The sequence below is a fragment of the Cupressus sempervirens genome, chromosome 6, assembly GCF_028749045.1.
Source record: "Cupressus sempervirens isolate cs-2001-9-10 chromosome 6, ASM2874904v1, whole genome shotgun sequence".
Taxonomy (NCBI): domain Eukaryota; kingdom Viridiplantae; phylum Streptophyta; class Pinopsida; order Cupressales; family Cupressaceae; genus Cupressus; species Cupressus sempervirens.
The window spans coordinates 391,398,105-391,542,283 of record NC_143123.1 but is presented as its reverse complement, the minus strand read 5'-3'; the positions used below and the strand labels follow the sequence as shown (position 1 = coordinate 391,542,283).

The 144,179-nt window shown below is 35.1% G+C and overlaps 1 protein-coding gene across 1 annotated transcript; it reads right to left on the bottom strand.

The window, feature by feature from the left end:
* Positions 1 to 40,291: 40,291 nt before the first annotated feature.
* LOC149552699 (phosphatidylglycerol/phosphatidylinositol transfer protein-like) lies at positions 40,292 to 139,577 on the bottom strand. The gene is made up of 4 exons (XM_089788260.1): positions 139,474 to 139,577; positions 139,273 to 139,374; positions 79,937 to 80,097; positions 40,292 to 40,644 (listed from the first exon to the last, which is right to left on the bottom strand). The coding sequence occupies exons 1-4, from the start codon at positions 139,559 to 139,561 to the stop codon at positions 40,531 to 40,533; spliced, it is 465 nt and encodes a 154-aa protein (XP_089644386.1). The 5' UTR covers positions 139,562 to 139,577; the 3' UTR covers positions 40,292 to 40,530.
* Positions 139,578 to 144,179: the final 4,602 nt, after the last annotated feature.

Here is a 144,179-nt window from a genome sequence, read left to right as displayed (position 1 = left end):
AGTACCCTTCTAGGTGATGATTGAAGATCCTTAGATTTCACGCCAACCTTTATTGGGGAATATAGAGTTAAGGACCTTCCATTTATAAGAAATCATCCATCTCTTCTCTTCATCAACTTTGTTTCTACTTCTACTCGTGATGAATCTATTAAATACAGTGATAAAAAACATATGGCCTTACACAATGGGGGCATGAATACTCTTTTCATACCATTTCTTAATTTAGGATGTGCACAACAAGGTGTTGAGTTTCATTATTTGTCCACGTCCTCTTATATGACTTCTCCTATTAATCAAGGAATTATTTTACCTAAAATTATTTGTCCTAAGCTGATTACTAGGCTTAAATGTAGAAAGAAACATAGTGCAAAATGTCAAAAATAGATTGATACAAGTATGAACAAGAAAATTGCTTATATGATTTAAGTACTATCATTTTTTTGATTAATGAAGAAGATTTGGTCAAATTAGGTAACAATAGCACCTAGAGGAAAGGTTGAGTTATGATATGAAAAAGAGTACAAGGATCAGCTAAAATAGTGTTATTATAGTGCATTGATAATCTACTTAAGGTTGCAAAGGTTGGTTACGCTAAGTAAGTTTAGAAGAACAAGTTAAACAACATTTTTTTGTCAAGCTTGACCGAGTGGATGGTAGGTGCCAAGAAAGGTTAGTGAAAGTCAAGCAAAAAATCAGTTGGAGCCAAGAAAAGTCAATTTTAGTGTAAGCCAAACAAAACAATGTTGAGCAATGCAGTATGTGCCAAGCATCAAAAGCCAATTAATGTCAATTGTTAGCATTATGAGAAAGATTGAGAATTCGATGAGTCTCAACCGATAAGTTTGATTTCTTGGATTGTGTGAACCATGTGGAAGACAAGATTGATGAGGTGGTGGCACAGAATTAAAGATGAACCATTTTGAGGTGAATTCAATGAAGATTGAAGGAGAAGTTTCTAGAAGGGAATGAAATGAAATGAGGGGTAGATTCATTGAATCCTACCGAATCCAACCTAACCCTAAAATGGATGATGAAGGTTGAAACAGAAAAATATCTTAATTATTTATTCATAGAGATGGATGGTCAAAAGCAAGAGTTGATGAGTGAGAACCTAGGAAGACAAGGAGTCTAGGGTATTTTCTTCATTCCTTAACCTAAGAGAAGAGATTGCATTGGAAAAGAAGAAAGAAGGATTAAGGGTATGGATGCTTGAAGGGTGAACAAGCTATCAAAGATGAAGAGTGTGAAAGCCAAGTAGAATGGATGATTGAAATAGAGATCTATAATATGAAAATGAAGTTGTATGTTGTTATCAGATCAAGCCTTATTATTACTCTCTAATAATTGTATCAGTCTAGGGTAAATCCTTTGAATTAAGGTTGACCTAACATTCATTTGTAAATCTTTTAAGTAGGTGACATTCTAAGTGAATAATCTAAAGTCCTCTAACAAGGCTCACTCTTAATAGGGTGATTGAAATCCTTTAACTGGGTCACATTTAACAGTGTGTATTGTATCCTTTAACAGGGTTGGCCTTTCATAGGGCATCACTTCTAAAGAGTGAGAATGAGTAGCATGTTACTGGTGGTTTTTTCCAAATTGATTTCTACATTAAATAATTGTGTCAAATGTTATTGAATATGTTACGTTTCATGTTTACATTTCTACAAATTGTTTTGACAATAACCTACAAGTTTAAGTGATTGCATAATCTAATGGATGAATGCATAACAAATTTTTTTTATTGATATGGGTTCACTAAGTTGTGAAAAGTTTTAATTGTACATTTGGACCTTGGATAACTGATTCACCCTCCCTCTTAGTTATTCTAAAGGGTTCCACCAATTGATATCAGAGCCATCTACTTAAGAGGACTAGTTTGAATGTATTAGAAACACAAAGATCAAGATGTCAAAAAGAGAAGTACCCAAGATGAATAGAGATAACTTTCCTGCCTGGAAAAGTCTAATAAAGCTACACCTAGGAGCTCTTGGAGATCATGCACAACCTACCATTGTTTTTGAGCATATTGATCTTGTTGGAGCCCTAACTACTGAAGATCTAAAAAAGAAGAAAGAAGACAACCACACAATGTTGGAGATTACCTCTACCCTAAGCTATGCTAAGTTTGATGATATCAAGGGTTGTGACAGTGCAAGGAAAATCTAGGATGCTCTAAACACTATCTATGGAGGTGAAAAAAATGTTCTAAGAGCCAAAGCTAAAATTCTTAGAGGCAAGTTCGATGATATGATAATTCATGAAAGTGAGAATGCTTCTCAATATTGGTCTAGGATAAAAGATGTTGTTAATGCAATAAGAGGAGCTACTAGTAAAATAGATGATGATACTATACTAAGAAAAGTTTTGAGAAAACTATTGCCTACCTATGCTATTAGAGTTTCTGTAATACACGAATCAAGATGTGTACCAGGGAATGATTTGACTTTTGAAGGTCTGGTAGGTAGGCTCACTACTTTTGAGCTATCTAATTTTGACAATTATAAACCTAAAAATATTGATTTTTCTTACAAAGCTAAGTTATTATTGAAGGAACCTAATGAGAAGAAGAAGAAAAAGTAAAAACATGTGTCCAGTGATAGTGATACAGATGAGGAAGATGTAGATCAACTTGAAGCACTATTGGCAAGGAGATTTCACAAAGGTAAAGACAAGTTTAAATGTAAGCCACCTATCATGTGTTTCAATTGCAATGAGGTTGATCATATTTTTGCTAGATGTCTAGAGAAGAAGAATAACAAAGGTGGTGACAAGTGCAAAAGTAGAAGAGATGAAGACAACAAAGAATACAAAGACAAAAGCAAGAAGTCTTGCTACTTTGTTGAAAAGGAAACAAAAGGTGGATTTAAAGATCATGATGATGAAGTGGTGTATGTTGCAATGAAGGATGAATCTAATGAAGATGAGGTAAATGTACTAGTGCCTTGTGTGAAGAAGAATGATAGATGGATCATTGATAGTGGGTGTTCACTTCACATGACTGGAGAAAAAAGTAAGTTCATTACCTTGAATTATTATGATGGAAATAGTCTAAGTTTTGGTAATGATGCACCATGTTTGATAAAAGGAAAAGGTTCTATCAAGCTCATAGAAAAGATTTTATGTGACAATGCTTACTATGTTGAAGGACTTAACCATAACTTGTTAAGTGTGTCATAACTAAATAATTTGAGTTGTAAGGTTGAGTTTGAGAACAAAATTGCTAAGATATATGATACTAATGGAAAATTGATTAGAAAAGGTGATCAAACTAGAGGTAATCTATTCTACCTTGATATAGAGGATTCTACTTGTTTAGTTATAGAATTTGATGATGTGTGGCTATGGCACAAGAGGTTATGTCATGTTAAATTTGATAATTATGTTAGCATCAGTAACATGAAAAGATTAAGAGATTTTCCTAAATTGAAAAAGCCTGACAATATAATTTGCAAATAATGTTAGTTAGGCAAAATAACAAAGTCAAATTTTAAGAGTGAGACTTATATCTCTAAAGAAATATTAGAGATTTTTCATACTAACTTGTGTGGACCAATTGAAGTGCAAAGCTACAAAGGAAATAGGTACATTATGTTGCTTGTTGATGATTAAGGTATAGACAACTATACTTATAGCTTCTCTCTAGTATTTCAAAGCAACATTTTTCTCCATCATGAGTGTCCTAGCATAGTCCATTATAGGTCTATTCCTCCTTTCAACAATTCCATTCTGTAGAGGGGTTCTAGGAGAAGATGTTTGTCTTTTGATTCCTCTATCATTACAAAACATCTCAAACTCATTTTATGTAAATTATCCTCCTCTTTTAGATCTCAAACATTTTAGACTTTTACCTATTTCCTTCTCAACTCTTGCTAAGTGCCACTTAAACATTTGGTTATGTTTCTGAAATAAAAATCTAATGGTTTCCAAATGGTTAAGTGGTACTTAACAAGAGTTGAGAAGGAAATAGGTAAAAGTCTGAAATTTTTGAGATCTAAAAGAGGAGGATAATTTACATCAAATGAGTTTAAGATGTTTTGTAATGACAGAGGAATCAAAAGAAAAACATCTTCTCCTAGAACCCCTTTACAAAATGGAATTGTTAAAAGGAGGAACAGACTAGTAATGGACTATGCTAGGACACTCATGATGGAGAAAAATGTTGCTTTGAAATACTAGAGAGAAGCTATAAGTACAGTTCTCTATACCTTAAACCTTGTACAAGTCAAGAAAGGTAATCATTCTACACCTTTTGAACTATGGTATGGATAGTCACCCAACGTAAAATATTTTAAGACATTTGGAAGAAAGTGTTATATTCTCAAAGATTTTAGGAATGGTAAAATAGATGCAAAAAGCGATGAAGGTATATTTCTTGGTTATTCCACAAGAAATAAATCTTATAAGTGTTTAAATACTAACACTAACAAAGTTGTGGAAAGTGAAAATGTGAAATTTGATGAATATACAGAAGTATATGAGGCTGAACCTATGAAGGAACTAGAAGAATAAAAATCATTTGTATACTTTTATGAAGGTATGCTTGCTAAAGAAGATGCAAATCAAATTGCAAACCAAGAACAAGTTTCAGTGGTTGTCAAGTCACATACCATTAATGTTTAGTTGCATTTAGGAACTGGACTACATTCAAGTGTTGAGTTATAGAATAAAGTTGAGGTACATTCTAATTTTGAGATTAGTGTACATGAAAGAGATGTTGAACTACTTGACAGAGATGCACATAGTGATTCAAAAGTTGAGAGACCAAATGAAGAAAATAGAATAGAACCAAAATTTTCTAAGTATGTCAAGAGACATCACCTTGCTACACAAATCATTGGTGATAAAGATGTTATACCAATGACAAGAAACAAGTTGAGAAATGATACATGTTTGCTAAGCATGCAAGAACCCAATTCAGTGAAAGATGCCTTAGAAGATGTGGACTGGAGTAAAGCCATGGAAGAAGAGATTGAACAAATTGAGAAAAATAAGACATAGACTCTAGTTCCTAGACTAAAAGAAAAAAATGCAGTTGGTACCAAGTGGGTATACAGAAAAAAGTTACATGAAAATGGTGAAGTCACAAGGAACAAGGCAAGATTAGTCTGTAAAAGATATGCACAAGAAGAAGGGATAGACTATGGAGAAATATTCACTCCTATTGCAAGACTAGAAGGAGTAAGAGCTTTACTTGCTTACTCTGCATACAAAGGTTCTAAATTTTATCAAATGGATGTTAATTCTACATTTTTGAATGGTATATTGGAGGAAGAGGTTTACGTAGAATAGCCAGAAGAATTTTTTGATGCTAACAACAAAAACATGGTATGTAGACTACACAAAGCTCTTTATAGTTTAAAGCAAGCAACAAGAGCATGGTATGACAGACTTCATAATTATCTTGTAAACATTGGATTTGAGAGGACTAATGATAACAAAAATCTATACTTGAAGATAGAGAAAGGAAAAGGTATTTTGTTATCTAAATTTTTTGTTGATGATATCATATTTGGAGGTCAGGATACTTTATGTAAGACTTTTGCAAGTGAAATGAAGCAAGAATTTCAGATGTCTATGTTTGGAGAGATCAAGTTGTTTGTGGGTTTGCAAGTACATCAGCTGATATATGATATATACATCACTCAGTCAAATTATGTTAAGGAGATATTGAAAAAATTTCAATTGGAAGATTCCAAGCAAGCACACCTATGGTGATAGGACATAAATTGTCAAAGAATTATGATTTAGCTGAAGTGAATCAAACATTATACAGGTCTATGATTGGTAAATTACGATATGTAGTACATAGTAGACTTGATATTGCATTATCTTTAAGGATAGTTGCAAGATTCTCTGCTAATCCCAGGGAGAATCACTTGATGGTAGTTAAGAGAATAATGAGATATCTAAAAGGAACATAAGAGTATGGTCTAGAAAAATGAGAAATTTAAATTGAAAGCCTATACTGATGTTGATTGGGTTGGAAATATTTATGACAGAAAGAGCACTAGTGGGGGAGTATTTTTCTTAGGCAAAAGTTTGGTTACTTGGAGTAGAAAGAAAGAAAAATGCATATCTCAATCTACTATTGAAGTTGAATATGTTGCTACTGTAATAAATTGTACAAACGTTGTATGGATCAAACAGCTACTCAAAGGTATGAAGAAAGAAATAGCTGAACCTATGATACTTTATTGTGATAATACAAGTGTTATAAATATATCAAACAATCCTATGATGCATACAAAGACTAAGCACATTGCAATCAGGTACCATTACTTAAGAGAATTAGTTCAAGATAAAGAGGTGAAGATGGAATATGTCAACACCAAAGAAAAAATTGTTGATATCTTCACAAAAGCGTTACCTAAGGATTCTCATGAGTATCTAAGAGGTAAACTAGGGGTGGTACCCCTATCAAAGGCTATCTAAGAAGCATGAGGAGTGCCCTACATCAAACAGCCTAATTAGCATATGTTACACATTGATGCAGTGGATCTTACTTTAGGAGCTTCCTAAAGTAATCAAAGTGTTGGAACTACAAATCAATCACAAGCAAGGTGACAGAGAGAGAAACTAAAAATGTTCATATATGCATATGGAGATGAAAAGTATTTGGCATTGTTTTCAAAGAGGGAGATAAATTTGAGGGAGATGAAGGAGAAATCCTTATTTTCCTACCTACTAAAAAAGAAATCCTAACTTCTAAGGGAGAAAGTGTACCTACTAATTATATCTACCTAGTAAGAGGAAGATAATGTTGAGGGAGATATAAGAAGGGATCTTGAGGGAGTCATAAGTATGATTTGATTATTTTTTGATCAGAATAAAATTTTGTAACCGATTCAGAAGATGAAAGTTGCTAATAGAGGGAGAGATTGTGATACAAGGAATTATTTTCTTTTTGGTATTCTGATTAGTCATACTGATTAAGTTTGGTTAGTTTGGTTTGCCATCAATTCTAAAGATGAAGATTGTTGAAAATGGATTGATACAAGTATGATAAATGTGTTTCAATCCTTGTCTTGACACTAATGTCAAACCTGCCACTTGTTGGTAAGATAATTGCTTATATGATTTAAGTACTATCATTTGTTTGATTGATGAAGAGGATTTCATCAAATGACATAACAATAGCACCTAGAGGAAAGGTTGAGTTATGATATGAAAAAGAGTACAAAAATCAATTAAGATAGTGATATTATAGTGCATTGATAATCTACTTAAGGTTGCAAAGGTTAGTTACACTAAGTTCAGAAGAAAAAGTTAAACAAAGTTTTTCTACAAGCTTGACCAAGTGGATAGTAGGTGCCAAGAAAATTTAGTGCAAGTCGAGCAAAAAATTAGTTGGAGCCAAGCAAAGTCAATTTTAGTGTAAGCCAAGTGAAACAATGTAAGCTGAGTAAATTTTAGTTGATGTAGAGCACCGGTAAACTTTCTTTCATGCTGAGTGTTTTGATAGTGGATTTCAAGAAATGCAGTATGTGTCGAGCATTAGAAGTTAGTTAATTTTGAGTGTCAGCATTATGAGAAAGATCAAGAATTCAATGAATCTAAGCCAACAAGTTTGATTTCTTGGATTGTGTGAACCATGTGGAAGACAAGATTGATGAGTTGGTGGCACAAAATTCAAGATGAGCCATTTTGAGGTGAATTCAAATAGGATTGAAGGATAAGTTTTTAGAAGGGAATGAAATGAAATGAGGGGTAGATTCATTGAATCCTACCTAATCCAACCTAAGCCTAAAATAGACAATGGAGGTTAAACAAAAAAATATCTTAATTCTCTATTTATAGAGATGGTTGGTCAGAAGCAAGAGTTGATGAGCGAGAACCTAATGAAGAAAAGGATTCTATAGTATTTGCTTCATTCAATAACCTAAGAGAAGAGGCTGCATTGGCAAACAAAGCAAGAAGGCTTAAGGGTATGGATGCTTGAAGGGTGAACAAGCTATTAGAGTTGAAGAGTGTGAAAACCAAGAAAAATGGAGGACTAAAATAGAGATCCATAATCTACAAATGAAGTTGTAAGTTGTTATTAGATCAAGCCTTGTTGTTACTCTCTAATCATTATATCTGTCTAGGGTAAATCCTTCAGATTAAGGTTGACCTAACAGTCATTTATAAATCCTTTAACTAGGTGACATTCCAATGAATGATCTAAAAACCTCTAACAAGGCTCACTCATAATAGGGTGATTGAAATCCTTTAATTGGGTCACATTTAACAATGTGTATTGTAACCTTTGACAAGGTTGGCTTTTCATAGGGCATCACTTCATAAGAGTGAAAATGAGTAGCATGTTACTGGTGGTTTTTCCCAAATTGGGTTTCCACATTAAATCCTTTAACTGGGTCACATTTAATAGTGTGTATAGTAACCCTTAACAAGGTTGGCCTTTCACAGGGCATCACTTTAGAAGAGTGAGAATGAGTGGCATGTTACTGGTGGTTTTTCCCAAATTGAGTTTCCATGTTAAATCATTGTGTTAGATGTGTTATTGAATATGTTATGTTTCATGTTTACATTTATGCAAATTGTTTTGACAATAACCTACAAGTTTAAGTGATTGCATAATCTAATGGATGCGTGCATTATGAACATTTTTTATGGATATGGGTTCACTAAGTTGTGAAAAGTTTTAATTGTACATCTGGACCTTGGATAACTAATTCAACCCCCCCCCTCCACCCACCTCAATTATTCTAAAAAATTCCAACAAAAACCTTATGAATCTTCCATTTTGAATGTATTACTGTTATCATATCACTTAACTAATAATTGTCAAGCTTTACATTACAAGAACCAACAACTCATTTATAATGAGGTTATTTACATAGCTCCTTATAATGAGCTCTCTTTTAAATCTATTTTTTTAAAATAACATTTAACTCCCTATTATGTTTCTCTTAGCCATGTAATGTTTTTGGCCTTCTTTCTAGGGGCTCATTGTCTACATGGTTCACTTTGTGAGGATCATAATAGGTTTTACATTTTTTTCTCTTCTCTTTTTCTTATACTTGGGGGGTGAGAGATTCATGTCCTTTTTCACTTCCGCACATATCCACTATTTTCTTTGGTTGAGTTTTATTTGTTTATCATGTCACATCCAATCTTCTATTGGATTTTCATGATGGATAGTTCACTTAAATTTTTGCATGGTATCTCTGTATTCTACTATTCCATAACCTCATAGGAAATGTGACCTCTTTGGTTTGGACTGGGTGTTGCTTGTGGATACTATCTTGATGTTGACATTTCTTTATGCTTCTTCATCACTTCCTTTAGATGCCAAAATAAGAAATTATTTTTCCATCTTAAGGGGGGGGGGGGAAGGGGGCATACATGGTCCCCTTATCTTTTTCATATATATTTTATTTTTCAAACCCATCATATTAAGTACACTATTATGACACAAATTTCTAGGGCTAGTTACTCTCTCTTTTTACACGATTGACTAGCATGCCACACACACTTGCTAGAGCATTTGACCTATCATGGCGCATACACAAACTATTCTCAACATTAGAGTACTATATCATGAGAGTGAAGAAAAAAATTGTGGGATTGACTATCAGCAACAAAAAACCCGCTAGACCATTCAATTCTCCCCCTTTATATTTTTTATGGGATTGACTATTAGGAGCACAAACCTATTATACCATTTGATCCTACCTCCTTCTATTTCATTTCATGGGATTGACTACAAAGAACACAAACTTGTTAGACCATTCAATCCTAGCCCCTTGTGTGTGATTTGTAGCAAGGAACACAAACCTTATTGGGCAAGTTGATCACACCTCCTTCTTTCTCTTTCTTTATTTTCAATGGCATCTCTCTTATTGTGATTTTGGGATATGATGAAGACTCAAGTTCCTTAGAAAAAAAATGGATTCTAAGTATGGCATAGAGCACTTTAGCCTTTATGGCTTGGTATGATTTCTAGGTTATCTTCAAATCTATGCATTGTTCCTAGCTTGATAATTTCTTTATCTCCTAAGCCATGAAAATATCATATTTTTATTTTCATCTACTTTATCGTAAGTTTGAGGAAACTCATACTCCCACTAAGTGGGGACTAAATGTATCATCTTAAAATGGACACACTTTACTTTTAAGACTTTTTAGTACCCTTTCCATAATACCTTTCTCAGAGCATGGATGGACTTGTGCTTGATGTGCTCTTTTCCCTATCTTCTACCACTTTCTCCTCTATTTCTTCTAGTGGCTTCCTGAGCTTCCTAGGACTCCCCTAACCTAATCTCTGGGACAAGGTTTACCTAGACTAGACTAAGTCAACCTAGACTAGACCAAGTCAACCCCAAATTGACCTATACTAGACCAGGTTGACCCCAGGTTGACCATAGGTTGACCTAGTCCTCCCTAATCTAGGACTAGCTAGTCGACCAAGTCAACCTAGTTCCTAATCATTTTGGGGCTTAGGGACACAAAGGCCTCAGGGGTTTAATTATTTTTACTCTGCTCTCTAATCTTCTTGTATTGTTTTCTTTCTCAAAAACTCATATATAAGGTGGCTTCATTTTCATATCTCATTCTTGAGACATCTCATCTCATCGAGCACTCAAGACAAGGAGTTCAAGAATTCAAGCAAGAAAGAAATTTTTTTTCAAACATTCAAGGATTCTTTCTAGGGATTTCCCCTTGAAGATATAACATTTTTTTGGTCATCAAGGGAGGATATCTACATTAAAGCATTCATTATCTTCTTCATTGATGCACATTTACTGTTGGAAACTTACAATTGGAACAATTATTATTTTGTCATTGATGTCAAATCTACTGATGAGACATGTTGCTATTTGATCTAAATGTTATATTTATTTGATTGATGAAGAGGATTTGAGAGATGTATCAAAACAAAAGTACTTAAAAGGAAAAATTAATTTATGAAAAGGAACCTATATTGGACTTTTGATTAGTTAGACTTTGATAAGACAAAGTGATTGTTTATATCTTGGATGTAAAGCTTAACCGAGCAATAGAGTAAAAGATTAAGGAATGTCGAGTGATGTTAGTGTTAACCAAGTTCTAGTGCAAGTTGAAAAAATTTAGTCCTAACCAAGCATCAGTATTGACCGAGAAAGTCAGTTGATGTTGAGCCAAGAATTTCTATAGCAATCGAGGGTCAAAACTTAGTGATTACCAAGTAAAAATATTTTGAATGTATTTTGAGTAATCATGATTTCTAACTAACTCAATTGATTTCTTGGGATATGTAAACTGTGTTGAAGATAAGATTGATGAGTTGGATTATTTAATTCAAGGAGAGGATTAGGTAAAGACCTAAATGATGGATTCCAAAGAAGTGTATAAATGATGATCAAGAAGGTGGATAGATTAATTAAACATGTTTAACCATATTGTAAACCCTAAGATCAAAGGTGATTATTGAAAATGGAAAATCCATAATTACTTATATAAGGAGGTGAACATGCAAACTCTCAGTGTGTGTGAGTGAGTGTTTGGATAGATAAACTATTCACATAAGGAGATTAGGAGTGATCCAGTGCAACCATTGTATGTGCATGTGAAAATGTTTCCAGTATGAGGGAACAAGGTTGTTGATGTTGATAAGTTGATCAGAGCAGTAGACTTGAGTTTGATGAGAAGGATGATGTTTTCTTGAAGAGTTTCCAAGTGAATCATAGATAGAGTTGATGAAGGGACTTATTGGAGATCAACACAAGGACAGAACAATGATCTAAAACTACAAAAGTGAGTTGTAATCATACAGATCAAAACCCTACTATTTTCTTTCTAATCATTGTAAATAGTTTGTATTGAAATCCTTTTAACAAAGGTTGACCTAATAGTCATTTGAAGGACTTAATAGTCTATGTAAATCCTTTAGCAAGGTGACATTCTAAAAGGAATGATCAAAGTCCTCTAACAAGCTCACTCCTAATAGGTTGATTAAATCCTCTAACTAGGTCACATTTAACAATGTGTGTTGTAAACTTTAATAGGGTTGGCTCCTAACAGAGCTCACTTTGAAAGAGTGAAAAAGTGTTGACATGTTATTGGTGGTTTTTTCCAAATTGGATTACCACGTTAAATCCTAGTGTCAAACTTGTGTTGAATGATTTATGGTATTTTACATTCAGCAAGTATGTTATGTTTAGGACAATAATTTGTATATTAGCATAGTAGAGACTGAGCAATAGTAGGATAAGCAAAATAGTGAATGTTTAATGTTTAATTATTCAAATGGTACTTATGGACCTTGAATAACTTATTCACCCCCCTCCCCTTCTCATTTATTCTAAACAATTCTAACAATTGGTATCAGAGCTCAATGCTTATAGAGAGAAGTTTGAAGGTACTTAAAGCTAAAGATCATGAATCACAAAAGGGAGGTAACAAAGTTGAACAAGGAGAACTTTCCTACATGGAAAACATTGATGAGGCTACATATATCTAGTATCAGTGATGTTACTATAAACTTTGTGGACAATGAGTATGTGAAGATAACAATTGTTCCTTTGACTACTCAACAACTAAAAGTAAAATAAGAACATAATTAGGAAATGTTGTAAATTGCCTCAGCACTAAGCTATGTCAAGTTTGATGACATAAAGGACTATGATAGTGCAAAATAGATGTGGGACAAATTGAAGGCCATATATGGAGGAGATGACAATGTCTTGAGAGCCAAATTAGAAAGCCTGAGAGGTAAATTTGATGACAAGAGAATGCTAGAAGGTGAGAACATATTACAATATTGCAAAAGAATTAAGGAAGTTGTCAGTATTATTCAAGTTGCAAATGGAATTGAGGATGAAACAATGATAAGAAAGGTATTGAGGACTCTACTTCTCATATATGTCATTAGAGTTTCTACAATTCAAAAATTGAGATGTAGTCCAAGTAACACTTTGACTTTAGAAGGCGTAATTGGTAGACTTACTACTTTTGAGATGTCTAACTTTGATAGCTACACACCTGCTACTTTTGAATATGCTTTCAAGTCAAAACTAGTTCTTACCAAAAATAAAGGCAAACATGTGAAGAGTGATAGTGATAGTTTTGATGATGAACTTGATGAACTTGAAGTCCTTATTGCAAAAAATATTTGGAAAAAGAAAAGGTAAGTACAAAAGTAAATTACCTAGTATTTTTTTTTCATGCAACAAGGTTGGTCATATTGCTTCTAGGTATCCTAACAGAGAAGACAAGGACGAAAGAAAGGAAAGAAAGTACAAAGGAAAAAAGAGATGACCAAGATTACAAGAAGAACAAGGATGACAAAGGTAAGAAGTCTTATTATATTGTTGAAGAAGAAACTAAAGCTGAATCTGAAAGTAATGATGATGAAGTGGTCTATGTTTCTATGAAAGAAGATTCTAATGAAGATGAGAAAACTACATTAATATCTTATGTGAAAAAGAGTGATAGATGGATAATTGATAGTGGTTGTTATAATCATATGACTGGTGATAAAAATAAATTTGAGAATTTTGGACCATACAAAGGTGGTTGTGTTAAATTTGGTAATGATATTCCATGTTTTGTGAAGGGTAAAGGTACAATTCAATTGACTGACAAGATCAAGTGTGACAATATTAGTTGGGATGAAAGACTTAACTATAATCTATTGAGTGTTTCACAATTGAACAAATCGGGATATAGAGTTGAATTCCATTACAGAAAGTCCAATATATATGATGTTGATTGTAAGCTAATTGGAAGTGGTGATTAGACAATAGGTAACTTGTTCTATCTATATTTATCTAATGAGACATGTTTGTTTGCACAACAAGAAGATGTTTGGTTACGGCACAAGGGGTTATGTCATGTGAATTTTGACAATTTGGTAAATATTAGTAAAATGAAGAAAGTAAAAGGTTTCCAAAACTAATGAAGCCTACTATGTGTAAACAATTTCAATCGGGAAAAATGACCAAGTCTAGTTTCAAGAGAAAAACATATACATCTAGTGAAATTTTGGAATTGGTTCATACTGACCTATGTGGACCTATTGATGTTCAAACCTATTGTGGAGATAATTATTTCATTGTGTTTGTGGATGATTATTCTAGGATGATGATTGTGATGTTTTTTAAAGCTAAATCTAATGTTTTTTAGTTATTTAAGTGGTATTTAGCCAGAGTTAAAAAAGAAATAGGGAAAAGTTTGAAGTGTTTCAGATCTGACAAAGGTGGTGAATTCATTTCCAATGAGTTCAATACATTCTACAATGATAGAGGGATTAAAAGACATATGTTAGCACCAAGGACCCCTCCTCAGAATGGGATAGCTAAAAGGAGAAATAAATCAATAATGGATTGTGCAAGAACCTTGATGATGGAGAAGAATGTATCACAGAAATATTGGAGAGAAGCTATCAGTACTGTTATCTATACCCTGAGCATAATACAAGTCAAGAAAAGTACAAATACTACACCTTTTGAACTATGGCATGGATATGTTCCTAATTTAAAATATTTCAAGATCTTTGGAAGTAAATGCTATATATTCAAAGACAATAGGAATGGAAAACTTGATGCAAAAAGTGATGCAAAAATCATATAGATCAAAACTCTAATATTTTCATTCTAATCATTGTAAACAGCTTGTATTGAATCCTTTTAACACAGGTTGACCTAACAGTCATTTGAAGGACTTAACAATCTATGTAAATCCTTTAGGAAGGTGACATTCTAAATGGAATGATCAAATTCCTATGACAAGGCCACTCCTAACAGGGTGATTAAATCCTCTAACCAGGTCACATTTAATAGTGTGTATTGTAACCTCTAACAAGGTTGGCTCCTAATACAGTTCACTTCAAAAGAGTGAAAAAGTAGTGACATGTTTCTAGTGGTTTTTCTCAAATTGGGTTTCCACATTAAATCCTAGTGTCAAACTTGTGTTGAATGTTTTATGATTTTTTACATTCAACAAGTATGTTATGTTTAGGAGAATAATTTCTATTAGCACAGTAGAGACCGAGCAATAGTAGGATAAGTAGAATGGAGAAAGTTTAATGTTTAATTGTTCAAATGGTACTTATGGACCTTGAATAACCAATTCACCCCCCACCCCATTTATTCTAAACAATTATAACAATTTACATCAATTTCTCCATGATGTGGTTATGATAGATCCATTGCAATTGTGGAGATAACCTACATCCTTCATATTAGATTCAACATCTACAACATTTGGGGTCAAATTGTGACGATAATTTGTGAGTACAGTGTCATGTCTATGAGAATTTGGCTTCTTCTTTTTTGTTAGCCCCCCCCCCACATCATCCAAATATTGACAATGTCATCAGTATTTGGACAGAAATGAGAATATAACAAAAAAGGGGGAAATTGATCTCATTTCAACATTGTTGAATTGAGAGTTCGAGGCTTCAAGCTTACGTTCTTCCTTCACAGCTCCTTTAAGATTTTTTATTGAGGGTAAAAGTTTCATTTTTATCAAATTAAGAATGTGCATTGTGGCTAACAGTTTCATTTATATTAAAATTTTATTTTCATTGGAAGCAAATAGATTGTACAGTAGAAGTGATCGTTTATTGTTTATACAAGGTGAAACAACATTAGTGGCTCTTATTTATATATGGTGAAACAACATTCACATAATCCTTTGTAGATAGGGAGAAACTACTTTACATATAAAAAAAGATAGGGCTTAGGGGAGAAATCTTGGATCAGGGTGCTAGGGTGTTGTATTTGGTGATTATCAACATTTACACGCCCATGATTTTCATGGTTCGTCTACTCTATCAAACAACTCTTATGATAGTGAAACCCTATGGATTGGGAGCACAATAACATGACCCATTTGGAGAATCCCATTACTTGTCAATAAAATGTGTATTCACCCTAGAAATTGGTACACAGATTGAGTTAGCATTTGGTATTGTTTCAACATGTAGAATATCAAGCATCATCTGTCATGGCTAGATGGTTGTATCGTGTGAATTGCATGATCCTTTTTTTTTAACAAGGTTAATTTGAATGTTGTATTATCAATCTTTACCTAAATACCTTCTACCATTCTACCTGCAACCTCTTCAAGAGAAGTCTAGATTTGGTGCAGTGCAAATAGGTAAGGAATTTCTCATTTTGTTTCTATAATTTTTATTTATTTATTATGATTATTTTGTGTAGTCAGTGACATTTGATTTATATTATGATTATTCTTTAAAAAATGAGTTTTTTTCTAGTAAGATTTAATTTCTATCCATTTTTGTTCTTAAACAAAATGAGTATTTTTTGTGTAAGATTTTATCTGTAATTATTATTCTTAAATAGAATTACTATTTTCTATGGGTAAGATTTGATTTCTGTAATGATATTCTCTTTTCTAGTTATGACATTATGATTGTGGGCTAACCAGGGAAACATTAGCACATGCAACACCTCACTCCCATTATTTTGATATCCCCCTTTCTCCATCTTGCAAAGGGAGAATTGAATTTAAAATATAATATTGAGATTGAATAGGTTTGAAGGGTGTATATACACAAATAAAGTGGAGAGAGTTTTAAAAACTAAAATGGACCTCAAAAAACAAAAAACACAAAATAGATACATGCCTATCTCTTTCTCTAATTATAAACAAAAGAAGAAAGAAAAAGAATGGCTCATTTGTCATTTTCCTTAAATGTGATTGTGCGTGCAAAGAGGAGCTAGGGAAAACTCGATCCAAGTAACGAATTATGACCATGATAATCTTTTTCTTTCACGTGGCTACGTGAATCCATTTCATATTGTTTTACAATAATAATCTTTTTGAAACCTCATTGAAACCCAATGAAAGTAAAAGTAATCACAATTGTAATACCATCAACAACAACACAACTTTGAACTCTCCTTCTTGCCCTTCCTCCAAAAGGTTGTTGAATGGATCTCATTTGAATTTTTTGACACAACAACTTGTCAGCATGTGCGATGAGGGGATAGAGCTATGTGCTAAGCATTAAATGTTAGAGGTAATTAAATACAAGTAGAATACATGTAAATCTAGTCACTAGAAATTGTGGGTATAGGGATGTCACTACAGATCATGCTCCTATAATGGAGTTTCCTAGTAACTATTCTTTGCATCCACCAATAATGTTGTTTCTTCATTTAAACCCTGAAATTCTAACCTTATGAAGAAAATACTAATGTTCTTTGTAATGAAATCAATATCCATGGCACCACTATTACCAAGTCATATCTCCTAGTTGCACATGCTATTGTTCTTCCTCCAATTGAATTATTAGGTAGCTTTTGGGGAATCTCTTGCAATAGTGGTTGATGTAGTAGAAAATATTCACGCTTTGGCCTGCCTTTATCATATAAGATTTTTTTCCAAAAGCATTCGACATTTGAAAATGAAGATTGACTAGTTTAGATTTTTGAAAGTATTCATAATCTTTTCTTGGAAAAATTTCTTATGGTTAGTGTAGAATCTATGGAGTCTATTATAAAAAGATTATCTACTTTCATAGAACCTATAAAACTAAGAGCTTCATTTTCAAAAAGTTTGGCATAGATTTTTTGATTTTATGCTAACCTTCTTGGGTTTAATGACAAATATGTCACTAATAGTAGACACCTCTTGTAGCTTCTATTGGGTCTATAGATTATTATATTACTTTTGGCTTTTATTCCTTGGGACCACTTTGTAGCAAAAGGATATTAGTTAAACCCTATCATATAATATCCTTTTCTTTTATAGAAATCCTAAGCTTTACTTCCAAAATGAATGTCACTATCATTTAACATCATTTTATTTTATTGAAATCCTAATCTTTTTCTTACAATAAGAATGCTTTACATAGAAAAATTAGGGAAAACAAGTTGCAATCTATAACTAGGTTTTTTAGCAGCGGTCTTCCGAAATGTAGATTAAATTCAATATGTCAATCATTTTTAGTATGGTACTTGTGCACCTATAATAAACCTAGTTTAGTGAGGACTTGAGCTTAGACAACATTCCATATATCTTTTTAGTGGGCTCGGCCTAGATTATGCATATGATGATATATTATGTCTTATACCAAAAGTTGGTAGTTAGGAGGACTTTCTTGCTCTCTAATTAAGATTTGACCAAAGTACACAACAAGAACTCCAAAAAAAACTAGTGACCAATAAGTCTTGGAGAGTTGATTATAAGTTGAACCAAACTAACTCATGCTAATAATGACATTTTATGGTAATTTTGACATTAGATAGAGATTCCTTGCTTTGTAAAGAGCCAATTCAAACTCAAGAATGTAGGATTAGTCAAGTTTAAACTTGGCTATCTCACTTAATAAAATATCTTTCTAACAAGGGTAGTATATTAGATTCCTTCCAAATGTTAATTTCAAGGAAAATTAGGAATTGACATGCATTGACCCTTCTCTTCTACTTGACAATTTGATATCTATTTTAATATTGTTTTGATACTTTCATCTTTTTTTTTTGTTTGAAAATTCAAATTGGCTTTGAATCTCTAGGATTCATTTTTCTATAGCTGTGCTAGAAGCAATGCAATATCATCTTAAAGTTTTTGTGCCAATTGAGAATTATCACAGCTATAATTTTTTAGCTCGTTGTTTATCGCTTTTGGAGTGAATGAGATTTTTCTATCTAGGATTCTAATTTGGTTGCTTACATTTTGTGTTTGGTTCCAATAGTACGTTATAGAATTTCTATCATTTATCTTAATCCTTAATTCTTTTTTCAGAGAGGATCCTCTTGTAACTTGTTGACATATCTATTCATATTTCTCACTTTGTTCTCATATAGTGGTCCATATAAAGAGATTGACTTTTTAGATTCATTTTTGTCTTCCTTAAGCTCTCATACTCCACTGTTTTCCTAATTGGAGGCATGTTGAGAAAAAAATTCCCTAAAGCACTTCCTTCTAGATTTGCTATTTTTTTTCCTATTACTAAAGCACTCTTGTAAATTGTTTTCTTTTGTAATCCATATTGTGGTTCTATGTAAGCATGAATTGAAAATTATTACACACTTCTCAATTTGATGATTATGCTTCTCTGTCAGATCTAGTGAATTAATCTCTGTGTTAGATCTTGGTGGATTACCATTTGATGATTTTTCTTCTCTATCAGATCCAATGAACTGATTTGTGTTATTTCTTGGCAGATTACTTTTTTATGGCATGGCTTATGAATCTTTGATCTTTGTGCATATTGTTGCTCGTTTTGTATGAAGTCCACTTCTCTCATTCATGATTTTTTTGTCTAGGAATGTTCTAGAAACTAGAAATTAAAGAGTTGTGAATATTTGTATTGAGGAAACAAAACACATACATGAATAATAGATGAAAATTGCCCACAACACATGTAGGCAGGTTCAAATCCAACAATTGATGTCATTATTATATTTCCCATGACAATTGTTCTAGATTGAAGGTTGTCAATCATATTTTTTGTTGCAAAGAGGTTAGCAAAACCCTGACTGCTCTGCATATAAATTTGAAGTGTGAAGTGACTGGTTTGATTATTTTATTTTCAAGATTTTCTATTAATATATTGTGTTGTTGTGGGTAATTTATATTCCATATCTACTTAAATACACAATTATTATTATCTATGCCTATATTAGTTTGACAAAATGTTTTAGCTAAACACAACTTCATGGACTTCAATGATATCAAGGAGGTTGTAGCTAAGAGATCAGTGCGAAAAAGATCGGTGCCACAAACTATGCTACTCAAACCTACAAGTTTTGTGGTTTCAAATGGTACACATACTATTCTTGCACCAAGTTTTTGTGGTTTCAAACAACTTCCTTCTACTTTTATCTATGTTTTCAAATGACTTCCTTCTACTATTATCTGCGGGTGTACATGTGATTTCTAGGAGTGTTTTTTCCTCCATTTATGCCTTTCATTTTGGTCTTTACATTTCACACATCTCCTACATGCACCTTGTCTTTCATTCTGGTCTTTACATTTCACAAACATTTCCTCTTTCTACACTTGTCCTCCATACTTTGAGTCATGTAGGTTTAGTAGAATATGGGCTAGGGGGTTGTGTTTGTGATGCAAGTTAGAGTTCTCAAGAAGTTATCCTGAAAATATTGGTGCCACAAATTATGATGCTCAAAATCAACAATAGTTACACTATTTGGTGTAATTGATGATATTTTTGCACATGTTTTTGGTGTTTACAAGAGTATGCATATTATTTACGTATAATTTTTCTACTAGAGATAGATCAAATACTAACTTTGTCATTATGTTTCACAACATTCACTATCCATCTGTTATGTATTGACACTTGCACACCTTCACACTTGCTTCATAGATCATACATACATCCTACAAAATAATTTGGATGTATAGATATCCTCCACAACTTACAACTATATCAGTTACGTCTACCTAATTAGATGAACTCTGAAGTATGAAAATTATCTACCAAGAACTCTATCTCCAATTCCTTGGAGAAGGAAATCAAAATTCGTTAAGTATGAGACCAACACAAAATTCAAGTATTTCCAAAACTTTGCATTAATCATTGTGCACTACCACATGGCCTAAAATACTCAAGTTGACTTTAGAAAATTTAAACAAGGTGAAGCAAGACAATTTACCAAAAACACTTGCAATGCACAAGATAGTGTCACATGACATTAACAAAACATATCTAAAAGATAATAGTTTAAAACCACCATTGGTGAAGGAATTTGAATCATTCTATCAGATGTAATTTGTTTCGATCTAATAATTTTAATCTTTTAGCTTGTTGTTTATGCTGATTTTGGTCACATTTCTTACATTTAATCTAAGTTCTTTTTATTTTCATATCTATATTGATTGTTAACCAATGAATGTTATAGATGGTGAATGATAAATCTCTATTTTTCATTCTAAACTTCAATCCCATTTTCTTACATTATAATAAAATTAAATCATTAGTTCATCTTAGATTATTTTTTGCATTTTCCTATCTATTCTAATCAAAATTTCTTACACATTCTTACCATTTACTACTACTTTTTGTCCATCAATTAATATCATGAATATAAAGATAAGAGATCTCCTACATAATCTTAATATACAACCTACCTATATAAATAAAGACTAATATTTTTAACTCTTAAAGAAAACAATTCTCAATCCTACATTTACAATCAATCAGCACATTGCAAACCAAGGCAACAAAGAGGAACATATATGTACAATTAAACAACACCTAGGAAATCATGGCAGCAAAGAGGAAATAGGGCTATCCTATGACTTGAGAGTTTTGATTTTTCAAAAGATATTTCCTGATTGTTGGATCAGATATTTACAGAGGCTTTGAACATTTTTTATGTGGCCAACTAACCAAGGGTTAAATTATTATTTTCCTTAAAAAACCATAGCACATATAGGAAGGTGACAACCATTCAAGTACCTTGTATATACTTATATTTTGCACACATGTCAACCAAAACAATTGGTAGACTACAACATTTCATGATATGAATCCTTCCACCAGATGGATTATCATCATCTATGTTAATTTTTCTTCTCATACTTTGCATTCTTTTAAGGACATAAATTTTTTTGCATATCTAATCAAACACTAAAATATCTTTTTCTTTTTCTGACAAAGCTATATCCTTTGTAATTCATAAAGTTTATATTTTCTTTTTGGAATGGAAAAGATGAAGCATAGAGTCAAATGGTCTAAGGGATCATTTCATAATTTGATAATCCTATCACAAATGTATAATATTAATAAAGGAATAAAATGTTCCTCACCATTTCAGGATGACAAAAAAATCATATATGATCATCCAATAACTTAAAGTTCAAACAAATAATTCTCTTCTACATTTTTGGTATATGTTATTAGATTCCATAGGCTTGCCTAAATTTTATTTTCTATAGATCCAAATAAAAAAACATATGTGGGGCCACAAATAGATTTTATTAGTGTTCACAACATCACCAATTATCTAAAAAGAATTCACAAATGGACATCTTTCTGGAGCCAAGGATGGAAGGGAAAAAGAATTTTGGATCGCTTCAAGATCAAAGTCAATTAATGATTGAAAAAAAAGGTATATAATTGTTGTTAACATTGATGTGTGTTGAAGATCATGATGGTTTAAATGGTAAGCTTCCTTATTTTTCTTGAAGAATAGAGTTGATGTGTTGAAGATCATGATGGTCCCCTTCACTTGACCTATGAAGATGAATAGTGCCTATGGAGTCTCTTGAAAGTTAGAGGAGGCTACAAGGATGCTAAATTGATCATGTACTAGCTTAAAGGATGTAAAATATTAGATTGTAAGATCTAAATGACAAACACACAATGGTTGATATAAAGTCTATGATGGATGTAAATTTGACATGTTGATTTATTTTGGTTGAATATTTTGATTGGCAAAATGTACTTTTTAGGCTTTCTATTTTTTTTTTCCATGGACATTAATATTGTACATGTATAGCTAAAAAGTAAATAGTGGGAACATATCATGATGTTCTAACTAAATAGTGGGAACATCTTTGGTTATTTCTCATTGTATAAATCATGCATTAAATGTATAGTATAAATGATTAATTATTTTGAAATTTTTTTTCTTTCTCTATATTATATTTGTTTGTTTTTCTTTTTTCCTGTACTAGATCTACCCTGCGCTATGTAGCTTCAGTTGCAAATTTTACAGCTCATACTTATAAAGTTGTGGATATGTGGTATACTTGGAATTATGTACCCAAAAATAAGCCACATGCCTTTGACATAAAAAGAAGTTATAAATCTAAAGTACCTATTGCTTGAATAAGATTGAAGTTTTCTCCTCTTTGTAGATTTTCCTTGTTTTCTTGGGCTACATCATTGGAGCCATTTAAGTACATCTCTACATCTTGGATTTGTTTTATTTCCAAATATGTGAGACTTCTTGATGGAAATTTACTTTTCTTTCTTTGCGAGTCTACCTCAGCCATATCAGAATCAAAACCAACTACAATTTCTGGAGGTCTTTGCATAGCAGCACTTAGTTGCTATTCTGATTTAGGGCACCAAATATTAATTTGTTTCAATACTTTACTCTTACCGACTGTCATTAACATTAGTTTTATTGATAAAAATTACAAGTTATCTCTAATGGTGACATTAATGGCATCTTGTAGTCGGGTTGGCTCACTTTCATTAGGTATGTAGATTGCAAGTCATTATATTTCTAATACTTTGGCCTATCAAAAAATAGACATTAAATAAACTTGGTCAATTCGTTGACATTGTATGTGGTGATCCAGTTCATGGCATAAGTTATGTAATAGGAATGTTAATTCTATATAGGTCTTTGAATATCATGTTGATTGTCTACAATCCTACTATGTTGTACAAGCCTAATTAAGGTGGGCTACAAAAATAAAATACACAGACTAATTTCTATATGAGACTTTCTAAATCATGGCTAGTGCTTATAAGGCCACTATCTTATACAAATGCAATTGGAAAGGAAAAATGTACAATAAGAATACTAATTTTTATACATGAAGTAGAAAGCCCAATTCGAATTGGCATGTGTGTTACATCAGTTAATTGCAAGAATGTCTTTTTGATTTAGCCTTCGGCTGAACCTAGTTTACAAGCATGGAAATTGAAACTAATATAAGAAAACATTCAAATTTTTTCTTACTAACTTTTAAAAAGGTCACCAAATATAATGCACCATGCTAGTAATAATCACATGAAAAAGAATAGTGAATGTTCATTATCAAATAGAAAAGAGGACCAACTAAAATTAATGGATGGAGGTGCCCATCTAGGCAGTGGAAGAGTCTGGACAATGAGAGAAAGCTCCATTGTAAAAGGGGCATACTTGTAATTCACTTTGTACAGACCCCATGCCTTGGCCCATTCTAAACCATCCCAACTTGTGGTATACACATACATGGGTTTCAATGGATATTGCCCCCAATCACCTCTAATTGCTCTACCTTCCTTATTGGTATCTCGTCTATGAAGAATCTACACACAAATACACAAGCCAATTGTTAAATGAAAATTCCTGAAAACAAGGAATCTAAGGGAGGGCCTAATTAGGGATAAATGTATCTATACAACATAATATGTGTGTCTCTCTAGAGGATGGTGTATTGGTGAAAGCCTTCTATCAGGTCAAACCAAAGCTCATATCTCTCCTTCTCAAAGTTCATGCTTTTTGTTTCTATACACATTTTTTTAACATGCCACTTTTTTCCCCTGCTATTCCCAAGGAATTCAAAGTCCATCTCATCATGATTCTACTAATAGATGTCTAAATTATGTAAATAGAGTGCATCCTTTTGTTTTACTTATGCAATTCAAGTTTAGTCATACAATTCTCCTCAGAAGTTCATAAAGGTTTTTGATGAAAATTTCCTTAACTGTGGGGCATATCAATACTTGAGGAATTTGTGAACATTTTACGATCCATTGCACAATGAAGAAATGAGCCAACAATATGAAATGGCAACCACCTAATGTTGCAGTCTTAGATTGAAAACTCCTCTCCTCTTTGCCTAATGCAAACTAGCCTCAAAAAAGGTTTTGACCTCCATTAAAATCCACATGGTTCACAAGTGGAAATAACAATCTCCACTTTTAATCGATTGCATTTCTATTGTGTGTAGATGAAGAACATAATGTTTTCTGAATCCTCACATTCTGCAATTTATTATACCAGGCATCCTTTTTCTTATCAAAGGCAAGTTGAAATAGATTTTGTTGTAGCGTTGTTGTACATTAGTTTTTCTTTGTATTTATCAGCTCATAAGGCTACAATAATGTGTAATTTATTTGAAATTGCGATTTTAAAAACTATTAAACATCATACTCTACTGAAGATTTTGCATTTTTTTAGCAAGTAATCTATTTTGTGTAACTTTGTCTTCTATGATAGATATCATTCTCTCTTCTAAAAGCTCAAACAACACCTTTTACAATGATTTGATGCTTCTTGTGATATACAAGTTCATGGACCTGGTGCAAACATTGACACACTTTGTGTTGGGCCTTATCATACACCCCTAGAGGTGAGCCACAAAGTTAATTGTTTAGAGTTAATTTGTTTGGATGCATTACTCTATCATTTACAAGTTAAAATCTTACTACTCTAGAATGGGATTGCAGGAGGATTTCTTTCTTCATCTCATTGCAATGTTAGCAAAGATGTCGAAAGTGACAGAGTTGCACCCTGTGCTAGATGCACACGTATCGATCATAAAATTTAAGTTTAGTCAAATTTTAATTGATTTGATTTATGTAATCTTTCTTAATAAGTGGATGCCTATTTACTATCTATAATTAAATTGGAGTAACATGTATTTATAAAAATCCATGAGAGGTTTTGTTACAAATCATTTTGGATACAAATTTCAAAGATTTACTAGCTTTGATTCTTATGCTATCATGGACAGAGAAGAACATCAATATATGGATAACAAAAGTATCAACTGTTCAGCAGGGAATCCTATTTGCCAAAAATAGTAAATACATAAATTCTAGAGGTTATAGAAATTTTGGAGGTTATGACTTAAACTATAAGCAATTTGGCAGACAAATTCTACTAATGCTTCTATCTTTTTAGGGGATTCAACAATTTGGCATTTATTAGATATCCACATTTACAAGATGTAAGATAATGAAGTAAAGCACCATCCTCATAAGATGCAAATAACATAAGTGGCATTGCTAATGCAGTTTACTGACCTCGTTTGCTTGTACATTGATTTCTCATCTTCTTGTACATCGATTTAATTTTAAACTCAATGTCAATATCAGTAAGCCAACTAATCTATATTTGTATGTGCATTGTTAGAAATTCACAATATCAATAAGTATATTAGTAGATATTCATATAGTTTCTTATCTTTTTGAATTTTTATACGAAACTTCATTCTCACAATGAATCTATATTTGTACGTGCATTATTAGAAATTCACAATATCTTATTTCGCGAGAACCTCTAAAATCCCAGCCAACAATCAAATTTTCACCCAAAAAAATTACAAATGGCTTCCATTTTTACTTTGTAAAACATCGATGCACTTCAGCATACCCATTGCACCTTTTTGGTGCGATCACTAGTCTTAGAATGCCCATAAGCATGCCAAAGGTTACTCTCTTTCATCTACTAGGCAACATGAATATGAGGAGCACCTTTCACATGGAACCATACAACTTCATTAGCAATATGAGGAGCGCCTTCTAGGCTAAGATATAAAAAAATTAATAATTCAACTTACTGTCACAATTTCAACGATAGTCCAGTGTAAGCGACGTCTATTTCTGACGACTACCAACGGATTACTGTCAGAACATTCTGACATATATCTGTTGGTTGTACAACATTGTTGTCACAGAAGCATCATTATTGCGATGGACAACCAACAACACTTTAGATGGTTAACATTCACAATTATGATGGGTGTTTGTCAGAACAATCCATAGATATATATGGTTGTTCAGCACTACCCTCACAATTGCAATGTCCACAACATCAACTCTTACCCCTCCTTCCCTCCAAGTTACTACTATGTCTCCTGTCACAATTACAATAGATGTCTTTATCACCACAATTTGTGACAGAAAAAGTTCGACATGAGCCAACTCTTGGTTCTTTTGCTAGGGCAATGGGTGGACGTGGCAATTGCAATGGTCTACCATTGAAAAATGGGTCCAAATGTTGTATTGAAAAGGGTATTTTACAAACAAGGTAAATGCTTACATTTATCTTGTTTCCTTTACATACATTTATATTTACATTTCAAGGTTGATTCCTCAATCTAGGGCTTGACCAAAGAAAGCCCTCCCCCAACAAAACCCCAAAACCAAGTTTTTATGTTGTAGGAGCAAGATATTAGGATTTCGCATGCAGATATGGAAATAACTCAGTGGGAGCTTTTTGGGGAAGTTTGTCACAGTTTCATCAAACTGTATAATCATTTATGGGTTTTGTTCTTTTCATCATTGCATTCCAAGCTCTGCAATCGGATATTCAGAAAAAGGTTTAGATTTGTGAAGTTTGGAACTAAAATACATCTTTCTCTATATATTTCAATGTGATTCTTTAATATTTTATTTCCTTTCATATCTTTAATCTGGATCTATATCTTTATTGGGCTGATTGTATACACATAGCATCTAGATTTACATCATTTAATCAATTGGTTCAATCTTGCATACACATTATGCTATAAGGGCCAAAGAGTGTATTTCCTTATATTGCATTCCCCTTTATAATTCAAATTTTGTAGTGGCACTCTTCTTCTTTTGGGATCTAGATAATCTTATTTGGATTATAAGTGGAATCAATATTTGGAAATTCCCCTCTTTCCCTCACACACATATTTGAATGGCTTATTGGCCCAAATAAGAGGAAAACTACAAACCCGATTAAAGTGTTCCAATTTTCCTCCTAAACACTAACATCCCAAAGGAATGAGACAAAAAAAACATAATGAAGGAGGCCCATTAAGAATGACAACCTTGCCACTCAAACCAATTACACAGGTTCATAATTAAGCATTCTTGTCAATTGCACTTGGGATCCATGGGGGACTAATATTGATGCTAAGGGAGTGGATCTGTATGTAGAGTAGGGTGGGAAAAAGCATGAGAAATAGAAATTAGGAAATGTGGTGCTTGAAATGAGTTATATATTTAAAAAAATACATGGCACAAATTTTTTAAGGCTTCAATAAGAAAAAATTTAGAGTTTGTAATCCCTTAATTCTATGTCCAAGTTCTTGAGGTTTTGTGGTCTTGATGGTTCTACCCTAATGTAGATTCAAGACATCAACTAGTCTATTATCCTTGAAATTCACATTTGTAAGCCATGCTTATTTGCAGCCTCATAACTATAATCATCCCTATTATTGCACTTTGTTATATTACCTATCTTAAGCATAGATAAGTACTATGAATGGTTAGTGTTGTCAATAGTATTTCAAGTAAAAACTATTGGATTTTAGAAAAGCTAATTAAGACAAATGGTCATGATGCATTATGGTATATATAGAGTCATGACTATGTATTGTGGCATACATACCTAACCATCTTTAGTAAACAAATCCAAATTTCACAATGTATCTCATTATGTAAAGTTAGTAATATCCAACAAGCATATATAATTGCACAAGCATGGATACAAAGTAGTGCTTTTCCAAACAAGGCCAACAAAATTTCTAGAACCAAACTATTTTGAATTGTAGGCGTGTCATTTCATGGATGGATAATGTATTTGGGAAATTTAATATTAGGGATGTATATAGAATACTTGTAGCATGAGAAACATCATGTGATTTGGCTTTCAAATTCATGTAGAGAACATATTCATCTAACTCAAGTTTAGGTTTCTTACATTACTATAGAATTTGTGATTCTATGAATAATGTAAAGCGATTGTATTTTATTGAACCCCTTTGAGCCATAATATAACCTAGATATCATAGATCTATTATGTAAATAGTGAATATTCTTATTAAAAAATTTAATCTATGAATATTGTAAAGAAATTATATTTTATTCTCTTGGAGTTGTAAATATAAACCTAACTACCATAGAAAATATGCAAATAGAGAATATTACAATAGGGGCATTGGAATGAATTTTTTTAATGATAAAATAAAATTGATTCATTTCTATATTGTTATATTCTATGATTCAAAAAATCCTTTAGAGGTATGTAACATTATATGTAGTGCCCCTCCCATTTGATTTATGTAAGTCACCTCGATGGATGCAACCTTGATGCTCTTACTCAGTGAGTGATCATGTTAGGACCCATGAGTGGTCTACACCCTTGGGGTGATTTTTTATATGCTACTTTGTCAACAAGATTGGTTATGTCTTATGTTTGATTTATGTTATTATGATTTATTTGATGGTCTCATTGAGGTTGTGCCAATGGTTACCTGAATTGTTATGGTATCACGATGTTGTTTCATGAGTACCCTTGAGATATGAAAAGTGGTTGCACTATGTATTATTTGGCGTATTTTATGTTGGAGGATTATGATGTTACTGTAGGATGATTATTAGAGATCATGTGTTATATCGTGCCTTGTATGATGTTGGGTATTCAATTATTATTTCCATTATGAAATACTTAGAATAATTGGAAATGAGTTATCCATATTGAATTCATGGATTATTGTGCTATGGATATTTATCTCATTCTTATAGTAGAATTATGTAATTCTGCAAATTGATTATTTAAATGGAATTAATTAGATGCTTAATTATGCGAATATGTGTACTTGTTGCTTTGACTATTATATATTGTACATCTACACTTGATGTTGTTTGTTTATAGTACATGACTTATATCTTTGGCAGTGGCACATGGAGTTAGTGATCTTGCCTTTCATGTTCATCTAGTGTTGTCCATGTATGGGCGATGTATCTTTATATTGTTGTTATTAACCCTTTGATAATTGGTAAATCCAAATTCATAATGCATTATTTGATTAGACCAGTGCTTGTGTCTGAGCATTTAGGGTTCCAAAGTCATGGCACAAAATATTAAATTTAATATCAATTTAATTGTTTAGAGTGATTATTATTAATCAATTTCATTTATTTTATTTGTCAACTAATTTGTTGTAGTTGAAGTCCAAGCAATTGGAATTGCCTTATTTGATTTGGGAAAAGGGGCCAATTAGTTATTAAGTCATCTTAATAACCTAATTTTTATAAGGCACTTTGAAAAATATTTATATTGGCAAATGAGAACTTTAATTCACACTTTTAACTTTGTCATTCTATTATGTATTCGCTTCTGGGTGTGATTGTGTATGTTTTTTTTAACATCAACGTTTCGGATCATACTCTATGATCCATCATCAGGATGATAAAGAGAGCTAAGAAACAGAATGATATGTTGCAGACCAAGCAAAGCAATAAGAGGAGAGGGAGAGGTAGGGGGGAGTGACACGCAAATCAAGAAAAACTACCCACTAAAGAGAGAGATAAAACCAGAATAATAAGTTGAAAACTAAAACTAAAGAATTAAAATAACACTAATTAAAAATCTAATAAGAGAAGAAAGTGAAAACTAGCAATAAGACACTTAAGGCAAATAAAAGAAACCAAATAAAACGATAAGAAAAATACAAATTTGTATATATATATATATATATATATATATAAACAAAAAGGAAAGACAAAATAAAGAGGCAAAGGAAAAGATAGAGAGAAGGAAAGACAAAAAGGACAAAGAAAATAACAAAAAGAGAGGGACAAAAATGAATAAATAAAAATTAAAAAATAAAAATAAAAATTATTTTAATTAATTAAAAGGGATGGAAAGACAAAAAGAGTAGGAAAATGACCATAAAAGAGAAGCCATATATATATATATATATATATATATATATATATATATATATATATATATATATATATATATATATATATATATATATATATATATATATATATATATATATATACCATAAAAGATAAAAGCCAATGCCTACAAAGGAAGCGATTGGGAAAAAAGGAATAAAGAAGAAAAATTATAAAAATTATAAAAAATTAAAATTAAGAATTAAAGAAAAGTTGAAATAGAGGAAGAATAATAAAAATGGATAAATAAATAAATAAAAATAAAAAGAGAGAAATGGAAAAAAAACTGAAAAATAAAAATAAAGGAGGAACAAAAGGAGAAAGAAAGACAAGAAAAACCAACAAAGCAAGAAAGAGAAAAATGAGAATTGACAAAAATAAAAAAACGAGAACTGACAAAAGTTTCTTGTTCTTGTGGGACTCCGTACATTGGAGAAACGGGCAGATCATTCTCCACAAGAATTAGGGAGCATAGTGCTGACATCAAGCATGATAGAGTGTACAAATCGGCCCTAGCCGAGCATTCTTCCTCTACCAAACATCACATTTGTTTGGAGAACACTCAGATCCTCGCTAAAGAGGATAGCTATTTTAAGAGGAAGATGAAGGAAGTGACTAAAATTTTCAACCACCCTTCCAACCTCAATCGAGATGATGGTTGGGCCCTTAGCCTAGCGTGGCACCCAATGTTATCTTCCATCAATAGACCCCATCGATCCCCCCGTTGACTCCCCCTTCTTTCTCCGTTCTCTTCCTTCTCTCGTCTCTGTAGCGCTTGCGTCTTTCTTGCCCCCCCTGCCCCCTCGTCCTCCCTTTCCCTCCGGCCTCCAATCTTCTTCTCTCTCTACCCCCCCCCCCCCCCCCCCCCCCCTTTCCTTCCTTGGCCTCGTTCTTCCCCACCCCCTCCTTTCCCTCAGGCAGTTTTGTTGATTTATAGGCTAGGTTTTATTTTTATTAGTTTTTAGTCGTCTTGTTCGTTGTGTTCTTTTATTTTATATTTTGAAATTTTATTTTTGTCAGTTCTCGTTTTTCTCTTTCTTGCTTTGTTGGTTTTTCTTGTCTTTCTTTCTCCTTTTGTTCCTCCTTTATTTTTATTTTTCAATTTTTTTTCCATTTCTCTCTTTTTATTTTTATTTATTTATTTATCCATTTTTATTATTCTTCCTCTATTTCAACTTTTCTTTAATTCTTAATTTTAATTTTTTATAATTTTTATAATTTTTCTTCTTTATTCCTTTTTTCCCAATCGCTTCCTTTGTAGGCATTGGCTTTTATCTTTTATGGTACATATATATATATATATATATATATATATATATATATATATATATATATATATATATATATATATATATATATATATATATATATATATATATATGGCTTCTCTTTTATGGTCATTTTCCTACTCTTTTTGTCTTTCCATCCCTTTTAATTAATTAAAATAATTTTATTTTTTATTTTTTATTTTTATTTTTTAATTTTTATTTATTCATTTTTTGTCCCTCTCTTTTTGTTATTTTCTTTCTCCTTTTTGTCTTGCCTTCTCTCTATCTTTTCCTTTGCCTCTTTATTTTGTCTTTCCTTTTTGTTTATATATATATATATATATATATATATATAGACAAATTTGTATTTTTCTTATCGTTTTATTTGGTTTCTTTTATTTGCCTTAAGTGTCTTATTGCTAGTTTTCACTTTCTTCTCTTATTAGATTTTTAATTAGTGTTATTTTAATTCTTTAGTTTTAGTTTTCAACTTATTATTCTGGTTTTATCTCTCTTTAGTGGGTAGTTTTTCTTGATTTGCGTGTCACTCCCCTCTACCTCTCCCTCTCCTCTTATTACTTTGCTTGGTCTGCAACATATCATTCTGTTTCTTAGCTCTCTTTATCATCCCGATGATGGATCATAGAGTATGATCCGAAACGTTGATGTTAAAAAAAACATACACAATCACACCCAGAAGCGAATACAGAATTTTATGGATTGTGGAAATCTGTTACAATTAATTTGTCATTCTATGTTTTTGGAGCAAAACTCCTCAAACCCTCTTGCTTGCAAAACATTGTTTTGTTTGTTGGGTGAGATTGGCTCACTGAATCGTCGCAAAGTCAGTCTCGTTGGATTCATAGCAAAAAAACTTTGCATTGCCAAATGTTTCATTGCATTTAGCAAACCTATTTTTTTGTGGTTGTTTTTCTTGTTTTTGCCATTTGGGCTACAAGATAAGACCACCTCATTTTTAATGTTTTACTTCATTTTAGCTTATGTTTCTTGTTGTTAAATGTTATAGAGTGTAGAATAGTGGTTCTCTCTATTTTTATGCAATTCCATCACCTGGTTGGACTAGGGTGAGCATTGAACTTATTTGCAAGAATTAAGAAATGTAAGTTTTGACATTGTTATGATGTCAGATTTTGCATCTGTGCCTAAAATTTTATTTTTATTTAATTTTCCTTAGTTTGGGCATGTTTGTGAAATGGGTTTTTTATTTCATTGAATTCCAAGATGTTTTAATTTTGGGTGTTTTGGGCACCACCTCATTTTGTGTGCCATCCACATTTTGCATTTTGCCTTGTTTTGTTTGGTTAGAGTTTTTATTTTGTAGCCCTTGCTACAATGAGTAAGATCATGGAATTAGAATGATTATAGGAATTTCCACGGTATTTTATGTACTGATCCGAACTCATGTTTTCATATTGGTTTTGGTGGATTTGTAACCCTTACCAAATTTGTTAGATTTTGATTCTGACCTTAGTTTATGGATTTTATTGGACCCCTTGGTCATGTGACTATATTCTTGTGTGGATTTCCAGTTTTCTTGATTTCTGAGAAGTTTAAATTTTGGGCATTTAACGCTTGCCTTATTTTGTGTGCCACCCATATTTTGTTGGAATTTTTGTGGCATTTATTTAGATTGTGGAAATGGATTGTATTCCACATTTCCTCTCATGTCATGTTTTTTCTTTATGGACATTGAGATACATGTAAAATCCACACTCCCAAATTTAGGATTATACCTTATAGACATTAGGATTCATGTAGAAACCATACTCCTAGATATAAAATGGTTGAGAGTGTTATCTTGTTCTTGTTTCATTTGTTGCATTTCTCATATCCAACCACTGCATTGGTATTACTTGATTATATTTGTGAAGTTGGTTATGCCCACACACAAGCACATGTGTGTGTATGATGGGATCTTGCGAGACCTGAATTCCCAGATAGAGGTCTAGATGATGTTCATTTGGGGGTTGGGTTGGGAACTTGCATTGCCTTCAAGCACTCATCATGTGATGGGAATGGATATGTACGGTAGAAGTGTGGAATGGCTTCTCTCATGTACCCCAACTCGGAAGTAGGCGGCAAGGTAACATGAAGATGTTTAATTAAGTGATAATTAAATTAATAAATGGCATAATAAAAATTAATAAGATATGTGATCTACCCATATGGATAGTAGTCAAGCATCCTAAGGGAGTTGGTATGAGTGTGGTGTGTCCAGATAGTGGCCAATCTTCTACAAAAGCTGGTGCGAGGACACTCTATGATAGCCTCTCGAGGGAGTTGAGTACTACACCAAGTGTGATGGCCTCCTGGAGGGAGTTAAGTTCCACGCCATATATAGCTTGGTCTTTCTGATGCCAGGTGATTTACACTCTACTAGAGTCCCTACATAGTTATATTATAGTGGGTCTGACTAGTGACCTAATGTACTACATTGTCTTCATGAGCATATAGATTGTTTGTATCATGCTTTGATTGGCATGTATATTAGCTATGGGTGATTGTCTTATGTGATAGTGGTTGGGTCACTATCTCCATCAACACAATGGGTGTGGGCCTAAGAGTACCACATGGTTGGGAGGCATAGCTACCTTTACCACTATTGAGGACCAGTGTACATAGATGATCTGCTTCCAGTCTTGAGGCCAAAGCTTGAGGTTCACTTGGATTCTTCAAGTTTTTGGGGTATGTCTCCTTTTGGTTTATGATTTTCCTTTGTTGCATGTGATATCATGTTATGTGATGTTGTATCATATTGCTTACTTGGTGCTTTATTACCACTTCTATGTATTAGAGATGTTGGCAGAATAGCATGTTGGATGCTCTTGATGTATAGACTCCTTTGGACTTAATGTTTTTCTTGATGCACATGTTGTACTTGGTGCTCATTGCTTTATCACATGGTTGTATATTATGACATAGAATAGGAATGTGCTTATGATTTAGTATATTATGCTATTAGATTTCTTTATATGTTCTCAAGTGTTCACTCCTCACTTTACATGGATCTGGTACTCCCCAATGTGGAGGATTTACTTTACTTTTATGCTATTTTGTTATGTTGTCCTCCTAATGTCGCATGGAGATGCATTCTCTCATACAACGAAGCATCTTATCCTATAAAACATGCATTTCATCGTATAGCATAGCTATGATTAGTACGACGATACACAAGTCTTGTACAAGCATGGAACTGTATTGTCCCATTCATGGGGATTACTTGTACATCAGTCAATCCTGGCTTGTACTAGACTCTAGGTTGTTTTGTCGTATGGCAAACAATGGATGTTTCGACGCACTTTGAGAATGTGCAATTTGTACTATTGGATACCCTTTGGGTTTCACACATTCCTAGACCTTGACAGATCGAATATTGATTGTATCCAAGAACCTTGTCTTTGGGTCTCCCCTTGAGTTAATCAGAATTAACTGATATGTTTTAAGCATCTAGGAATTTGTGTTTTGGGCTTAAAATGAATATTGTAATGAATGATACTTGCATCTGGGAATGAATCTTGTATGCTTAATGCATGTAGTTGGAATTTCATGCGTCGTAAGTGATGAACGCTTGTGGATCTTTGGGTGGTTGGTTAGTTATATCTTTCGTTGCGATCCTTTGATTATTTTATGCTTGTATTTATACTTTTATTTAACAAAAAATTTATGTTAGTTTATGTTTATCCCTTTTTCCAAGTATCTCTAGGCAAGGCATTACATTATAGTTTTCTTATTTTTCAATTGACCAAATGCTTTTGTTCAACTACTAGTTCAAAATTATATCATATATATAATATCTTAGACTAAAACATTACCTAAAGACCACCCATTAAAATTTTATTAACATTTCCAAACCTATTCTAATATCTCGTTAGTAAATAAGATCTTAGATTGCTTATCATTACAAATAAGTATAAAACAAAATGATAAGCATGTGTAGATTAAACACTAAAAACAATTGTAAAAATTCTTACTAGGGTACCTAATAGACATGCACCCTAACTTCATGTCCCTCAAGCTCCTCAACAGTAGGTTGGAATTTTTAGAACTCTATTAAAGCAAAGCTTAAATCCACTATTCATGACTAGCAACAAAGGTGTAGCCAAATCAATTAGGTTGTAGTTGTGTTGTCTTAAACCACCCAAAAAAAAAATGTTGTACCAAAAAAGCCCATCACGAAGTATCTAGCAATATTAACACATGATTGTTTCTTTTATGCAACTTGCAAAAACAAATACCTTTTTATTTGTCTTTTAAATAAAAATATTATTGCATTGAATGCCCAAATTTAAAAGTTAAAAGGGAGGGAAGTGGTATGACCTTTTCACACCATCGCCCCATTGTAAACAGGGACCCCCTTTTGTTGCTTGTAGTTGTAGGGTTTTGATAGTACACACATTGTTTTGAAGCTTAAAAGGTTGAAAAATGTTTAAGTGGTTGATTTTTTTGTGGTGTATGCGCAAATAGGAGCATCACGGTCAAGGTTTCATCAAGTCAAGTTGCAATGGTTTAAGAAAAAAAATTCTAAGTGCATGAATATTTTGGCTAGTCAAATAGTCAAATTGTAATGACATCATTTATGCATAAAGGATTAAAATCCCTATAAAATTGGTTTTTCATGCTTAAAATATACAAAATTCTTACAAAATTTTAAAAATTTATTTATAAAATTGCACTTTGTCCATGGAAATAGAGTTTCCACTCTAAAATTGCACTTTGACCTTATAGAAATAGAATTTCCATTCAAAAAGAGCACCAAGTCCTAATTAATATAGAATTTCCACTCCAAAAATAAAAATACACTTAGATGCTTTGGAAATAAAATTTCCACAACAACAATGCACTAAGTCCCTATGGAAATAGAATTTCAGCTGCAAAAATGACCAAAGTCTTTATTATGTGTGGGTTTCCACTCCAAAAGTGATCAAAATCCTTGTGATAGATGAATTTTCACTTAACAAATTATGGACACTCCCGAGGATGTCATTGTTTAATAGAGGATAAACAAGTGAAAAAAAGTTACGGAAGTCCCTAGGGAGGTCAGTTTTTTATTCTTTTTTCATTCTTAGAGAGCGTGAAGAAGTGGAAAAACTAAGGGTCGGGACTATTAGTCCTTAAAAGGGCCATTTTTTTACCTCTTGAGCATAAGGAACAAGGACAAATAGTGAAAAGTCCCTACGCATCTAGATTTTCCACAAGTCGGAAATTTTTTGGGTTTGAGGAAAGTCCTTGTGATGAATGAATCTTTATTTTGTCCCTGTGCATATAGGAATTCCCTCAATTCCTAAGAGAGTTGTTTTTCCTCTTGACGACCATTTTGAATAATTGAAGGCATGAAGTAGTGGGATTGAATTTGTACCTATAGGGAACAATTCTCCCCTTTATGAACAAGAAAACAAGTGAAATAGGAGCACTTGAGGCATTCAAATCTCTCCTTTGATAGACACTTAAGGAACCAAAGGAAATTAAGAGGGATTTTAAGTATCCATGTGTTAATCAAATTTCCCCTTTGAGGAAATAATATGAATTAATGAAAAGGTGACGGGGAAGTAGGTGAATTGTGCAAAAATCTGAGACACCAATCGCAGTACTTAAAAGAGCTGTAAATGATTATTTTCAGATTTAAGTCTAAGAACTCCAAAGAAAGTTTGATTTTTATATGAGAATTCAGAAGAATAAAAAATGAGTGGCTAATCCCTAGTGTGATACATTGCAGGGTCCCTGAGGGTCATTTTGACAAGAGAATTACCTCATTTTGAGAGAAGAGACACAAGAGCAAGGTGTATTTTAGAATCATCCTTAGAAACCACATTTGTATCTTACCATAGAGGGTTTGGTTTTTTCAGTCCTAATCCTTAAATAACTCCATTGAAATATGATTTTGTCAATTAATAATCTGATTCGGTGAAGTTCAAGCCTCTGGTTTTGAGAATCGGGGACATCTTCAAGACTTTTTATCAGATTTTTTCTCAAGAATCAGCCTGATTCTAAGACATATTCTCCATTATCAGAGACCTATCAATGCATGTTTGGGGTGGTATTTAGCAAGGTGTTACATTAAGTTCTATGTTTTTTGGATATGTTGCAGGTCTGTCCTCAAAAAAATCAGAGTATGTGCATTGGTGGACAGGTTTGATCTGTGCATTTGGAAGTACAAATTAATCAATTTGATCAGGATTTTGATGTCCTAACAGTCTGATTGTACCTATTGGCAGACCGTGTCTTCAAACATGGGTCCTTGAAAAAGTTCTCAAACTTCATGACTTCAAGATTCCAATATTTTCAAGTTCGTGGCAGCAAAGGGGACTATTTTGTGCTCTTGAATTGCCTTGTCTACAGACAAGTCCTCAGACTTAACTTTCTAAACTTGTCCTCAAACTTAAATCTCTCAAATCTGGTTCTAAGTTTCATTTGCAACCTTCAAATGCTATGTTTTTCTAAGCCATGGAGTCCAAATTGGTGGTAAAATCAAGAGATGAAGTGTATGAAGTTGATTTCCTAATCAGATTTCTTTACAAGATCATTAACTTCATGCCTTCTCTTTTGCACGAATGATTGTGTGAGACACTAACAAGCAAAGAGGACAAGGATGGAACAATTAAAAGAATATTGAGTAAATTACAAAGTCCCTTTACGAGTTGGCCTTCCACTTAGAGAATATGGTGCACAAATCAGGGACTAGGTTACCAGGACAATCATGAGCCCCTATGCAAGGCAACTTTCCGCTTGATTGATTACTTTAAGAATAAGGACTATCCTATAGGAAGATTAAGTTGTCCCTATTCACACCAATTTTCCATAAGGATAATTATTCGATTTAAGGACAAGTTTTTAATGGCTCCAATTTGTCCCTACGAGGGATCAAGGTTAAAGGATTCTAGGACAAAGAGTTAACAGATAAAGGTATCAAGGATGTCCCAAACAATGGGAGGAAAACCTCACCGCATGAGGATGATCAAATTATGCAAGGAGGAAAGGATTACAAATGAGAAAGATTTCCATCATCAAACATCTAAGAACATAAATATTTACAAGTCTATGATCATCATGGAGAAACTAATTGCTCTACGGGATGGGTTCAATCAAGAGTATCCCCATGAGGATGAAGATATCAAAGCAATTAGGTTTGAAGGAGGTTTAACATACTCCACGAGGATCAAGAACAAGATTCACAAGCAAGAAGAATGCATAAGTTCCACAAATCAAGAGAATCGAATCCGAAGATGGAGATAAAGATAAGGAATCTCAATCAATTATGGTCAAACTGTGAAGAATTCAGCTACCACAAGGTCTACACATCTAGGAGAAAGAATTCCAAGAACAATGACGAATTCCGACAGATAAGGAAGTGGAATTGAAATAAGATTGCAAGAGAAAGAGGCATAGATATTTTTGAGGATGTGTTGTTGGATGACTAATCGTCTTCCTATTGGTTCTACTTTCGAATTTTCCCAATGGCCCACATGTTGATGCCTTATTCTTACTGGTTATCTGCCGCTGCCCTAATTAGGGTTTTCTTTAAGTTAATTTAGGCCATTGAGTTTAAATCAATCATGTTCATTCATTGTATTTGGGGCTCCTCTATAAACACCCAATCCTCACTTGTAATGGAGAGACTTGTTGAAATTGTTTATATTATACTACCATAATTATTCCTTCTTCATTGCTGGTTCTCATTGTGAATGTTGTGAAGTTTGGAGTATTGCATGGTTTCTACATTTCCTCAATATACATTTTATTTCATTTTGAATATAGAAGAAGTTGAATGGATGATATTATTGAATGATGAGTAGTGGCGGAGCTAGTGTCCATGCTTTTTGGTATTTGATGATTGTAAATAACAGTGCAAGGCTAGTCTGGCCTAAATCAGAAGTGTTCAACTTCTATTGAAAAAATGTTCATTTAGAGTGCACCTTCATAAGGTATTTGAATGAGTATTGAAAATGTGAAAACCATTCTTGCATCCTTAGAAGATAGCACCCTCCTATGCCTAGTTGACACAACAAAGCAAGGACTGATTAGAAGCTCAACGCATCATCAACATTGTCTGACATTCTACGAGTAGAATAGCTTTCTCAACCCTCATACTTTGCAGTTTGTTTGGTTAAAAGAAGTTGAACTAGTTGATACCCATTGAATAAACAGTGTAAGTCCCTTTGTGATACCTAGCATATCACATCATTAAAATCGTGTGGAAGTCCACAATAAAGAAGCGAACTTGAGGTTATCTCATTTGATCACACAGTTTGTATACATTATTAAGCATATGAGCATCCTTACTCAAGAGAGGATCTGATGTTTTTTGTTTCATCCTAGAATGTATGTTGTAGTGGCATGAGACTCACATCGACAGGGAGGTGTGGCACAACTGCACACCATCCCTGCATAAGCTATTGGAGGATGATGATCTACTGAATTCTCTTCCCTATAGAACATACACATAATATTTTGATAAGGATTCAGGAACATTGGTGAAATATATTTATTCCCTTTGAATGAAAGTCTCATATTTTCTGACAGGTTTGAGCTTCAAAGAAGAGTTAAACAGAAAAAAAGGAATAATGTTATAAGTATTTTGTGGTATTTTAAACATCAACCTCCATTCTCAAACAAAATCCTTGATATTCTGTAAAATTCACCACGATCACATGCTCTGCAGTTATACAAGCAATACCATACAAGAAAAAAATATCAACAAATATAACTTGCACAATTGATAACACTTCAATATTCTCCATGCATGTGTACCAGAAAGAAAAGTATGTAGGTAATGGAATAGAGTTGGAATCATATGCATACATCTTTACTAAAGGCCAGACATAAAAGCCAATCGCACAACTTATAGATATTCAAAATAAGCTCAAGTTTCTAGCAAGGAATTGGTAATCAGAACAAAGTTCTCCTGAGCACTGGAGAATTTTCTGAAACTCAGATCTCAGAAATCGCGCTGCCAGTAACAAGCACAATGCTGAAGTCAATGTAAATGCACGTCAGAACCTTTTTGTTGGCATCCATCATCTTCATCCTGAGTTTATAGTTACCCTGTAATGATGCCAACCACCCACCAAAGAATACCAGATACCAAGTCGAATGAATATGTTAAAATTTTCATAATAAAGTGTTAACAATCATAAAACCTTGAAGTCCAAATTATTTTATCTGAATAGATAATTTCTATCAAAATGTCAAAATCTCACCAAAATAGATATACAATGAAAGGATGCCCAACTGAACATTAAACAAATGCTAACTGTGCATTATCCACACCCATGCAAATTAGGATTAAGGACTGCTAAGTTTAAATCTACAATTATATATTCATAATCTATTAATAAAAAACTTAAAATAGTCTAAATTTAAGTGCTAAAAAATCACTCTGCTGTTACTTTGCTCAGTAAAAAGTAAATACATTAAAATGTGGATACAACTGATATTTCCCATCATTACACATGAAAGAGAAGTAACAACCCAATCAACACTAAAGAAGAAAGGAAAGACAACCAAACTACAGAATAAAACCAATTAAAATGCATCCTAATAATAGATCATGAATTAGAATTTGGACTGTCACTAGGATATTATCAGTAAACTCTAATGCCATTTTTTAGGATATTAAATGAAAAATAGGTCATATTATAGCATGCCCGTACCACAAAGAAGTCTTCTTTCTTTTTGTCATTCATCATGTTTTTCTGCTTGTAATTCTATTTTGCTCCAAAAGGGGGATTTAGTGATCACTCAAAGTGTCATGTAAGCCACCAATAATGACTACTAAACAGCTACTTCAATCCAAGCCGTTTTAAAAATATTAGGCATTAATTCCCAGCCAATTAATTTCACATATATGACAAATGTGAAGAAGCAAGAGTGTTGCACTTGCTGTCAAGCAATTTTTTATTTTATACCACCTAGAATTTATAATTTCTTAGAGTTGATACATATAACTGAACATATCTTCTCCTAACACTCCACTTAAAGATAGACAGGGTAATGATAAATACCATTTTCAACTGATTAGTTGTAGGAAGTGGATAAAGTGAGCTTTCTCCAGTTACCTTAAATATCACAGCTCGCTATAATGATTTTAAAAAGAAACATGTCACGATACACATCATAATCCACATACTCGTGTAAGTCTGTAACACGTCACTTGGAATATGAAAATCAGCTGACTCTCCAAGTGATGTGTTCTCAATTAAATAAAGGTAACTTACAAAGTTTTGTTAAAATTAGAACCCTCTTGTTTGCCAATTGCTAGATCTTACTTGTATGGATGTTTTGCTTATTGATTAAAAGTTTAAGACTGAAAAGTTATTCTTAAACTGATTCATCACCCTTTGCAGTATAAGTGTGTGTATTCTTCAGACTTAATGGTAGAAATGGACCTTCACTGCATTCAAAAGGCCTTCTAACATATCAATTGCTTGCATTGCCAAAATCTGAATAATGTTAACTAGACCTGTATTTTTTTTTACTATAGAGAAAGTTGTGCAAACATAATCTGCATGATGTAAGGTTTGAGAAAACTTTATGTACATTAGCCATTAGAGGTTACAGGGAATACTTTCTTGAATATTCAGTAGTTTCTTGCTGTCTTTTGGTTCATCGAATAGAAACGTCAACAAAATTCACCTACTAGAATAATTTCTTGATTTGTTGCCACTCGAACCAAGCGTGGCTCTTTGTTTATTTGATTTATCTGCTTTTTGTGTTGAATTTTGTAAATTATTTTAGCTTTTCCTTTTAATTAATTTTAATATATAATTCTGTGGTTCTCTTTCATTAATTTTGGAGTCTTCTGTTTTCTTAAGTTGTTATTTTTATTTTATTATCATTCCTTTTTGTTTTTTAATTAATTGAGCTAAACATGATGCACACAGGTTAATCCCAAAAGACTTGCATTCTAAATTATCTCTGATAGTTCCAGATGACTATAAGATTAGTTTATTTTATTTCTTAATTCTCTCTAGATACATTTTCAGATAACCTTGCTATTTCCAAAGGTTAAATTGTCAGTCTCACCTTCCATTTTATACTCTATAATATGTAACTTCATTGTGTTAATGGATGCACATAACACTCATTTCCATAAATAATGTTGTGTTTTGTTCATTTATCCTTTCATGTGACTATTAAATTTCTTGCAATACGTAGTTATTTTACTTGAGTTTGAATCATTCTTTGGCTAGATTTATTTCAACTCATGTCACAAATTTTTCAAGGTATCACAGAAAATCTGAGTCAAGTCTTACAAATTCATACAATGATAATAACAATATATAAAGTGAGGCCAAGGGCACACAAATATACTGGAGAGAGGGGGAGAGGAGGGTGATGGATTAGTATATTGCAACAAATTATCAATTTAGAACTTTATCAATCACAATAACATCATTTACTCAAGTTAAATAACCATGCAGATGAGACAAACAAAATATTTATGTGGAAATCCTTATGGGAAAAACCATGGCACAATATTGCTCATTTATAAAATCTTCTTACAACTTTGTACACACCAACTCATAGGAGACGCCAATCCCCTTAGTTCACAAACGCCATCCAACTAGAAGCATTAAATGCCGCAGCTAAGCACCAAGCAAGACACACCAATCTCTCCTTTGAGAAGCACCAAATTTCAATTCAGAACTAGGTACCATCTTGAAAGTTTCTTCTTCAATGCATGATGGACAATTAAAAACTCGTTCACATAATACACCCTTTTCAATGGATGACAAACTCCTCCTATGGGTTCATAAAATCTTCTTCTTATTCACTCTCTAATTACCTTCTTCAATAATCTTAATATATGTTTTCCAGACCACACTCGGCAAAACTCAATAACTAAATTTTTCAGAACATACTCAGCACTTAGAAAACAAATAACAGAAGCTCTAAAGCATATGAATTCTTATCAAACTTCCAAGATCTTCCCATGACCATCTATAGATACAATATACATCACTCACTCAAGCATCCTTCAAAGACCACATATGCAAATTGAACATCATCCTCAACTCAAGACTTCTAAACTTCAAATAGCATAGCCATCTTCACCCAAAAACACTTCTTAAACAAATCACCACACCCATCTTTCCTTCATATGTCCAGCTCCATCAATCTCTTCCAACTCCAAAAATCACACATAAGGCATGCATTTAGTGCACCCTGTTGCTTGGTCGCTTATTATACTCCATACTACATCGGCTTAGTCACACGCTTAATCTATTACATGAATAAGTTCCTTAACCTCATAAATTTATAAGAACACTTCATTCCAAAAATCATCGCTATAAAACGAATTCCTTCACACAACTAGATCCAAAAACCACAACACCTTAAGAAAAACAATGCACACCTTATATGAAAGCTCAACTATACACTGCACAAACAATGCATGGTTTTTTATAGCACAATTGTTTCCTGCTATCGACTTCAACTATTCAACTCGATTACAAGATAACTCCAACATTTCTTTGACTTGGTGACTGTAATGTAGTGAATTTGCACCCCCACGTAATTTTCAAATATGCCATGTGCCTACCTTAGCTCAAAAAATTAAATTCCATGTCACCCTTCACACCCCTTCATTTTGCATTGTCAACCACCTGCTATAAATCTCGGCCACATGATCTAGATGACCTCAAATGTGCACACCGCAGAAACATCCATGCAGCACACACTCATCCTACAAATCTGGAAACATACAGCATCGTTGAAGTGTTACCAATTGCCATCCTTGCAATCTAAAACTTGATTCCACCACCCACTAATGCCTAAATTCGACCCAACAATTTTAAAACTCCATCCTTGAGCCTCATTTTTGTCTTCTTTGCTCACTTTTACTCTCTAGCTACAGGTTTTGGTCTTCTACATGGCTTCTTCACCATTTTCCTGTTAGGACAGCTTGCATACAATTTCCCCATCTTCACAATGTCGTGTCCCCATTGTCTAGCATGTTTATCTTCATTGAGCTTCCATTTTTTTTGGTTCTTGGAGGGGAGTCTCGCACCCTCATACCTTGTATTTTTGTTAAACATATCATAACATTCTCATCACAATCTTGTTATTATTTATCTTCAATTGCTGTCTATTATTGTTTTCACTTATCTATCACTAATTATCTATCTAATTGAATGTGGAGGTGGAAACACTAAAATGAGGGTTTGATTGCGGCAAGCTCCTACACAACCCACAACCATTTTCCTTATTCCAACGTGTGCAGGTTTGTTGGAGCAAGGAGCGGAGCTGCTAGTGGGATTCATCAACAACGTTTTGGTCTTCTTTGCATTGTAAGTCTTTTCCATCATGTTGATGTATGTTTTATCATCCACTGAACACAAAACAAAATATCTAAGTACACTCTACTCACTTAAGAAAAATCACTGTGTGCTAAGTGTTACATCCCCTATTTTGCCCAATTGTAATAATCTATATAGCCATTGAGACTTCATGCGAACTTGAGTTGATTGGTGAAAATAGGTCATTCATTATGATTTCATGTGAAATTAAAGTATTGGTTATTCGTTAAAATTTCATGGGAATACAAAATATTGGTTAATCATTATATTGTCATATGATTGGAAAAGGTTAGTTGACATGGGTATTTGATTTCATTAAAATGATTTGGGAAATATGTTATTATCATGATAAACTTCTTTTGTAGGAACACGACAAACGGGGGGAACACACTGCCTAAAAAGGAAAGGGCATGAGGGCACCACCTACCCTTGAGCTAACAAGTATGGGTCCTAAATCACCTTGGTCAAAGGAAAACAATAGGCAAGCAAGGGTTTACCAAGTGATCACCATGAGCTAACAGGTCAATGCACCTAATAAAATAATAAAATAACCAAGCTAAGAACAAATTGTTACCTTTATAATTTGGGATGATCTCAGAGCTTCTGATTATGACTGGCATGTCTTAATATAATGATACCATGGTACCTACATGTACTTGTACATATACATACATACATACATATATACGTATATATGCATAAATTCAAATATAATGTACATGAACGTATACGCTTACTTAAAATATGACGTATACACGACTACATATATTTAGAATATTATGTACATATATGTATATGTGTATAGGCATATACAAGTAAAGGTGGATACAAGATGGTATATTTATATTACCATGTTGAGAGCGAATTTACAATTCCACCTTTAGCCAATGTTATCATTTTATTATTTTTGTGCCACTAGTCCTTTATATTTTTTTTTGGTGGCCTATTTATTATGGTTGAATCAGTCATATGTCTTGGTTCTCATGGGATGACTCATGACGTTGCCACCTTTCTTTATCTTGCTCGTAACCGAGCATGTTCACGAGAACAAGAAGACAATCTCTTTTATGTGATTCATTATATATCAGTGGGGGCATTCGCATATGCTAGCTTTTCGGCGATTTCTTTTACCATCTACAGACTTCATTCATAGTCCCGTGCTCCATATTTGCAATAGCATTTTCATATTACTCTGTTGCGATTTGCACATGCAGTGTTGTGCACCCTATTTACAATAGTATTTTTCATATTACATAAGCTCTCTACTACAAACTGCACATTCAGTGTCATGTTCCACATTGGTCTTAACATTTCATATCTGATTAGCTCTCTTCTGAGATTGCATCTACAATGTTGTGGGTTTATTATACCTGTGATTTCTTACATAATCAGCTTGCTCCTCAACCACAATTCATTTGTACTAGTGTTTGCTAGAATCTATAGGAAAGGAGCCATACCAGGCATTCCAATTTTCATTAGCACTTAATGGTAATAATACCTCTATCAGGTCATGCTTTCTTTCTACATTTTTCTTTTCCATTTTTGGTTATATTAAAAGGCTTTGAAAATTCTAGATTGGAATTCTAAAAGAAACTTTGATCTTATAGATAGAACTAGACAGACTAGCTCTGAATTGAATGCCTTCTTTACATAAGTTTATTTGCATAAAACACGCATAAGGATCGAGTTATCTATTGCATACTGTTATGATTGTTCTTCCAGAACTTAAATTAAAATTGTAAGGATCTCCAACCCAATGCAATACTTATACAAGGGCATCTTGAATATGCTTTTGAGATAAGAGAAGGCACTCTCAATGAGTTAAGGAAACTGAGAAGAAATAACATGAAATCATTATGTAAATATCTGCTATAAGCCTAGGTTGTTGGACATATTCAAGATATGATAGGTTATTGAGAGGGGAGGGGTGAATCAGTAACCTTAAAACTTTTTATTAATTTACCACACATCCATCTATGCTACTGCATGCATTAATTCTGAAACATAAAACATTCATTACACAAAAGAACACAATATTTTGGTAACCCAGAAACCTTCCAAATAGAAAGTAAAACTGGAGTGGGGATGATACCCACAAAACTTCAATACTACGGTATAAAGTTGGCTTGTAAAGGCTTACATTGACCACTTCTGGTGATCTGCCCTATTAGGAGCACAAAGGACTGCTAGGTCCACCTTGTTAGAGGATTTGCAAACATACAATAAAGTATGCACTTTGTTAAGAGATTTGTACAAAGACTGTTAAGTCTACCTTGTTAGAGGATTTAGAAAAACTGATTCACCTGTTAAGATGAAGCAGTGGATCTGCTTACAACTGATTGCTAATAAGATCCTTTATGCATTGATCACCTCATGTGATGGATATAACTTTTCACCCTCTGAATTGACCTTGTTGTGTTCCTTGAATTGCTGTTGATAATCTTTCGCATATACTTTTCATTCCTTCGCTATTCCTTTCTCATTGTTTGATATCTTACAATACATCTTACATATATACCTTTCAAACTTACAAAATTACAAGGTCGGCCAAAACACAAGTAAACAAATACATTACAGAGTCGGCCCAACAATAAATAACTCGGGTTCACTGAACTGACTCGGTGACCTTCTAATACACGGCGTCCACTGCATTACTTGACATCGTCATGCACTTGGTAGAAGTGAAGGCTCGATCCATACTAATCACTTGATACCATTCTGAACTCGATAACCACTAGTGACTCGGTAGATGTAGTGTCACTCGGTAGATATTGCACACTGAGTTTACCTTGCTTCACTCGGTAAACACTGAATCTTTCAACACTCGGTTTACACTGAATCTTCATGGCACAAACTATTTTCTTGGTAGACACTGTGAAGCATGATAGATACTGAGAAAGTCGGTAGACACTGCTAGACTTCACATTGCCTATATTTACCTGGTAGCTTCAAGAATGCTCGGTGTAAACTGCATAACTGCTAAGTTTACAAGGTAACCACTGGATGCTCGGTAAGCATTCAGAATTAAGTGTTGTCACTAATGACAAAAATAATCATAATGCCAACAATCTCCCCCTTTGGCATTAGTGACAAAAACAGTTATGAACCAAAACTTATGTTGACTGACATTCTGATTTACCAAAATTGATCTTTGTAAATCTGCTATATACATATCTTACATATCTCCCCCATACATATGGCACGCATAGCTTTTATCTGTACAATGTCTCTCTTACTCCTTTTGCTCTCTCTTCTTGTACAACTCATACTCCCCCTTTTTGACAATAATGTCAAAGAATATATACAATAAATTTAAATAGAGACACCAAAATGTGAGAGAAATTCGGAGTGTACCTTGAGAATAAGAGACAATGTCTTATCCCAATTATCTTGCAAAATTTTGCTGGTGGAGAGAGCCACTTGAACTTCTGCAGAAAGTTCAATCATGTGATCTGCTATAGAAAAATTGCTGTTTGAATCAATGTTTTTGAATAGGCAATATGTTTCTACATTTGGTCCATGACTGGAAGAATCATATTCTAAATGGCAATTAGTGTAGACCTGATTCTGGTTTCTTCTCTAAGTAATTCTACCTGCATTTCTGACAAAAATTTCACCTTCATGTGATGAGATGAGCTTGAACTATGGTCAAGCTGCAACTTTTGAGCACTAGTCTTCATTTCCACATCTATCTTATTTAATTTTTCTTTGACCTCTTTGGTGTACTCGGTAACATCACAGAGCTTGCCAAAAAGTGATGTTACATTTGTAAAAGCGTGCTCAAGGTTGCTCAAAATTAAGGATAATTCTACCTGCTTTATTGCAATGTGCTGAGCAATGTGCTCAAGCACCTTATTGTCAAATTTCTTCTCTACCTTTTCAATGAGCTTCTCTTTCCCAGAGGTGTCCTCATTGAACTTATTTACAGCCTCTTCTAATTGTAACAAAATGTGTTGAGATGGATCAACATCAACACCAATAGCTTCAGTGATTATGTTTTTAGCATTCTCGATTATAGTGTATTCTTTGTCCCTTTCTTCTCTTAGTTGCTTTTGCCTTGCCTTTTGCTCTAAAAGCTGACTAACCATTCTCATTTCGTTGGCTGAGGCAGTGTCCAAATCTATCTTTGGGAATAATAATTTCTTTATCCAAGTCTATATCTTCATCAATTTGCTTCCCAGCAAGCAGGAGTTTTAGAGGAGTCTTAGGTTTTACTTCAGTGCTTACTTCCTTGGATTTGGAAACAGAAACAATAGTTGATATAGATGGACTAGCAAAAAAAACTTGAATTGGTCCAACTAGAGGAAGACTGAGAGAAGTACCGATTGCATCCAAAATTGGTGTGCTTCCCAAAAATGATGTACAAATAGGTAATGTATAGGCTGGAATATTTACAATTGAAGTTCTAACAATGGTAGACAAAATTGTAGAATGAGTTGTTGAACTTACTGTACATGGAGCAGAGGAGGTTGACATAGTTGATGATGTTGTGACTGATTGCTCGGGTGCTGATGAAGAGAGCTGCAGCTCGGTAGATGAAGTAATTGATACTTCCATAGAAGATGCTTGGAGCTGTGGGGTAGCAGGAGTAGATGATATTTCTGATGTAGATGCAATCAATCCTTTTGAAGTTGTCTCCAACCCTGATGATGTTGCCGTCTTAGGTGGAGAGTTAGGAAGGGAAGCAATGACTTGTGCCACAATCTTCATTGGATCATCTTCTTCATCCTTTTCCTTCTTGTCTTCCTCTTCAGCTTCTTCCCCTTTCTCTTCATCATCAAACCTTGGTGCATGATAATCTCCAATATCAACAGTAGCACTTGGAGCGCTGTCATCTTCTTCATCATCACTGTCACCATCATCATCCTTGATCACAACTGGATCATCACTGGGCTTATGTAGATGATAGATATTCTTCCACATGTTTGTTGCATCTTTTACAACATGCTCAATGTCCTTAATTAGAATCAAACATATGTGAAATCTAATCATCATTTTACCTTCACTGTTCTTCATGGCTGCCTTTATTTCTGCCTCAGTGAGATTTGGTAAAAGATTCTTCAAGGACTATTCATAGATGTCCTTTGCTGTTTGTGTGGTTGACTCCCACCTCGGTTGCAGTCTTACCAATAATTCTTTTGAAATCTGAGGAGCAATCTGGTTTGGGGAATACTTCCATTTTCCCATTTTGGTAAGTACTAGCTCCTCAATCTGCATCAGTTCTAGTTTCAAATTTTAAAGCTTTGAAGTTAGTGATGCCAGCTCCCTCTTCCATCTGTTTCAACCTTTCTTGGAAGGTAAGTTGGGGCTTGTTAAATACTACTTCATCTTTATTTTTACCTTTGCCTCTCCTGGTGAAAACAGCTGTGGAGGCCTTTGGGGGTTTAGTAATAATGAACCTTCCTTTCTTCTTTGCCGGCTCTGCCTCTTTTTTTGATTCTTGCTCTTTATTGCCTGGATCTTGATCCTCTTCTTCGTCCTCTCCTTTTCCCTCGGTAATCGTTAAAGGTTCAGTAACAGTTTTCATCTTAGCAACCTTTCTTTTACCTTTGCTGATTGCTTGGGGAAGTTTAATCTCTAATTCAATTCTGGCTTTTGCCTCATCATAAGTACCAAAAATTGGTTGCTTGGGATCTACAGGCTCATTTACCAGTGCTTCAATGATATCCTTGGTTTCATCAATATTCACCTCATAAGGTAGGGGTTTTACCCATGCAACTCGGGGCCTGACTGCCTGAATGTATACTCTGTCTCAGTCTACCATGAAACATACATCATCTTTGTAATCCTCAACAAGTTTAGGAGGAATCCTGAAACTGTTGCTCATCCTTTCCTTGAAGTCTTCAAAATAGTTATCCATTATACTGTCAAAGTTTACACCCATTTCTGCTATAAACTCATTTATTTGATATAAAATGGGAACATCCTTTCTCCATACGACAAAACCTTTGGATGGAAAGAATTTTTGCACATAAAAGAAGAGACATGTTAACAAAGAACCAAATTTACAAGGATTATTCTTTGATGACCTGATGCTATCCATGTTTTTGTTTAGTTGCCTTAGCAACAGCTCAGACAAGTCATATTACAAATTCTTCTTCACAACTTTAAATGCTGGGTCTACGGCCTCACATGGCATACTGTTCAAATGACTGGAACTGTAAATCTTCTGAGCAATTACAAGAATTCCAAATCTCAGCTCTACGTCAGTAACAATGCTAATCTTTAAGCCTCTACCGTCCCACTCAGCTAGGGTTTTCTTCTAGAGTTCATCCCGACCTAGGGTTTTGGTGGATTTAGCTTTGCTGAGTATGGGAAGGCCAGTAATCTTGTGAATCATCTTCTTGGTAATCAATATGGGCTGCTCCAACCATAACTGACCATTGTGAACATGGCTAAGAATATACCTAATCCATTTTATCTGAAAGCTTCTTGGCAAATGAGATATGTGAGTCAACCCTTTTGTTTCCAAATGCTTATGCTCGGGTTTCAGTGAGCCATCAACACGCATTTCTTCTAAAGCACTATCCATTTCTAGGGTTCCTATCTCTTGAATTGAACATTTAAAATGAGTTCAGATATTGTTGATCAGAAGTACCTTTGGTGGAATTTGTGACTGTGCGCCATTAGGGTCGAGTGCCTCTGCCACTATAGGAACTAACTTGAAATTTGGAGCTTTCCATTCTACACCCTTGACTAACATTTCTGATCCCCTTTTCGCCTTGCTGGTGCTTGTGCTTCCGGATGCCATTGCTGCTCGATAAGTGATGGAAATCTTCGAACAAATTCCCTAACTGCAAATTCGCTCAAAATTGCTTGAAGTTGCTTGAATGCACTTGGAAATCTCTTTGCTTTGAGGATACGATGAAAAATGAAGTTGAATTTTGCCCATTTTGATGAAAATTTCGCCATTAATGCTAGGTACCATATTGTTGTAGTGTGTGACAGACTGTCATCTACTGACCTAACTCGGCAAGAGTATCAACTCGGTAGATGAACCAAATTTTCTTTATTCCCGACCTCACTCGATAAGGTCTTTAACCACTTTCCTCAGTAGAGTCTGATGCAATCGGTGAAAGATAACCTTTCTGTGATCCTGGTGTATCTGCAATACTAATTGGATCATTTTCATTCCTCATATTTCTTGGAACTACTTATGATTTTCTTGTTGAGTATAGGTCCAACTCTTTCTTTAGGAATTTAGTTTGAGAGGATGGAGTCACCCACTTCTTGAGTGACTTCACTTCCATGATTTAAGCTTGTATCTTCTGTGGCTTTAGGAATCCATTGCTGCTTCATTTGTTTCCTTATGTTGTTAGCCCTTGCTTTCTTTTCATCTTCGATCTTACCTATATTCATGTCGTTTTTAGCTATATGACCGAGTTCAGTGCATGTGTAACATCTTATAGTAGGGTCCTGCTTCCTTAGGTGATGCCTTGCACAATTTATACCAATGTGTCCATATTCTCCACAATAATGACATCTGCACCAGATATTGTAGTCCCATCCAAATATTGCCTTTATAAGTTGTTTAGCTGGATTGAATGATTTGGATTTGCATTGAGATGCCTTGTGACCATGCTTCTTGCATTTGTGACAATTTCCTTCAAATTTTGGTTTTTCCTTGCATTCATTGGCTTTGTGACCATGCTGATTACAGTTATAGCACTTTCCATTGAATTTTCCTTTTCCATTGCTCCAGCATTTGTTTGATGTATGACCAATTTTCCCACAATGATTGCATGAGGGTTTTAGATTCCTTTTTGCACCTTGCTTGGAAGATTCACCTTGTTCTTCATTGTATCCAAGTCCTGCTTTATCTTTTTGCTTATGAAGATTCTGCTCATTTTGCTGAATCAGTTGATTCATGTCTTCTTGTGACTTCATCATTCTTTCATTGATTTGTTTTTCAGTAGTTAGGTCACTCTTTAATTTTTCAACAATTTGCTTTTCACATCTCAGTTCTCTCAATATTCTTTCATTAATTTCCCTTTCACAATTTAGATCACTTCTTATTCTTTCCTTCTGTGCTTTGAGAATCCTAATTTCTTCATTTGCTCTAGAGATTTGATCAATGAGGTCTTCATGCTGATTGGTTTGATTACTTCTTGCCTCCAAGTCTTCATTTGCCTTATTTCTTTGTTCGAAAATTTCACATAGCCTGATTGATTGGATTTCTTGTTCTCTTTTAAGTTTTCTTACTTCTTCCTACAAAGAGCCATTCTTTGCTAAGAGTTCCTTGATTGCCTCATTAGCTTCATTTGAGCTACTTGATGGTAAAAGGTCTTCAATCTTTTCTTCAACATACTGATGGTCATTCATATGTCTTGCAAGTCAATTCATTCTTTTCAGGGATTGGGAAAGATGCTCCTTTGCTACTTTGAGTTGAGCCATGGCCATTTCTAGATCTAGCTTTTCATTTTCAATTGCCTTGTCGAGTTTGAATATCTCCATTTGTCTTTTAGATCTTTGCTCAAGCTGCCAAACTTTTATCCTAAGAACCACAAAGCTCTAATACCAATTGTTGGAAATATTCAAGATATGACAGGTTACTGAGAGGGGAGGGGTGAATCAGTAACCTTAAAACTTTTTATTAATTTACCACACATCCATCTATGCTACTGCATGCATTAATTTTGAAACATAAAACATTCATTGCACAAAAGAACACAATATTTTGGTGACCCAGAAACCTTCCAAATAGAAAGTAAAACTGGGGTGGGGATAATACCCACAAAACTTCAATACTGCAGTATAAAGTTGGCCTATTAAGGCTTACATTGACCACTTCTGGTGATCTGCCTTGTTAGGAGCACAAAGGACTGCTAGGTCCACCTTGTTAGAGGATTTGCAAACATACAATAAAGTATGCACTTTGTTAGGAGATTTGTACAAAGACTGTTAAGTCTACCTTGTTAGAGGATTTAGAAAAACTAATTCACCTGTTAAGATGAAGCAATGGATCTGCTTACAACTGATTGCTGATAAGATCCTTTATGCACTCATCACCTCATGTGATGGATATAACTTTTCACCCTCTGAATTGACCTTGCTGTGTTCCTTGAACTACTGTTGATAATCTTTCGCATATACTTTTCATTCCTTCGCTATTCCTTTCTCATTGTTTGATATCTTACAATACATCTTACATATATACCTTTCAAACTTACAAAATTACAAGGTCGGCCAAAACACAAGTTAACAAATACATTATAGAGTCGACCAAATAGTAAATAACTCGGGTTCACTGAACTGACTCGGTGACCTTCTGATACACGGCATTCACTGCATTACTCGGCATCATCATGCACTCGGTAGAAGTGTAGGCTCGGTCCATACTAATCACTCGATACCATTCTAAACTCGGTAACCACTGGTGACTCGGTAGATGTAGTGTCACCCGGTAGATACTACACATTGAGTTTACCTTGCTTCACTCGGTAAACACTGAATCTTTCAACACTCGGTTTACACTAAATCTTCATGGCACAAACTATCTGCTTGGTAGACACTGTGAAGCACGGTAGATATTGAGAAACTCGATAGACACTGCTAGACTTCACATTGCCTGTATTTACTCGGTAGCTTTAGGAATGCTCGGTGTAAACTGCATAATTGCTAAGTTTACAAGGTAACCACTAGATGCTCGGTAAGCATTCAGAATTGAGTAAGTGTTGTCACTAATGACAAAAATAATCATAATGCCAACATAGGTTGGGCAGAAGTAATTGACTGTAATAAAGATAATAGAGATTGTTCAAGGATATAGACAACCATACTGAGATTCATCAAAGATGACCAACAAAGTCAACATGAAGAGTGTAGGCTGATAGTAAATGAACAATGAGTTATACGTGCAAGATATGAGGATGTAATCAGAAATATAATAAATAGTTAATGAACTTAAGCAAATATTATAGACTAAATCAGCTCATGGTGATCAAGTGGTACAAATCTTGTTGTTAAGTTGAGTGGTGGGTAATTGGGCACATAGTGTCCATTTAAATCCCTAGCCAGGGTAGGTTTAGTGGCATGCTTGCTACTATGATCACTAGAGGTCGAGGATGCTAGCAGTTGGATAGATGAGTTGATAGGAAGGACTCTATAGCCTAGCTAGCTTCCTAGCCGACACTCTAACACTAGGACGCTCAATGGAAAGACAAGGATGTCCCATGCCTAATCCCAGGTAGGGAGGTCCTTTCTGTAATATCCCCAATGGATATTTGCCCAATTTTATCTCAAAATAATTTTCAAAACATAAACAGATGAATGATGCAATATAAACTAGTATATTCTCATAAAATGCCTCAGAATACATTATTGTATCATACATCATCAATACAATAACCAAATATCAAGTCCAATCATAAATACAAAAATACAGTCAGATTGGAAATATAGGAAAGAACTTGTAAGCACACGTGAGACACCCGGTGTGACGTCTCCATGGAAAATGGGGTTGCATTCATTGTCTACCGGAATGGAGGTTTTCGTCCTCAGGCTGGATGAAAGTTGAAGCTTTCCAAATAACTCTCTAAGAGAGAAACTGAACTCTAAAACATAAACCAAGCATGCCCGAAATGAATGAGACCTTCTTTTAACACTCAATGGTGACTCTTCAAATTCCCATGTCTTTCGTCTTATATTCTCTTTGTCACCTTTTCCCCTTTTTAATTAAAAGAGACTTTTTAAATAGTTTTAATTTAACTCCAAAGTCACTTTTAATGCTTTTATAAGTTTGGCTAGTAATTTTCTAATGTCCCCAAAAAGGGATATTACACTCTCGATTGAGATTGTGTGGGGATACTTAAAGGTTTGCGGTTGGGAGGTTAAGCTCCTGAAAATGCTTCTCCTTTCCACCAAATGCCAGGACTTGCACAAGACAGAGATATGATCTGCATTCAAGTTATCTTCTTTTTAATGGGTACATTACATTTATGTATTTATTCTTTCAGCTGAATAAATGTTAGTTGGTTACTATTGTTAAATCGGTTACTCTCTTTCAACGGACTGGGATTCAATTAATTTCATAGTTACACCACCATGAGGGACGGGGGAACGGGGGGACAAGTTTCCAGAACAGGGGGGCAAAGGGGCCTCAATTTGGGGACAGTAGGGGGACGGTGTGGGGACCGAGGGGGTTGTATATATTATACATATGGTACTTAAAATGCTAGTTATGAAAAAACTTATTCCAATATAAGATATAAAGATGTAAAAGAGTAAATACTTGAACATTGCATTGAATTGGAACATCAAACGTTCAACATAAATAGTCAAGTCAGCAAATAGTTAACATCGGGACATCCCCCCATCCTCGACAGAGGTGGTGGAGTCGGGTGGTACTGCTAGGGATGAAAGAATGGAGTCCCGAACTCCCCAATGTGTCCAAGTCCCTGATGCATGAGGCAAAAACAGAGGGGACGTGTCCCCATGTTACTATGGTTAATTTATTATAACTGTTGATCCCTTTCATTTGAATACGTAGAGTAGTTGTTATATCTAAGTTCATGTGAATATGAATAATATTGTTTATCTTGTTTATAATTAATTGTTTATTTAGAAATGGGAAAAAATAATATGTTACACTAAGATTGCATGAAGATCATACAGTGAATCCCAGGTTTATATGTCTGAACAAGTGACTTTGTGTTGGATAGCTTCCTTGCTGATGTTTACTGAAATATGTAAGGGGACTTACCCTCAACTGATATGATTCACAAGCTAGAATTTAGACGGATTTGACAATAAGTTTCATTCTTTTGGGGCATTTTTAAAATTTTGACCCTCAAAAAGGATAAAGAGGGGAGAAGGGGTTTAGAAGTTCTAAGTTATTCCTAAGAAACCAAGAGACAATAAAGACCTAGCAAAACCAACAACAACACTTAGCTTCACCACACGAAGGACAACTACGTAAAGTAAGTGGAATCTTCTAGGTTTGTGCTCAGGATATTCATATTGAATAATACCATCAAACAAGAAAAATATCCAAAGGAGAAGTTAAAGTATCCACAATATAAGCTCAAGTTAACTTTACACAATGAAAAAAAATCAATTGTTCAAATGAAAAATAGACAAGTTTCCGGGACAGGGGAACAGAGGGGCCTTAATTTGGGGATGATAGGGGGATGGTGGGGAGACCAAGGGGGTTGTATATATTATACATATAGTACTTAAAATGCTAATTATGGAAAAATGTATTGCAATATAAGATATAAAGATGTAAAAGAGCAAATACTTGAACATTGCATTGAATTGGAACATCAAACATTGAACATAAATAGTCAAATCAGCAAATAGTTGACACCGGGACGTCCCCCCATCCTCAACAGAGGTGGTGGAATCTCGTGGCACTACAAGGGATGGAAGAACAAAGTCCCCAAGTCCCCAGTGCATCCAAGTCCCCAATGCGTGGGGCAAAAACGAGGGGGACGCGTCCCCATGTTACTATGGTTAATTTGTTATAACCGTTGATCCCTTTCATTTGAAAATGTAGAGTAGTTGTTGTATCTAAGTTCATGTGAATATGAACGATATTGTTTATCTTGTTTATAATTTATTGTTTATTTAGAAATGGGAAAAAATAGTATGTTACACTAAGATTGCATGAAGATCACACAGTGAGTCTCAAGTTTATATGTCTGAACAAGTGACTTTGTTGGATAACTTCCTTGGTGATGTTTACTGAAATATGTAAGGGGACTTACCCTCAACTGATATGATTCACAAGCTAGAATTTAGACGGATTTGACAATAAGTTTCATTCTTTTGGGGCATTTTTAAAATTTTGAACCTCAAAAAAGATAAAGAGGGGAGAGGGGTTTTAGAAGTTATAAGTTATTCCTAAGAAACCGAGAGACAGTAAAGACCTGGCAAAAACCAACAACAACACTTAGCTTCACCACAAGAAGGACAACTACATAAAGTAAGTGGAATCTTCTAGGTTTGTGCTCAGGATATTCATACTGAATAATACCATCAAACCAAAAAAATCCAAAGGGGAAGTTAAAGTATCCACAATATAAGCTCAGGCTAACTTTACACAATGAAAAAAAATCAATTGCTCAAATGAAAAATATGCGCAATAGTTTCACCAATCTATACTATCAAAAATTTCATTCATCTAACAACTTCGTAAAGCAGATCTATTCTATGTTGAAGAAAGCATAAAACAATGCAACCAAACGATAACATTCAAAGAAAAATGTGAATGAGCTTTTATTCTCACAGAGTTCTTAGCAACAATCTTATAAATCTCTTCACACAAGAAAATGAGAGAAAAGGAGATAGAGTTTCCGAAATAAATGAAAGGTTGAGATCAATCCGAGATCAACAGTCGAGATTTAAAACATAACAACATTAATTAGAGTTTCCAAAAATAACAATGGGAGAAAATACATGGAAGACAAGTGGTGTGAGGAGCTATCTTTTACAACAGTGCATCCTCATTCTTTTGCACTGCATCATGTTCAATGAATCTAGACAAGAGGGGGACGAACTCTTCCACTGCGGCATGTGGTAACATATTCACCTTGCATTCCATTTCATCCAAGTCATCTGCATACAGGGAAAAAGCATTTTTCCACTCCAACATCTGTTTTAGAAATGCATCCCTGATGGACAAGAAATTCAACGCCTTAGTCAAATTCTGTCTTAGGACTGATCTGGTGATGGCCAAGAAATTCTCTCAATTTCTGAGCATTGAGTTTTCCACATGCAAATCATTTTCTCAAATAGACTCTTTTGCAAGTATGTCAATGGCTATAAGGAAAATCTTGATCTAAATCTCTCCAATCTGCTCCTCAACTTTGATACTATTAACCTTCACTTTTTCCAAGACCTCACTTCATGTAACTAATGCCCAGTACCATGTGTTGAAATCACATGCAACCCTTGCTGCTATCACTTGCCCAACAATCAATTCTTGTGTAAGAACTCCTTTCCACACCCTTAGGCACAGGATTACTGTATCTTTAAATATCATGGAGATCTTCCCATGTTTATAATTTTGAAGAGCAAAGCAAAAGTCTGCCCATATGTCAACATCAACTTTTCCTCAAATGTGGCAATTTCTTTATTGTTGTCTACCATCCATTTCTTAGCTTCTCTTAGTCGTTACCTTTCCATCCTCAAAATCTCTAATTGCCTCTTATAAGATATTAAGAAGTGGAGCTACTGCCTCATCTGATCAAGAGGTCAGTGCTGAACATACTTCTCCAGGCACTCAATTTCTTTCTTGTATTCTCTTTTCTTCCCTATCTTCTTTACCAGTCACATCTTGATGAAAGTGGCTGAATTGTTCAAGTCTGCAACCTCTTGACTCTTTGTGGTCAGACCAATGCTGATAGTCATAATTTCATACTCCTGACTACCATCCTCTTTTGCCTTACCAACTTTCAACATAGCAGTCTGAACCAACCGGCAGCTCGTTTTATCCCTCTGAACTGTGGAAAACCTCTTGGTTGTCTTCCTTAATGCCACCTTCTCTAATCTAGCCAAAGAATCGGTTGTGTCATCTTCTTCCTGAACTTTCATAGGTGCTTTCATCTTCATTCTTTCTTTTAACCAATCATGAACTGGGGATTGCTCAATACCCTCTTCTTCCTAATTACTTTCTTCATATGGAAATTCTTTCTCTAAGAGCGGAAATCATTCCCTCTTGAAATTCCTCATCCAAGATATCCATCTCACTCTCCAACTCAATGATCTCCGTGTTTGAAAGAGATGGAGGGCTCTTGATCCTCCTACTAAATTGATTCAATATTCTCCCCATGGATTGGAGAGGGAATCCTTACCTTGGCTAGTGATCCTTCTGCAAGAATCAATATAATCCAAATTCATAGATGTAGCGGAATGGGAGGGGCCTGATTTCTGCCTCTTTTAGTAGGTTCTTCATTCACAATTTTCTTCCCTTTTGACCTTGTAGAGTCATTAACTGCTCCCTTCCTTTTCCTCAGATTAATAATTTCAATTAGCCCATTTTTTTTGAATGCTCCCTCATTGGAAGAATATGATTCTATTACACCCATCAAGTTACAAGTGAAAGTCATATTCTTTTGCTTCAGCTCATGGACATGCTACTCAACCCACCATTGTGAGTACTTGATAACTAGCCGCATCAAAGTGGTTAAATCAGCAAGCTAGTTCTGACCACTTCGCAAGCGGAAGTGGCCTATTCTTGTTGAAGCATGACTGAGAGTGCTCTCTGTCATCTTTTAGCTGGTCAGGTACATGGAAAAGCTCGGTTTTTCGGATCAAACTTGTCATGCCCCTTTTTCTTGATCTTTTATATTTCTTTCTGCATATTATTGATGCCCTAAGTGGTTTTGCATTTGCTTAAACAATGGTCTTGATGCCCTAAGTAGTACTGTAAATGCAAACTAATGGTTTTGTTTGTATTATGCCCTAGATGGTTTTTAAGTACAAGAATAGTTTTATTATGTGCCCAAATGGTTTCAGATAGAAACAGAGAATTTTCAATGTTTCATTAAATGATATTCTAGAAGGTAAAATTGATTATTTCTTATTATCTATGAAATTGAATGACCTAATGATGTAATAAATGTTGAAATCAATCTTATTCAGTAGAAGTAAATTTTGAGATATGCCGAAGTTATTAATGTTTTGTTTAATTTTGATTGGTCTAACTACTTGTTCTGGAATTGGACGCAATAGTATCATGGCCAATTATGAAGTGGAAATGGTATGACCAAGAAAGGGGGATGCTGAACAGTTGTGTCTGAAGACAAATTCAAGGGTTGGTAAGATTTGACATCATAAAGTTAGTGCACCTAGGTGGCCAAGGTCATTAGGTCCTAGGAGCGACGAATTATGGCTTCCTCTTCCTAGGTGAACTTGAAACTCTTTTATCAGAGCCTTTCTTCCTTTACCACCCTTCATATTGCACCTTTCTTAAGTCACACTATATTTTATTGTTAAAACAAAATTATAATTTAAAAACAAAAATGAATTAATTAAATTCTTAATATTGATTTCTTATCGATGCTTATGGTATGATCCTTTAATAAATATTAAATATATTCTCTTTTATCGAATTTGTATTGAACTTAGGCTTCCTCCCAATTCTCAAACGTGTCATTCAAATCCTTCTCTTCAGCAAGGAGTCCAGTAATATACAAGGTTGCCATTTGAATTTAATTATTTTTGAGATTAATTTGTTTTTCCGATGTCGGGGAAGATATGCGTAGTAGTTTCTGTAGCACAGTGGGTTAATGGCAGAACTCCAGGGCCACCTCACACCATCCAACAACGTAGAGTTTTGCATGGCCAACATTGGAGCAATGGGGAGGAATATCAAGGGGTTCGAGAATGTTGAAGTTCACCTTTTCTTTGTCCTCTGGCTGGTTTGAAGGAAATAGGCAGCGAATTGCAGTACTGAAGCTATTGTCAGGATAAGCATATTTAATTTCAATACCCAATCCATCTTACATGACAGTGAAGGAATTTGCTCGAGTCAGCATACAGAGCCTCTACACTGTCGGCACACTCTTTCTAGTAAACATTCAAAAGTTTTATTGTTAATAGTTGTAGAGTAGGAAGGAAACTTCAAGACGCTGCTTGTACTGTTTGCGTGGATAATCTTTTTTTCTTCCAGGGGTGGAATATTTGTTACTCAGGCAAGTACCATTATATGCCATTCTTTCCAAGTAGCGAAGATGCACTATTAAATGTGCACTTGCTAGAAAGGAAAAAAAAGAAGAGAGAAAACCTAAATTAGTATAAAGATGACATGTTTTGTTAGTTGGAGGTCTTGATAAGAGATCAGACTCGTTTTCTGCTGCAGAGTAACAGTAATGAAAATTAATGTTTTTTTACCTTGCCTTGAACCAGAAGTAGGTGTAAGAAAGGTAGATTTATTGTGTGCGTCAATTAAGAATTAAGCTTATAGATATCAGTGTATCTTGCACACAAACAAAATGTGTTTGAGCATTCAGTGCATAATGGGCATAATTATCTAGGTGCGACACTTAATAATGTTTAGGTCTGTTCTTTCTAAAAGTAATATTATTAACGCATGATACTGTCAAGAGCAGTTGATGAATCTAGAAAGGAAGTGGTGAACAGAAGAAAGATGCCTAGAGCAAGACTTTGTTAAAAAAAATTAACTGTTTTGTCAGAGAAGTATGTTTGAAAACAGAAAAATAAAAATGTAAAATAGGGTAAGCAATAAAGGAAAAAGAATTAATTTCTGTCATAGGAAACATGGTAAGTTAGTCCAAATGAGAAGCCAGGATGGCTCAGTGCTAGGAAATTGAACTGCTCAGCCTCAGCCAACCGTTTTCAGAAACATGACTTTAAGATAGAACTGAAAAGCGTGACCATTTTTCTGACTGTTCTAACTCTGAATTTAAACCACGAGTACAAACTTGCTGAATCCATCCCTGGCTTATATTGCTGAAGGTTCTTGCAAGATGAGTAGAAATGCAGGGGATTATATAATAAGGTCTAGTATTCTATTCTATATAATATGTTATGATAGAAATTGGATATGATGGTGTTGTAAACAGCACAAGGTATAATGATGGAATAAAAGTGGATACTCCAAATGTGTTAAAAACTATGTTCCCCCGAGTTTCCGGGACGGGGACGGCAGGGGATGGCAGGATGGGTTTTTGGGACGACAAACTTTTTGGCCAATTTTGGGGACGGGGGGAGCAAACGGGGACAGCTATATAAATATAGGGAAAATATTAAATATATAGGGGATTTATCAAATTTGCATATATACATTACATTCATACGAAGACATGGATAAAGTTATAAACCATGCCATTTAAACATCATAGAACTTTAACATACAACATTTAAAAAATCTAACTCAATGCTCAAAACACAAAAATTTGAAATATACCCAAGAACATAATTTAGAATTGATTTTCAACAGCAACAAGAACAATAACCCAGCACTTCGCAAACAGTCTGCTATATAATTCTGAGTGTGTAGCGTGACTGTAACAGCAATATTAATTCCATGATTCTTAACATAATGTTGTCAAATACTAATCAAAAGGTCCAAAATAGCAGGAACCAAATACTAATCAAAGGGTCCAAAATAGCAGGAATTAACTACCAAATAGTAATAAGCATGTTAGGGTGAACTTGGAAGGAGCCTACTTTAAAATTAAAAAGAAAATATTTTATAAAAGAACAAATATTTTATGAGTGCTAATATTGTCTATGAATTCGGGGACGTCGATCTGTCCCTAGGACTTCCAAGGCGTCCCCAAAGAGCCCCAAACCGTCCTTGGGACGTACGGACATCCCCAAAAAAAATTCCCAAAGTCCCCAAGTTTTTGAAACGTTCCTTGGGCATTTTCAGAAAAGTGGGACCGGGTGGGGATGTCCCCTGGCCATCCCCAAAACGTTTCTAGTACGGGGACAAGGATTTTTAGGCCGGGGATGCGTCCCAGGTAACTTGGGTTAAAAATTGTATAAATGTAAGGTCTTTCTATAATAAACAACATACGCATGAGATTGAAACAGTCATAAAGGAGATAATTTGTAGCAGACTGCAACCTCAGCCAACCAACTAAGCTATTAGTCCAAACCAAGGTTGCACGGGTACGTGGGTACGGGAACGGGGACGGGTACGAGTACGGGTACGGGTACGCATATTTTTCAAAATAGGGGACGAGGGTACGTGTGTATGCCTATTTTTTCTATATTAGTAATATTTTATAGAAAATATAAAAATCAAAATATATGTCATGAGTCATGACATTGAGCATTCAAAACAAGAAATTTGAAATATATATATATATATGCTATTGCTGAATGTTTAATGCTTAAAGTATTTTTCATAATAGGGGGCGGAGATACTTGGGTATGTCAAACTTATTTAAAAATTATACCTTTATATTTATAAAAAATCTGAAATTATGAGTCATGACAATGGTTTTTCAAAACAAGAACAGTGATAAAGTTTGCAAATGTAATGTATTGTTTTCAGTTTCAGATTTGCTATATGTTTGAAATAATAATACATGATAAATGCTTAGATGCATAACAAAGAAGGCAGACTTTAAACATGAACAAGAGGATCCTAAATCATATAACAATGACATATTGCAAATGATAAACTTATGACTTGAACAGTGATAAAGTTTATTGTTAATGAGTATCAAAGTTTCAAACTGATTTGGTATTGAATTAAGTTTGATAAACAACAAGCAAATACAAAAAAAAAAAACCAAAAAAAAAAAATCAGAATCTTAATCAAGGTCCTTAGCTATGATGCTCTCCACCGAGTACCCGGTACGTGGGATACGTGTACCCGGTACTTGGGTACGTGGGTACTCGGTGGGTACGAGTACCCATGCAACCTTGGTCCAAACCCATAAATTCCAAATCTAGTTAGAGATATGTTTGACACAAGTCCAAGCTAATCTATCTTTGAACAACAAACTGCATAAGAAATCGTGTCAAGGTTAGAAGATCTAGCGTGAAGTTTCTTAAAATATTTTAACTTTAGGAAGGAAACTTGAGTAATGTGCAAGTGGGAAGGGTGAGAAGCTGGCTCTAATTGAATTAAAACCTTGGCCAAGGTGTACAAATTAGGTGATAATCAGATTAAGAACACCGGATACAATTGAAGTAAGGTATCGTACTAAGTTAGCCGTTAGCTATAGGGTACGACCAACTAAACTATAGGTATTCATACCCCAGATCTTAGATATTTGACATAACTGGACCTAGATGAATCTCTCCTAATCCCCTTCCTCCAAGAAGCTCACCAATCAATTTAATTACTACTCCTTTTAATCCCAAAACCCTAAATATGCATCTTTTGGCTCAATAGGCCAAAACTCCACCAAATGCCATCAAAGGATCAAAATCAAGTTTACACCTTCCTTCTAAGGTTTCTACCACATCTCATGCCATTTTGCATCAACTTGATAGGTCAAACTCACCCACAACTCCAAATTGCCCTATTTGTCCTTGTAGCCCTAAGAGCCCCTATTAGCCCTCCTAGAAACAAGCAACCTATAATAACTTGAAAAACTCCTTAATAAGGCCTATAGATGTCTAATAGACATTGTTCCACATTGATTAGGGCTTGAAGATTTTCTTGGTTTCAATCCTCCATGGTGTCCATAGAGTACAATTCCAGAAAACCCCTATTTTGAGGGTTTCAAGGGCAATGATGACAAAACACTCACCAAAATGCTCTAGACTCTACATCAAACCTCCTCCTCTTGTTTGTGTACACCTAATACCTTATTCCACCATTTCCCATTCAATATTGGCACGTGCCAATCCTCTATTCATCTTAAACCTCCATCACAAGATTCACTACGCCTTGCCAAGCCTTCATTTTCTTGCCTAGGGCTTGCTTGTAAAATGGCCATCTGACTTCCACAAACTCCAAAATTTATATGTACATTATTTGTAGAGGCTCTCACTTGATTCCCAAATTCCTTAGTGTTTTGACCACAGAAACTCATGCTATAGCCATTTGATTGCTGATTGCTCAAAATTGGACAAGAAATAAGCAAAATTAAGTAATTTTGAAAACCTAACGAATTGACCACTTATCATAAAAAAAACCTAGCATGGATTCAAGAAACTATTCCATCAAAAATAGAAAGCTCACCAATCCAACTATTCAAGAAATCCTCCAAAAAGTCTATTTTCCATCAACAATCCTTATTTCAATAATTTTATGTACAAGTGATTCAACCAACCCTTAGAAATGAGTTGGAAGGTGTTTATCTAGGTTCTCCTAACCACCTTGGCCTTTGGTTTGAGCCATACCTACCTATTGTTCCCTTTCCTCAAAATGTGCAAAAATTGCAAAGTTGTCAATGAGCAATTTTGACAAATTTTGCAATTTTGCAATCTAGGCCTCCAAACTTATCCAATTTGGTTTTAACTCTCATAAAATGAACCTAAAACACCTAAGGACCTTCATTAAGCACTTTTTTTTCCTTTTTTTCCTCTCTTTCCCTTGTCTATATTCTTTGACTTCTGTAAAAACACCTACCCTAGATACTTTTCTCAGTGTCGATAACCGGTTTCCCCAAGCTCTGACAAGACTCTATGAACCCAATATAGTTTGGTCAAAGTTGCAATTGTGACATTGGTGGAGAGATTGAGAAACACCAAGCTTCCCAAATTAACAAGAGAGAAGGTGTGAGATTCGGGCATAATAACTATATCTTCAACCTTGAATCGAAGGTAGCACAGTTGAAAGGGAAACAACAATGATGAGTTCTCTGAAGATAATTGAATCCTGATTATGCGAAAGCCCGCAAGATTTATCCATTTTGTATGTTGACTGAGCCACCTGTCGAAGTTGGTGCTACATGAATCAATCCCAAGTAAGACCCAACATCCCCTTGAGATGATACATGTGATGTTGAAGCATCCAAGCTTTCATGACATTCGAATCTATCAAGATGTTGGAGACAAATGGTAAACCTTTGAAAAATAAACAACTCCGGTTTAAATTCAAAGACGAAAGCTAAAATGCAATGGCATCGATTCTCTTTAAATCTCCGACAGTCTCTCACTATCGTTTTCTTATGCATGAACTTACAAAATCCACCTTTGTTGCAATTGATTTCTTCGGACTTCCTTGAAGGGCTTGCGATGAAGCAACAACCTGGACTTCCTCCTTGACAAGAATCTAACGCCTCAAGCCAAAAAGTCTTGCTCGGAGCATATCACGAATGCTCGATGGAAGGTGATAGACTTTGCATACGACAAGTTCAAACCCATCCCCATACAGAAAGGCATTGACTAATACACTCCAGGCCTTGCTCGGGGCTAGCTTTCAATGACCATAATCTGAATTTTCTTCAGAAACTTTCACACACTTGTGCTAGTCATCTGAGATCATTGGATTTGCACTTCTTCGCAAATTTAAACGTTCTAACTATCAGGTCTTATACAGGCACTTCTAAAATAAATTTTGTTTCCACAATCGACAAAGAGATGATCAAATCAACCATGAGAGAACTGAAAATGATAAGAATAACCATCGACAAAATTATATGGCATGCAAAACAACAATCCTCAATGAAAATTGTTGGCACAAAGATGATTCAAACATGGTGCCAGATGGTGCCAAGACATAAACAAATCACACAATGCAAAAAAGAACATCGCAAAAATATGTAGACAAAGATTATTGCATCTCGGGTGAGTCAACGATGGTTAAAATATAATTACAGAACACGGAGAACTACCAATCCAAAAATATTCTTGCAATGCTACATCCCAAATTTTGCCCTAATTTTTAATTTGATCATAACTATTAGTCTAACGAATTATTTCTTTTCATGATCATGTGAAATGGGTTAGTTATTTATATACGTTGTACCAACAGTTAACGAATTATTTCTTTTCATGATCATGTGAAATGAGTTAGTTATTTATATATGTTGTACCAACTGTTAACGAATTATTTATTTTCATGATCATGTGAAATGAGTTAGTTATTTATATACGTTGATGAAATTACTGGTAACCTATAACTGTTATTAGATGGTTAGCAGTTAATTGATTTGACTTTCAATTAATGATCAATATATTTTGTTTTGAATTACCATGGGATTAATGTTTTTGGCAAGAATGTTTTACATGGGTGATTGCAAGAGAAGATTGAAGTGAGGGGAAGCATTGCTAAACGGGATCATCGGAATGGGATGTTTGTTGGTTCAGTCATCAGGATCGACAGGTATGACCTAAGACTCCCTTGGAAAGGATACGAAGACTTGTCCACAAGTTACATTATGGGACCGCATGAGCTATTAGGGAAACAATATAATAAAAACATAAAATAATCTAAATTAAAATATAATTCATATCTTTAGAAATTTATTATTAAATTTTCTTATTTTATCATTATAATAAACACTTAAATACAAACATATAAATATAAAAATGAAATGGCACCAATAAATTATAATAATATAATCTAATGATATCACCTCATCAATATACTTATGTGAACGTATATAAGAGCATATTATAATAATAAAATAAGTTTAATATTTTTCAACTCCTTATTTCTTTTCCCTCTTTATTTCTGTCCTTTTCAAATTCGAATTTATGATGTATTCGAATGGTCATCTTGATAACTAATGGTAGCTGAGGAGTCTCAGCCAACCATTAAAGAATGCCATGAATCGATTTAGCGAATCATCCCTCTTTCCATCCGGCTATCCTCTCCTTTTCTCTATCTGCTGTGAATCAATTCTAGGTCAGGTTTGGATGATCACAGCTGGATACCTTAGTATTTCTTTTATCCCCAACTTCCCAACTTTTCTTAGTTCTACTGACAACTGTATTATCAATTAGCGAGTGAACAGGAGTTCCGGCTGCAGCAGGAAGAGCCATATTTAATCGCAGGTCATGTGTCTTGTTTCTATTTTATTTTCTCTGCCAAGTCTAAGCCCGACTGTAGTCGGCTACCCCTTTTTTTATGCTGAATGAAATACCAAAGAAGCAATGCTATTCATAGTTCGATTTCCACTGATTATAATGTCTATTGCCAGACAATATAACAAACAGGCTGAGATTAAATGTGTATTCAAAAGCATAACTCCCTTCTAATCCATATCCACCCATAGTTAATTTTACATGCAGTCTAAGATAATTTTTGGTACCTTGCTGTTGGATTCCTATATTACGTTGAGACTCTTTCAGATCCTCATTTAGTATCCTTGAGATTACAACATTTTATGAATTCAAATGGTAGCTGTAGAAAGCTTGATTGAATTGTATGAATCAACATAATGCACATGCTATCACAATTTTCCAAACAAATTCAGAATTCCTAAAACACCGAGGAATTCAAACGGCATGATGCCATAGAATTGGGGTGTAGATAATATCAGTATGCTCATAATCTTACGAACACCGAGGAATTCACTGGCAAAGAAGCCATGGAATGGTGAAGAGGTGTATATAATAACAAGGTGATCATAATCTTCCAGACACCTATGATTCACCTGGGCATAAAAGCCACAGAAGGGTGAAGAGGTGGAATTAACCTACAAGAATCAACAATGAAATCAGATATGAATAATGAATAATTAATAGCTCATGCATGTCCCAGTAATGGAATATGTTGTCAAGTTGAGTGATGGAGATTGAATTCATGAACCCAACTAAAATTCTTGGCCAAGGTAGTTTTAGGCATATGTGCCAATCTTAAGATCTTTTGTTTGTCCGCAGACATCAGTTATATAGGTATAACTAATTGGGCACTCAACCACCTCGTAGCTCAAATGGTTGGACTGAAGAACATCCCAAGCCCGATCTCGAGGTAGGGAGGGCCATTCTAATAAGTTAGGATGTGTTGGGATAAGTATGCTCCGAGGTTGGGAGGTTAAGCTTGCCTATGTCAATGCTTCTCCTCTCACCAATGTCGAGGCTTGAACAACAAGATAAAGGGATTCTTCTATTATTACTATATGTTTCTTTTACACTTTTACTTTTAACCCTTAGAAAAATAATTAGACAGTTTAGTTTTCTAGATAGAGTAAATATTGAAATTTACATTGAATAAATATTTCAGTTGATAGAATTCAGTTAAGAAAGTTAGTCGTTACTTTATTTTCAACTGAATATGTAATCAGTTAGAAATAGTTAAATTGTTAGCAATGTATATAAATTTATTTATTCCTTTTGTTCTCATTATATCAGCTGAACATGAAATATAGTTAGATTAGAAACAGTTACTTTTGACATAGTTATATGTGGTTAGTAGAAGTCATTGTCTTGTGAAATGGAATCGGTTACTTATTAAAACAAATTATTAGGAGTTTTAAATTGGTTATGAAAATTCGTTTGTTACATATGGTATCAGAGCACTGGGTTCAACACTGAACCTAGGGCACCCTACCTTCTATGAAAACTTGAAAGTTCTGCACTGATTACACAAGATGCAAGTATGTAAAACACCCCACAAGAAGATTTGAAACCCCATCTTTCCTTATTTAATTAAAAACATGCCAAAATATGACTACACCTGCTATTCCATGCCCCGAGACAACGAAACTCTGAACCAGGCAATACAACGGATGAAGAAAGAAAGAGACAAGTGGACTCCTGATAGCAAAGCAGCATACAGAAACAAGTTGATCCAAAACTGTTACGCTCGGTAGAGCAATTCTCTTTTATAGTTCCACATATGCTAGATGGTGCGAGATATGTACAAATCTGAGCCAAAATTAAGTACTGCAAAGCAAGACTAATTAATTTTCATGTAACCATCCTCAATAGAGGAAATTTTGTAAATAAGGTTGCTCTAAGTGAAGCAACAAAGTATTTAAGTTAATTAAGTTATCAATTCTTGCGATTCATGAACTTCCAAGACTCTTTCTTTTTTGTGAAAATATCTTCTTCTTCCCACTTAATTGACACAAATTTGTAAATTAACACATGAAAACAATAAACATAAAATGAACAGGAACGAAAAAGTTGCACGTAAAGGCATAATCCGTGAGAACACTCAATCTTCTAATGACTTGTTATTTCAGATCTTGCAAGAAACGCAACTGAAGTTGGAAACATGGAGAGAAGAATGAATGAAATGGCAGCCCAAATGGGGCAGAGCTACGAGGAAACTCAATCCTCACCTGCTCCTAGAGCAAAGACAGAAGTCTCTGAGCATAACAAGAAAACCTCCTCACCCAAACAATCAGAAAAACGAAAAAAACAAGAAATAGTGGTTGATCTGTCAACAAATATTAAGAAAATCAAACCACCCAAGTTTTCCAATTTTGAGTCCGAGGAGGAAGCAGAAGCTTGGTTAACTGAGATGGAACAATATTTTGAAATTAGGAATTTCTCTAAAACGTCAAAAGTAGTTTGGGGAATATATCATTTTACCGAAGAAGCTGCAACCTGGTGGGGAAACACCAAAGTTGAGCAAAACATAAAAACCACTAAGATCACTTGGAAAAAATTTGTAACCATTTTCAAAAATCACTAGCTGCTTCAAACTTTTTATGATCAGAAACTTTTAGATTTCCAAAACTTAAAGCAAGGAGACATGTCTGTACATAAGTACTGGGAGAAGTTCACCCGACTATTAAAATATGTACCACCGTATCAGCAAGATACCAATCTAACAATAAGAAAATTCATTATGGTTTTGAACAATAGGATAGGAGAAGTTGTTGATGTTCTTAACCCCTGAACCATGGAGGAAACTCTACAAAAGGCTACTCGGCAAGAACAAAAAATCAGAAAGGATGACTCCATCCGAGACAATAAAAGAAAAACAGCCTGGAATTCAAAAGGCACTAACTTTGGACCTCAGAAAAGACAATTTAAGGACTTCAAGTACAGCAAACCAGAGTCAAAGGGAAATGGGGTTAAGGATGTTAAAGGAAATTTCATTACAAATAAGAATAACAAGAATAATGAAAAGAAGGGACCATTTGGAGGATGTTTTACCTGTGGAGGAGATCATTATGCTAGTAAGTGCCCTAGTAAACTCAACGCCAACCAGCCACAACAACCACCTCTACTGCAACGATAGCAAGTCTTTCAGCAGAGGAATCATGAAGCCCTAGATAATTGGTAGGCAGAACAGCAGACAGGCCCCATTGAAACTCCAGGTAAGATCTACAGAAACCCTGTGTCCATTTTAATTGATAATGGAGCTTTGGAATGTTTTATATCACCTAGACTGTTAAGTAGGTTTCTAAAAAGATCTAGCTTTATGGCAAAACCATGGACAGTCGAATTTGCAAACCAATCAAGGGCTAAGGTAGAGCAGTGCCTATTTGAAGCTCAGGTTAACTTTCCAAATTTTCAACAGAATTGAATTTGTATGTAGCACCTCATGGGTCTTACGACATTATCATAGGAATCAATTGGCTCAGTGAGCATAAGGCCAAGGTAGACTGTATTACCAAATATGTAAACTGTGTGGATGATCGAGGAAGACCAACAAGCATTGCAAGGATTAAACATGAAATTAAATCAAAACAGATTTTTGCAATGCAACTTAAAAGATATGGAAGAAAGGGCTATGAGATCTTTGCAGTCAAAATTGAGGACACAAGAGAACCTAAAATCACCACTTATGGAGACGACTATATTTATGAGGATGGGGAAATCAAAGAAAAGTTAAAAGAATCTTTCGAGGAAAATCCCTATTTAAAGAATTATCAAGATGTGTTTCTTGAAGAACACCTTGGACTGCCCCCTTCCCGAGCATTTGATTTCACCATAGATTTGATACTAGGAGCAGAACCCATATCTCGCGCACCATACAAGATGACAACTACAGAATTAATGGAATTACAGATCCAACTTCAGGATATGTTAGATAAGAAATTGATCCAGTCCAATGTCTCACCATGGGGAGCCCCAGTATTGTTTGTGAGGAAGAAGGATGGAACTATGAGATTATGCATAGATTACAGAATGCTCAATAAAGTCACCATCAAAAACTGGTACCCATTACCTAGGATAGATGATCTCTTTGATCAAATGAAGGGCATGATAGTGTTTTCAAAAATTGATTTGAGGTCAAGTTACCACTAGCTTCGTATAAAGGATGAAGATATACATAAAACCGCATTCAAAACTAGGTATGGACATTATGAGTTTACAGTATTGCCATTCAGGTTAACCAATGCCCCAACAGCTTTTATTAACTTAATGAACAACATATTTCAAGACTACCTGAATAAGTTTGTATTGGCCTTTATAGATGATATTTTAATCTATTCTAAGAACGAGAAAGAACATCAAAGGCATTTAGAAATCATTTTGCAAAGATTAAGAGAACATAAACTATATGGAAAATTATCAAAGTGCGCTTTTTATCAAAAGGAAATTTAGTATTTAGGGCACGTCATATCAGCTCAAGGCATGGTTGTAGATCCATAAAAAATAAAAGCAATTAAAGAATGGCCTATACCTAGGAATGTATCAGAGATTAGAAGCTTTATGGGATTAGCAAGATTCTATAGAAAGTTTGTCAGAAATTTTTCAAGGATAGCCTATCCAATCACCTTACTTCAAAGGAACGGAAAGAAATTTATCTAGACAGAAAAATGTCAATCAACCTTTGAGTTTTTGAAAGAAAAACTAACTACAACACCTATATTAAAGGTACTTGATCCAAAAAAGCAGTTCGTAGTTATCATAGATGCATCCAGAGAAGGATTAGGAGGTGTGTTAATGCAAGATGAACAGGTTATTGCTTATGAATCTAGGAAACTGAAAAACTATGAATAGAATTATGCACCCCATGATCTTGAATTAGCAGCTATTGTGCATGCCTTGCAAATGTGGAGACATCACTTAATCGGAAAACCTTTTGAAATTAGATCCGATCATCATGGTTTGAAGTATATCTTCACCCAACCAAATCTAAATGCTAGACAAAGGAGGTGGCTAGAATTTTTAGTAGAGTACGACTTCGACATAAGCTATATTAAAGGCAAGGAAAATAAAGTGGCAGATGCCCTAAGCCGGAGAACACACCTCTTTGCAATAACTACTATAAACTTCAGGTTAAGGGATCAAATTTTACAACACTTAGAATGTGATGAGTTTTATGTAGAAGTCAGCCTAGCTCTTATCAGGGACCAACAAGATCCCAAGTATTCAGAGTTTAGCTTAGAAGGGGATGGATTACTAAGGTATCAAAATAGGATCTATGTACCCAGCGACCCTAAACTCTAAAGACTGATTTTAGGAGAATTCCATTCAAGCCCATATTCAGGACACTCGAGAGTAACAAAAATGCTATCTGATATAAAACCCCTATATTTATGGAAAGAGACGAAAAGGGAGATAATAGACTTTGTCGCAAGTTGTTTGGAATGCCAAAGAGTAAAAGCAGAACATTGATACCTAGCAGGTCTGTTACACCCTAATGAGTTACCCGAGTGGAAATGGCAGGTAATATCCATGGATTTCATACAAGGATTACCTATGACACGAAATCGACACAATACCATTTTGGTTGTGGTTGATAGATTGACAAAGGTTGCTCATTTTATACCAGGGAATTTAATTGAAGCACTAGAGATTGCCCATAAATTCATGAAAGAAAATTTCAGATTACATGGAATTCTAGAGAAAATTATTTCAGATAGGGATACTAGGATAACTTTCAAATTCTAGCAAACATTATCTTCAGCTTTGGGGTACTAAATTAAACATTAGCTCAGCTTATCATCTTGAGACAGATGGTCAAACAGAAAGGGTGAATCAGGTATTAGAAGATCTTCTGAGAATATACTTTATGGACCGACAGTACCAATGGGAAACATACTTACCCTTGGTAGAATTTGAATATAACAATTCCTATCAGTCCACCATAAAAATGGCTCCCTTTAAGGCATTGTATGGTCGTAAATGTAGAACTCCAGTGAGTTGGAATCGGTTGGAAGATAGAATCATTTTTGGACCTGAAATGCTTCAAGAAATGGAAGAGCAGGTAATCCAGATTTGTCAAAGATTAAAGCTAACGAAAGACAATAAAGTTATGTTGATGCCAGAAGAACACCTAGAGAATTTTCAATAGGGGAGAAAGTATTATTAAGAGATAAACCTCAGAAGAGTTCCATCAAGTTTGGTAAGAATGCTAAATTAGCCTCGAGATATGTGGGACCCTTTGAAATACTAGAAGTTGTAAACCCAATAGCTTATAGAATTGCTTTACCACCAGCCCTTGCCAAGATGCATGACGTCTTCCATGTGTCATATCTTAAAAAGTACATTAACCACCATGATCATATGATCAATTGGAAATAATTGCAGATGCGAGAACCAAGGGCGGTAGAGGTAAGACCACTCAGAATACTCGAGGTGCGTAAGCTATGCTCACAAAATCAGGGGGTGACTCAGCGCAAGGTCCAGTGGGACCAATATGTTGAGGATAATGCCACTTGGGAGGATTATCATGAAATTTTTCAAAAATATCCCCATCGTTTCTCCGAAACTGGAAATTGAGCATTTCTTTTCTTCCTATATAAACTGATTAAGTATTGTTTATGTTTTGTTGTTATGTTCATCAAGGATGATGAAAAATCTAAGGGGGAGAGTATGTTACATCCCAAATTTTGCCCTAACTTTTAATTTGATCATAACTATTAATTTAACAAATTATTTCTTTTCATGATCGTGTGAAATGAGTTAGTTATTTATATATTGTACCAACAGTTAACGAATTATTTCTTTTCATGATCATGTGAAATGAGTTATCTATTTACATTGTACCAACTGTTAACGAATTATTTCTTTTCATGATTATGTGAAATGAGTTATTTATATACGTTGGTGAAATGACCGGTAACCTATAACTATTATTAGATGGTTAGCAGTTAATTGATTTGAATTAACGATCAATATATTTTGTTTTGAATTACCATGGGATTAATGTTTTTGGCTAGAATGTTTTACATGGGTGATTGCATGAGAAGACTGAAGGGAGGGGAAGCATTGCTAGACAGGATCATCGGAATGGGATGTTCGTTGGTTCAGTCATCAAGATTGACAGGTATGACCTAAGACTCCCTTGGAAAGGATACAAAGACTTGTCCACAGGTTACATTATGGGACTGTATGAGCTATTAGGGAAACAATATAATAAAAACATAAAATAATCTAAATTAAAATATAATTCATACCTTTAGAAATTTATTATTAAATTTTTTTATTTTATCATTATAATAAACACTTAAATACAAACATATAAATATAAAAATGAAATGGCACCAATAAATTATAATAATATAATCTAATGATGTCACCTCATCAATATACTTATGTGAACATATATAAGAGCATATTATAATAATAAAATAAGTTTAAAACTTTTCAACTCCTTATTTATTTTCCCTCTTTATTTCTCTCCTTTTCAAATTTGAATTTATGATGTATTCGAATGGTCATTTTGATAACTGATGGTAGCCAAGGAGTCTCAGCCAACCATTAAAGCATGCCATGAATTGATTAAGTGGATCATCCCTCTTTCCATTCAGCTATCCTCTCCTTTTCTCTGTCTGCTGCGAATCAATTCTAGGTCGGGTTTGCACAATCACAGCCAGATACCTCAGTATTTCTTTCATCCCCGACTTCCCAACTTTTCTTAGTTCTACCAGTGACTATATTATCAATTAGCGAGTGAACAAGAGTTTCGGCCATGGGAGGAAGAGCCATATTTAATCGCAAGTCATTTGTCTTGTTTCTATTTTATTTTCTCTGCCAAGTCTAAGCCCGACTATAGTCGGCTACCCCTTTTTTATTGATGCTGAATGAAATTCCAAAGAAGCAATGCTATTCATAGTTCGATTTCCACTAGTTATAATGTCTGTCGCCAAACAGTATAGCAAATAGGCTGAGATTAAATGTGTATTCAAAAGCATAACTCCCTTCTTATCCATATCCACCCATAGTCAGTTTTACATGCAATCAGATAATTTTTGGTACCTTGTTGGATTCCTGTATTACGTTGAGACTCTTTCAGATCCTCATCGAGTATCCTTGAGATTACAACATTTTATGAATTCAGTTGGTAGCCGTAAAAAGCTTGATTGAATTGTATGAATCAACACCAATGCACATGTTATCACAACTTTCCAAACAAATTCAGAATTCCTGAAACACCAAAGAATTCACCGGCAAGATGCCATAGAATTGGTGAAGAGGTGTAGATAATATTAGTATGCTCATAATCTTACGAACACAGAGGAATTCACCAGCAAAGAAGCCATGGAATGGTGAAGAGGTGTATATAATAACAAGGTGATCATAATCTTTCAGACACCTAGGATTCACTTGGGCATAGAAGCCACAGAAGGGTGAAGAGGTGGAATTAACCTGCAAGAATCAACAATGAAATCAGATATGAATAATGAATAATTAATAGCTCATGCATGTTCCGGTAATGGAATCTGTTGTCAAGTCGAGTGGCGGAGATTGGGTTCACGAACCCAACTGAAATCCTTGGCCAAGGTAGTTTTACGCATATGTGCCAATCTTAAAATCTTTTGTTTGTTTGCTGATGTCAATTATATAGGTATAACTAATTGGGCACTCAACCACCTAGTAGCTTGGATGGCTGGATTGACGAACATCCCAAGCCTGATCTCGAGGTAGGGAGGGCCATTCTAATAAGTTAGGATGTGTGGGGATAAGTATGGTCCGAGGTTGGGAGGTTAAGCCTATGTCAATGCTTCTCCTCTCACCAATGTTGAGGCTTGAACAACAAGATAGAGGGATTCTTTCATTATTTCTGTATGTTTCTTTTACACTTTTACTTTTAACACTTAGAAGAATAATTAGACAGTTTAGTTTTCTAGATAGAGTAAATATTGACATTTACATTGAATAAATATTTTAGTTGATATGATTCAATTAAGAAAGTTAGTCGTTACTTTATTTTCAGCTGAATATGTAATCAGTTAGAAATAGTTAAATTGTTAGCAATGTATATAAATTTATTTATTCTTTTTGTGCTCGTTATATCAGCTGAACATGAAATACAGTTAGATTAGAAATAGTTACTTTTAACATAGTTATATCTGGTTAGTAGAAGTCATTGTCTTGTGAAATAGAATCAGTTACTTATTAAAATAGATTATTGGGAGTTTTAAATTGGTTATGAAAATTCATTCGTTACATGCAACCCTTATCTGCAACACTCACAAATTGCCTACGATATTTGATGAATCTTCCATCCTATATATGTGAAAGAAAATGATATCACAGCTCGAATAGAAGATTATCCGGCCACTGGAGCAGATGTCTCCTTGTAGTTTATTGCCTCCTTCTAATAGAACCCCTTTTCCACAAACCTTTCTTTGTATTTCTCAATACTACTATTTGCACTTTGCTTGATTCTGTTGCAATTACTGATTATTAATCTCCCATCTCATATAGATTATTTGACAATTGAAAATTAATTCACAACAAATATTGAATAATAACACAACTGCAACTTCACAAATAAAAAACACAGAAAGAAATATGCAACACAATGAACACAATATTTTTGGACAAATTGTCCCTGGGAAAACCCCTAAGGGAAAACCAGTACTCTAGATGAGAAATTATATTAAGCTTCAGCAAATCAAGAGATACATAAAATTGCTTTCCTCTTACTGGCAAAGCTCCGGAAATTCTTCACCCAATTTCTCTTGCCAAAATTCCACCATGCAACTATCTCCAATGCAATGTTGTGCCATTACTATTATTGCAAACCTATTCACTAACACTGCAAATGCTTTTTAATTGTGTCTTCTCCAAATACCCAATGACCCCCTTTTATACTACTCTCATTGCAAAACAACAACCCAGATTTAATTTCAATGAACAATTGAGGTAAATAACACATTAACAACCCCTAACCAAATTGGTTACTAGGTGTCCCAAAGGAAATCGATAAATTAAATAAATAAGTGTATCATTCCCAACAACAAAACAGTTATTTCTAATTCTTGGGTATGGATGAACAATTGTCCAAGATACCCAACCCAACACTAACACAAATTGACATGAGCAAAGCCCAAAGAGACCACCAAATATCCAAAGCAAAATCAAACTAGAAGAAAAGAAAAATGCCAAGAAAACTAGAAGATAGAAATAACTAGAACAAAAGAGAACAAGGAGAAAAGTCACACAGATCCGATGCAAGGGCTAGAGAGAACAAAACCAAGCCCGAGCATAAAAAACGAAAAGTCAAGATCTCCTAAGCCCTAAAACAACCCCAAAACTTGAAAACGAAAAATACAAGAAAAAGAAATGAAAGAAAACAAAAGATAAATGAGTCATTATTGAGAAGAGAACAAAAATGAAACCATAAAATAAAAGAGTACAGGAAGGAAATTTTCAAAAGAACTACAAACATGCAACAAGAATAGGAACATATGAACTAGCACAAAAGACCTATTGAAGTTGAAACTGAGAGGAAAGAAAAACACAAACTACCATGTAAACAATAAGAATGAATAAATAAAATGAAAGAAGAAAATCAAAATTCAAGGAATCAAAATGAAAACCAGCAAGCTCAGAGCTAGCCCAGAGAACAAAATGGGAGGAAGAAGGATGGAACTTCTAAAGGTGCGGAGGAGAGAGGAGGACAAGATTTAGACACGAAAAAAAGGAGTGGGAAAGGGTGATGAGGAGGAAAGGAAACAAAAAAGAGGGAGCAAGATAGAGTCACGGATGATGGTCATTTTTGTCTTGATGTGCTATGTCTTTATGAGCTTTTTGTTTGTAGATGCTGCATAGAAAAAAAATTTGTTTGCTACCTTATAATCTTTAAGATTTACCCTTTTATACTAATTGATGACATGTAGCCTTTGCTACTAATTGTTAATTATATCAATTACTGCGATACTTAATCTGCCCATAATAATAGTTCATGTTTTATCCTCTGTTTGATCTTTTACCACTTTAGACTTTGATAATTTCTATTTAAATCACTGTCTTCTTTACATTTAGATTTAATTTATATCACTGCCTTCTTTAATAATTTTATTTACCTTTAATGCTACATATTATACTCCCTGTTTTCTTACTCGCTGTTAATTGTTGCTGCTTCATACATTTCTGCTCTTCATAAGATATTTCATATTCTTCATTGATAATATCATTGTGACATCATTTATTTCCTTCTTGATATCAATGAATTATGTTTTGACATCAATAACAGTATGTTCAATGATCTCATCCACTCTTTTAACCTCAATGACAATATCTTTGGCAGCAATCTCCACTGAGTTCCATTTACATCAATGACAATATTTGCAACAATATCTTAGTTATAATAACTCTATCTCAAGAAACCTAAGGCGATTAGAAGAATGTTACCACCACCTTTAAATCCTACACTAAAGCCAAGACTTGTCGAAAGAGCAAACAAAAAAACAGTTAATAAAAATGTCTTTTGAAATATTCTAACACAAACAGTTCTCTTTACTGATCCTGTCACAAAGCCCTTTTAATTAGAAGTCTTACTGATTTGGGATATTAAAATTTTCACTTGGAGAACATCACTATAAAATGGGGCTACAACTAATCAAACTTACAGGTGGGGTGAACCACGGCAAACTTTGGGAGTTTGTAAGAATGAAATCTCCTTTATTTATAGGGCATGTTGTCTTGGAACAAAGATCATGAGTTTCAGTATGAACGCATATTCCAAATAAAAAAACCTCAATGGTCACCTTTCCAGCAGGAATTGCATCCTCTACAAAGCCAAAATTAACTATTAGCTATCTCAAATTGAAATGTTGGTCTAGAAATCTGATAATATAAAATGACATATGCAAAGAGCATAGGATAATTTCCTTAATTACCAACAAAAGGGTGTTCAATAGAAAATTATCAAGAAATTCCACACATAACTAAATCAACTAAAGTAACAAAAGAAAAAGACCTAATCTATAGAAAATGAAAATGCTAACATAAAAAGTATCATATAAATAGCTTACAGGGCATTGAAGCACTGGTAATGCTTAGCAAGACTACTTATATTTTGAAGAATAATGTTTATTAGGTCACACTTACAAGTGGTCCTACTCAGATTAAATATAGGACTACTTTAATATAATGTTTAGTCTTTTATAGAATACAGCATGTAAGGACGTGTATTGAGTTGAATTTGACAATTAATTAGTAGATTAATTTATTAAATTAATATTATTTACTTCAATGAAAATGTACAACCACCCAATTGTAATGAATGGTTGCATGTAGGCTTATATTTAACGGACTCCTGTGTGTGAAGGAATATTTTTTTGTGGTACATGTATATGAGAATTTGGCCAAGAGTGCAAGAGGTATTCAGGAGTTGGAAGAAGGGGAGGTGAGATTGTAGTAAACCAAGTTCTTATCTCTAGTTGAAAAATGTTTTCTAAAATACGGAATATTGGTTTTGTAGGAGCTTTTATCATAAAGTTTTCCCAATGTAGATGTAAATTTTAAAGCGACTTTGTGTTGATTTGTTTATATATTTCTCTGTATATTTATTTGCTTACATATTGTTTGATTCAACATGATTAAATGATTACCATGACTTCTTAAGACATCCAAAAGTGGATACATCAATAACATGTTTTTAGTACATTTTCCTATTCCTCCCATTTCACTCCCCAAATATCCAATTTTACTCCATAATAAGTATGCTAAGATAGTGAACAAGATAGTTCCTTAGTGACTTTTGGGAGAAATTAATAATAAACTAAAATTGCTTGTTCACTATTGCAAGAGGTATTCAGGCATTGGAAGAAGGGGGAGTGAGATTGTAGTCAGCCAAGTTCTTACATCTAGTTGAAATACGTTTTCTAAAACACAGAAACTTGTTTTTGTAGGAGCTTTAATCATAATGTTTGCCCAATGTAGATGTAAATTTTAGAGTGACTTTCTGTTGATTTGTTTCTATATTTCTTTGCATATTTATTTGCTTACATATTGTTTGATTCAACATGAATAAATGATTAACATGAATTCTTAAGATGTCCAAAAGTGGATACATCTATAACATGTTTTTAGTATATTTTCCTATTCTTCTGATTTCGCTCCCCAAAAATCCATTTTTACTCCATAATAAGTATGCTAAGATAGTTCCTTGGTGACTTTTGATAGAAATTAATAATAAAATAAAATTGCTTGTTAATCATTTCCATAAGCAACTGTGCATTAGAACTGTTGCTCTGGCAAGTTATCTTTAGCAAAAATCTATCTTCAATAGCAGTCTAAATATGACATCATATGTTAATGATAGTTGAAGCATAGCATTAAGGGCCACAAAGGTGTGGCATGTCTTTCAGATTCAAGTCTATCAAACTCTTCTCCAAGATATGACACATCTTACAAATACCAACATGCATCCCCACACACTTCATCCACATTTCTGCTTGATTGTTACAAAAATATATTTTATTTGTATCAAAAGTTCAAAACAACTTTATTATAGAAATATTTTGCGATGATTAAAGAATTCACATACACATTGGAGGAATAAAATATAATATGAGAAAAATAATATTTAAATATCTCATGAATGTTTGATGAGATACCATATATGATCATATCTAAACTAATTGGGTTCTTTAACCCAACTAATGTTATGAGATTATTATGATTTAGTTGATTCATTCCCAACTAATGTAGTTATCTTATTGTATTGCAAGTTGTAATGAATTTTTATTGTTGAGGAGATTCTCATTGAAAACGAAGCAATTAGTACATCTGATTAAGATAGCGATGATGACAACAGGCAGCGAGAACAAAGGTGGCGAGTTCAAGAATGATTAGAAATTATGGCATCGAGTTTATGAAAAAATCAATGCACATGGTCTAGCAACTTCCTCAACGTGGAACAGTGACTCATATATTTAAAGACGAAAAACTATATTAAATAGTTTGTTAGAATTGGAAAATAGCGATTCATAAAACCAAGATAGAGGATTAGTAAATAAAGCTCATCAATTCTTTAACAAATGATTTAATCAAAATCAGCATGTGAAAGGGTGTGGCCAAAAATTAAGGGAGTGACTTTACAAATAGCAATTAAAAGTTGTTACCAAAAGGCAGTGCTTAAAGATAAGGATAAAATATAAAACATTTGTTAGTAAGAGTAAAATGAAGATGGTCTAATTGGGATGCCTCCTTTTGAGTAAGGATGACTCTTTGGGAAGAGCTCACACCTCTTACGAAGGGGTGCGTGAAAGAGATAAAATCATAAGGCTAAAGTGTGTGGTGTAAGTGTGTACATAAGATAGAGATACACATTGAGTTAGAGAAAACAATGAATAAGATATATTTCTGATGCAGAGCTCATATAGAGCAGACAATTATGAAGAATGCTTAAGACTTGTATTGAAGACTATATGCAGTCCATGTATGAGAAATAAATGCAGAATATCTGTACAGATATATACAGATTTGACAAGGAATACATCCAGATCTACAAGGACAAGAATGAGTGTTATTGATAGAGAAAAGCCATATATATACAAGTGCACGTGTGTATAAAGTATATAAATATTATTTAAAAACAGATAAATAAGGAAAGAACAAGGAAATTTGTGAGATCATAATCCATTGGAGGAGCAAAATTCAAGAAGAAAGGTGGAAGAGTTAAAGAGATTGAATTGTTCATCATTCGCTGTAGAAGCAATGTTCAAATGTGGAACCTTAATTTGGAAGGAGAGATTGGTATCTCTCGCTAAGTTTGTGCTTAGCAGTGGGGATTGGTGCCTACAAATTCAAGATTGCAAGTTAGTGCTTCCAACGGGTTGGTGTTCACAAACTAAGTTAAGGGTTGGTGCCTACAAACTTTGTTAAAGAACTACATCGAAACATTAAATTTTCATGGGTTTCTCCTGTTAGGGTTTCCATGTATATCATGTGTTCTATTTGTGATACCTAGTAGTTAAATCTCATGTGAATATTAATGTGCAAAGGGAAAAACTTTGAGATTAATTTACATGCTTATGATATTAAGTTGGAAAAGTAAAAGTTCACTGTTATATTAATTCACTCCCCCCCCTCTCGCTTCTCAATATAACCATATGCTTTTCAATTGGTATCAAAGTGAGTTTTATCTATAAAGCCTAATGGCTTGAAGGTAGATTGCGAGCACATATGCGAAAAAGAAAAGGAAATAAGGGAAAAATAAATACCAAGAAGGGTATTGATGACAAAGCACCAAATACTAGTGTTGAAATAACAGAAGAGATACTTTTAGAAATAGATGATGAATTCTTTGAAAAAGAAACCTATTCTATATGGAGTGATGATTGTATTGATATCATGAACAAAATACAACTGATGAATGACAAATGGACATGACCAAGTGAGTGAAGAAAGGAAAGGATAAAAGGGGAAGAGAATCTTGACATGGAGTTAGAATAAGAAAATTGATCTGAAAACCGAACAACGTTCAAATCATCAAATGGTATGGATAATTCAAAACATGAATAAACCAATAGCTCAATCAATGAATCGAATGCAATGGAAGCCCGGCTTTATGGAAAGCTCAAAGAAGGGTTCAACTAATAAAGTACATAATATTAATGGTCATTTAAATATTTAGTCTTTTAGGCAAGTTTTAGTTTTTTAGTTAGTTTCTAAATAATATGGAAACTATCTTGTTGCCAGCTTTTTAGAAAGTTTCCAATTCATGTTCAATTATTCTCTTTATAAGGAGACTTCGTCTCCGTATTGTAATTAATCTTTTTATGAATATACATTTTCATAACATGGTATCAAAGCGGGTCGATGGGATTTCATAAAATTTGGTGAGTTTTTTTATGAAAAAATTTGAACATCTTCTAATCTGGAAATTTTTTCTAAAAATTTTCTTTTTTTATTTTTTTTATAAAAATCGTCAAAGGAATTTTATGAAAATTTTGCAATTTTTCCTTGAAGATTTTTTCTCAAAATCGCAAGCTTGGTAGAGGGTTTTGATAGTGCAATTTCCTAGCTTAAGCAAAAGTCCCCAATTTTCAAAGGTTGCATGTTTGTTGCATGTTCAAGAGCATGTGCATTTTACGAGTTGCATGCACTTGCATGTTCTTGCATGGGCTGTTTTACCACACAAAATCTCACGTTTTCTCACATGAAGGTTTCTCTGATGATTTTTACTCATTTTTCCCTCTAAAATTTTTTTTGGGTTTTAATATTTTTTTTTCAAAAATTATTTGTTAGGTTTTAACAGCTTTTTTCCTCAAAAGTTATCTGTCGAGTTTTAATATAAAAAAAATCCTAAAATACTATCTGTTGAATTGTACCATTTTTTTCTCAATAAGGAGGTTTTGTAATTTGTATTCTCTGATCCATATCTTGGATTTTTTCTCTAGTTTTTGTTGGGTGAATATTTTGTGACGAACAATTTTGTTAAAATCCAATCACAAAATAGGATGACCAGCCACAGCATATGAGACAGAGTCTCTCCTACCTTAAAGGGAAGGCTCCCCCTTCTCACTGTTCCTTGGATCAACTCAAAGTAAGCAAGAAGTTGAGAGATTTTGAAAGGGTGTTACCAATATTCTTTTTCTCTTAACTTTCAGAAAAGAATCCACTTACCTGCATAATGAGTAATGGGCAAGATAAAATCTCTAACTACACTTCTATCTAATAGTTGGAAACGATGATACCGATAAACCAACTCTAATTCAAAGGCTAGTTGAAAGTGTACCATTTTGGCTCTAAGCCTTGATTAATCTATTCTATAAGAATAACCTCTACCATTGGGCCACAAAGACTTCAAGAAGTAGGGAATTATAACTATTTTTGTGAATTGAGAAGGTAATATAAGCTATAGTCAAAGCTTCTAGTCTATATATTACCAAATTCGCTCCTAGTCTAAGCTTCAACTCCGATTGTTTCTTAACTCACTATGATCTATGATTAAACACAATAATAAGATGAATCAAAGACAATAGGCACAAAATACAGTCAAAGCTTCTAATTTGAGCTATCACAATTGCTTCCAGTCAAAGCTTCGAATCCAATCGCTTCCTTTATTCACTTTTCTCCCAAATTTGTACTACACAATGAAAGTTATGCTTGCACAAGTTTGGCAGAGCTTTCTTGCATACAAATAAAGATGATTTTTACAATGAGGGGGGCACTCCTTTTATAGGAAAATAAGTGAGAAAAAAGAGGAGGAAAAAGTGGGAGCACCTCAACTACTTTGACCCGGTCAAACTAGGTGAGAAGAATTATTGGATTACATGTCATGAGGACATGCAATTGCATCACATGTAATTCATCTACTGCAACTACAAAGCTAGAAAACACTTGAAAAAATTATTGAAACTATTGATTCTTAATGAATCAATCTTGTCAACTATCAAAAAAACCTTGTACTTTGTGATGATCGCGAGATAGGGGCTTCCTGTATTTTGCACCACTATATTATCTTTGATGAATTTCTAGTTGTCATCAAGCTTTTTCTCATTCAAGTTGTCATGAATTCTCCTTTGTAGATGGCACGTTCTGGAGTCTAACACTTTGAAAACCTTCTCTATGGTGTCTGGATGTAAACTCGAAACAACTTTCTATTAGCACCTTTAACTCTCTATTTTTTTTTTTTTGAAGCAAAGTGCTTGGCGCATTCCCACATGAACTCAGGTTCTAGGCCAATCACTGGAAAAGTGGAGACCAAATGAATCATTGCTTCCTTGGATTTGAAGGACCTCTTCTCAACGAGATGTCACTGTTCTTGGAAGAAGTTTTGACACATCTTGAAGAGTGCGCCACAACATGAAGATGAAAACATCTTCCAATGAGATTGGATCAATGAAAACTTTGGGATTTGAGTTACAATGACGAATCCATGAGGGATGAGTGTTCGAAGCATGGATTAGATACTTATGAAACACATATGATGGCTGGAAGTGAACCGAAAAGCATATGTATTTGGGCAAAAAGGGCCAAAACCGGTCTCTCAAGAGTGGATTACATGTAGGCAAATATGGCCTTTTGTGGGTATGGCCAAGAATGCAAGTTGGGATGCATATGGATGTGTGCAAATGGCGACTTCAATGTTTAAAAGTGTGACCTTTTACCAAATTTGGGTTCTCTAGAGGTAATTACATGTAATTGGGTTTGGAGGACGTAATTACATGTAAATGGGTTCGGAGGATGTAAATACATGTATAGGAAAATGGATGTAATATGCGTTGACATGAAAAGGTAAAAAGTGAAAGGATGTGGATGCATTTCCATTCTTGGGTAGGATTTTTCAACTTTCTTCCAAAAGGGAAGCCAAAACAAGCAAGCAAGCAAACAAACAAACAAGAAAAACAAAAACATACCTCTTGCTTTGACTCAAACTTTGACAAATACCAAGTTGTTGTTCTATATGCCATTTTGAAATTGGAATTTGGGGAAATTCCAAGCACTTTAAAATGAAAGTTTTCATCTTATTTAAAGAAAATTTGCAAAATACATGGCATATCTTTGGACAAATATACAAGGATGAACCAGAATATGCAATGAAATAGCAAAGGCTTGAAAACCTCAACATATTTGGTGATTGTTCATGTAGGATAGTTTTATGTATTAGGATATATATAATTCTGTAAATATGATCATCTGATCATCTTCAAACTGTAGGAAAGTATAGAACATTTATCAATTACAATACCTATACTCCTTTGTTAGACGGCATATATATATATATATATATATATATATATATATATATATATATATATATCATATCAAGATCCAATTCCAATCGATCATGACCATTCATTACAAAGAGTTGGGATTACTTAGGGTTGGTTAGTATTTACTAACTAATCAAGGTATTATTAGCAAAACTTGCAACTCAACCATAGATTGATTTATATCTAAATCATTTGTAATTCATAGAATGCTCGATATTAATATGCATCATGTTCATCTCAGTTGAATATGATAATGCTAGTTAATTATCTCATATATTATAGACTATTCAAAGATGTGTATATATATTCACATACTTGTAAAGCATATTTTCACATCTATATATATACAAATAGGGTCCAATAATCTGACCATAGCTACCATATCTTCAACACTCCCTCTTAGCTAGGGAAGATTAACTAAGTATGAACAAATTCAGGTACCACATTACTCGTGATATCAAGGAGTATATTAAATATCAAATCAGCATGATATTCAATTATCCTTGTTATGGTAAGTTGAATGATATTACGTTGCAATGTTTACCATATCTTATAAAGAACATAATGGTCTGCAATAGGTATCACATCTCATGATATCCATCAAAATGCTCAACAGATATTAAGTATGACATATTTAGGTATCACCTCACTCATGATAAAGGAGTATATTGAACATCAAGTCAGCATGATATTCATATATCCTAGTTATGTTTTAGATATCACCTCACTCGTGATATCAAGGAGTATATTGAACGTCAAGTCAGCATGATATTCGTATACCCTGGTTATGTTATGTGCACCGACATCACGCCGCATGATGTCTACCATAACACATCATAGCATATCCATAGATATTATGTCGCATAATATCTACCATGATTATCTCATAAAGAACATATCGATACACAACCGATATCAAGTCAGCATGATATCTAGCAATAAGTCCATGAGATATTTAACTATCAAAACATTTCCATGAATATAAAGTCAACATGATATTCGTCATGATAGTAGACATTGTAAAGTCATCAACTTACAATGTTGAATATAAGTGTACATTATCAGAAAGATCGTCACCTTTCAGTAATGTACATAGGGGGGCCATAAATCATAGAATCACACATGTGACAAAGGAGTTTACACAGAGTCACCATGGATTCTCCCACGTGGTGTTGTCAGAGTGTCCAACATATCAGATGGTGGATCTACCTTATCTACTCCCAAAGAATGGAGCAAAAGTTTCACTTTAAGCTTCTCTCATCCAGAGAAGAATCCAATAAAGTATATTTCAAGAAATCACTGATGCTAAGACTCCCTAGAAAGGGCTTCATTCTTCATAACTCCAAGATAGTCTCCAAATGCACAAACTTCACTTGGTATGAGACTCAGTGAGAATATCAGCAATTCATACTCTTGTGATAATACACTTTGTCTAGAAGTTCTACTTCCATGATCTAATTCCTTAGCAACTCTCTTTGTTCTGATCATGACATTATTCATAGTATTAGTTTCTTGTACACAAATATACTTGTCTAATTTCATAGTAACATGAGTAAATGCAATAAACTTTGGATTTATCCCTAGGCATGGTGGTACCCAACATTCATAATAATGTGGCTTCTATTTGAAGTTCCAAGTACATGCATCAACCTCTTGACCTTCTCATTCAAGATTTCCTACGATGGATTTTCAAACTCCCTCTGAATGTTTATTCTTCCTCTTAGAAGAACTACGAACACAAAATTCCATCGCAGTTTGCTCCCTCTGAAACGATATAACCATACTCCTTGGATGTCAACTGATCACAAATCCTCTAGTTGCTCCCTTTTGGACTATTGTCATTCGGTCATCTAGGTTAGCCCCCTCATTAGGTCATTGCAGTCTTCTCCCTCTTCAAAGGAAGAGCCCCGTGGACTTCTCCGCCCAGTTTCTTCTGCTAACGTTGAATATTCAGATCATTTTTCACAGTGAAAGATGTTTTCAGATATATGAATATTTTCTTGCGCTGCATGCTAAGAAGGTCCCTTTTGGAACCCAACTTTAGTCTTGATTTAGGACTAATAAATATGTAATTATCATGTATTATTTTATCCTTCAAGTCTATAGGAGAAGCTATCCTTTCCTTTCTCAAACCAAAGAGTTTAAAAAACTCTATACAATCTTCACTTGACTCTCTCCATATGATTGTCGTATGAGTCCAATACTTCAAAGCCTTTACTTTAGAGAATTCCAATTAATTTACTCAACACTCAACTTTCTTTATACGTAGGAAGTAATATTTGTCCGAATCATTTATGTATGGAGTTTAAAAGAGAGTTCGCTTGATAGGGAAAACAACACATGCTCCTCCAGTAGTGATATAATAGAAGTGAGAGCCAATTGACAAGTTCTGATTGTCTATCATAAAACAATGGTTGCAAATTAGAGACGTCTCCTCCAAGGTGGTCTTTGGTAAGTATGTAGTTGATGCCAACTCGTCATTGATCTAATTTTCCTCCTCCTTTATTCAATTGGGCATATCTTTTCTGATCTGTAAGATGTATATATCTGACCATCTTTCTCCAATGCTAATTACCATTGTATGCGTCATGTCCTTCCCAACTTAGTTCGTTGTCTTAGCCTCACATTAATATCTATTGCAGAGTCTTCCATACGCAAGTTTCCCCTTTGAACTGCATACATGAAGTCATGGTCAACATTTCTATACCCACATACGATAACTTCCTTACTTCTATTTCAGATGCCCAACTGTTTCATTTGGGGGCTTGATAGGTTTGCGATGAGTTTGGAAAGCACTAACTCTCTGTGCATGTATTCCCGCATGTTCTTCGCAATGATGCATTGTTGATCATTTACCTTGTGCAACCAATTTCAAAGAGTACAACTTACCGTGTTCTACATTGATCCTTTGTATGTTTCTCTATTAATTAATGTCTTCTACAATAATTGAAAAACACATGGTGCGGATTCATCTTTGATTTCGAGCGATGGTTGTTTGTTTTATAGATTTATACACTCATGTTTATACCCAAGAGTTTAGAGGTGTGTCTACTCATCCGCAATAGTGCAACATCAAGGTGTATTTTACTATCAACGAATAGTCTAGAATCATCTCCCAGCCCATGGTACACATCAGGGAAACAACTGAACATTTAATCACAAACTGCATTGATAATCACAAATTTTCATTCAGATTGTACCATCCTACTGTAACTTTTATCCCTCCCAGATTTCACTTTGATACCATGTTCATGTAGGATATTTTTATGCATTAGGATAAATATAATTCTGCAAATATGATCATCTAATCATCTTCAAACTATAGGAAGGTATAGAACATTTATCAATTACAATATCTATACTCCTTCACTAGACATCATATATATATATATATATATATATATATATATATATATATATATATATATATATATATATATATATATATATATATCAAGAACCGATTCCAATCAGTCATGACAATATATATATATATATATCAAGAACCGATTCCAATCAATCATGACCATTCATTAGAAAGAGTTATGATTACTTAGGGTTGGTTAGTATTTACTAACTAATCAAGGTATTATTAGCAAAACTTGCAACTCAACCATAGATCAATTTATATCTCAATCATTTGTAATTCATAGAATGCTTGATATTAGTATGCATCATGTTCATCTCAGTTGAATATGATAATGTTGGTTGATTATCTCATATATTATGGACTATTCAAAGATGTGTGTATATATGTGAATATTTGTAAAGCATATTTTCACATCTATATATATACAAATAGGGTTCAATAATCTAACCATAGCTACCATATCTTCAACTGTGATCAAAGAGCCAAATGTGGAAGATTAATAGGTTTGAAAGAATGTTTCTCCTCCAAATTCAAATCTTCAAACAACTTCTTGACCTTTCCAGTACTTGCAAATGATGGCTTTGAATGAGCAATAAATGAGGCGTTTTTGTATATGGATGCCAAAAACGTGTTCCTCAATCCTCAAAAAAGCAAAATGTTTTCAAAAAACACAAAGTATTTGGACGTATTTGATGAAAAACGTGATCTACAAAAGTAAGAAAATGAACCGTTTCTTGCATGGGAATGCAAAAATGTGACCTCCAATAGCAATAAGATGCATTAAAACTCTAAAACGCCCCTTCCTTGATCAAAAATGTGAGCTGGAAATGGACGTTTTTGGGGAAAAAGTGTGCTGGAAATGCATAGAAATGAATTGTTTTGCAAGAAAAACCAACGCCAAATGCATGGGATCGAATCAATTTGCAAAAAAGCTCTTCCTTAGATGGATTTCATGACTTGAAATGGACAAACCTGGACATTCTTACCAAAACCGTGCCCTTGTTGGTCAAGAACATAGGCGTGTTTGCTCTTGGCGGCAAAATTGTGCTCTCAAGATGCAACTGCATGGATTAGAATGCCCAAACACTCTGTAAAGGCCTTTGCATGTTTTCAAATGCAAGTCTTTTGGTCTTCTATGCAAATTGTACTGTCCAAGTGTTTTTGCATGTTTTAAAATGTATGTATTTGGAGTCGAGGCAAATCGCACTCTCTAGGCCTCATTACATGTTTTAAAAATTGTCAAAACAATGCAAAAAGTGCAAAATGCATTCTCCAAGGCCCTTTACATGTTTTAAAAACAATGCATTTACATGTTTTAGAGCCTTTTGATGCAAATCACACTCTTGGAGGCCAAACGCATGTTTTAAAAACTTGACTTTTACTTGTTTTAAGTGTTAAAAATGCCTCTCTAGTGCAAATCGCACTCTCAAGACAATTATATGTAAATGGGTTGAAAGTTGATTTTGCACAAGTGATCAATTAAACACATGTTTAATTGAGTTTTGAGGAAATATCATTTAATTAGGTCGATAATAACAATTACACTATATAATTAATATATTAGGTGCAAATATTATTTCAAAAAGCAATATTTAACTTAGATGTTTTAAATAAAGCATAGAGTAACTCAACAATAAAGCAAACTTTATAGTTAATAAAGTCACTTAAGTGAAAAATTAAAAAGTAACTCAACATTAAAATATAACATAAAGTGCTCTGTACTCACTTAAGTGATAAAGTAACTTAAAAACATAGCATAAAGTGAATTTATGTTATATTTTTTAAAAAGTGAATGTCAACATTAAAATATAAGATATTTTAAATTATGCAATTACATCTAGAGAGTCCACCTTTTGGGCACTTAATGGTCATATCTTTTGACTGCCAAGTACGATTAAGCCCTAAGATATATCAAATCAAAGGGAAAATCGAAAGCAAAAGGTTGAACAAAACCAAAAGACCAAAAGCAAACAAACACAAACTCAAAAACAAGAAAAAAGACGTTGATGGCTTCAAAAATCAAGTATATGCTCAATAAAATGAAAAACGAAAAAGACTTGATGAAAGCCTTCAATACAAGGATTCATTATACCAATTGGGGTCAATTGATTGATCAATGTTAGCCAATTAAATAATGAACTAACTAAGAGAATCGTGAAACTAATTTGAAAAAGTTTCATACTATTACCTACATTTTGTGATGACAAAAAGCAAGACAACAATTTTGATCAAAATTTCACATCGACAATTGTGTCTAATTTTCCTGATTTTTTTTCCTAAAAAAACTTGTCCTTTTGCAATCCCTTTTGAGTCATAGTACTCATCTGGTAAAAGTTCTTAGTGAATCATCTTGAAATCTATTATGCAGTGTAGTGCACATCTACAAAAGGGTTTGGCGATTTTTCTCAAAATCGTTGTTTCAGCCTTCATCTCCTCTATTTAATATGAAGAAGATTATATTAAAGATGATAACAAGGTAAATATTCAAAAGGAACTTGATTACACCTATTGTAAGACTAAGAAACTCAAGAAAAGGAATTTAAGGTTAAAATCATAATGTCAAGAGGACAAGGAAATAAAATAAATTGAGGAAAAGTGATCATAGACCTAAAGGTACAAATTGAAGAGGTCAAGCATATTGAGGAAGAGGTAAGAAATCAATTAAAAGAGAAGGTTCTAGAATGCAAGACTTTGGAACTTGAGATCATCTCCATGAAGGGGGTATTGGAGAAATCAAATGACAAATTTAATTGAAGTATTAAGTTTGAAAAGAGCAGTGGAATTTTGGTAAAGATAGTCAATTCTCAACTATCATCTTATATCAAGTTTGGACTTGGGGTTGATGAAAATAAAGAGGCTACCAAAGAAGAGTCAAGTTCAAAGGCCACAGAACCTCAAAAAAACCAAGTGAAGAAAATTCAAGGAGTTATGCTGATAAAAAACAATGTAGCAAAAAACATGAGTCAAGAGGATAAGAACACCTTCAAAAATCTCTTCTCACATAGGTACATATGACAAGAACCTATCATCCTTTCATCAAATAATGTTTCAAATACAGCAGTTCTGGTCATAAGGCAAAAGAATATGGAACAAAAGATGGACTTATTAAAAAATGGAAAAGAAACATCAATCGTTTTGGATTACAGAGAAGAAATTACAATTTATACTCCTTGAGTAAATTATAGTATTGTATGCTACAAGTGCAATAATTAAAGTCATATAGCACATTTTTACAAAAGTGATTTTGTAAAACCATCTAGACAACCGCGAAGGAATTCATTACCAAGCAAAAGGGAAGACCTAATATAAGTTCGGATGAAGAAGATAGAAGAAAGAAAAGAAGAAACCAATGCAAGTGCAAACCACACTTCATATATCTCCTAGCTCATAAAAAGATAGATGACTACACAGGGGATTAGTATGACAATTATCTTTTAGCTCCATGGATAAAAGGATGAAAAAGATGATCAAGACAACTTGATAGATTTAACAATAGAAACAAGAAAAAATTGAAGCGAGGAGTCTACTAATTATATCAAGAAAGAATAATCAATTAGTGTCTATGTTGACCAAAAGAACTCACTGTGGAAACATTAGTGGGCTTAGTTAGCTATAGAAAGTCTTTGGCATGAGAGCTTGTCCATAAAGAACAAATATGTCTGCTATAGAAAAGAAGAAGAATAAGAGTCTAGATGCAATAGAGGGCTACTAGATATGTTCAATATACTTGATAATAGATGAAGCCAGTATTCATAAATGGCATCATAAGTTTAAGATTTTGGAAAGCTTTAACGTTTTCATCATAACATGAGGAGATATGAAGAAGACATGTATGGAAATATGACGAGCATTCCTTCATCATAAATATCAAGGAGCAGAATTAAAACAAAGGTAGAATGATGGCTTTGATATCAAGAATCATATAAGAAATATTCAAATGAGATTTAAAAGCATAAAGAGAAGAATCAACTTGAGCAATACAACAACAACATGGGAAGGTAAGGGATTGGTTTGTACAGATACAAGATCCTAAGTGATAAAAAACTGCATTCTCTTCACCCATCCACGTGAAGAGATTGAAGATTGTGAAGAAACAAGGAATTATCATTTGAGAGAAAATAACTAATTCTCCTACAAGAGGATAGAAAAGAATGAAACAGCCATTTAATTGAGGCAATCAAAAATCTTTGAGACAAGAAGATGCTCACAAAGGTATGTATAAATGTTCATCTAGCAGTCAAGGATAGGAAAAGAAGAAATGAATATACATGTTGGGTGGATATTTTGCAACCGACAGTTTTGGGTAAAAATCCAGCCGCAAAATAGGATGACCAGCCACAGCATGTGAGACATCGTCTCTCCTACATTAAAGGGAAGGCTCCCCCTTCTCACCGTTCCTTGGATCAACTCAAGGTAAACAAGAAGTCGAGAGATTTTATAAAATGGGTGTTACCAATATCCTTTCTTCTTAACTTTCAAGAAAGAATCCACTTACTCATGAAGCGAGTAATGAGCAAGGTGAATCTCTAACTACACTTCTATCAAGAGCTAGAAACAGTGATACCGATAAACCTTCACTAACTCAAAGGCTAGCTGAAAATGTACCGGTTTGGCTCTAAGTCCGATCATACTTCTATATGGAAAAGCTTTACAATTAGGGCACAAAGACTCCTAAAAGTATAAATAACTTAACTATTTTGCAAATTAAGAGAGAAGTATAAGCTACAGACAAAGCTTCTAGCTATAGACTTCCACAATTGCTCCTGGTCAAAGCTCTGGCTTCAGTTGCTCCTTAACTCTTTTCTATTCAATTCATGAGATATAATTACCAATAACACAGGATAACATGAATCAAAGACAACTTGGATGAATTATAGACAAAGCTTACAATTCACACAAATAACAATCTCACTTAATCAAAGTTAAGTCTCAAACGATCCTTTGTATTCACTTTCTCTCAAAATAGTGCTTACACAAACAAAGTTTTGCTGGCACAATTTCTCCAGAGCTCTCTTGCATAAAGATAATGATGATTTTACAATGAAGGGATACTCCTTTATATAAGCACGGGAGTTGAGAAAAAAGTGGAAGAAAAAGTGGGAGCAACTCAACCAACTTTGACCTAGTATAACTACAGAAGAAAATAAAGGGTTACATGCAACTCGCATTACATCCTTTTACATACATGTAACTCGCATTACATGTAATTATGCTTTTTTATGTAATGCGTTCTTTACAACTACAAACATGAAGGAAGAAGAAGAAGAAGAAAGACAAAAAAGAATTGAAACAGTCCTAGGGATTGTTCTAAAGGGCCTTATACTTGGCAATGCAATCCTGGATGATCACAGGATTAGAAGTTCCTGTACTTTGTACCGCTGCATTCACCTTGATAACCATGGTGTTGCGTCTTTTGATAACCTCTGACTTTGATGAATTGTCTGTTGTCATTTGAAAACTTTATGTGATTAAACTTTTCTCATTCAAATTGTCATGAATTCTCCTTTGTAGATCAGCACAAACTGGATTCTTTGACATTTTGAAAACCTTCTTGACAATGTCCGGATGTACACTCGGAGCAACTTTCCATCAGCACCTTTAACCTTTTTTTTTTTAAAGTAAAGTGTTTGGCACATGAGAATGCCTGCAAATGGAGATTGCTGATTTTCAAAATGTGACTTGGGCTTTCAAGATGTCATTGCACGGAAAATGGATTACATTAAATGCAACATGCAATTGGAGATGGAAAGTGAAATAAGATGCGAATGCGGGTGGAGGATGCACCTCATATGTAAGTGTGAATGAAGGATGAGATGAAAAACATGGAAAGATGCAAAAACATGTATTTTCTCACGAAAGCACAAATGCTTATGAAGGGATGGAAATGGAAAATGGAAGTGAAATAATGAGTTTTATAGTCACTTTTGGTGAAAAAGAGAAGTCAAAGTACATGGGAGGTGAAAATGACATCCTTTTGACTTTTCAAAATGTGACTTTAATCAAAATCGGACATTTTGGATGCAATTACACATAAGACATTTCATGTAACCGTGTCGTGCAAATGGAGGCAACGAGTGAGATGGGTGAAAGTGGAAGTGAAAAATGGGATGACATACATATGCGGATTGGGAATGAGATGAAAAACATGTAATTGCATTTTGTTGAGTGATAGATGAAGTGTTGTGACATGGAAACGGAATGTGGAATATGATGATGTTTTCGCATGAAATGGAAAGTGGAGAAAACTGGCAAGCAAGCACAAAACACAAAACACAAAAGAAACAACGTACAGAAAATAACTCAAACATGCCAAGATGCAATGCACTTCAAAACTCAAATTTGAAATTGGGACTTGGCAAAGAACCAAAAACATGAAAATGAATAAAAACTCCATATTTAAAGGAAAAATGCACTTTCCATGGCAAAGATTTTCACAAATGGCAACCATCAAGTAATTTCATGCATAAAATCAGCAAGATAGGCATGAATTTAAAGCAAGAAAGAAAGAGTCTACTTACATAAATGAAGGGAAAAGATGCTCCAATGTTTGAAAAATTCTCCGAAAATGGTAAGACTTTTTCCATCTCAACAAATTTGAATGGGAGAGGACAGAAAATAAGGAGAAGTTGTTGGAAGATGACAAAACGTTTCCTAAATCCATATTCCAACATTTTTGAATCTTCATGCTTGCAAGACGTTTTTGGCAAAAAAACGTTTTTTTTTCTCATATTGCAAGATCAAAACGTTTTGATCATTAAACACCAAAACGTGAACTTCAATGCAATGTAATCCCCAAAATATGCCACATCGATTTGGTTGGGAGTAAAAACATGCATCAAAAATAGATTTTTTTACAAATTTCTTCAAAACCATAATCCATTATGAAGCTTTCAAAAATATTTTTGAGGTAAATCAATCCATTTTAGAAGCAAGAGAAATCATTGCCATCCAAAAATGTCTCCAATGGAATAAATCTCATGCAAATCCATTGAGAAAAACTCAAGTTATGACCAAAAATGGAGGTATTTGGAGTGTTCTTCAAAACATGCCCTAGGATTGAGCTCCCAAAAACAATTTTCGACATGTTAAATCCATTCTTCATGCATAGAAATTCGTTGCCAAGTAAAAAAGCCTTCAATGGAGAAGATTTCATGCAAATCCACCAAGTAAATCTCTCACAATGAGCAAAATCGAGTTCTTGGGGAGCAAATGCATGTGGTCTTTCAAAATCGGACTTTTTGAAAGGCACAACACATTTTAAAACATGTTTTTGATCAAAATCGGACCTTTCTGGGTGCATAGCATGTTTTAAAATATGCACCCAAGTAAAATCAAACCTTTTTGGGTGCATAACATGTTTTAAAATATGCAAGTCATCAAAATCAAACCTTTTAGGGTCACTTGCATATTTTAAGTTACATCTCACTTTTTAGATGCAAAGATATGAAAACTTCACTTTTGATGCAATTACATCAAAAAGGTCTACTTATGATGAACTTTAGATTTAATGACATCAAAAAGGTCCACCAAAGTAAACTTTATATGCAATAGCATGTAAAAAGTCCACTTTTGATGGATTTTACATGTCATTACATATAAAATGTCCACTTATGAAGACTTTAAGTTATTTAATTCACTTAAAATTATAAAAATGTTACAAAATGGGTTATAAACAATATTTATTTATCATATTATGAAATATAATACATAAAAATTATTTTAAAGTAACATTTAAATAAGCAATTGATTTTTAGAACCAAAAATTAAAATAAAACTATATAGTTATATAGTTACTTTAAGTGAAAAATTAAAAAGTAACTCAACTTAAAATTATAACATAAAGTGCACTATAGTCACTTTAAATTATAAATTTAAAGTAAAAGTAACTTAAAAACATAACAAAAAGTGAAGATTCGTTATATCAATTGGTACTGATTGATTGATCAATCTAACCAATTAAATAATGAACTAACTCAGAGAAATGCAAAACTAAGGTTGGAAAAGTTTCGTACTGTTACCTACATTTTGTGGTGACAAAATGCATGACAACAATACATAAGTGATTGGATATCTAAAGTTCCTAACTTGTGAAACTCCAGAAAATGGTGAATCTTTTGATCAAACATAAGAGGAAATATGACACCCAAAAAAATCAGGATACAAAGCATCAAGAAATGGAGAGAGGAGCATTATAGCAAGGAGGTATTAAAATATTGTAATGTTTCTTTAATAGTCATCTTAGTTAGTCTTTAGTTTATTACATAGTTTGTATTTTCATGTTTGCTTCACGATTGTTTCTTCCAAAAACATTGTCTTTGTGAATGTATATAAGGAGCTTTCATCTCCCCTATTTATCACAACATCATCAATTTACTGAATGTGGTATCAAAGCAGGTCAATGGCATTTTATAAAATTTGGCAATTTTTTTTGGAAAAATTTAAGCCTCTTCTAATCTAAAAAAATTTTCTAGAATTTTTTTTTCGATTATTGAAATAAATATCATTTGAGATATTTTTGAAAATTTTGCAGTTTGTCTTCGAAGATTTTTTCTAAAAATCATGAATGTGGTCAAGGTTTTTGATTATGTGATTTCTAGTTTGCACAAAAGTCTCTAATTTTTTAAGATTGCAATGTACTTGCATGTGAGTTGCATGTTGCTTGCATGTGCATTTTGTGAGTAATATGTATTTGCATGTTTCATGCATGTTGCTTGCACGTATTGTTTTACCACACAAAGTCTCTTGTTTTCCCACATGAAGGTTTTTCTAATGGGTTTTAATAAACATTTCCCTTAAAAAAAGTTGATGGGTTTTAATAATCTTTTCCTCAAAAATTATTTAGTGGTTTTTTATAAAAATTTCCTCAATAATTATCTATTGGGTTTTAACAAATCTTTCCTCAAGAATTATCTATTGCGTTTTACCTTTTTTCTCAAAACAAAGTTTTGTATTCTCTAATCCATGTCTTGGATTCAATTGCCTAGTTTTGATCAGTTTTTCACTCAAAAATTGGGTCTAGTTTTTTTTATTTTTCTCCTAAAAAATACAAGATTGTGGCTTTTCGCAATCTATTTTGAGTCATGGTGCTTATCTGCAAAAGTTCTAGGTAAATCATTTTGCGGTCTTTTCTAGGGCACAATGCTCATCTGCAAAAAGAGTTTGGCAATTTTCCTCAAAATCTTGGTTTCAATTTCATCTTGGCGTCTATAGGGAATTATACCTTTGGTACCCAACATCAGATTGGACGGATTCTTGGTCATTAACATTTAGCAAATCCAAGGAAGGTTTCAGCAACAATAGAATTACCTTAAGAATTTGTGACCAAAAGATATTGTAGTTAGGTGGTGACCATTAAGGGAGGGTATTCGGATATCATGATGTTTTCTTAATGGTCATCTTAGTCTTCAGTTTATTAGGTAGTTTCTATTTTTGTCTTTACTTCATCTTTTAGAAACATTATCTTTGTAAATCTACCTAAAGAGATTTCATCTCTATTTATTACAACATCGATTACCATAACAGGGGGAGCATTAAAGAATCGTTGACAAGAAGACTACTAGGGTGTCTCCGATGAGGGAGAAGTATACTCTTATCACGTTTTACATGAGTATAGTATCAGAGGTTTCTCATAATCCATTCATAGACAAAAGTTTGATGAACATCCCTTTGTCACTAAAGTCAAAGGGGGAGAGATAAAGAATGGGGGAGAGCTATAGAGGAGTTAGAATATTTATGTTGCCATCAATTAAAAAGGGGGAGATTGTTGGAAAGTTTGTCATTGATGTCAAGAAGATATTCATTATCTTTATGAATGAAAGAAACTATTGTAATTGATGTCAACTTTTGGGAAGACAACTTTGTCATTGATGTCCAAGTTGGCATAAGAAATGGGTGTTGGTATTTAAGATATGATGATAGAAATCTTATAAAAAATTAGAAATACATTGATCATTTTCAATAAATTACACGTTGGATAATGGGAAAATCACTAATGATTCCAAGGAAAAAGATACACACCTTGCAAACATGATTAAATATCTGAGGGGCAATTTAAGATTGAACAGCAATTATTGGAATTCTACGACTGTACAAGGTCAACTTATTGGACAGGATCACAACTGGCAATTATTGAAGATTGTGAAATTCGACTTCTCATTCATGTTACTAAATGTTTATGGCCCATCTTCCATCTCGGATAAGAGGAACTTGTGTATAAAGTTGACACATATTATTCAACAAGATGAAGATCAAAGAATCATAACCGGAGGGTATTTTAATGCAATCCTATCCCATGCTGACAAGGAGGGAGGTATATGTCCTCATCTAAGAATTCTTGAAGCTTTTTTTAATTTTGCAACAAATAATCATCTATTAGATGTCATTTCACAAAATGGCTTATTCACATGGACGAATAGGAGAGTTGACTTTCTACAAATGGCTGAGAGACTTGACAAATTCTTTATCCCTCAGAGCTGGAAACTTCTTCAAGATACATTTTATTCTGAAATCTTGCCAGTGTCTGAATGTAATCACTTTCCATTGCTTCTCAATGTTGATTGGACTGTCTCTCCCCAGTGTCGTGCATTTGGATCCTCATTCAAGTTTGAGAGTATGTGTTTTAGACACCCACACTTCTAGGTCTTGTTAAAACAATGGTGGATATCAGCTCCCTTTTGTAGAGGAAACAAAATGTTCCAATTTTCAAAGAAACTTAAATTCATCAAGCTGCAGATAAAGGAACAGAATGAGGTCTTCAAAAATGTTTTGGAGCAAAAAAACGTTGTTAGTAAGTTGCTAGTAGAGATTAACCAGCACATCATTCAGCATGGGCTGGATGCAGCCACATATGATAAGCAAAAATCTCTACAAGATGAGTGGGAAGTGCTTTGCAATCAGGAAGAAGTGTATTGGAGACAGAAATCAAGTGAGTTGTTGCTAAAGGAAGGTGATTAAAACACTAAATTCTTTCCTGCATCAGCAAAACAAAAGAAGTCTGCCATTGTTATATCTATGATAAGATGCTCTAATACTGGATGTCTGATTGAAAATGCACAAGGCATCCAAAATGAAGGAGTAAAATTCTTCAAGAACTTGCTTGCTCCCCCAACTTCAAAACCACCCTCGGATGCTTTAGCTGATCACCTCCTTAACTATATTCCAAGATTAGTTTCAGATGATGATAATAATTTATTATTAGCCTCATTTTCTCTTGAGGAGGTTCAAAATGTGGTTTTCTCCTTTCCCCCGGACAAAGCGCCAGGGCCAGATGGATTTACAACCTTGTTTTTCCAAAAATGTTGGGATGTCATTTGTGTTGACCTTTTAGCAGCTATGGAGGAATCCAGAAGAAATGATTCAATGCTTAAATGTTTCAATACAACAAACATTTCTTTCATCCCAAAAGTTGCAGCTCCCAATACATTTGCAGACTTCAGGCCCATTTCTCTCTGCAACATGGCATATAAGATAATAACCAAAACTATTTACCTAAGGCTTCAACATCTTATTCCCTTAATTATATTTCAGGAACAAGGAGGCTTCGTACCGAGCAAAGAAACAATAGAAGGGGCCTTAGTAGCTCATGAAGCTCTTCATTCCAATCAGCAGTCTAATTTTGTTATTAAATTGGACATGATGAAGGCGTATGATAGGGTGTGATGGCATTTTATGTTTAAAGTTCTTACCAAATTTGGATTCGCAAAAAAATGGTGCAAATGGATCAAAGCTTGTGTTTCAAGGGCATGGTTTTCAGTGCTTATTTCTCTTCTACCCAAGGGGTAAGATAGGGTGACCCATTATCCCCATCCCTCTTTATTATCATGGCTGATGCATTTAGTAGGAGCATTATCAAGGATTATGAGAATGGCCTTTGGCAAGGGATGCACATTTCAGGTACCTCCATGTCAGTACCACATTCATTTTTTGTAGATGACATTCATATTTGGTAAGTCCTCCGTCAAAGGGGAAAAACAAATTAAAAAGTCCTTGGATTTGTGTATTTTGGTTTCAAGCCAAAAGGTCAATGCCACTAAAACAAAAATCTTCATCTTTAATACCAACAGGATTATATCTAATAAGATTGTTAAGATCTTGGGTTTTTCAATTGAGAAACTGCCTTCTACTTATCTTGGGATTCCCTTCTTTGTGGGAGCCCACGAAGTTGCCTATTGCTTTGTTGTGGTGGAAAGAATAAAAGACAGGACTTCAACTTGGAAGGTTAGATGGTTGTCGTTATCGAGGAAAATTTTTCTTATTAAGTCAATTTTATTGGCAATACCTAACTACTATATGTCATTCCTCAAAGCCCTAATAGAAATCATCCAACAGATAGAGAAACTCATATGAGATTTCCTTAGGAAAAGCAATATGACAAAAAAAAAAGATTCCTCTCATTTCACTAGAAAACATGGCTCAAGAGAAAATGCATGGGGGAATTGGACTATATAATCTTTCCCACAGAAACAAAGCTTTGGGGCAAAGCTCGTTTGCCAAATCTACACCAAGCCGCAATCTAAATCGTGCCAAATCTTGCAGGAGAATAATTTGTATGATAGGAATCCTTCTCGAATCTTGCGCATTCTAGATCCTCCCAAGGGATCAGCAATATAGAACTTCATGGTTAATTCTAGAGACTTGGTTGTCAAGTACATATCATGGGAGGTAAATAATGATAATAGTGTCAAATTTTGGTCAAACTCATGGAACGGCCTCCCTCCACTATCTCACTCAGATCTATATGAAGAAGTCATGATCATCTTGATCAATTGTTGGGGATCTAACTTGTTGGACTATGTATTGGCGGTGGAAATCTTCTCAAGTAATATGGAAGGATCCATCAACACTTCCTGTCAATGATCATCAATCCACCCTTCTCTTTACTATTTTTCAACAGCAATTGTCGAGTGGAAATATCACTCAAGTTCACAGAGATATGCTAATCATACAGAATAACACAATTGAGATATATATGAAGTAAAGCACAGAATGTACCATTCATACCACAATACTAGTAGGCGAGGAAATGATTTCTTTATTAATACCAAAATCAACATGAGTACATTGACAATATTCCAAGTACTTATAGATGGGTCGGTTGGTTGGGAACCAACTGACACATTCCCTCACCTCCTAACTACCCAACCCAATTCGCTTTAACAAGTACTAAACATAATAGTTACTTTATTAGACGACTGCTAAACATGAAAACAACAAAAAGAACTTTGATTTCAAAAAGAAGGATGGGAGGACATCCCTGTGCTCAGAGCTCCCCGTAGCCATTGCAGAGCCCTTTTAGTTGTCATTTGTTTTGCCCGAACACCCTATAGTACCCTTAAGCATTCATCTTCTTGGCTTTCGATGTGGCGATCTTGCTTTCCAATTTAGCTTTCTCTGTTTTCCATGCTTCTTGCATTGCAACTTTCTCGGCTTCCCATTGATGTTGAAGATTCTGCCTTTCCAACCCCCATGCTTTAGCTAGGCTTTTTTTCTGTTGAAGTTCCAAGAAGGTTCCCCGAAACGCAACTTCCATAGCTGCAAGAGCCTCCATGAGCAACGGCAAGTGTTCCTATCCACTGGAAATGATAGAACTACTTGTCCACGTAGTGGCTATGTCCTCCTCTAAATATCTACCCATGCTCTAATAGTCCCCAATCTGTATGGCAATCAGTCTGCATAAAAGCGGCCAATGCTTTTGTTGCTATTATGACAACCTCCAGATTCTAAGACCTAGCCTACTACATGAGCTCTCTGGTAGAATGTTCCATGGCATGCAACTCGATGAGAAACAACTCTACCTTGGCTGCAAAAGAAGCCATGTCCGGAGGTTCCCCACTCGTTTTGTATCTCTACCTATTCCTCAGCAACTGCCTGTAAAGGGGAAGACACCATGCCTTCTTCCTCAAGTAACCTATCAACCTCCTCGAAGACCGTATCTGCCATAGCCCCAACTGTCATACTTTCCTGAGTGTAGATTTCCCCTTGATGTTTATCTAGTGCTCCTACTGGTTGCACCACAAGAGCAACTAGATGTACTACCTCTGAGCCAAGAGGTGTTTGCAACCTCACTTTATTCACACACTTTGGCTAGCATCTCAAATCTATTATTTTAGTACGAGGACTGCTATTCCGAATAGATTAGTGGTGTCATCCTCGGAAGTGATATTTTGGAAGCCGCACACGTCGAAATTTGTTGCCTGTCACCTGCTCCTTCCTCAACTCTTGCCTAATTTGGTTTGGAAATATCTATCATAGCAGTTCATTGGGATCACTAGTAATGTTATGGTAAATCTCTAGAAATTCTGATATTTCAGTTGGAAGTGGCCCCTCCACAGGTGGTAAAAAAATAACTTCCCGTGGAGTCCCCTGCGGATGACTTAGGCGGATTCCTGCCTCTTGTGAGTCTGAGGAAGATGAATCAGTAATCGCTGCCCTCCTCTTCTAAACTCTCTTCCTCCTCTTCATCATTTTCGAGTGTCTCAGTGACAACTACCTGTTTCGGTTTCTTTTTCTTTGGTTCACCTCCATTGTGAGACCCTACACTCATGGTATCCATATGGAGCCAGTATGTCATAGCAGGCTTGTAGGGTTCCACCCTATTCACCAGTATCAATGTCCCTCGGTCCTCATTGCTCACTTGAGTTTGTATTGCTTCTAAGAATAAAGCCACAGCATGATGGGGCATGTAAAAAGTTATGTGTTTCAACTCCATGAATTCTCAAAGTTTATTAAAAAGAAACTGAGCCTAGTTATACGCCTGTCTTTTATATAGTCCATCCACTACGGGCAACATCCAAAAGGCAATGTCTGAAGTGTGGTTGTAGGCTCTGAGCTTTCTTTTCACCAAATGTACAATACATCACCATTCCTCATTTACAATGAAAATTTTCTTGGGACCCCTATTGTTCTTTAAGATTCCTTCCCATTCCAAACTTGTAACATCTTTTCGACACATTAGTTTCAACCACTTCTTTTCATACATAAGCAAACATAACAGATTACATTCCTTAAGGATCCCAAATTGTTGAATCACATTTAAATTTAAATAATACTAAGTCCAATAAATACCACATCCACATGAAAGAATAATTACAAGTCCAAGTCCATTTAAATAATATACATTTGTTTCGAATGCCACTTGGCAATAAAATTAGGAATGCACAATCATCCACTGTACATGTCACAGGGTATGAAAGGCTGAAAGAATATACATTTATAAGAATAGATTACATCATCCCTTTCGGATCCATGGAGCAAAGTACAATACAATAAGTGAAATCATCCATCATAATACACAAAGATAGAATGAAAGGAAATGCAGACAAGGAACTCTAGTCACAGCATCAACGGACAGATCTCAATGGTAAAAATAAAAAGCACTACCACCCGACCTCGTGGTAACCCAAAAAGATCCACTCCCACCGCACTGAGGAGATAGTCTCAAGTCCCAAACAGGATATCAATCCCAAAATCAAAAGTAATAACTAAGTCAAGGAAACCCTAAAAGTAATCTAACTCAAAGGTTCCAAGATAAATCGACATCTAGACTTAGAGGCAAACAAAGACACGTGGGGAATCTACTATGCAAACGAGCAAGTGTCATCGCACGAATCAATACTAGAGTTACCCTAGCAATCTAACTTAACCCCGGCCCCCTAGTGACTCTATGCGGCACTAGTATCCTTCGTACTGACAAGGCATACTAACGATGCATGGTTACAACCAAGTGTCCTCTCTACTCCCATCCTAGTCTGTGTTAGCACTCAAGGCATGGGCAAGGAAAGACAAAGACTCTTATAGTGGTTTATTTTATGATTATTAATTGACTTAATTAAATTTAGTTTAATTAAGTTTGATTAATAATGATTATCATTTAATGAAGTTTTAAATTTATTTTTTTATTATTATGAATGATATTGATTTTAATAAAATTGTAATTATTTTATTTAAAAATCAATAATTATTATTTTAATAATTTAATACATAATTACCTTTGAATTATTTTAGAATATTTAACTTATATAGAATAAGGGTAATTGTGCATTTTGTTCAAGTACAAGAAATGGGTTAAATAGTAAGGGTTAAAGTGTAAATCTTATGTACTCGAAAACTTGCATTAAAACAAAACTTAAACCTTACTGTTACATCAAACTATGTATTTTCAAAATCAAACCAAACTATGAAACTACATTGTTATCTATATGTTGTTTATGTTTTGGGTTTGGGCTGACTAGAGTGTTGACCAGTCTTTGGACGTCTACCAGAGGCTTGGAAAATCTATATTTGTGATATTATGATGATTTGATCTTTGATCTTTTAAACTCAACCATGGTAATGTGGTTGGTATGCTCTATAATGAGTTTGGTTATATTGTTCATTATTGCTTTCAGTGTCCTTGTGTGATTACGAGATGAATGTTCCGGCATAATTGTCTTGACCTTTGAGTCTTCGATCAATTATTTTGGGATGCTTTCCAGTTGCTTGTAAAGCACTGGGGTATTATTGTGATTTGTCTTTTAATGCTTTCTAGTCACTTGTATAAGACTGAGGAAAATACTATGATTCTTTGATTTGTGCTTTTATGAGCTTAGGGTAGGTTATCTATATATAATGTCGGAAAGTGGCTTGCAATGGAGGCTGGGGCTCAAAGTGGCTGCCAAGGTAACCCATTGTAGGTTGTTTAATAAGTGAAAACACTATACTAAATGGGAATAAAATGAACCTAATAAGAAGACAGGAGTTTTAAATTGCATAATTAAATGGGTGAACAAAACACAAGGATCTACCTAGTTCTGATGCTAATTCACAAACACTCGAAGATTGTGAGAGAAATCTCTCCTCTCAAAACCTTCTCTCTGAAAATTCCCTTCTCCAAAATTCCTGGTCTCTGGAAAATGAACCCTCGATTGCTGATAAGGAGTTCTCTCCTAAATTCGGGGCACTAATTGTGCGATCACCCGAGGGAACTCCTTGATCACAACCGTTTAACTCTTTATTAACTTTTTCGAAATTCATGCATACTTTATGCAATTTTAAATACCTTTAATAAATTAATTTATTTTTCTCTCTTTAATTTATTTTCGAAGCGTTATTTGATAAAATATTTATTAAGTAATAATGATATTTAGCATTTATTTAATTATGATCACCTAAATATTTTAATTCAAAAATTAGTTCAAACTCTTTTAATTCAAAAATTGGCATGAAAATTATTTTGTCTACCTCTATTGTGCACAATGCCGCCTTCAAAGGATGATCCGCTTCTACCTTCTCCCACCAAGTCCTGCACTCCTTCCCATCACACTTTCAAACGTGATATTCTCAGTCGTGATTTTCTGTGTCATTTTCCTTTTTCTATTTGTCATCTTCCTTATTTCCTTTGCTTTCAGTACCCCAAGTTTCTTCTTTTTGGAATCAATAATGTTTCCTCTACTCAGGTTTCCTATGCTTAATTTCACCATTGTGTGTTGGTGAGTCAATTCTAAAACTTCTTTAACGATTTGTATATGCCACCTATACCAATTGTTCCTGTGATGTGGCTGTTTGTAACGAACTTCCATGTGTGGGAATGTGGTACGAACTAAGCATGTGTAGTACGGCCCTGAACTTCCTCTTGTCTTGGAATTGATAGGTACGATTGTTTGCAATGCCTCCTATTGTTGTATGGACTCCACACGTACGGATGAACTCTCTCGTACGAGATTCCGTATAGATGCTACTTCCACCTACAAGGGCTTTTCCTCTCGTACAGATGATGTCTTAGGCATTTCTTCCCTTACCTCTGGTATGGATGCCTCTCGTACTCCCTCTATTGCCTTTTGTACAAATGCCTCATGTACTGATAATGCCCATCTGAAAATGTCTTGCCATACTTCTCCTTTTGCCTTTGGTACGGATGCTTGGCATACTTCCTCTACTGCTTGTCATAGGGAAATCCCATGTACTAGTGTCTTCCGTACGGATGCATGTCGTACTAGTTGCTGCCATAGGATGCCTATCATATGGGTGTCTTTCGTACCTTCGCCTATACTATCTTCTTCCTCTGTGTGGTGCCCTTCTGAAAAGTTCCCACGCTTTCCTCCTGCTGTATGGATGTCCATACAGTTGTTCCCTCTTCTTCAGAATGTAAGGCTAGTGCTTCCTCTACTGCTATGTTAAATATGGTAATAGTTTGTGGCTCAGTCTCTTTATATTGGCTAGGTTTAAAATTTTCTCCTTCGTCTCTTTTTGCTTTTCTAAATTGGTCATTTTTTCCTTCCGTACTTATAATATATTTGTTTGCTTGTTTATTCCTTTCTTCATATGCTTTTAACTTAGACCCATTTACTAGGTCTCTAATAGGTTTATTATCTAAAGTAGATAACTTTATTGCCCCATTCTCCTTTATTTCTAATATTCTAAATGGTCCTAACCATCCGACTCTAAATTTTCCTAGCTTTATTTCATTTTTTCCATCACAACTTAGTACCAATTACCCTTATTTAAAGTTCATTTTCTTCAAATGTTTGTCATGCCAAAAATTTTGCCTTTGCTGGGCCACCTCTATACTCCATTGAGTAAGTTTCCTCCTTTCGTCGAGTTTGAGTAAAGTACAAAGTCTTTCCTTCAAGCTCACCTCATCACCTAATCTGTTTTGAATTGCCACCCACAGACTTGGTACTGTATGTTCCATTGGCATCACGGCCTCCTGTCCGTACATAAGATGAAAGGGAATGTGTTCAATAGTGGCCTTATACATAGTCCTGTATGCCCAGACCACTGTCGGAACTCGTTCTTCCCAGTCTTGCCCTTCTACTCCATAAGTTTTATATAGGATTGCTACTATTACTTTGTCAGTAGCCTCTGCATGGCCATTTTCCCTTGGATAATAAGGACTTAAGAAGGAATGAAAAATTTTATACTCACTTGTCATCATCTTGATGGTGTGATTCACAAAATGTACTCTGTCACTTGTCAGCTAAAGTGGAATCCCGAATCTCGTGACTATTTGTTCATACAGAAATCTAGTCATGCTGAGAGTCGTGTTGTCCGGAAGGGCCCGTACTTTAGCCCATTTCGTTAGGTACTCTGTCGCCACCACTATGTACTTACACTAATGGCTTTTGCTTACCAGTAAGGGACCCACAAAGTGCAGTCCCCACCGTTCAAATAACTCTTGAGGTTGAGACAGGTATAGTAGCATGAAGTCCCTTTTTAGCAGTTTGCCTGCCCTTTGACAAGTGTCACAGCTCAATACCCATTCCCTTCCATATGCATACAATGTCGGCCACCAGAGTCCTGCCAAGAGTACCTTCCTTGCTATAGCATCTAGTCCCATGTGACCTCCAGCCAGTCCTTCATGGGATTCTTTTAGAACTCCTGGAATTTCTTCCTCCATCACACACCTCCTCAATATTCCATCCAGTCCCATTTTATACAATAACCCTTCAATTAGCTGAAATGTGCTACTTTTTAAAGAATTTTTCCTCCTCTCTGCTACAGGCATTTCTCTTGGGAAGGTTGTTGTTGATAAGTACTGTCGGATTTTTTCATACCATTGAGGTAACACCACAATCTGAAATAAGTGTGCATCTGGAAAATCCTCACACACCCCATTGCCCGACGCTTCTCCTGACTTGATCCTTGACAATTAATCAGCAATCACATGAGTTTTTCCTAGCCGAACTATGATTTTAAATGTAGACTCTTGTAGTAGAATTAGCCATCTACTTACTCTCCCTTGGATCACCGGTTTGTTTACTAAGTACATTAGTGCTTGGTGGTCAACAAAAAATGTAAAGGGTGTAGCTAGTAAGTAATGTTTGAATTTTTAACTGCATACACCATACCTAATGCTTCCCGCTCTGTGGTACTGTAGTTATGCTCTGCTTTAGATAGAAGTCTGCTTGCAAAATATACTAGATGATCTTGCCCTTCCTTCCCTATTTGTGCCAAGGTGGCATCTATTGCATAATTGGAGGCATTCACATGGACACAGAATTCTTTGTCTCAGTCTGGATATATGAGAATAGGGGCCTCAACTAATCTTTTCTTCGATTCTTGGAAGGTGTCTTCCTACTCTTCCTTACACCCAAACCGCTCTTCTTTCCTAGTTAATTTCTCCAGTGACATTGATAATTCGGCAAATCCTTTTATAAACCTTCTATAGTATCCTACATGACCCAAGAGTGATTTGATACCTGTTACATTGGACGGAGCTTTCATTTCCAAAATCACCTTGATCTTATCAGGATCTGTCTTCAATCCTTCTTTGCACACAAAATGCCCAAGAAGTCTCCCATGTGAAACCATGAACCTGCATTTTTTTGGATTAAGGGCTAATCTTGCTCTTCGACATTTCTCCATGCATTCTCCAAAATTTTGAGGTGTTGCTCCTGCCCACTGTAAACGACCAGTCATCTAAGAATGCTTTGGAATTCCCTACAGACATGCCATCAAAGATATGTAGTATGATCCTCTGGAACGTGGATGGTGCATTGCATAGTCCGAAGGGCATCCTATTATAAGTATTTACCCCGTCTTCAACCACAAATGTAGCTTTTAACTTATCTTCCTCCGCAATGCTAATCTGAATGTATCTTGAAAATTTGTCCATGAAGGAATACATCTCATGGCCGGCTACCTCCTCCAAAATGCTATCAATAAACGGAATGGGGAATGGATGTTTAATTGTCACTGCATTCAAACATCTGAAATCTACGCATCCAAATTTGAGCGCCATCCTTCTTGAGTGATATGACTATCGAAGATACCCATTCACTTGTTTGTACTTTGAATATTATCCTTGCTTCCAACATCTTTGTGATTTCTTCCCTGACCCTTTCTGCATAGTTTTTAATCATTTTATAAGGCCTTTTTCGCACTGGTCTTGCTCCAGGTACCAATGGAATTCGATGGACACACAGTTTTGGGGGTACTCCCTTCAGGTCTTTGTATGTCCAAGCAAAGACATCCTTATACTCCAAGAAGATTTTAAGGGCTGCCACCTTCAACACTAGGTCCAAATCATCTCCTATCCAGATTTCTTTAGGTTGATCTACTTCTCCCAGGTTTAAAGTCTAGAGTTTGGCCTCTTCATATTCCACCTTTTTTTCAAAAATGTGTACAGGTGTCTTGTTGAGAGTTGCCACCCCTTCCTTATACTCTATGTACCCTTCCGAGTATCGTTCTTCCGACTAAGATTCCTGTACTTCCAGCATATTACATTCCGCATGGAAAACTTCATAATCTCTCATCTGCCAATGAAATAATCCAGTAAGGGAACTTGTGTAATCTTCTAAGCATTCCCCTAATCTAAGTACTCCTACCTCATCTGGTTCCATCCCTCCATAGTCTTCTCCTTCAAAGTCTGATGCCAAGTCTTGACTTATTGACTGGTTTTTTAGATCTGTGATGTACTTTCAACCTTCAGACTCAATAGATAGAGTGTTCCATTTCTAGTTAAGGGTAGCTTTTGCTGCAACCAGCCATCCTCTTCCTAATAGAGCATTGTATCCTTTCTTCTCTAAGGTGATAATCACAAAATCCAAAAAAAATTGTTGCATACCAACTATGACTTTTTGTCCCATCAACGTTCCTATACTCTTGATTCCATGTTGGTCCGCTCCCACTAGTTAAAATGTCGGTGGCCAAAGTGTAGGTTTTCTTATTTCCTTCCATGTTTCTTCTGATAAGACATTTATCCTAGAACCTCCATCAACAATAGTATTTGAAAGCTTGCACCCTAATATCTCCATCTCTACTACCGTTGGTGTTTTCCCCATTCCTATGGTGAACATGGTATTGTATTTTGTCTTCCTTCTCCTTTGAGGTTTTCCCTTTCAATTTTTCCCCCTGTGTTAGTACTACCTGCAATTTGGGTAATGTTTCTAATAAATCACCTATTTTCACTGGGATAGCGGTTTCCAGTACTTGCTGCACAATATTCGTTACACCCCTACTAGAAGTAGGCTTTTCCGGCTTTGACTTTCCTTCCTCTCCCATACTATCTTGAATGTCTTTCTTTGCTTCCTGAAATCTTTCAATCTCCATAGTAGCATCTGGATAGGTTAATTTTCTGGGTTGCATCCTGGAGACTACAAGAATTTCACCTTTTGGATCTTCAATGTCTAGCATATTTACCCCCTTCTGTCTCGGGCAATTTGCATCCCCATTATTGCCTGGCCCACACAATTTACAGAGCATTCCTCCATTTTGTCTGCCTCCACTTTGACAATCTCATGCAAAATGTCATATTCATTGCATCTCCTACATTGGATCATCGGCCTCCCCTTGGAATCATACTGGAGTGGGCGTCGTGGTGTGTTGTTATTGTTGTTGTTGTTGCTATTATTATTACTTTCTCTCTTGTTATTTTTGTATCCTCCTGGTGAGGTTTCTGTATTTGTGTTCTTCAGTGGAGTGGAGGGGGGTGTAGATTGCCCCCCTTGGGTCAAGAATACTTGAGCACTCCTTGTTTTTAAATTGTAGGGTTAATCTTTAATTGCGTGCCCCAATACCTAACAAATCTCACAAAATGCTTTCTTCAGGCATGCTCCTTTTGTATGGCCTTCTTTTTCACAGTTAGTACACCAAAATTCTCTCCCTTCTTTCTTTTCTTCTTTACTCCCTGCCACTTCCTTCATCAATAGCCTCAAGTCTTTGCTCAGGGCTTGAATGGTTTTGGATTTTTCTTCGCTCTCCTCCGACCTTTCACTCGCGATTCCATGCCTTCTTGCCTTGGAAGTTTTACTCTCGCTTTCTATGTCCATGGCATGAGTACATGCATCACCAAAGGTTGATGGTGGGACTATCTTCATCTTTTTCTTGAGAGACAGTGTTAATCCTTCAATGAACAATCGTTTCTTTAGTCCATCTGTCGGCTTGTTGTCTAGTTTCCCTATCAGCTCTTTCATTCTTCTCCTGTAGGCTTTGACGGATTCACTCTTCCCTTGTCTTGTGTTATAAATCTCCGTTACTATTTCATCATCCCTCAGGAATCTGAATTCTTCCTCAAAGGTTGTGCGGATATTACTCCATGTGTTTTTCTTTGCTGCCTCCAAATCGGTATACCAATCAATGGCAATACCCTTTCGTGTGGCTAGGAAAGCTTTTAGCCATTCTGCTGCATCATTTTCTCTGTTCGCTTGCCATATTGTTATACATGTTTTATAGTGGCAAGTGGGGTCCTCCGAGCCATCCCCTATGAACCTTGGTAATTTTTGTTTGTCTATTGCCATTATGTGAGGCTTTTTTCCTACTTTCAGAACACTTCTTCCAAATAGAGCACCTCCTCCCAATGGAATAGCTCCTCTCGACTAGAAGTTCGCTCTCGAGGAGGAACTACTAAGAGTATCCTCTTCTTCTTGACTTTGCTCCTGTTGGAGATCTCTCCCTGTAGGTGTCTTTGGATTTATGTATCCCAACCTCCTTGCTAGTGTCTCCAAGATGACCAAATTTGCTATACCTTTGATTGTATGCTCGATCAACCCTTCTTGGATTCTTGTGGAATCCCCTTGTCATCCCTTCAAGTTATGACGTCTCTCCTCCTACTAATGGAGACATAGTATCCTCAAGGCGACTTCTTCCTCAATTTCTTCTCCTTGTACCCGCCTGGGATATATGTTTGGAATCAGGGGCATGAATCAATTTTATTGTCTATTTCCCTTTTTGGAATTTTCACGTTCTTCGCATTCCTTGGTCCTCCTTTCAACAAACTGTTGTAGTACTTGTTATCTTCTCAGTTCCCTTTGTGTCTCAGCTCTTTCCTCTTCCACTCGTAACAAATTGTGTGCTAATAGGTGAGGGATCTCTCCCAGGAGATCGTACACCCCTAGTGGCACCAAAAGTTTGTCGTATACCGTACCTTCAAGGACTGTTCTCTCACGGGCTTCCCTTTGTACATACGGATCAACCGCAACTTCCCAAGCCATTACCAAATCACGTGTCAATTGATCTTCCCTGGTTATTTCCTCCTCTTCCCTGTCACTATTTGTTACTTGGATGAGCGATACAAAGGGCCTTACCCATTAGTCCATCCTGTCAACCTCCATGTTCAGACTTAGCAACGGCGCCAAAAATGTCGAGTGGAAATATCACTCAAGTTCAAAGAGATATGCTAATCATACAGAATAACACAATTGAGATACATATGAAGTAAAACATAGAATGTACCATTCATACCACAATACTAGTAGGCGAGGAAATGATTTCTTTATTAATACCAAAATCAACATGAGTACATTGACAATATTCCAAGTACTTATGGAAGGGTCGGTTGGTTGGGAACCAACCGACACATTCCCTCACCTCCTAACTACCCAGCCTAACTAGCTTTAACAAGTACTAAACATAATAATTACTTTATTCCGACTACAGTGGTCTGTTTTCTTTTCGAACCAAGAGGATAAACTAATTTGGGTGCCTTCTAAGGATGGTAAGTATTCGATTAAGGAGAGTATAGAGCTCTTCAACATATTGAGAACAAAAATACTAAGAGCAAAGCATATTTTTTCTGTTGGAACCCCATTGTCCTCCCTAAAGCGGGATGCTTTTCGTGGTTAGCCCTCACAAAGAAAATCTTAACTAGTGACAAACTCACAAAGCTTGGAATTGCAAATCCTTTTCACTATGTCTCATGCAAGGAAGAAGTGGAATCAGTGGACCACTTGTTGCTTAGTTGCAAATTTTCACATTCATGTTGGTTGTTTATCCTCGAGAAACTGAATGTTTCATTCCCCTCCCAAACAAATTATGAGTCTTGTTTGAATCTCGGCCCCTACTATTCACTGTATCCACTTTTGCTTGCCTCTGGGAATGCATACCATCAACAGTTGTCTAGGCTATCTAGTGGGAACGGAATACAAGAATTTTTAGGAAATAAGTCTCTCCCATTGATCAGGTTATTAAACAGCTGGAAGTTTCAATCTCAGAGATAGCTAACTCTAATTTATCTAGTGTCAAATGCAATGACTACTTTTCACACTAGGACAATTTAATCTTATTAGAATGGAGATACATATACATGCCAATAGGGACAATTCCCAATTGGAGATCCATTCATGCCAAAGATAGGTCCATTATCAAGTGAAATTCCCCTTTTAGAGAATTTGTTAAAATCAACTTTGACGGAGCATCAAGAGGCAACCCAGGTATTTCAGGTATAGGAGTTTGTATCAAAGATTGGTTAGGCAATGTTTGGGCAATTTAGGCAGCTCCCGTTAATCTAGGCACGAACAACATGTCTGAGGCTCATGCACTCTTACAAGGACTGGCTTTGGCAAGGAAAGGTGCTTTTTCTAAAGTCCACATTGAAGGGGATTCCCTAGTGATAATTAATGCCTGCATTACTAAGAATGTTCACAAATGGCAGATACAATATATTATGAATCAGGTTCGGCAATTACTTCAATCATTCCAGGAAACTTGCATAAGACACGCTAAGAGAAGGTAACAAGGTGGCTGACTGCTTATCAAAATATGGGTGTGATGGAAACTTAATCAAGTCTTTTTCAGTAGAACAGATTTCAAACTTGAATCCAGAATTAGGGAACTAATAGATTTTGAATTAGAATAAAACATATTGCATCTGAATTGTTCTCTGCTTTAGATAGAATCAACTGAATTTGAGTCATAGCAAGCTGAATGAGCTTCTTCCAGAAGATTTTGGGGGCCTGCGGAGTATAGAGGACATTGTGTGCTCAAATTGCATTCCCCTGACTTTTCTCTCTTTATTTGCTGTAATTTGGCAAGGACACTAGGTTCTTCCTAATTCTTTCCCAGTAGAGCCCTTGAATCAGGCTATCTATTATTTATATAAAATAACATTAGTGGTTCGCCCACTTTTGATTAAAAAAAATTTACATTTTACAGTTTTCAATTATCAAGAGTAGACTTTCCCTTAGCCTAGGCAACAATGAAATTGGAAGAAATTCATGAATAATGGCCTACCCTTATAATACAAATTGTCCCACTTTGTATTATGCTAGGACTTTAATAAGCTTAATAAAAGAAGCCATCCTCTTCCAAGTAAACTATTAATGCATTATTATATGACAACACCCACTTTAGAAGACAAGATAATAGTTTCTGGCTGACATTAAAAAAGGTGATGAAACTTATATAAATGATCATCGTCCAAGTGAAAGCATGAAGCACTGAGATTGTATACTGTTTGATGCATGACTACTGTGTATTGTATAAAGTAAGCATCGAACGAAAAGCAGCAGTGATGAGAAGGGGTTATTGGTTAAGGAACCAATTTATTTGATTATATGCAGTGATTAAAAATCTTAGGAAGTGATCAAAAAAGGTTTGGTTGCTGATGTAACAAGCAAAGATAATTTAATTAATACATAGAGCAATCAAGCATTGATACTCTAAGTAACTGTGTATTGTATAAAGTAAGCATCGAACGAAAAGCAGCAGTGATGAGAAGGGGTTATTGGTTAAGGAACCAATTTATTTGATTATATGCAGTGATTAAAAATCTTAGGAAGTGATCAAAAAAGGTTTGGTTGCTGATGTAACAAGCAAAGATAATTTAATTAATACATAGAGCAATCAAGCATTGATACTCTAAGTAAATTTATGACATCATCACATAGCTTACAGCCAACTTGACAAACAAAGACCATCTCAGAAACTATGGGTTTAAAAGGGAGCAACTTAACTCGACATAACAAGCAGCCAGTCCATATATCTGACAGAGCCAACCGTAAGAATGATTGTTAAAGCAGCAATGATTATGATAAGAAGAGTCTTACCAAAGATTGGGAAGTGATCAGCATGAAAAAGGTAGTAATGATAAAAAAGTAGAAATGGCATTTTTGTTAAGAAGAGGTTTTCATTGAAAAAAAGGGATTTATATAACAGATTAAGGCAGTGATGATGACAATAGGCAGTGTGTACAAAGGTGGTGAGTTCATTAATGATTTATATTAGGGCATCAAGTGATGTAGGAGCATCCTAGGTGTAAGAGCAATCTTGCATCACCCAAAAATATTTTATTTTTGTTTCTTGAATAAGGGTTGTCTCAGTGCAAAGTTGTTGTTTGTGAAGGCTTGTTACTTAGTAAGCCAATCATACGAACTCAAAATGTCCTAATTTCAAATGTGGATGTTCATCTTGGATATATCAGCCTACCAGTTCAGGCTCAGTGCCATATCATGAGTATTCGTGGATTTATTGTGGATTTTTGGTGTGTAATTTTGGTATAAAAACTTCAGGCTCATCGTTGAAGACCTTAGAGGCCCCAGATGGGCTCCTAAATGGAGTCAACTAGAGCTTGCACAAGCTCGGCCCTATAGATCAGAAACTAAGGATTCTAAAAAGTGGTTATAATAGCCAATTGGAGCAATAGTTCCGAAGTTATGGCCTTTCAAAGTTGGGCCGACCAAAATTTTGAATAAGTGTCAAAGGTGTATCGGGCTGACTCTATATGTAATTTAGAGTCATTTGGTCTCAAGGGTTACAGTTTGATATCTAGAAACTTCCCAGGTAGTGTAAAAATGTCTGTTTAAGGAATGCTCGTACATTGTCTAGGACAACTTTGGGTGATAATTCGCAGCTCTGTGTTGCAAATTATTGTAAAGAAGGTGCCCATGTGGGTTTGCATATTGTATTTCAAAATTTTGTGATTCTGCATTTGTAGTGATAATAAGAAGCCTATATTTTGTTCTCGCAAATTGTTGTTCTTTCTTTGTTTTTGTTATATGTTTGTGATATTAAGGGGAGCACCCTTCATCAAATGGTATCAGAGTGGACCTTCGTCAATGGGAGTGTCCCTTCATCAAGTGGTATTAGAGTACAAGTTCCTAAGTGTGTAAACAAATGGCCAACTGGGAGGCAGTTTGCACTAGAACTGTGGTTTGGGCTAAGCGTGTGGACAGATCACCAATTGTGAGGTAGTTTGCACTAGGGTTTCAGCGGAAGCACAAAAATGCCTCCACGAAGAGAGCATGGTGGAAAAGTTGTAGGTGATACACCTGAGGGTTTTAGAGCCCTCTAGAGACAGATGCAAGCATTGGAAGAACAAATGTGCCAAGGAATAAATCTAGCCGTAAGAGATGAAAGCAAGGATGAGGACGAAGAAGAAGAACATGTTGAAGTAGAGGCAATTCTGAACCCAAAGGAAGAAAGGCTTTTTAAAGCCATCTCCGCAATTGGAAAAAGACCTAAGTTTGAAGTTCCCACATGTTCGAGAAATCTTAACCTAGAGGAGATGATCGATTGGATCAATGAATTGGAAGAATACTTTGAGTATGAAGATATTGAGGATCCTGATAGGGTCAAGTTTGCTAAGGCGAAACTGAAGGGACATGCGAAGATCTAGTGGCAGGAGATTTAGTTGGAGAAAAATAGAAGAGGAAAGGACAAAATCACCAGATGGGACCGGATGATAGCTAAATTGAAGCAACAATTCATTCCCGTGGATTATGAGTTTGATCTGCTAAAGAAAATGCAAGGGTTGAAACAAGCAGGAAGATCTGTTCAAGAGTATACTTAAGATTTCTACCGAGTTCTCATTAGAACTGCCCATGAGGAAGCTAATAAGGAGAAAGTTGCCTATTATCTTAATGGGTTAAGGCCAAGCATTCAAGAGGAGTTGAGTATGGTTTGAATGACCAGTATTGAGGAGGCATACCAGTTTGCCTTAAGAGGTGAGAAGCTGAGCAAAAAGTTTGATAACAAAAATAGTGGTAGAGGTCGCACTGGAAGATCTAGAGGATGGTCTTATGGAGGCTGAAATGATGATCAAAAGAACAAGGATGAGGCCAGCAGTAGCAGTCAGAACCAAAGAGGAAACAATTCCAATCGTTTCCATGATCAAAACAATAGAGATCAGAGAGGACGAGGCAGAGGGAAAGGATCTGGAAGAGGAGGTTTCCGTGGAAAATACTTTCATTGTGGAGAAGGGCATAAAGCATTTAAATTTTCCCAAAGCCAAGGAAGGACAGATTGGAGAATAGAAGGCCAAGTCAGAGTTGTGCATGTTGATGAAGATGCCACATCATCCCATTCTAAAAATGCTAAAAGAGGAGAAGTCCCAGTTAATAGGAGTCTTGTTGATTGGAAAGAATGAACCTGATCAAAGGAGGAGTTTGTTTCGCACCAGGTGCAAATGCGAAGATAAGTATTGTAAGGTGATCATTGATGGTGGAAGTACTGACAATCTAGTGTCAGAAAAGATGGTCACAAAGTTAAAATCTCAAGAGGCAGAAACACCCGCATCCATACTCTATTACCTGGGTCCAAGATGACCACAAGGTCATGGTCAATGAGTAGTGCCTAGTGAAGTTCAAGATTAGAAGTCACTAGGATGAGATGCTTTGTGATATCATACCTATAGACATATGTCATATGTTGTTGGGTAGGTCGTGGCAGTTTGACTGGCATGTTGTACATGATGGACAAGAAAATACCTACACTCTGACAAAAGATGCAATGAAACATAAGTTGAAGTCATTGAAGGAGAAAGAAGAAAAGGTATGTAGTGCTACCAAAATATGTTTTGTTGATAGAAAGGAGTTTCTCAAAGGTATGAAGCGTGAGCATGTGTTTTGTTATAATCCCAAAAGATGGTAAAGAAGAAGTAGAGGAAGTACCTACAAAAGTTGCAGATTTGTTGGGAGAGTTTCCTGATATTGTGTCAGATAATGTACCTAATGGATTACCCCTAGTGAGGAAGATTAGTCACCAAATGGATTTAATTCTAAGAGCCAATTTGCCAAACAAGGCAATGAACAGAATGACACCAGCAGAAAGTGAATAGCTGAACAGACAAGTTCATGAGTTGTTGCAGAAGGGGTTGATTTGAGAGAGTCTAAGTCCATGTGTTGTACCAGCAGTATTAGCACCAAAGAAGAATAGAGAATGGAGGATCTGCACAGATTTGTAGGCTATCAACAAGATCAAAATCAAGTACAAATTTCCATTGCCAAGGATGGATGATATTATGGATTGTTTGAGTGGAGTTGTTTATTTCACAAAGATAAATCTAAAGAGTGGGTACCATCAGATTCGCTCAAAGAAGGAAATGAGTGGAAGATTGCCTTCAAAACAAGGGAAGGATTGTACGAGTAGTCAGTCATGCCTTTTGGGCTAACCAATGCACCGAGCACTTTCATGAGGCTCACAAATGAGGTACTAAAAGGGTTTCTAGGTAAGATTGTCATTGTCTACCTAGATGATATTTGGATGTTTAGCAAGACATTAGAGGAACATTTGATGCACATTCATAAGGTGTTTGATAAGTTGAGGGAAGAAAAGTTGTTGATAAATTTGAAGAACTGTAGTTTTTTGAAGGAGTTGGTGTACTTGGGATTTGTGCTATCAACAGAAGGTCTGATAATAGACCTTGAGAAAGTGAAGGCTATCCTTGAATGGCCCACTCCAAAGAGTGCAACTGAGGTAAGATCTTTCCATGGACTAGCTAGTTTTTACAGAAAGTTTATCAGAGGTTTTAGCAGTATTAGTGGACCTTTGATTGAAACAATAAAAGAGGATAGGAAAAAATTTAAGCGGGTTGTAGGAGCAAATAAGAGTTTTAATCTGTTGAAACTAAAAGTTATAGAGCAACCTATTTTAGCACTTCCAGATTTTAACAAGGTGTTTCATGTGATGCTAGTGGTACTGCAATAGGAGTTGTATTGAGCCAAAAAAGTAGACCTCTTGCTTATTTTAGTGAGAAGTTGAACGATGCCAAAAGAAAATATTTTATTTATGATCAAGAATTTTATGCTATAGTTCAAACATTAAAGAAGTGTAGACACTATCTTCTTCCTAAGGAGTTTGTTTTGTATACTGATCATCAAACCTTGCAATATTTGAATAGTCAAGGAAAATTGAACCGAAGGCATTTGAAGTGGGTTGAGTTTTTGCAGAGTTATACATTTGTTTTGAAACATAGGAATGGGAAGTCTACCAGAAATGCAGGTGCTCTAAGTAGAAGACAAGTTTTGCAAAAAGAAATGAAGATTGAGGTGGTTGGGTTCAAGGAACTCAAGAATTTGTATCCAAAGGATCTTGATTTTGGCGAAGCTTGGAAAGCTTGTACAGAACCTATTACACTTGACAGGACAAAGTGGTTGGATTTCATAATCCAAGATGGTATGTTGTTCAAAGGAAGTCAGTTGTGCATTCCCAGAAGTTCTATGAGGGCAAATCTTATCAAAGAGAAGCATAGTGGAGCATTTGGCTAGACATTTTGGGAGAGATAAGACCATTGCTTTGGTTGCTGAGAATTATTACTGGCCACAATTGCAACAAGACGTGAAAAAGTTTGTGCAGAGTTACAGAGTATGTCAGATGGAAAAAGGCGTGAAGCAGAATACTAGGTTGTATCAATCATTATTTGTACTAGAGAAGTTGTGGGAGGATGTCAACATGGATTTCATTCTTGGTTTACCAAGAACACAGTGAGGGCATGATTCTATATTTATTGTGGTTGACAAAATTTTTAAAATAACACATTTCATTCCCTACAAGAAGACTAGTGATGGTGTTCATGTGGCAGAGTTGTTTTTCAAAGAAGTGGTGAGACTACATAGCCTATCAAAGAGTATAGTTTCAGATCAAGATACTAAGTTTGTTGAGTATTTCTAGCGTACATTGTGGAAGAAATTGAAGATAGACTTGAAGTTCAGTGCATCACATCATCAACAAACTAATGGACAAACAGAAGTTGTGAATCAGAGTTTGGGTAATTTGTTGAGATGCTTGGTTAGAGATAAACCACAAAACTGGGATCTGATTTTACCATAGGCGGAATTTGCATACAATAATTCTATCAATAGGAGTACTAGTAAATCACCATTCCAGATTGTATATGGGAGCAGTCCCATAAATGCTTTTGAATTAAGACAGTTAGATAAAGGAGAAATAAGTAGTGCTAAGGCAGAAGAATTTGTTGAACATTTGAAGAATATCCATGAGGAGAGGAAGTACATTATTAAGATGAATAAACTGTATAAAGGTAAGGCAGATATGAAAAGGAGGTATAAGGAATTTCATATTGGAGATGAAGTCATGGTTCATTTGAGAAAGGAGCGTTTTCTTGTGGGTACATATAATAAGCTGGAAAATGAAGAAGTTTGGACCATGCAAAATAGTGAAAAGGCATGATTCTGGAAATGCCTATAAAGTAGAGTTGCCTGCTGAACTGAATATTTCACCAGTATTTAACATTTCAGATTTGAGAAAGTATTATGAAGGAGGTTGATGGAGATGAAGTTGTAGAATCGTAATGGAGTATTCTGGCAGCTAGTTTAACTACAAAGGAGATTGAAGAGATACTGGACAGCCGTGTTGGCAAAAGTACAAGGAACAAAATTCATGAAGAGAACCTAGTCAAATAGAAAGGGAGGCCTATAGAAGATTCATCATGGCTAGTAAGAGAGGAGGTTGACCGTCTTGGTTTTCCTCTGAACACCTAAGACGTGACGGGGTCACTTCTCAAATTACCCTGGTGTCCAATGCAGGAGGATCCTGGGTTTAAAAGAAATCTTGCATCACAAAAAAATATTTCCTTTTTGTTTCTTGAATAAGGGTTGTCTCAGTGCAGAGTTGTTGTCTGTGAAGGCTTGCTACTCAGTAAGTCAATCCTACGAACTCGGAATGTCCTAACTTCAGAGGCGGACTTTCATCTTGGATATATCAGCCTACCAGTTGAGGCTCAGTGCCATATCATAAGTATTCGTGGATTTGTTGTGGATTTTTGGTGTGCAATTTTCGTATAAAAACTTCAGGCTCACCGTTGAAAACCTTAGAGGCCCCGGATGGGCTCCAAAATGGGGTCGACTAGAGCTTGTGCAAGTCATGCCTTGTAGATCAAAAGCTAAGGATTCTGAAAAGTGGTTATAATAGCCAATCGGAGTAACAATTTGAAAGTTATGGCCTTCCAAGGTTGGGCAGACCAAAATTTTCAAAATAAGTGTCAAAGGTGTATCGGGTCAACTCTATATGCAAATTTAGAGCTATTGAGTTTCAAAGGGTTAGGGTTTGATGTCTAGAAGCTTCTCGGGTGGTGTAAAAATGCCTATTTAAGGAATGCCCGTACATTGTCTAGGATAGCTCTGGGTGATAGTTCGCAACTCTGTGTTGCAAATTATTGTAAGGAAGGCACCCATGTGAGTTTGCATATTGTAGTCCAAAATTCTATAATTCTGCATTTGCGGCGATAATAAAGAAGCCATATTTTGTTCTCACAAATTGTTGTTCTTTCTTTGTTTCTGTTATGTGTTTGTGGTATTACAGGGAGCACCCTTCATCAAGTGGTATCAAAGCGGTCCTTCATTAGTGGGAATGTCCCTTCATCATCAAGTTTATTAATGAAATTGATGCACATGATCTAGCAACTTCCTCAAACTAGAACAGCGACTCGTGTTTAAAAATTGTGGCTATAAATTCGTTTTGTTAAGTGACAAACAGCAATTCACATAACCAAGATGGCAGATTAATAAATAGCTAGTTGATTCTATAACAAATGGTTTAATCAAAACCAGCACATTAAAAGGGTGTGACAGAATAATAAGGGAGTGACTTTACAAATAGCAATTAAAAGTTCTTAACAAAAGGCAGCACTTGAAGATAAGGATATGGTCTAACTGGGATGCCTCTTTCTGAGTAAGGATGACTCTTTGGAAGCGTTCACACATCTTACAAAGCGGCGTGTGAAAGATATAAAATCAAAAGGCAAGAGTAATTGGAAAGTGTGTAGTGTAATTGTGAAGATAAGATAGAGATACACACCAAGTTGAGAGCAGGCATTGAATAAGATATATTATGATATAGGGCAGCTAATTATGAAGAGTGCTTCAGACCTGTACTGAAGAATATAAGCAGTCCATGTATGAGAAATAATTGTAGAATATGTGTACAGACATATGAAGTGTTGATAAGGAATACATGCAGATCTACAAGGAGATGTGTGAGTGTTGATTGATGGAGAAAAATCATATACATGAGCTAGAAAGTGTGTGTGGATGTGGGTGTGTAAATACATACATACATACATGTAAAGTATATAAAATTATTTAAAGACAAATAAAAGAAGAAAAGCAAAGGTAAATTTGTGAGAAGATCATACGTATAATTTGTGAGAAGGCACTTAAAATTGTTTTAAGTACCATATGTACAATATATACAACTCCCCCGGTCCCCCCACTGCCGTCCCCCCATCATCCCCCTACCGTCCCCAAATTAAGGCCCCTCTGTCCCCTTGTCCCAGAAACTTGTCCCCCCGTCCCCCCATCCCCCAGGGTGGTGCAACTATGATTAACAAGTAACTCTAAAGACCAAGACCATAGGTGGGTTACAGGTATGCTCATACACAACATAATGTCTGTCAACTACATATTAATGAGCATAAACCCCAGGGAATCATAATCAGATTCTGAGGGTAGATTACAGTTTGACTTAATTATTCATATAACTATATATTTCTAAAGGTTACATGTTATGCCTGGTAAATTGCAAACTTAAACATCAAGTAAATATCCTTTTCCATATACGTGTATATATTTGAAACATACAGGCACTATCTCATCTTAAGTTTCTGCAAATAATTTTATATGCAATACAAGAAAGATAAGATTATATATAATGTTATATATCTCAGTCTATAACAAATTATCATATAAGATACTAAATGCATCCTCACTGTATTCGATCATCTCCTCACAAGATAGATAGGGCCTAGGGTGGAATGATCATGCTACATCATACAAAGGCCAATTATAAGCCAGTGGAATGGGTCATGCTACATCATACAAAGAAGGGAGTCCTGCCGTGGAATGGGCATGAGCTACAACATATGAAGGCAAGGGAATAGGGCTTGCAGTGGAATGGGCATGGACGACATCATACAAAAGGCTAGTTCATATGAGTAGGGTAAAATTGATACTATGAGTCAACTCCTTATGCTGTTCACTTTTCCTAGGATTGGAATGATGCAACTGTTTAATTATCATTTCATGATAATTACATGATAATTATATGTATCTATATATATGCATGTGTACTTGTTCTTATTTGATGGTTGCAGGAATTACTCCTAAAGGAAAATAGAATAAATTTTCCAATTGGTAAGACATTCCTCCTAACTCAAATTATTTCAATTACATAACAGTGCATAAACTAAGACAGGTTCTGATAGGGGACATTAAACATACATCAAACTACCTACAAAATTCTCGTATGGTACTCTTGTTCTTGTCATGTCTTGTATCTCAATAGGACATTTTGGACAATCCTCCACTTATAACTCATTGCTTCCAAAATAGGAACTACCAAGGATTTGCTTAACACACTAAATCTCTCCAACAACAAGGTCGCATACTTTCTCAGGTTTAACGAAAGCTTTCTCCTAGGTCTGTCTCTTTTCATCCCCATCCCAGGATGTACCTTGCTACACCTAAATCTTTCATATCAAACTATGTTGACAATTGAAATTTCAAATCTAAAATCACATTACCATTTTCAAAAGCACCTCATCTACATATGATGCAATAATAAGAATGCAACCATTTTTAGTTTTTAAGTACAGACAGTCATTAGATTTAGATCTTTGAATTCTTGAACTCAATACATAAGTTTGAAATTTCTGGTACAACATCCTAGGAGATTATTTCAAACCATACAAAGATTTCTTCAACTACACAGTGGATCCTATTTATCTTTATTCACGAAATGCTCTGGCTATGACATGAAATTCTCTTTCTCCAAGTCACCATGAAGGAATGTTGTCTTCACATCCATTTTCTCAATATCTCAATCACATGCTGCTACAAGTGATAATAGAAAATTAATGGATGTCACCTTCGCTACAAGAGAGAAAATCTTAGCAAAGCCAAATCCCTCCATCTTAGAATACCCCTTTGTGCCTAACCATGCCTAACGCTATTCAACACTGCCATCAAAACCCCCTTTATTCTTGACATTCATTTACAGCCCACAGGTTTACATCCATCAGTAAAAGCTACTAGATCCCAACAATCATTTTGCTTTAATGCAACCCTTTCTTTGTCCATGGCTTTCTTCCAAGAATCTACATCATGTATGTCCATAGCCTCTCTAACAGTCCTAGGTGCATCAATGTTAGTAATTAATGTAAAATGCAATTTGAATCCAACAAGAAATAATTAAACCTTTCCAATGAATAACAAAATCTTTTTGGTTGATGCCTATCACGTGTAGACCTCCTCAGTTGAGGTTGAGGTTCTTCATCTTCTTTAGAATGCTTAGATCTTTTAGAGCTCTCCTTATCATCAGGTCCAATAGTGGTGCGTATTTCATCCTTTGTTTGAGTAAGTGGACTTTGAATTACATCCTTTTTCTCTTCTTTCTCTGCCTGCAATAATATAGTGGAAGGTTTCATCTCTCTTAAACTTACAGTTTTTCTACAGCGAACCTTCTAGGCCACTACATCTTAAGGCGTGTACTCTTTCGCATGAGCTCCATAGCCAATGAAGATATTTTTAAGTTGATTTAACCACCTTATTTCCCAACTTAGAACTCTTCTCACATAACACGTGCATATGCCTAGTAACGAAATATTCTGAGATGCGTCATTGAAGGTTGTTTACAAAACCATGCCTCTAGGGGTGTCTTATCAACAAGAGTTTATGTAGGAGATTCATTGATTAGATAACATCCAATGGCTACAACTTCAGCCCAAAAAATTTCGGAAAGGCCAACATCACTCAACATACTACTAGTCCTCTCCATCAACATTATGTTCATTCTCTTTGCAACTCCATTTTGTTGATGAGTGTATGTAGTTGACTTATGTCTTTCAATCTCGTTCTCTTTACGAAGCTTTTCAATATCTGCAAAACAAAACTAACCACTATTGTCATCCCTCAAACATTTAATCTATCTATCGTTCTGATTTTCAGCCAAGCACTTAAACTACTTAAATCAAATAAAGACTTAAGCCTTACTCTTGAAGAAATAAACAAATGTCCTACAATCTTCTATAAAAGAAACAAAGTACGAAGATTTTGATAGCAAAGGAACTTTTAGAGGACAAAACACATCAGCATGAATGCAGTCCAAATCCCTAGAAGACTTATGAGAAATATAAAATTGTACACAGTTTCATTTAGCAATATTCATAAAAGTCAACCTTTAGAATGCAACTTCAAGGCCTTTTACAAGGCTCTTAGATTTAGACCCTTCTCACCAATATACCCAAGTCATTGGTGCCATAACATTGTTTGCTCTGTTAGAAGCTTCATCTACAAAGGATGAGTACCTTTACATACCCAAAAAAAAAGACCACTGAAAGTAGATGCAAAAGATTTCTTCACCGCTTTGTGGAATGGTAAGGATGAAGTTTTTTTATTCAACATGTCAAAAGAGCCATAGATGCAAAAATTGCAACGTATTTGGCAAATTCTTAAAAACTGAGAACTCACAAGTTAGTGGGTGTACCATCTTTAAAAAAGTATACTCACTTTGTAAGACCTTAAGTATACTCACTTTGTAAGACCTTTTAGCTCTCTTTAGTGTGGTTTGGTACATTAGGGCTTCCTTTTGCATTAATAACTTAAATCAAGGTCATTTCTTCCAATCTTGCTCAAAAATCTATGTTGGCACAATTTTCTATGCATGGCTTCCCATTTTTTCCTCCAACCACAAAAATTATGCTTTAAATGCATTTTTGACCATTTCTTCTGCATATATCATCAGTTTTCCTTGATTCCGCAACATTTCTTAGATCTGGAGCCCATTTCTAGGACCTTTCACCTCCAGATTAGGGACAAGCACGTCCCAAACCTAGGATAAGGGACGAGGTTGTCTCTTACCCAAGTGTTTTCTCTAAGGAATCTCAAGCCGACATCAAATACTACTTTTTACTGCCTTGTGGAGTCAGCCCTTTTCAGTTTCTATTACAAAATCGCAATAAAAGAAGACCACCTCTCTTCATTTGGGAATACATTACACATGCAAGCAATCCATGATCATCTATAGACATCCATACAATTGACAAGCTATCCACGCTCAAATAATCAAGCAAGTGCATCCAAGAAGTTTCAAGCAAGCAAGGCATTCTTCATCCACGCATCCAAGTTCTTCATATTCCTTCTCCTAGATCTAACTTCATTCTTCATTGTGGATTGTGGAGTTTGGCCATCAAAGAGAAGATCTTCTTTCATACAAGCATTCATCATTGAGGCATATTGCAAGCACTTACATACATGAGATTTTGTCTATCATGATTTCCTTTGGGTTTTGTGTTGAATCAAGGCTATTGCATTAACATACTTGATTACATATTAAAACATAATTGCATCAACATTGCTATGATGTTCTTTATTGATATATTTATTTCTACTACATTTAGCATTCCTTTTCCAATTTTTATCTCATTTTAAGGTTGATTCCCCAACTAGGACTTGACTGAGGCAAGCCCCTCCCCAATAAATGAAAATTCCCTCTCTATTGTGTGCAAGTGCAAATTTGGAGCATAGTTTTGAACAGAAATCCAAGGGCTATTTTGTAATCACTTTCCAAATCCATATTTTATTTTGAAGACAGTCATTTCAATGTTGAGGTCGAGATCCTCCTTGACCCTATAGTTTCAATGATAGTGCAGTTGAAGATCCAACAGTCTAGAGCACAGATCTATGGATTTTGGCATCATTTTTCGCCCCAGATAGAGGATGAGGTCATCCTCCACCCAAGGTCGAGGGTTTGGTTGTTCGTGGCCTCTCAATTCATCCTTGGCCTGGTTAGAAACATAGATCAGCCCAGTTAAGATTTGGCATTTGTAGGGGATCACCATAGAAATCAGGTCAATACAAGCTTTCGATCAACAATAAATCAATCATTAGGCCTTCTTCCTCCATTGATCTCAACAAGGCACATATTTCCATTTCTTTCATTTCTCTTCCTAGATCAGATCACTTGGAATCAATACAAAAAGGTCTCCAAACTTGCAAGGATGAAGTCTCGTGCTTTTGCCCTTCTTCCTTTGTGGGCAAGGATTCCTCCTCTTGATCCCCTATCATAATGGTGGAGTGCCTACAATTTCATCCATTACAATGGGATCTCTTGTCATATAAGAAAATTGATTACAATGAGGGGGATTGGGAGTAGAGACCAAAATCAAGAACTGAGACAACTAATTTTATCACCATCATAATATCATTAATCAACGGTGAAATTTCATACTACCAGTGCTCAAAATGTCGAGTATGTTGACATTGATGTCAAAGGTTGATGGGCAAGGTTGTATAAATCACAGAGGATTATTCAAGTGATAAAGAATTGGTTTGAGTTGCTTGAGGTGTTTGAGCTGCTTAAGCTTGACAATAACATTAACACTATATCTTAGCTAAGGAGGAATTCTTCTCGATAACTTCTAGTTCGTCCTCTTGACACTAACATCAACACTCCCTCTTAGTTGGGGAGAATCTTCTTGTTAACTTATGGTTCATCCTCTGACACTAACATCAACACTCCCTCTTAGCTAGGGAGGATCCACTCAATATCTAAGTTATAGAGCAATCTCCACCATGGCTACTCCTAAAGAGAGGCTCCATCATGGCTGCTCCCACGAATGGAAACACAAACATTCACAAGAGTTCATCACGAAATCACTCACATGATGTTGTCATCTCACAATGACGGTCACCATAGCTACTCCCAGAGGGTGACTCAACACAAGTGTTTAGTCATGGAGTCACTCACATGACCCCCACCATGGCTATTACTCTCATGAATAAAAATATAAAAGAGCACAAGTGTTCATCACGAAATTACTCAACATAATTTCATCTTATCATAGCATTCACTATAGCAACCCCCAAAAGATGAATCAACACAACTATCAAGTCATGAATAAAAATGTAAATGAGCACAAGTGTTCCTCGTAGAATTACTCAACATAATGTCATCTTATCATGGCATTCACTATAGCTACTCCCAGAAGGTGAATCAACACAAGTATCAAGTCATAGTGACTCACATGACCTCCACCATGGCTACTCCCAAAGGGTGGGTCCACCATAAATAGTCCTAGAGGGTGGAACAAGGGCTTTCACCTCAAACTTCTCCCTCGTAGAGAAGAATGCTAAGTCGTGGATATTCTCACATGACATCCACCATAGCTACTCCCTGAGGGTAGGACGAGGGCTTTCAACTCAAAATTTTCCCTTACAGAGAATAATGCATTACAAGGGCTCACAACTCAAATTTCTTCGTCTCAAAAAAAAATGTTACAACGGTTGATACCCCAAAATTCTCCATCTTAGAGAATAATGTTGTAAGGGATCGCACCTCAAACTTCTCCCTCATAGTGTAGAATGTATTAAGAAGATCTTCATAATGATGTGGCTTTCTATGAAACTCAAGTTCTTGCATCAACCTCCTAACCTCCTTGTCCAAGGTTGTCTCTAATGATTTGACAAATTCCCTCTAAATCTAACATCAACCTTCTGACCTCCTCATCCAAGGCTTCTTGTGATGGATTATCAAACTCCCTTTGAATGTTAATTCTTCCTCTTCGACGAAATTGATCTAGATATGTGCCACCAACTAAGCCTCATAGCAGCAAGTTGTGTCTCATTCTTCATCAAGCATGACTTTCACACAGGATGCATCTAGCTCTTCTCTTGAATGCTCTTCAATCCAACAAGTATCCATCTATCCAAGAATATCATGACCTAGATGTCCAGATAAAGGCCTTCCAACCTACACACATGGAACTCCATCCCATGAATCATAGTCCTCTAAATGATCAATAGAGAAACCATGTCAACATGGTGCACTCCTTTTGAACCAATATGACCAAGATCCTCAGATGTCAACTAAAGTAGATCCTCTAGCTGCTCTCTTTGTCATGAAAGTATACCATAATCACATGACCCCAATCATGAAGATATCTTTCTCCAAGAATGTAATCAAGTTTGAATTGTCTCCAACGACAAGTGAATCAGCCTACTCCATTGTTGCTTCAACAATATCTTCCTCATCACTAGCAATTATTTCATATGAATCCTACTCATTTTTCCTCTTTGCATGAGATGCACAATTGTTTGCTCTAACCTTTAGATTATAGTAAATCATTCTCATTCTTAGAATTTAAAGAATAAAGATCCCCACAGAAGAGGACACTTCTGCTGTAAAAGCTTGGGACATTTTTTTCTTCAAATACTTTTAAGGTATTACTTCAGCATTATTTGCTAAAAAGAGACCATGCATAAGGTCCATTTTAGGATCATCTTCTTGATCCCCAAAATATCTGCCACCAATAAAGGATGAAGTATGCCTAGTTGATTCAGTGTTATTCTCCTCAACATCATCATGCTTATGGGACAATGAAAACAATGTCAAGTGTGCACTCTCAATCTAGAGCATTAGAACTATGAACTAGGCTTTTGGCTTCATCCTTAGTAACCTTTCCGACTCCTTGTCCCTCCACACCTTATAGCATCCACTTCTCCTCATAGTGGTCTGAAATGCCATGAGCTTTGCAAAAGGTATTTGGAAAAACATTCCTTAATGCTAGACATCCACCAAATAGGCAAGTTAGCCAGAATTCCATACTTCATCCTCAAGAATTTTATTAATTCCAGATGTCAGTCACATTGGTGGGTTGGTTCAAGCTACGAATTATCCATGCCCCAGGCTTGTTTCCCATTGTGAGAGTAATCTCTAATCCTTATAGCATTTCCCAAACAAGTGTTGCTACAACAGTAGAGGTCTTCAAACTTCTTCGATTTGTTCATAAGACCGCCTACTGCAAATACGAATTTGTAAATGGAATCTAGCCACAATACCATGAAGTCAACCCAAGCAAAATAGAGGGCACAATCAAATAGATGCACGCGCAAGTCTTCCAAACGTGAACTAGTAGAGCTTATACTAGCCACCATAGGCTTTCACTGAACTCAATCACCATGGCTATGAGCCTAGGGAGGTTTAATTAAACTCGATCAAGAACACACGCAATTAGCAATCCTTATTGATGTCTAATATTGCCATAGATTGGCCTAGGATTGCTAATTGTCACAAAGCTTAGATCATTAAATTCATAGATGGTGTTCTTGACATTCCAAGGGTGTTGCCAAGGAGTCATATGTGTGTCAAATGAGAATAGTGGGCATCGCCTCTTTGACCTTGATTATGATAGATGTATTGGCATCATATACTCTTCAAGCATATCTTCGATTTGTCACTTAAGCATTGGCACTTTAACTCTTCTCCAAGAACTATTTCATTCACATTCAATCTTCAAATACAAGTAAATCATCTAATGATCATTACATCCATCCACTATGATTTCTGATTGATTTTCAATATAGCAGATATATTGAGTGCAAATATTAAATTCAACCCAATAACATTAGTCTTATGCGGCCCAATATTATATCGATATCAAGACTCAATGGTTATCAATATGTAAATGTCCCTCAATTGTTAAGTGTTCAGAGACTTAGTCCCCACTCATGACCGAATCATCGTATCGATGCCATTTAATACTATTCTTTGCATATTGTCTTCAAATTATATTCCTCCTTATTTAACTTGTTTCCCAATAAAGCTCGCAAGAAACTATTATGATGTAGATGTTTGTATTCATAGTCAAACCTTTTGTGTCTTCCATCTTGTTGGAAAGCCTCCATGTTGACGTAAGATGCTCGCAAGAGCTGTGAAAGTTCCTAAAGCCTTAGGTGCCCCTTTACCAAGGGTCACCACTCCTCACATGTGGCCCTATCAATTATAATATAATAATTATATTATATTACTACAACTTGCACACCAACTTAATTTATTGAAAGGAGTTGTAAATATTTACAGAGCCAAATAACTAGATGATGCACACATTTTCTTTCAATAATTTTAATGAACCTGGAACTAGTAGAATGTACATGCTAACTCCTTGCCACAACTAGTTCTTGTCCCAATATTGACGTGGATGCTTGAGATGAATTATGGGGCCACGAACCAATACCAATACCCACGCTCAAACTTGGACACAGCAGTGCATTAAACACAGATGGTATGAGATTTCATGCTGCCTCAGCAAATTCAAACAGAAACCAACAAGGCAGTCAAACAAACATCAAACACGCCCCTTAATTGCTGAATTATAACCAGTCCTGTTAGCCATCCATTTCCCAAACAGATGGCAGCCATATTGAATCAATTAAATGCACAAATCCCTCTTCCAAACCCTTGATTGATCTGCAGAAGAGTAATCAGATTTAGGCATAATTCGTTGGCATAACAATCACCAATTCAAGTGCAACTCCACCAAAAGAATTCACCGTTCTCTCAGCAGCAAATGCTCAAACCCTTGGATACCTCTCAGCACAAAATACCAAAATGCAATAGAATGATTGATCCCTCTCTAGAGGCTGGCATTTATAATTAATGAAGCCAAGAAAGCTTCTTCCTTACACCAAAAGGCTAGTGACTTCATTCATACACTTATCACTTAAACGAAACTTTGCTTTTGGTTGCATATTCAAACTTTTAAAAGTAATAACTCCATGTACCTTTTTATAATTTTACTTAACTTAGGCTTAGAAGTTAACTAATAAGTAAAACTTAATAACTTCCATTATATTCCAAGCACCATAAATTGTCAAGTATTCATCCAGATGCAGAAATAGCCTGACCAAAAGCATTTCCCAAACGCACTGCTAAAAATGGAAACTAGCCCACTGACTTACTATAAATAGTAACCAATTGAGACCCTCAAAACAAACCATTAGCTCACAAGAGTCACAATGATGAGCTAACATAACCAAGCTCCTGAAACCTGCTAGAAAGGGGACAATACATAGGATGTGGTGAAGAAAGTGTTGAGATATTTACAAGCTACTTTCAAGTAGTCCCTGTGATTTTCTATTTATCCTAATGGACCTTATTTATCCTAATGGACCTTGACGTTCAGTTTGTATTCATAAATTTGTATATTCAGATTAACATTGACAATAGAAGATCCATTAGTGGATATGTTTTCATGATAATTGGTGATGCTATTAGTTGGATGAACAAGTGGCAAGTTGTAGTTGCTTTCTCCACTACAAAAGTAGAGTACATGACAGCTACTCCTGCTGCAAGGAAGCAATTTGGATTAAGAGATTGTGTTTTGATATTGATTTTGATGTAGGAAAGATTATGATTTGTTGTGATAGTCAAAGTGCCATTATCTTAGCTAAGCATTCTGGTTTTTTCCATGCTAGACAAAGCACATTGATGTTCAATTTCATTTCACTTGTGATATGGTAGAAGATGAAAAGGTGAAGCAGGAAAAGGTTGATACTTTGGCAAATGTCACGGATGCATTGACAAAGTCAGTGAGCTCTAAGAAGTTCAAATTGTGTACATATTACATGGGTGTTGGGGCCCCTAGCAATTGACATTGTAGGCTCTTGACAAGCCTTCAACAAGTGGGAGGATATTTGGATCGAGGTGTCTCAACCATAGCTTCAACATACTCAAGCTCAACAACTTCTCGCTATGGCCCAAAACAAGACTTAGCAAAAACTTCACAAAAAATTGGACAACTAGAAAAATTGCTTAAATTTAATTAGAAATGTTTTTTTTCAAGTGAGATACATCTAATGAGTAAACAAAAGAAAAAAGCTGAATCTAGATATATTTAACTGAAAAATGGGTACAAAATAGCATCCTCATGTGGAATGTTGATGGTTGGTAACCTAATAGTCTGAAGCAAAATTAAAATAGAAAATTGTCTTTGTAAAACTATAAGTAATACAACATCAAAACAATTTACGTCTTCCTCTTACCAGCTCTAGTAAAAACTAGGGGAGAGGTAAAGGGTCTAGTCCTAGGAGTCCATTGTAGTTGTGCCTCCTCACTTAATACAACTAGTTGTGCCTCGACCTCCATCCTAGAAAAGTGGCGTGAAATCTTGTTCATTAGACTATAGAGCAATTTAGAGTACTAAAAAGAAATGTCATTATTAAGTTCCTAAAAACCTAGATGCAACCAAAAGGAGATAAAACAATGTTCCACCGCCTGTCAAGATAGGGGACATCGAGGATAGGAGGTACTCAGTAATGTGGATATAAAAAACTAACTTATTTCAACACAATTTCCTCATCAATTTCTTCTTTTGTTTTTAAACTTGAAAGCAAGGATTTGGGGTTGGCATCCCCCAGTCGGATCAAGGGGCAACACATGTTGTAGCATCCCGAATTCTTCATTTTCCCTTTTATGTGACCTTTGGATTCTTCATTTCTTAACCATTTTTGTCTTAAAATTGATGTGTTTGAATAACCTTGGAAATCCACTTCAAATTTGTTTAAAATCAACATAAATCCTTGCAAATGATCTTGTAATACCTTGGAAGGGTGTTTTGTGGCTTGGACAGCAAATAAGAAATGATAAAAAACAAATAAATTATTTGTTTGACATCAAAAGTCCATTGTACAGCTGCAACCAAGAAAATGATTTGAACTTGCCAAGTTCTCGGCAAGTAAAGAAATAAATACTTGCGAGAAAACAACTTTTCACGAAGAAGTATGTGGCTTTTTCACCTATGGTAGAGTCCGTTGGTCCCAATCGATACTAGGAGGGGGGCTGAATCAATACCAACAATCAAACCGGTAAACCTTCTTGCCATTCTAATCACACTTAATAATATCCACTTAACCACTGACGTTATGATAAATGAAGTGAGATAAAAGCATATAAACTCAAGCTTAAAAGAATTCATCAAGAGACACAGAGATATTATACGTGGAAACCCTGAATGAGAGGGTGAAAACCACGGTGGGAGTAATATACCCACTAGCACTTGTAATGCATGTAAAGGGTCACCAGATTAAGAGCTACAAGTGTTTCTTCTAGAAATGCATCCCGCTCGGAATGCCTGTAACCTGTTAGGGTTACCCAAGCTTGTGAGCTACCTAGTTAAAGGATTTACAAGTCTCCTTTTGAGAGACACCTTGTTAGAGGATTTTTTTTAAAAGCTTTCAGATGAAGCTTGCCCTATTAAAGGCTTACAAATAGATGCAATGGTAAAGAAGCAATCTAAAAGTATGTGATCTAATGGTAGCACTGTCTTGCCTTGTAGATCTCGTTGCATTTCTTCCTATTTGCTTCATGAGTGCTCTTGGTCTCACCTTTGCTTGTGGTTGTTCGGAACAGCCCATCATTGTACCTCTTTTCTCTACAACTACTTCTCTGCTAACTTGCACTGCGAACAACACTTTGCGTTTTCTTGTGCAATCTTCTCTCTCTCACTCTGTCTCCTACTCTTTTCTTGCGCACCACACTCTAACAGCAACTTCTCTCTATTTTTTTTGAAATATGAACACTTATATCCATTCTGCGATGTTAGGGCATAGTTACCCATGAAGAAATTATCCCACTCAATTTCAAATTCAAAACTTGAATTCCATGTCTAGCTTGTTCACATAAAACCTATGACAACTACTACTAAGGTCTAGACTGGTAGCCCTGCCAACCTAAGTATGAACCAATGTGTATCCTTTGTCCTTGCCTGCTTCCTTCATTTAGATCTTGCTTCTGTTACATCTAATATGTCCGTCCTTCTGACTTGTCACGTCCCTGGTGACTCACTGTCGGTAGTGTAATAGCATAACTATGTATACTGGTTCATTCTTCTACCGGTTACCACGCTTCCTTGTTTCATCTTCACTCTTAGACCGGTTGTCAATCAATGACAACACGCTTATTCCTTCTTCGTGCCAATGAGACTTGTGGGATCAACAACGTCCTAACATTCACTATTTAATTTTAAAATTAATTAAAATGTTGTGGCATAATTATATTTATCCTAAATTATTGATTTCCTAAGTTATCATTCATCTTTGTGGAACTTCTTGGTGAGATGAAACCCTACATAGTAGGTGATCAGATGGCATAATCCCTACTTTTAGGAAGCCGGTGCCCACTTGGAAGATGCTATATTTTCAGAAGATGTCATATATTTTCATTTTGGACTAGAAATTGATTTGAAATTTCCTATGTTGACTAAAGAGTTGGTTTGTGATTTCTATTATGGATTGAAGCTGTATTTTAGCAAGTGGCATTTATGGTAGAGTTCACTTTTAAGAATTGGTGGGAGGTAAGGAATATGCCTAAAACAGATTTGGCAGTTTCTATGTGATGGTTGTAGTGCATATGGCAAGATGTTACTGTGGGTGAATCATGGGTTAGTGCTTTGGAAAGTTGTTATGTGCAACATGTCATGGGAATGGCAAGTTGTTGTTTTTGACCCAACTTAGCCTTTAGGTATTGAAGTTGGTTTTTGAGACCATGGGTGCTTACCTCTTAATGTTGAGCTCTAAGAATATGTGGTACCTTAGCTCATGTTGTGGAACAGGTTGAAGATTTTCAGGGACACTGTTATGCTGCCAAAATTATTTTAAAATCTTGTAATAGTGCGAAGACTCCTAAAGAGTATAGCTCTAAGATTGCTTTGTAACTATTGTTGTTGCTGATTAATACAATTGAGCTGAGTGTTTGGAGTGTGGGTTTTTTCACGAAAGCATTTTCCCATGTATATGTTGTGTTATAAATTTATTCTGTTTTGACAATCTGTTTAGGTTTATATATATGAGAATTTGAGTTATGAATGTTAAAGTGTTTAGGAATTTTCACATTCACTCTCATGTATAGTTCAGTTTAGGCAGTTGTATTATGTTGCCTAGTTTCCTTTCAAAGGTGGCATTGACTAACACCTTCAAGGAGATTATTGGATAGCCAGGATCAAGGCTTTATGGATTTGAGCAAATGATTGAAGCTGGCACGGAAAAAACTTGTACATGGCCTATGTGACACTGTTGCAGACAATTATTCTTTGTCCCTTAGAAACAATTGTGGTCTAGTGCCTCCCCCTTGTTCTTGAATGTATTTTACATAGGTTCTCCATATATCCTTATAAATTTATTGCACAAATGAATGTCTTTATATACCAACACTTAACTATATTAATGAAATTGTACGTTGTAAGTCAAGTTGGTTCACAAGAGCTAGTGAATAATGGTGGGAACTCTTAAATTTGAGCTTTAAAACTTATATTATGGGGGTATATTATCTATTTCTATTACCTACTATATTAACGAAATTGTACGTCAAGTTGGTTGGTTATATTAATGAAATTGTATGTCAAGTTGGTTCACAACAGCTAGTGAATAATGGGGAGAACTCTTAAATTTGAACTTAAAAACTTAAATTATGGGGGTATATTATCCATTTCTATTACCCAATAGGAGGTTCTTATTTTTGGGCTATAATTTTTGCTAGCTTTGTTTTATGTATATGTTGAATATTGTTTTGGTCATCCCTGCTATGCCTGTTCTCTTATTCCTGTTTGCTAGTAGCGAGAGGTCTCATGAAGAGAACCGCCATAACACAACTAGAAAACAATATAGGGGTAGCAAGAGAGAGGGAATGGACGCAACGCTTAGTACCGTATTGAACATTAAAGAAGATTTCGTTGACTCTAAAATAAATTAATAGTTATAAGTTTTAAGCTTTTAACCATGACTTTGATACCAGTAATTAAATGAGAAATACTTAAACAGCTTACATTTAAAAAAAGACATAGGATGGCATACGGAGACACCAAAAAAGAGAAATTATGGACTAACTGTTTTCCAATTAAACGGAAATATATCATGTAGCACCAGTATTATAGGTTGGACCCAAAACCTAGAGTTCATGCACCCAAACCTTATGTTAAAGGGGTTCACTTATCAAATAAACTAGTGTAAAAATTTTAATTATGTCAATCACTGTTAGTGCAAAAGAACAGCTGCTGGGTCCCTTCCCCTGTTGTGAAAGCAGGTTGCACACCACGAAAGAAAGAGAATGCATTATCAGAAAAAACGGCATTAAATAATAATAAATAGGGCAAGTAAATTAGTTGATTTAGAATTACCACAAGTTGCAGAAATGTTGAAGGTTGCGGGCTTCCCACTCACAATTGGATTTGGAGAAATGCTAACATTGTCAACCTGCACCTCATAGCTGTCATCCGTACCTGTACCACAAAGAAATTCAGTCAATTAAGATAATTGTCCAGCAGCTTTAGAAAATAGCCAAACTGTTTTTTTCTCAGCTAAAGCGATGAAATTATTACTGCAGTAGGTGGGCTTATTTGCAGCAGCTGGAAAAATGAATGAAGAAGCGGCGACAAAGAGAGCGCACAACAGCAATTTCTTATCCATGGCAAATGATCTCCACGGAATCTTTTAGGTTCGGGGCATTGATATGATATAACGAGGAGTTTGCCACGTGTTATTATTTCGGCGATTATGCTGAAGCTCCATTATCGCGAGATGCTATGCAAAGAACAGTAGTCAGTCAAAATGGAGTTATGTTAAAAGATGCAATTGGATTGACAGAACAAACGAAGAGAACAAATAATTTTGGGCACTGCCTAGTAGTGAATTGAACAGGGGGCGTCATCTAGTGGCCACCTTTTTTCAAACAATTATTTATAATTTGAATATGATATATAATTCTAATTGTAATTTTACTAGCACCTACATCTTTGAAGGGTGCAAGGTATATGCCGACAGTGTTATATATATATCACATAATGTTGTGGTATCTTTGTTGTAGAGTTCTTTCTTACTCTATTTTGTTTTATATTAGAACATTTTATGGAATCATGTCATCTTTATTATTCTATATGTGAAAAATAGTTACACTTTGTCTCATGTGTGAGTTGTTTCAAGCAAGATCCCTCAAATTTTAGGAAACTTGCATATGGATTATTTTGTATAAATAAGAGGAGTATCTAGAGTCTCTACTGTAGACATTGTTGTAAATGTCATTCTTTCTTTTTTATTTTTACCGATGTCAATTATTGCCTTCTATAGCATGTGACCCTATAATTTATGTATAGTAAGAGCCCATGACATGGTGAGTGGGAGTTTTCTTTACTAGCCTAATGTGATAGGCACAATCAACATACTCTTTGGAGATTATTGGTTTCATGATGGCCTACTATATTTTTAAAAACCAATGACAACATACATGGGGACAATTGGTGCCTTGCAACCTAGCCCATTAACAATGCCAATAACCTCAATGAGCATTCCATTAACAAGTCCTTCCACTATCAATATATTTGTTGTAAGCATATTGCATTGTTCTCTTCAAAGGAGTACATTTTTCCTAGTTGAAGTCTTCTTGGATTGTGGTTTTGTACTCTCCCTATCTCTACAGCTATATCTTTAATACTTACACACATAGAAACCTCTTATTTCTCCTTCCCTATCTTTATCTTATCTTATCTCTCGCTTTACCTTTTACCTCTCTCTATTTATATCCCATTTCTTCTATTCCTCTATTACCTCCCTATCTCTATCAATCTTTTAAGGTTTTTATCTCTATTCTCTCTTTCTATTATTCATCTTACTTGTGATGTGGACCCTAATCAGGCTCAGAAGTTTATTTGGCACAGTTTTCTCCCCATATTATTTTTACGAGGTCTTGGGGCAGCACCCCAGGTGTGCTCCCTATCGCAATACAAGGTGGGGTCGAGGGGCAACACCCCCCCCCCCACGGGGGTTTTTGAGGGAGCGCCCCCGAAGCCAAAAAATATTATGTTGTCTGTGGTGCCCTAATTTTTTAAGCAGCAAAAGCTTGTATAAAAAGGCTTAGGTTAGGGATTTCATAATGTAATGGTAATATTGTAGCTTCTTGCGGCGGTATTGAGCTGTAAGGGATTGTGGATTGTAATCACTGGATAATAAAAATATTGGACTTGTTGTTGGTGGACGTAGCCCAAGGATTGGGTGAACCACGTTGTCTTGTGTTCTCTTTTGTGGGGTCTATTATTTTTTGATATTGGTTGTATTTGCGTGCAACTATTATTTCTAGCTGAGCTTAATCCTAACAAGTGGTATCAGAGCTAGACGGTTGTCACTTTTTTTAGCCAGACTATCATCATTTTTTTTACCTAGGTCATCATCATTTTTTTTTAGCGATCCTCTGCAAGAAGGTCTCACGGTTGAATGGGAGTAAAGGTAGATAAGGGTAAGCTAAAGGTGGAGAAGTTTAATGAACAAAACTTTCAATTATGGAAGATGCAAATGAAAGACTATCTTTATCAAAAGGATTTATGGAAGCCGTTGGAAGGAAAATCCAAGAAACAAGGAGCTATGTCAGATGAGCACTGAGAGATTTTAGACAGAAAGGCACTTAGAAGCATTCGATTATGCTTGGCACCATCAGTGACATTTAATATTACAAAAGCAAAGATGACAGAAGAGTTGATGCAAACCCTAGCAAAATTGTATGAAAAGCCCTCCACTTCAAACAAGGTATTTCTCATGAAGCATTTATTTAATATGAAAATGACAGAAGGTGAATTTGTTGCAGATCATTTAAATGAGTTTAATACTATTACTAGTCAGTTATCTTCTATAGATATTAATTTTGATGAAGAAATTAAGGCTCTCCTGATTTTGTGTTATTTGCCTAAAAGTTGGAATGGTTTGGTAATGGTTGTAAGTAATTCTATGTCTGGATCAAATACCCTAAAATTTGATGATGTGATTGGTGTTATTTTGAGTGAGAAAACTCATAGGAAAACCTCAGGCAGATCTACATCAAGAAGTGCTTTGAACACACAAAGCAAAGGAAAAACAACTGAGAGAGGAAATAATTTCAAAAATCGTGGGAAATCAAGAGAAAAGTCAAAGGGGAAGAGGTCTCAATCCAGAGGACCAAGAGATTGCTAGTACTATGGTAAACCAAGGCATAAGAAGAAAGATTGTTGGACTCAAAAGAACAATGAAGGAGATAAACTAGAAGGGAACAATAAGGCAAATGTGGTAAGTAACAAATCTGAAGAGGATGCTTTTCTTCTTTTGTTAGAAAGTGTTGATGATTCATGGATTTTAGATGTTGGTGCTTCATTCATGCTACACCTCATAGAAGTTATTTTATTGATTATGTCCAAGGGGATTTTAGGCTTGTTTATTTGGGGGATTATGAACCCTGTCAAATTGTTGGAAAGGGAAAAGTTAAGATTAAGTTGCAGAATGGGAATCATTGGCTACTACATGAGGTAAGACATGTTTCAAGGCTGAGTAGGAATTTAATTTAAATAGGGCAACTCATTGATGAGGGTTGTGTAGTTACTTTTAATGATAAAAGTTGGAAGGTTTCAAAAGGTTCCCATGTAGTAGAAAAAGGTGTGAAAGTACATATCTTATATCTTTGTACAGGTCATATTGCTCTTTCTAATTTGATTGTTTCAGAGAAAAATGAATATCTAGGAATAATTGTTGTTGTTGAGCAGGGAGAACAAATAGTTGTTGTAGATTTTGATACAACGCTATGGCACCACAGACTTGGGTACATGAGTGAGAAAGGTATGAAAGCACTTCATTCAAAGAAAGTTTTGCCAAGTTTGAAATGTGTCAATATGGATTTCTGTGAAAGTTGTGTGTATGGAAAACAAAAGAGAGTGAATTTTGTGAAGACTGGGAAGGAAAAGAAAAGTGAGAGATTAGAGCTTGTGCATAAAGATGTATGGGGACTAGCTCAGGTATCTTCCCTTGGTGGCTCTTATTATTATGTTACATTTCTTGATGATGCAACTAGAAAAGTATGGGTTTATTTCCTTAGACAGATCTGATGTATTTCAAACTTTTAAGAAATGGAAATGCTTGGTTGAAAATGAGACTGGTAAGAAATTAAAATGTCTTAGATCTGATAATGGTGGTGAGTATTGCATTCATGAATTTGAAGATCATTACTCCACTAATGATATTCGTAAATAGAAAATTGTTCCAAGGACTCCATAGGAAAATGGAGTGGTTGAATGCATGAACAAGACTATAATGGAGCATGCAAGAAGCATGAGGTTGCATGCAGGGTTTCCCTTAAACATGTGGACAGAGGCTATCAAAACTATTGTATATTTGATTAATAGAGGTCCCTCTACTCCTTTGGGTTGTGGTATTCCAAAGGAAGCATGGACTAGTAAGAATGTAAGTTATTCTTTTCTCAAAACCTTTGGTTGTGAAGCATTTGCTCATATAGATTTTGAAAATAGAACCAAGCTGGAAGCTAAGTCAAAGAAATGTGTATTTTTTGGATATGGCATTAATGAATTTAGTTATAGGCTTTGGGATTTTTAAAGTCATAAAATTTTAAGTAGGGATGTCATGTTCAATGATAAAGTGTTGTACAAAGATCTATTGCAGCAACATGAGAAGAAAGAAGATTATGTAGTACTGGATGATACTCCAAAAGATGGTGTTCCAACAATTCCTCATGATGTGTAACAACCACAATAACAAATACCACACACCCCAATGAATGTTAGACAATCAACAAGGCTAAGTAGACCTCTAGAAAGATTTATTCCTTCTTTGTATTCTATTTTACTTACTGATTCTGGTGAACCTAAATGTAGGTGGATACAAAGATTTAGTGGGAGTCTGCAATGAAAGATGAAATGGACTCTTTGTTGAAAAATAAGATATAGGATTTATGCAAGTTGCCTGTAGGTAAAAGGACTTTACAAAATAAATGGGTTTACAATTTAAAAGAAGAGGATGGAGGTAAGAAAAAGATTGAAAGCCAAGTTAGTTGTAAAACGATTTGCATAGAAAAAGGGCATTGATTTTGATGAGATATTTTCTCCTATTGTTAAAATGATGTCTATTCGCAATGTTTTAAGTATTGTAGCTACTGAAGATTTGCATTTGGAGCAGCATGATGTTAAAACAACATCAAGCACCTCGGTAATGGTATCTGAAATTTGACAATTTTATGCATGAGCATGGATATAGTAGGTGTCATTTAGATCATTGTGTTTAC

What these genes read in the sequence shown, in the direction of transcription:
- LOC149552699 (XM_089788260.1), bottom strand. Translation starts at nt 139,561, where the DNA reads ATGGATAAGAAATTGCTGTTGTGCGCTCTCTTTGTCGCCGCTTCTTCA. An exon ending in AAATAAGCCCACCTACTGCA is followed by an intron (nt 139,375 to 139,473) that starts GTAATAATTTCA and finishes TTTGTGGTACAG; the next exon opens with GTACGGATGACAGCTATGAG. An exon ending in TGCCGTGGTTCACCCCACCT is followed by an intron (nt 40,645 to 79,936) that starts GTAAGTTTGATT and finishes GCATCATTACAG; the next exon opens with GGTAACTATAAACTCAGGAT.